Here is a 144,179-nt window from a genome sequence, read left to right as displayed (position 1 = left end):
GGGACTGGGATGGCCATTCCAGAACATTGTAGTTGTTGCTCTGCATGAATGCCTGAGTAGATTTGGAGCGGTGTTTTGGATCATTGTCTTGCTGAAAGATCCATCCACTTTGTAACTTCATATTTATCACTGATTCTTGAACACTATTGTCAAGAATCTGCTGATACTGAGTGGAATCCATGCGTCCCTCAACTTTAACAAGATTCCCAGTGCCAGCATTGACCACACAGCCCCAAAGCATGATGGAACCTCCACCAAATTTTACTGTGGGTAGCAAGTGTTTTTCTTGGAATGTTGTGTTTTTTTGCCACCATGCATAACGCCTTTTTGTATGACCAAATAACTCAATCTTGATTTCATCAGTCCACAGGACCTTCTTCCAAAAAGAAATTGGCTTCTCCAAATGTGCTTTTGCATACCTCAGCCAACTCTGTTTGTGGCGTGCTTGCAGAAACGGCTTCTTTCGCATCACTCTCCCATACAGCTTCTCCTTGTGCAAAGTGCCTTGTATAGTTGACCGATGCACAGTGACACCATCTGCAGCAAGTTGATGCTGCAGCTCTCTGGAGGTGGTCTGAGGATTGTCCTTGACTGATCTCACCATTCTTCTTCTCTGCCTTTCTGATGTTTTTCTTGGCCTGCCACTTCTGGCCTTAACAAGAACTGTCCCTGTGTTCTTCCATTTCCTTACTATGTTCCTCACAGTGGAAAATGACAGGTTAAATCTCTGAGACAGCTTTTTGTATGCTTCCCCTGAACAGCTATGTTGAATAATCTTTGTTTTCAGATCATTTGACAGTTGTTTTGAGGAGCACATGATGCCACTCTTCAGAGGAGATTCAAACAGGAGAACAACTTGCAAGTGGCCACTTTAAGTAGCTTTTCTCATGATTGCATACACCTGGCTATAAAGTTCAAAGCTCCATGAGGTTACAAAACCAAAAAAAGTGCTTTAGTAAGTCAGTAAAAAGTAGGTAGGAGTATTTAAAACAAGAAAATGATAAGGGTGCCCATACTTATGCACCTTTCAAATTTTGTTTGAATGCAGATTGCACATTTTCTGTTAGTACAATAAACCTCATTTCAAGGCAGAAACATTACTGTGTCCAACAGTTATTACATATATCAAACTGAAATAGCTGTTGCAAAAACACCAATTTTTATAAAACATTAAGCTTAAGATTAATAGTTGTGCCCAAACTTTTTCATATGACTGTATATAGAAAGATATGATAGAAAATAATATTATAAGTGATTGCCAGCACGATTTTCCTAAGGACGGAAGTTGTCAAATTAACATGATTCGTTTTTCTGCAGGAGTAGAAGCCTGGACAGAGGGCAGCTGCCGATATAAGGTTTTTGGACTTTGAAGAGGCGTCTGACACTGTCCTATAAACGCATAATGGGTAAATAAAGGTCTTTAGTATTAGAAAGTAAGGTTGTAATTGGATTGGAAACTGTCTCATACAGCTACCGCAACCCGAAAGTTGTGGTGAGTAACATAGTAACATAGTAACATAGTTTTTAAGGTTGAAGGAAGACTAAGTCCATCTAGTCCAACCCATAGCCTAACATGTTGATCCAGAGGAAGGCAAAAAAAAAACATGTGGCAAACACTAAGCTCCACATTGGGGAAAAAAAATCCTTCCCGACTCCATACGACAATCAGACTAGTTCCCTGCATCAACGCCCTATCAAGGAATCTAGTATATATAACCTGTAATATTATACTTTTCAAGAAAGGCATCCATGCCCTTCTTAAATTTTAATAGTGAATCACTCATTACAACATCATGCGGCAGAGAGTTCCATAGTCTCACTGCTCTTACAGTAAAGAATCCCCGTCTGTGATTATGATTAAACCTTCTTTCCTCCAGACGTAGAAGATGCCCCCTTGTCCCGTCTCAGGCCTCAGAGTAAAGAGATCAGTAGAAAGGTCTTTGTACTGTCCCCTCATATACAGTACTTGTACATAGTAATAAGATCACCCCTAAGCCTTCTTTTTTCCACAGTAAATAACCCCAAGTGTAATAACCTGTCTTGGTATTGCAGACCCCCCGGTCCTCTAATAACCTTGGTCGCTCTTCTCTGCACCCGCTCTAGTTCAGCTATGTCTTTCTTATACACCGGAGACCAGAACTGTACACAGTATTCTAAGTGTGGTCGCATTAGTGACTTGTATAGAGGTAAAATTATCTTCTCCTCATGAGCATCTATGCCTCTTCTAATGCATCCCATTATTTTATTTGCCTTTGCAGCAGCTGCCTGACACTGGCCACTAAACGTGAGCTTGTCGTCCACCAATACACCCAGGTCTTTTTCAGTGACAGTTTTGCCCAGTGTTTTACAATTAAGCATATAATTATACATTTTATTTCCTCTGCCCAAGTGCATTACCTTACATTTATCCCCATTAAAGCTCATTTCCCATTTATCAGCCCAAGCTTCTAGTTTACATAGATCCTCCTGTAATATAAAATTGTCCTCCTCTGTATTGATTACCCTGCAGAGTTTAGTGTCATCTGCAAATATTGAGATACTACTCTGAGTGACAGTTACACTCAATGGTTTCCGGTTATAAATGGTGACCCCTAGGTTCAGTGCTGTGTCTGCTATTATTCATTGCAGAAGATGGGAATAATAATGTTGCTTTTATTTTTGCAGATGACACAAACTTTGAAGTATAGTGCAGTCTACGGGGATGTTTAAAAGTTGCAGGTTGACTCGGACAAATTGAGTTTTCTGCATCCACTTGGCAGATTAGGTTCAAAATGGAGAAATATAAAGTTAACCACCCGGACACTAATAACCTGATGGCACCATATGTTGTAGTGGAAGTAAAACTAGGAGAGTCACTTGTAGAGAAGGATCTGGCTTTAATAATCTGATGGCATCATATGTTCTCGGGGGATAAAACTGGGAAAGTCACTTGTAATGATGATATCAGACTCTGCTTAATGATACACGGATAGTTTAAAAATGCAGCATGGACGGTTTGTTTAACAAAAAGTTAAAATTGTTAAAAAAGTTTTTAATTTTTTTAAACGTTTGATGAGAAATGTTATATTAAGTATCATGTGATTTCTCATGTTGATTGGTGACTCCCATATGGAGATAGGTATAAATGAGCTCTGTCAGGCGTAACCTTTTTTTTGGGGGTCGGGGTCCGCCCACCATCACTATGATCACTGAACGGCACACCTAATAAGAGGCGTGGCTTGGCTACTCGGATCCACCAACTATCACTGTAGTCACATGACCACGCACTGCAGAACGTCAGCTCAGGGCCTCCATCAGGGCATTACTGCCCTTACTGTTGTGTAGGGCCCGGTGAGAAAAAGTAAAGAGGGGGGCTGGGACCCAGTCCGACTTCCCCTTGTGTTTCTTATCACCGGGCCCCAGGTTATAAGAAAGCCTGGCGTGCAGGCACTCTGCTGTTGGCAGAGTACATCTTGATACATGGACACTTCCTGGAGCTCCACGGAACAGCCATGCAGCTCAGCTTCAAGGGAGTCCCTCCACCTCTTCTGTGACATGCTGGTTACGGTGCGTAAGCTATGACATCATCGCATACTTGCCGACATGTACATGTGCCACTCGCCAGAAGTGGAGCTGTGCCTGCAGGGGATCGTATGAGAGGTAAGTATGAAAAACTTTTCTTTTTTTTTAATAAAATGAATTAAATGGGATTATGGGGGAGCAAAGGATGATGAATTGAGGGTGGGGGACAGAGGACAGTGAACGATGATGTATTGAGGTGGGGGAGCACAAATGATGATGAATTGAGGGTGGGGGATGGGGTACAGCACATGATGAATTGAGAGTGGGGAACGGGGGGACAGCAAATGATGAATTGAGGGTGCTGGATGTGGGACAGCAAATGATGATTTGGCGGTGGGGGTGGGTGACAGCAAATGATGAATTGAAGGTGAGTTATGGGGACCGGTAAATGATGAATTGAGGGTGGAGGACGGGGGACAGCAAATGATGAATTGATGGCGGGGGACATCAACTGATGAATTGAAGGTGTGGAACGGGGAACAGCAAATTATGAATTGAGGGAGGGGGATACCAAATGATGAATTGAGGGTGGGAGACAGCAAATTAAGAATTGAGGGTGGGTGACACAGACATCATTGGTTAGTCAGTGTGTTACCTGTACACTTACACTATAGACTATATAGCAGTGATGGCGAACCTTTTAGAGACCGAGTGCCCAAACTGCAATCCAAAACCCACTTATTTATTGCCAAGTGCCAACACGGCAATTTAACCTAAATATTGAGGTTTTAGTTTAGAAAAAACAACTGATACAATGAGCAGGCGAGGGCAATATAGAGCAGCCACAAAAAGGAGCAGGGGTATGAGACTGCAGAAATTAAGAATACTGTATGCTCACCCCCATCTTGGTATATGCCCCCATCCTTGTATATATGCTGGCCTCCCCCCATCCTTGTATATATGCTGCCCTCCCCCATCCTAGTATATATGCTGGCCTCCCCCCATCCTTGTATATATGCTGCCCTCCCCCCATGCTTGTATATATGCTGCCCCACATCCTTGTATATATGGTGCCCTCCCCTCATCCTTGTATATATGCTGCCCTCCGCCCATCCTTGTATATATGCTGCCCCCCCATCCTTGTATATTGGCTGCCCTCCCCTCATCCTTGCATATATGCTGCCCCCACCCTTGTATATATGCTGCCCTCCCCTTATCTTTGTATATATGCTGCCCCCATCCTTGTATATATGCTGCCCTCCCCATCCTTGTATATATGCTGCCCCCATCCTTGTATATATGCTGCCCCCATCCTTGTATATATGCTGCCCTCCCCTTATCCTTGTATATATGCTGCCCCCATCCTTGTATATATGCTGCCCTCCCCCCATCCTTGTATATATGCTGCCCCCATCCTTGTATATATGCTGCCCTCCCCCATCCTTGTATATATGCTGCCCTCCTCTTATCTTTGTATATATGCTGCCCCCATCCTTGTATATATGCTGCCCTCCCCCCATCCTTGTATATATGCTGCCCCCATCCTTATATATATGCTGCCCTCCCCCCATCCTTGTATATATGCTGCCCCCATCCTTGTATATATGCTGCCCTCCCCCCATCCTTGTATATATGCTGCCCTCTCCCAATCCTTGTATATATGCTGCCCTCCTCTTATCTTTGTATATATGCTGCCCCCATCCTTGTATATATGCTGCCCTCCCCCCATCCTTGTATATATGCTGCCGTCCCCCATCCTTGTATATATGCTGCCCCCATCCTTGTATATATGCTGCCCTCCCCTTATCCTTGTATATATGTGTAGCACCCTGAGGATTCGGCTGCTACAGGGGTATTACACCTCAAGCCAGAGGTGTGGTATTCCACTCCCGGGTAAGGATGGAGTGTGGAACTGAGCTCAGTAGGCTGCATGCACTACACACATCCCATTTCCGGGGGACAGATCAATGGTACTCCCACTAGAGAAATGTGCAGGTACGACAGTGTCTGTCCCTGGCTGGAGTGGGAGGGGGGTGGAACATCCCAGTAGTGTAGGGGCAGATAGGGGGAGCAGTCTGTGTAATGCTAGGAGCTCATTGGGTGCTGGTCACCTGAGCTCACACATAGAGGGAGTATATAAGGTGGGAACCATCTTAGATCAGGGTCAGACAGGCAGACAGCTACTAGTCAGTCTGTTGTAGAGGGTCAAGCAGTCCTGAAAGAAGAGAGAGAGGAGTCAGAAGGACCCAGAGGGGAAGAAGAGGGAACCCCAAGAGCCCAAATACAAGCAACAGGGTGAAGGGTTGGCACAAGGGTACCGGATCCCAAGCTGGTGGAGGGCACTAATCCTCAGCCAGAGACCGGAGGTTGTGGGCAGGATCTGCCACGACCCCCCACTAAATCCACCCGAAAGGCAGACCAAGTATAGGGTCAGGGAACCCAGAAGAGGTGTACCCACCAAGAGACCCGAGGGAGCCGGACATAGGTGGATCCCTGGTGGGGAAGGCCAGAGAAAAGGAACGTCAGAAAGGGAGCTCAGGATCACGCTCCAGAATTACCTGGGGGTTGGCCGAGTCCAGGACCTGGTGGACGCAGCACGGCTCGGGCGGTCACTCAAGGCCGGAGTGACCAGAACAACAGCAGTAAGTAAAGACCCTGAACTGCACAGCCCGACTCTGAGTCTTATTACCACCCTCACTGCACCACCACAACCACCACCCTCTACAACTGACCCCCTGAGGCTATACCCCTCCCGTTGGGGGTTATACCACCAGAAGCTGCACACACACCACCAGCCTCAGCGGACCCTGCTGCAGCGGCGGCCGTATTGACCGCAAATCAACGGGTGGCGTAGTCGACACGAAAGAACATCCAGCAACATCTGTAGGACTGCCTCACACTGAGCTTGACACCCTGGGCACGGACCGGGTCACCGCCACTCGGAGACTACAACCCCCATCTGATCCGGCTCCGGGTATCCCCCAAACAACACTGGCCCAGGGGGCGCGTCAACTTTGGCGTAGTCGGCAGGATAACGTGCCCGCAACAACCGGGTACTGCGTGCCTGAAGAAAAGTTCACCGTTACCTTAAAAAGAAGTCTCCCGCCGGTTCCGGAGGGTCCCCGCCAACGGACCCCATCACAGGTCGTTTCCCGCCGGTTGTCCGCCATTTGCAGCTTTTTCCCGCCATCCATGGAGTTTCCCGCCACTGGGAGATGATTCCCGCCATTTACAAAGATTTCCCGCCTTGGAAGAGCGGACGCCATTATGGGCGTGCCAGAGGGTGGCAAGAGGCCACCTCCCATCGTGGGCCAGGTCGAAGAGTGGCGCCAAAAGCGGAAACCGCGCCCACCAACAGAGACTGTGATGCTGGAAGTGTCCATGAGCGTGAGAGAACTGCCCCTGGAACTGACAATCACAAAGTTGCCCCGGGACCACCTTCAATGTGGGCGGAGACAGAACAAGAGAGCAAAGATGGGTGTCGCCTGGAGCAGTCTGGAGAGAGTGCACCCGGAGACAAGAAGTCTGGAGAGGAGTCCAGAGAAAGCCTACCCGGAGATGGAGGGAGAGTCAGGCAGCACCGACCCAGTGGTCAGGAGCCTGCTACAAGCCACAACCCCACTAGGCCTAGTGGAGGTCCTGGCACAGCTCCCCCGAGACCGGGAGTGTGCACAGACTGCGCTGGAGGGCCTCGCACGGAGGATGGCCCGGGTGCAGCGAGAGACGTTGGCGGAGTGGAGCCGAGAGATGGCCCAGCGGACCGAAACCCGTCAGCGGAGCACGCCACCCGAGACGAGGAGACAGACCGCCTCTGAGGATGGTGCAGGAGGACTCAAGGCCGGAGACGGCGCCGAGAAGGGAGCTGAACGAATGGAGGCAGGTAAAGGGGACGTCTCTACCCCGAGCCGGGAAACCGCGTGCCTGCCCCAGCTCCCCGTCGCAGAGCCCGAAATTCCCCCTGCCGTGCCCGTCGCTGCATCGTCACCGCCGCAGACTAGGCCTCAACCGGAAACCGCGGCCGCGACCCCTGTGACGTCACGCGCTTCGACCCTGAGCGCGGCAAAGCAGGAAATACCATCGGCCTGGTGGCAAGGCCTAGTACACCCGGGCGCCGCCATTCCAACAGCGCCCCCTACCTCCGCGGAGCCACCAGCCTGGTCGCAGGGCCGAGTAACCACGGGCGCTGCCGTTCTTACGGTGCCCTTTTCCTTTAGCGTGCCCCAAGCCTGGTCGCAAGGCCTGGTCAACCCGGGCGCCGCTACCACCACAGCGCCCATAACACCTAAAGTACCGCACCTGGGTGAAGACCTGTTCGCCCAGCATACGTGCCCGGATGGGCAGCCCTTCATAGGGCCCCAGGAGTACTACCAACTGGAACTCCAAAGGGCCAGGCCCCTGTGTGAGCCCCTAATTCCGGCTCCGAAGCCCGTCAGGAGGACCCAGCCCCCGCTAGAGGAGGCACAGTTTGAGTGGGACCCCACCGGAGGAGACCTCATGGGGTTCACTCAGGAGACTCGGGCGGCCGCAGCGGAGCGTGCAGAGTGCTGCCGCCAGCAGCTCGAGGTCTTCGAGAAGGAGCGGAGAGAGAGGCGGGTCCGGGAACAGCAAGCACAGATAAGGAGCGCGGAGCAGAAGAGCAGGACCAGGAGAGATCCCCGTGCAGCTCATGGTCCCCGTACCACCGGGACTGTGATTAAATTCAACCTGCAGCATGGGTGGGGCTTCATAAGAGACCATCATACCCCCGGCGACGTCTTTGTCACCCGCAGAGACGTAGAAAGCCATCTGCCGGAGGGACACAGAGGTCGTGACCTGTATGTAGGGGACGAGGTCACCTTCACCCGGCACAAGTGTGCCAAAGGACCCTACGCCCTCCATGTACATCGCCTGACGGAGGAGGAGCTGCGGTGTGAGGAGGAGCAAGAGGACCCGGACGGGTCTGAAGATAAAGAAGGAGCAGGAGGACGCCGTCGTTAAAGTACGGTAAAGAGACTGTAAATAGTTACCCGTCGGGGTACAGTGAACTGTTGCTGCTTTAAATATGTCCCCGTTGGGACAAGTGTAAACTGTTACCCGTATTTCCCTTAATCCCACTGACCGAGGACTGAGAGCGGTCATTCCTTCCTTATACCTGGCCGAGGACTGAGAGCGGCCATACCTTCCCTTGTAGATAGTTGCGCTTTCTAAGGCGCCCTCTACTGGTTTTATAGGAAAACCGTGTTTCTAAAGGAGACTGTCGCACTTTTCCCGGTCACAAGTTGCACCGTGGCCGGAGGAGCAAAAGTGTTTACAAGGATGTTATTTATGAAAAGTTTTATATGAAAAGTTTTATTGCTGATAATATATGTGATGTTTTATATGTTTATGTTTATGAAAAAAAATTGTATGTTTTGGATGTTTTTATATCTTGCAGCCCGAGGACGTGCTGTGATTTACCAGGGGGGAATGTAGCATCCTGTGGATTCGGCTGCTACAGGGGTATTACACCTCAAGCCAGAGGTGTGGTATTCCACTCCCGGGTAAGGATGGAGTGTGGAACTGAGCTCAGTAGGCTGCATGCACTACACACATCCCATTTCCGGGGGACAGATCAATGGTACTCCCACTAGAGAAATGTGCAGGTACGACAGTGTCTGTCCCTGGCTGGAGTGGGAGGGGGGTGGAACATCCCAGTAGTGTAGGGGCAGATAGGGGGAGCAGTCTGGGTAATGCTAGGAGCTCATTGGGTGCTGGTCACCTGAGCTCACACATAGAGGGAGTATATAAGGTGGGAACCATCTTAGATCAGGGTCAGACAGGCAGACAGCTACTAGTCAGTCTGTTGTAGAGGGTCAAGCAGTCCTGAAAGAAGAGAGAGAGGAGTCAGAAGGACCCAGAGGGGAAGAAGAGGGAACCCCAAGAGCCCAAATACAAGCAACAGGGTGAAGGGTTGGCACAAGGGTACCGGATCCCAAGCTGGTGGAGGGCACTAATCCTCAGCCAGAGACCGGAGGTTGTGGGCAGGATCTGCCACGACCCCCCACTAAATCTACCCGAAAGGCAGACCAAGTATAGGGTCAGGGAACACAGAAGAGGTGTACCCACCAAGAGACCCGAGGGAGCCGGACATAGGTGGATCCCTGGTGGGGAAGGCCAGAGAAAAGGAACGTCAGAAAGGGAGCTCAGGATCACGCTCCAGAATTACCTGGGGGTTGGCCGAGTCCAGGACCTGGTGGACGCAGCACGGCTCGGGCGGTCACTCAAGGCCGGAGTGACCAGAACAACAGCAGTAAGTAAAGACCCTGAACTGCACAGCCCGACTCTGAGTCTTATTACCACCCTCACTGCACCACCACAACCACCACCCTCTACAACTGACCCCCTGAGGCTATACCCCTCCCGTTGGGGGTTATACCACCAGAAGCTGCACACACACCACCAGCCTCAGCGGACCCTGCTGCAGCGGCGGCCGTATTGACCGCAAATCAACGGGTGGCGTAGTCGACACGAAAGAACATCCAGCAACATCTGTAGGACTGCGTCACACTGAGCTTGACACCCTAGGCACGGACCGGGTCACCGCCACTCGGAGACTACAACCCCCATCTGATCCGGCTCCGGGTATCCCCCAAACAACACTGGCCCAGGGGGCGCGTCATGTGCTGCCCCCATCCTTGTATATATGCTGCCCTCCCCCCATCCTTGTATATATGCTGCCCTCTCCCAATCCTTGTATATATGCTCCCTCTCCCCCAGTCCATGTATAAATGCTCCCTCTCCCCCAGTCCATGTATATATGCTCCCTCTCCCCCAGTCCATGTATATACTGTATGCTGCCCTCTCCCAATCCTTGTATATATGTTGCCCTCTCCCAATTCTTGTATATATGCTCCCTCTCCCCCAGTCCATGTGTATATGCTGCCCTCCCCCAGTCCATGTATATATGCTCCCCTCCCCCAGTCCATGTATATATGCTCCCTTCCGCAATCCATGTATATATTCTCCCTCCCCCAGTCCATGTATGTATTCTCCCTCCCCAAATCCATGTATATATGCTCCCTCCCCCAGTTCATGTATATCTGCTCCCTCTCCCCCAGCCCAAGTATATATGCCCCCCAAGTCCATGTATATATTCTTCCCCCCAGTCCATGTATATATTCTTCCTCCCCCAGTCCATGTATATATGCTCCCTCTCCCCCACTCCATGTGTATATGCTCCCTCTCCCCCAGTCCATGTGTATATGCTCCCTCTCCCCCAGTCGATGTATATAGCTCCCTATCCCCCAGTCCATGTAGATAGCTCCCTATCCCCCAGTCCATGTATATATGCTCCCTCTCCCCCAGTCCATGTATATATGCTCCCTCTCCCCCAGTCCATGTATATATGCTCCCTCTCCCCCAGTCCATGTATATATGCTCCCTCTCCCCCAGTCCATGTATATATGCTCCCTATCCCCCAGTCCATGTATATATGCTCCCTCTCCCCCAGTCCATGTATATATGCTCCCTCTCCCCCAGTCCATGTATGTATGCTCCCTATCCCCCAGTCCATGTATATATGCTCCCTCTCCCCCAGTCCATGTATATATGCTCCCTATCCCCCAGTCCACGTATATATGCTCCCTCTCCCCTAGTCCATGTATGTATGCTCCCTCTCCCCCTGCCCAAGTATATATGCCCCCCCCAGTCCATGTATATATTCTCCCCCAGTCCATGTACATATTCTTCCTCCCCCAGTCCATGTATATATGCTCCCTCTCCCCCAGTCCATGTATATATGCTCCCTCTCCCCCAGTCCATGTATATATGCTCCCTCTCCCCCAGTCCATGTATATATGCCCTCTCTCCCCCAGTCCATGTATATATGCTCCCTCTCCCCTAGTCCATGTATATATGCTCCCTCTCCCCAAGTCCATGTATATATGCTCCCTCTCCCCCAGTCCATGTATATATGCTCCCTCTCCCCAGTCCATGTATATATCCTCCCTCTCCCCCAGTCCATGTATATATGCTCCCTCTCCTCCAGTCCATGTATATATGCTCCCTCTCCCCTAGTCCATGTATATGTTCTCCCTCCCCCATTCCATGTATATATGCTCCCCCCCAGTCCATGTATATATGCTCCCCCCAGTCCATGTATATATTCTCCCCCCAGTCCATGTATATATTCTCCCCCTCCCCCATCCATGTATATATTCTCCCTCCCCCAGTCCATGTATATATTCTCCTTCCCCCAGTCCATGTATATATTCTCCCTCCCCCAGTCCATGTATATATTCTCCCTCCCCTAGTCCATGTACATATGCTCCCTCCCCCAGTCCATGTATATATACTTCCCCCCAGTCCATGTATATATGCCCCACCAGTCCATGTATATATTCTCCCTCCCCCAGTCCATGTATATATTCTCCCTCCCCCAGTCCATGTATATATGCTCCCTCCCCCAGTCCATGTATATATGCCCCCCAGTCCATGTATATATGCTCCCTCCCCCCAGTCCATGTATATATGCTCCCTCTCCCCCAGTCCATGTATATATGCTCCCTCTCCCCAGTCCATGTATATATGCTCCCTCCCCCCAGTCCATGTATATATGCTCCCTCTCCCCCAGTCCATGTATATATGCTCCCTCTCCCCAGTCCATGTATATATGCTCCCTCTCCCCAGTCCATGTATATATGCTCCCTCCCCCCCAGTCCATGTATATATGCTCCCTCTCCCCCAGTTCAAGTATATAATCTCCCTCCCCCAGTCCATGTATATATGCTCCCTCTCCCCAGTCCATGTATATATGCTCCCTCCCCCCAGTCCATGTATATATTCTCCCTCCCCCAGTCCATGTATATATTCTCCCTCCCCTAGTCCATGTATATATGCTCCCTCCCCCAGTCCATGTATATATACTTCCCCCCAGTCCATGTATATATGCCCCACCAGTCCATGTATATATTCTCCCTCCCCCAGTCCATGTATATATTCTCCCTCCCCTAGTCCATGTATATATGCTCCCTCCCCCAGTCCATGTGACGCGCCCCTGGGCCTGTGTCGCGCTGCGTTGCGCACGCGGGAGCTTACCCGGAGCCGGATCTGTTGAGGGTTGTAGTCTCGTGGCGGTGACCCGGTCCGTGCCCAGGGAGTCAAACTGAGCGGCGATGTATCAGCGGTAGATGTTGGACGACTACGCCACCCGTTGAGTACAGCTAAGGAGCTGCTGCTGCAGGGCAGACCGCTGAGGCCGGTGGTAGGATTGTGCAGCGTGATAGTATAACCCCCAACGGGAGGGGTATGGCCTCAGGGCAGCCGACGTGGATGATGGGGGTAGCAGGAACCACTCGGAGACGGTACGGTGTAGTTCAGGGTCTTTACTGGTGACAAAGATAGACCCTCCCGGAGTACTGGCTAGCGATTGGGGCCTGGTCAGTCCTTGAGCAGATGGGATCTCCCCTGTCCAGGCGGAGTTGTAGGCCTCCCAAACTAACTGTACTCTTCTGGCTACCTTGCTAGAGGCGGGTATAAGTAGCCCACGTCCCTGAGTGTACCGTGTGGTGCTCACCCGTATGGCCGGTGACTCGGGGCCTTCTTGTAGCTTCCGCTCCACGACGGCGGTGCTGGTCCCACGCGTGTGACCGTGCCTTCGGGTTTCTTGGCCAGAGGACCTGGAATCCCCTGCCTGACGGATTCTGCTGCTGGGTAGGAGTTAGTCCCCACAGCCTCGGACTCCGAGTCCGGTAAGAAATCTTCTCAGTCAGGGCGAGTTCTGCAGCTGCCAGCCCCTGACTCCTTGTAACACTGCTCCCACAGAGCTCCTGATGTTCTGTTCCTATATTTGCTTCTTTTCTCTGTCTCTACTTCTTCTCTACTCACTAACCCTGCCTCAGCCCTAGGTTTATATAGGGGAAGTTCTCCCCCTCCCAGGACTGGGCAGGAGGTGTGGCATGCATAGGATTCCTGACCAAGAGACCTCCCACCTGCTCTCAGACGTAATATCTCTATCACTGTGGCAACCAGACCCCTGGGGTGTCACATTCCCCCCTAGTGAAATTTAGTACTCCGGGACTAAACATATTTTAGAAAAACATAACAAGATATAACAATAACAATACAATAAAGAAACACATAAATGTGGTCACGGCATGTCCGTAACCGGGTGCAGTCTTTGAAGAAAGCAAGGTGTCCATTTCACCAAAACAGGGAGACGTAACCAGGTAGGGGTCTGTCCTGCCCCGAGTCCTTAACAGTCTTTAGTCCGTCCTGGGTTACGCTCCAACTATGTACACAGGATTCCCGGTAAATCCACCAAAGACTCCTATAAACAACTAGAAACACATAATTATACACAAGCAACAAGAAAAACAGGTAACCACAAATAGAACAATTTATACACTTCAAATCCTCCAACGTGCGGGTAACTGGCCTCTAGTGGCCCTAGTGGACCTACGGAGCTGACTGTCTGGCCCTGAACTACAGGGTGTAGGAGCTGTCAAGGGTAAATTGGGCAGCTGTCTACGGGCCCTTTGGCTCACTAGGTATATGGCAGGCTCACTGCAAGCAGAGGGTTGATCCTCCTGATCTGCTGGTGTGGGGTCTTCTGCCTCCTGGACCGGCTGTTCTTCCAGCTCTACCTGTTGCTCCGTAGGTGCTTGGGATGCTGGTTGGAGGAAGGTGAGTACGGGTACCACAACTGCACCATTGACTTGAGTCCAAGACCGAGGGAAGTCTCCGAGCACAGTACTAACCATATCTTCCCTTTCCTCTACGGGTCGATGGTCTTTTTGTTCCTCTTCAGGGTTCCGTAGCTGTTCAGGACACTTCTTCAGGTGATCCCGGGATACAATGGCTGTGGTCTCCCCTCCGTCTTTACTGATGGTACAGACCTTCGGGTTCTCGTGGCTTGAGGGCAGTACGGTGTACGCGTCCTTCTCCCACTGGTCGTCCAACTTGTGGAGCCGTCTTTTCCTCTTCAAGACCTGCTCTCCGGGCACCAGGGGAACAGCGGGAGCATACTGGTTGTAAGTTTTCTCTTGTCTCTCCCTAGCCTGACAGAGACTTCGCTCCACGCTCTCCTGTACTTTCCGGTACTGCTGCTGCCTCTCTGTGTCCCAGTCTGCTTCTGGTGAAGTGTCCTCGGGTGTCAGGAATCCCATTTCCAGGTCAACAGGTAACTTACCAGGTCTCGCCCTCATTAGGTAAGCCGGGGTACAGTTGGTGGAACCTACCGGGATGTGGTTGTATAGGTCCACCAGATCGGGCAGCTTCTCAGGCCACAGACTGCGTTCTTCCAGGGGCAACGTTTTCAGAAGATCCATTACCACCTGGTTCATTTTCTCACAAAGTCCATTAGTTTGCGGATGATAGGGTGTCGTCTTTATCTTCCGGCAGCCATACAGATTGCAGAATTCCTGGAAGACCTCCGCTTCAAAGGCAGATCCCTGGTCCGTCAGCACTTGGTCCGGGTACCCGTGTGGACGGCAGAAGTGCTGCTGGAAGGCTCTAGCTGCTGTTTGAGCCGTTAAGTCCTTGACGGGGACGACAACCAAGAAACGGGAGTAATGATCCACGATGGTTAACGCGTAGACGTAGCCACTTCTGCTTGGGGTCAGTTTTACATGATCCAAGGCTACCAGTTCCAACGGCTACCGGGTGACGATGGACTGCAGGGGAGTCTTCTGGCTGGCACGGTCCTTCCTCCTCAGGTTGCACGGGCCACAGTCTCTGCACCACCTCTCGATGGTTCCCCTCATGCCTACCCAATGGAACCGCCCGCGCAGCAGGAACTCCAGCTTCTTCCATCCGAAATGCCCAGCTCCATCGTGGTATGCCTCCATCACCATGGCTGCGTCTCGTCGTGGCACCAATACTTGCCAGATTAGTTCATGCGTCCGGGAGTTAACCATCCTGCGGCACAACTTCCCCTTGTAAAGGAACAGTCTACTCTTTTCTGCCCACAGTTGCTTGGCTTCCTCCGGAGCGTCTGGGTCAAGGCGAGCCTCTGGCCGAGTCAGCATCTCCTTCACCAGCCGGACGGCAGGGTCACTGTCTTGCGTTTCCGCCCAGTTGTAGTGAGGTAAGGGGTTAAGCGTAGCGCCTTGCTTACTCCTTACCCGATGGGAATACTGGATAGTCCCATGACGGTGAAACGCGGGGAGTTCGACTTCTTCCAGTCCCTCTGGATCTTCTCCTACGTCCGGTAGGTTTGGCATCCTGGACAGGGCGTCCGCGTTGGTATTGGAGCGTCCTGCCCGGTATTTGATGGTGAACTCGTAGTTGGACAGGCGGGCCATCCATCTCTGCTCTAGGACACCGAGTCTTGCCGTGTCCAGGTGTGTCAACGGGTTGTTATCCGTGTACACAACGAACCGGGAAGAAGCGAGGTAGTGCTTAAAGCGTTCGGTGACTGCCCACACCACTGCCAGGAACTCTAGCTTAAATGAGCTGTAATTCTCAGGGTTTCTTTCGGTGGGTCGCAGTTTTCGGCTGGCGTAAGCGATTACTCGCTCCTTCCCCTGCTGGATCTGGGACAACACGGCTCCTAGCCCGATGTTACTTGCGTCGGTGTAGAGGATAAAGGGCTGGCTGTAATCCGGGTACGCCAGGATTTCATCCCCCGTGAGGGCCATCTTCAGCTGGCGGAAGGACTCTTCTTCCAACTTCTCCCATCTGAAGGGCGGCTTCTGGTTCTTGGCCTTCCGGGACTGGCCTATCAGGAGGTCCTGCATAGGAGCTGCCTTTTTGGTGAAACCGGGGATGAACCTGCGGTAGTAGCCTACCAACCCGAGGAACTGCCGCACTTCCTTTACACTGGAGGGACTTGGCCATTCCTTAATTGCGGTGATCTTATCAGGGTCGGGAGCCACTCCGTCAGCGCTCACCACGTGTCCCAGGTACTGCACCTTTGGTTTCAGGAGGTGACACTTGGAGGGTTTCACCTTCAGGCCGTAGCTTGCCAGAGCTTCGAACACTTCCGCCAGGTGTTTCAGGTGGTCCTCATAAGTCTTAGAAAATACGATGACATCGTCCAGGTACAACAGGACCGTCTCGAAGTTTCTGTGGCCCAGACAGCACTCCATTAATCGTTGGAAGGTTCCTGGTGCGTTGCAGAGTCCGAACGGCATACAGGTAAACTCGAAAGTCCCATCGGGGTGGTGAATGCGGTCTTCTCCCGGTCCGCCTCTGCTACAGGAACCTGCCAGTACTCACTAGTGAGATCCAAGGTAGAGAAGAAGTTAGCAGATCTTAAAGCAGCCAAAGACTCCTCTATCCTTGGTAAGGGGTACGCATCCTTGTGTGTGATACGGTTGATTTTCCGGTAATTTACACACATCCTCATGGTGTTGTCTTTCTTTTTGACTAAGACTAGTGGAGCTGCCCAGGGGCTACAGCTATCCCTGATCACCCCAGCCTCCTTCATGTCTCTAAGCATCCCCTTGGCGTGTTGGTAGTGTGCAGGGGGTATGGGTCGATACCTCTCTTTTATGGGAGGATGGTCTCCCGTGGGGATGTGGTGTTCTACCCCCTTGACTCGCCCGAAGTCTAACGGGTGTTTACTAAACACTCTCTCGTACTCTTGAACCACCCGATAGACTCCCTGTTTCTGGTGTGAGGGAGTGGAGTCAGTACCCAAATGTAGTTGCTGACACCAGTCCTCCATTGTTTTCTTAGAGCCGTTACCTTCCTCCGGGTGAGATGGAGGCAAGGGTTCCACAGATTGTATAGCATTTTGGTTAATGGTATATAATTTGGCTAGCGTGGCATACCGGGGCAGGTACACTTCCCTCTTCCCGATATTGATTATGCGAACGGGCACCCTCCCATGGCGTACATTAACCACCCCCCGTGCTGTCAAGATGGTGGGCCTACTGTCTGAGTAAACTGGTTCTACCATTGCCTGGTAATCTCTACCTCTCAGACCAATAGCTGCCCGGCACCAAATCATCATTTCACTTTTTGGGGGCATGGCAATAGGGAAAGGGTCACACATTCTCACGCTACCAATCTCACCGCCGGAGAGTTCCACCTGTTGCCGTCGCATCAGTGCCCGGATCTCTTTTTGGAGCACTCGCTGCTCGCCGGAGCTGGCGTTCTTGGCAACCTGCTGTAAAAGGAAAATCACCTCTGCAAGACAATTTTCAATTACATTAGTTCCTAGAGTTATCTTTGGGTGACTCTCGTGTTTGTCAATGTCTACAATGATCAGTCCCTGTGCTGCCAGTTCAACTCTACCAATTTTAATGGTCACGTCTTTAAATCCGATCTGTGGCACGGGCTGACGATTGCTGGCGATGATACTCAAGTCGTCGTCAGGGTAGCGGGTAATATCCGAGTCATTCCAGTACTGCTTGAAGAGCACGTACGGGATGGTGGTGACCTGTGACCCGGTGTCCAGTAGGGCACTCATAGGAATGCCATCCAGTACCACAGGCAAGACTGGACGTCCTCCCACATATTTGTCGCGCCAGTTCGATGGGCCTGATGATCTTTTTCCTAGGGGTTGGCCCTCTACCCTAGGTTGTGCCAGTTTAAAGGACAGTACCTTGCCATATGTCCGGGTTGATTACAGCGGCGGCAGATGGGTCGTCCGTCCTCGTTGTATCGGTCGCTGGGTCTTCCTCTGGCCGGTGGGGTCCTCCTTGGTCGACGCCACGGGATGTCCTCCGGTCCGGATGCCAGCTGGATCTTCCCTGGAGTAGAAACCTGTAAAGACTGCACAGTTCGGGTTAGCGCAGCAACGCTTTTAGCTAGCTCTTGGACCTGATGGTGCAGGTCTGGAGCCGGGTCATTGTTCAAAGCCTGCGCATCAGTTCCCACAGGCCCTGCCGACAAGGGCGCCGCCTCCTGGTGGTAAGTGGTAGTGGGGCGTCTGGGGGTCACAACGCCACTTGGTGCCGGTTCTCGAAGCACCCAGATGGCTCTGTCCTTGAACTGTGCAAATCCCAGATGAGGGTCCTGTAAGGCCATTGCCCGCAACTGGGTTCGGTGGGCATTGCAATATAAACCCTCTATAAATTTTTCAGTCAACAGCCTGTCCTCGTCTCCCACGCCGTCAGGGTCGGTCTGCTTAATGGCTCTCAGGGCCTCTTGTAGGTTCAGGGCATAGTCCCTTATACTCTCATGTGCCCGCTGTTTGCACCCGTAGAATCTAAGCTTGATCTCGGCTGAGGTGCGGGTATCAAAGGTGTCCCTCAGCCGGGTTAGTATCCCTGCGACAGTCCTCCCCCCAGGTGGCCAGGACTTTACCTCCCTTCGGGCTGCCCCAGTTAATTGGGCCACCAGGATGCTCACTTTTTGCTCTTCTGTGAGGGGGTACACCTGGAAGAGGCTATCCAGCTTTTCTCTAAAGTCATGCAGGGTATGTGACTCCCCTGAGTACTGGGGTAGCCAGGCCGCTCCCGGGATATACGGCATGGTGAAAGGCATGACTGCAGCAGCGGTGGCGCTGGCGGGGGTTGAGGCAGTGAAGCTCTCCTCCGTATCCGACATCCTCCTCCCCCCTAATGGACCGTGGCCTACCTTGCGATGATCCTCTTCCGTAGGCCGCGGCTCCGCAGTAGATCGTCAGGGTTGAGGACCTTCCGTCGCGCTCCTGTGACGTCGGCGTCTGCTGGGCTCCTTCCAGGACCTTACGCGACGTCCGGACGTGAGGCGGGGCTTCAGTTCTCGCGCGCTTTCGGAGTCCACGCCCCTCTTCTTCCCACGCGACGTCTTCAAGATGGCGTCCAACGGCGGGAAAACTCCACGGAAGGCGGGAAGAAGGCTGGAAATGGCGCCGGATGGCGGGAATCTTCACCGATGGCGGGAAGAAGGCTGAAGATGGCGCCGGATGGCGGGAATCTTCACCACAGGTAAGTTTGAACAGTCTTTTTCAGGCACGCAGTACCCGGTGGTTGCGGGCACGAGATCCTGCCGACTACGCCAAAAGTTGACGCGCCCCTGGGCCTGTGTCGCGCTGCGTTGCGCACGCTGGAGCTTACCCGGAGCCGGATCTGTTGAGGGTTGTAGTCTCGTGGCGGTGACCCGGTCCGTGCCCAGGGAGTCAAACTGAGCGGCGATGTATCAGCGGTAGATGTTGGACGACTACGCCACCCGTTGAGTACAGCTAAGGAGCTGCTGCTGCAGGGCAGACCGCTGAGGCCGGTGGTAGGATTGTGCAGAGTGATAGTATAACCCCCAACGGGAGGGGTATGGCCTCAGGGCAGCCGACGTGGATGATGGGGGTAGCAGGAACCACTCGGAGACGGTACGGTGTAGTTCAGGGTCTTTACTGGTGACAAAGATAGACCCTCCCGGAGTACTGGCTAGCGATTGGGGCCTGGTCAGTCCTTGAGCAGATGGGATCTCCCCTGTCCAGGCGGAGTTGTAGGCCTCCCAAACTAACTGTACTCTTCTGGCTACCTTGCTAGAGGCGGGTATAAGTAGCCCACGTCCCTGAGTGTACCGTGTGGTGCTCACCCGTATGGCCGGTGACTCGGGGCCTTCTTGTAGCTTCCGCTCCACGACGGCGGTGCTGGTCCCACGCGTGTGACCGTGCCTTCGGGTTTCTTGGCCAGAGGACCTGGAATCCCCTGCCTGACGGATTCTGCTGCTGGGTAGGAGTTAGTCCCCACAGCCTCGGACTCCGAGTCCGGTAAGAAATCTTCTCAGTCAGGGCGAGTTCTGCAGCTGCCAGCCCCTGACTCCTTGTAACACTGCTCCCACAGAGCTCCTGATGTTCTGTTCCTATATTTGCTTCTTTTCTCTGTCTCTACTTCTTCTCTACTCACTAACCCTGCCTCAGCCCTAGGTTTATATAGGGGAAGTTCTCCCCCTCCCAGGACTGGGCAGGAGGTGTGGCATGCATAGGATTCCTGACCAAGAGACCTCCCACCTGCTCTCAGACGTAATATCTCTATCACTGTGGCAACCAGACCCCTGGGGTGTCACACATGTATATATGCTCCCTCCCCCCAGTCCATGTATATATGCTCCCTCTCCCCAGTCCATGTATATATGCTCCCTCCCCCCCAGTCTATGTATATATGCTCCCTCTCCCCAGTCCATGTATATATGCTCCCTCTCCCCTAGTCTATGTATATATGCTCCCTCTCCCCAGTCCATGTATATATGCTCCCTCCCCCCCAGTCTATGTATATATGCTCCCTCTCCCCAGTCCATGTATATATGCTCCCTCTCCCCCAGTCTATGTATATATGCTCCCTCTCCCCAGTCCATGTATATATGTTCCCTCCCCCCAGTCAGCTAGCGCCGCTGTGCATCACATATTAAAAAAAAACAAAAAAAACATAATAAACACTCCGACTCACCTTCCTTCTTCTCCTGCGCAGCGTCCTCTCCTGTAGCAGGCAGCTGACTCCAGCGTCCTAGCGACGGGGGCGCATGACTTCACTGCCATGCGCTCAGTTGTTTGTATGCTGACGTCAGCCACTTGGCCTCTGATTGTAGCATGTATTGCGGCGCACGGGGCTGGCAGGTTCGTGCGCTGCAATACACTTCAGCTAGATGTGTGTTCGAGAATGCACATCTAGCTGAAGCAGCGGGGCTGGCGTAGGCACTCGGCGGGCTCAGAGTTCTCACCCGCCGGGCCCGATCCAGTAGCACTAGTGCTGGGGCGATTGCGCGCATGCCCACCGGGAGGGCTCTGCATGCCCCCTTTAGCACGCATGCCATAGTTTCGCCAGCACTGCTATATAGCATATACAGAGCTACAGACCTAACAAACAGGCAATCCCTGCATGTGTCGTGGCTGTCTAACAGCTGCAAGACATGCAGCGGCGGCGACTCAAAAATGTTTTTTGAGCACGCTGAAGATACTTGCCAAGCATCCGAATGTGCTCAGTTAATCCCTTAATTGAGCACATTCGCTCATCACTAGAGGTAATATGTGGTCTGGTCATGGTGTGGCGGTATTTGATCATTGTACATGGTATTATTCGATCACTATGTGGTGGTAATATGTAATCTGGTCATGGTGTGGTGCTATTTGTTCCTTGTATGTGGCATTATTCGGTCACTATGTGGTGGTAATATGTTGTCCGTTCATGGTGTTCTGGTATTTGTCCTTTGTATGTGGTATTATTAAGTCACTATGTGGTGGTAATATATGGTCCGGTCATGGTGTGACGGTATTTGTCCCTTGTATGTGGTACTATTTGTCATTTTAAAAAATATATGTGACACATTCCCTTAAAGAAAAATAAATAAAAATATACCTAAAAGAGTATTGGATATTTTAAAAAATGTTTAATAGGTTAGAGTAGAGTCGGGCCCTGCCAAAAGAGTCTACATTGTCATGGTGGCAGGCTGAAAAAATAGTTTACCCAAACAAAAGCTGATGGCTATGTATGTGATATGGTTCGATAAGAACTGTTAAGGTGTCATTGGTGAGGACGTGGCACAGAAGTGGAGTTTTTTCAAGAGTGGGACTGTGGAAGGTTTGGGGGGTATGGGCGGAGCTGGGGTGGAGCCTGGGTGAAGTCTTCTTTCCCTGAAAAACATTGGTTCTTTCATTTGGTTGTGTTGCTATTTACATACTCTGGGAGGTACTAGTACATATAAATTCAAGTTATGTTAATATATTGATATATTGATATATGAAAATTATTTTCTCTTATATGCTCTTTCTGATCTTTACACCATTTATCTGAGGAAGGTCTAGTAAAGACTGAAACGTCATATATGTTTCACTGTGGATTACTATTAAAAATTTCTTTATATGAAAGTACATCTTTGAGTGCCAAGTTCTTCATGCATTTGATTATGGACTGGGCCCCTACTTGTGCACCTTCTAGGAGGAGTGCGCTATTCTATTATATTTGTTATTCTTGGAGACATAATTCGCTGTGAGTGTGTTCCATTTTCCAAATCAGAGTGCTTCCCTCCATAAAGATAAGAGACATTCCTGCAACATCAGGTTTAGTACTTCTCTTTCGTTATTCCTTTTTATTTTATATAATTGTATATATTGTATTGCTTTGTTCCCATCTTTGTATATTTTATAAACACTGCCTCTCTGTCTAGATTAAATATATGAAATTTAATACCTCTGTTCCTCTTGTTCTGTAAACCGCACCCCTGGAACCATACTCTACCTGTAACGGGTATCCAATTGGTTTGTATTAATGATTGGTGGTGGTGGCAGCTTGTAGTTTTTTTGGGTTATTGTGGAGTTGACCGTGACCTTATTGGGGCATAGACATATATTCCATGCATTAGAATCGGAGGTGTATATACCATACGCTCACTGTGAGTTCCCCGATAACCGGCCTAGTAGTGGAAGCATCCGTGACCTTGTCCTTTACTTATCAGTAAATTGCATAATTGTCCTAATGATTGGAGGCAGCGGAGTTGCATTCCACTGATAAACTGGTGGCAGTGGTGGCATCTCTGTGATCTCTCCGGTGTTATCCTGTCACGGTGTGAATGTGGAATAGCAAAATGGAATCTATACTGACCCTCAGGCTAGGTGTCCCTAGCTATCCCTGCCCCTAGAATTACTCCTGATGGTGAGGACGCCTGGGTCTTGTTCCTCATTATGCTCCTTAGTAGCAATAGTCTGTTAAGTGTAAGGGGAGAACACAAACAAGACAGACCGAACAAAACAGAAGCGCAGTCACACAGCACTCTCACAGGGAAAAACACTATGGAACAAAAGTGTAAAGGGAAAAGGTAAGGCTTCACCAAACACAGCTCGCAGCAACTTTGGAATAACAACCAGTAAACCAGGATGTGTCCACCTCTCCAGACCAGGATAGACTAACTATAGCTGCCATTACCTGCATAGCAAAGCCAACATATGTAGGAGAGCAGACATGACTGGTTCTCCCACAGCATGTGATTAAAGGAAATTAACAACCTTAGCCCAGCAAAGATTTAACTCTTGCTAAACTTCCTAGGAGCTGCAGCTCTTCAAGTTGACGCCAGAGTCACCATGCGCTAATCATAACTATCAATGGAGTTAAAAGGAAGAGAGTAAGATTCTGTGGGTTCCACAGACCCTGACGCCACCATAACAGTTGGAAATACTTGCAAAAACCACATTGTGACACATCCATGACAAAGTGGCAACAATGGTGGGATCTACACGACAGGTAGTGACAGGTGTTATCCTTGACAGGTAGTTTAAAACTAATTGAAGTGAAAGTCTGCAAAGGAAGGGGACAGTAGTTGAGGGTAGAAGTTGCTGATATGGCACCGTGGTGGCAATGGGATTTTTGTAGGTTGTAGGTTTTCTGAAGTGCTGGGATTTGAGGCTGTTTTGAAGGTGGAAGAAAGACTGATCGGCTGGGGTAACAGCTCCAAAATAAGGGGGAAGCATGGGAGAAACCTTGGAAATGGTTGTGCCAGAGAGAAAAAGACAGAGTCTTAGACAAGTTACTCCTGTTATACAGGTTAAAGTGCAAAAGTGAAAGTTCTGACTGTATCTGTCTGGAATTAAGGAAACAAAACACAACAGCTTGCACAGGAGAAAACGCCTTGTAGAAGGGACCCCGACATCGTTAATAAAAGGTAAGGAATGATAATAGGGGGACAAGGCTAATTGGACAGATGTAGTAATTCTTACCTTTGGAAAGTGAGTGCTGCTCTAATAAACGGGTTTTCCGGAAAATAAAATAAATTAATAAATTAAAAAATACATTATTATATCATAGAATCATAGAATCATAGAATGGTAGAGTTGGAAGGGACCTCCTGGGTCATCTGGTCCAACCCCCTGCTCAAAGCAGGATTCACTAGATCATCTCAGACAGATGTCTGTCCAGCCTCTGTTTGAAGACGTCCATTGAAGGGGAACTCACCACCTCTCGTGGCAGCCTGTTCCACTCATTAATCACCCTAACTGTCAAAAAGTTTTTTCTAATATCTAATCTGTGTCTCCTCCCATTTAGTTTCATCCCATTGCTTCTAGTCTTTCCTTGTGCAAATGAGAATAAAGATGATCCTTCTACAATGTGACAGCCCTTGACATATTTGTAGACAGCTATTAAGTCTCCTCTCAGTCTTCTTTTTTGCAAGCTAAACATTCCCAAATCCTGCAACCGTTCCTCATAGGACATGGTTTGCAGACCAGTCACCATTCTGGTCGCTCTTCTCTGAACTTGCTCCAGTTTGTCGATGTCTTTTTTAAAATGTGGTGCCCAAAACTGTACACAGTATTCCAGATGAGGTCTGACCAAAGAGGAGTAAAGACCGATAATGACTTCACGTGATCTAGACTGTATGCTTCTGTTAATACATCCCAGAATTGTATTTGCCTTTTTTGCTGCTGCATCACACTGTTGACTCATGTTCAGTCTATGATCTATTAGTATACCTAAGTCTTTTTCACATGTACTGTTGCTTAGCTCTATTCCTCCCATTCTGTATATGCTTTTTTCATTTTTATTGCCCAGATGTAGTACTTTGCATTTTTCCCTGTTAAAAACCATTCTGTTGGTTGCTGCCCACTGCTCCAGTTTATTTAGGTCTTTTTGAATCCTCTCTCTCTCTTCTCTAGTATTAGCTATCCCTCCTAGCTTTGTGTCATCAGCAAATTTAATCAGTTTACCCTCAATTCCTTCATCTAAATCATTGATAAAGATGTTGAACAATACAGGTCCCAGGACGGAGCCCTGTGGTACCCCACTTGAGACATTCATCCAGCTGGATGTGAAGCCATTTACAACCACCCTTTGAGTCCGATCACTAAGCCAGTTATGAATCCACCTAACAATTGCCTGGTCCATTGCATACTTGGTCATTTTTTCAATAAGGATGATGTGAGATACTTTGTCAAATGCTTTGCTGAAGTCAAGATATACTATATCTACAGCATTTCCCTGATCCACCCAGTCAGTGATTCTGTCATAGAAGGAAATTAAGTTAGTCTGACATGACTTGTTAGTTACAAACCCATGCTGACTCTGGTTAATCACTTCATTCTTATCCATGTACTTACATACATGTTGTTTAATACTTTGTTCAAAGATCTTTCCTGGTATAGAAGTCAGACTCACCGGCCTATAGTTTCCTGGGTCCACCTTCTTCCCCTTTTTGAAGATAGGAACAACATTTGCTCTTCTCCAGTCTTCTGGGACTTCTCCTGTTCTCCAAGAATTTTCAAAGATTATGGAGAGTGGTTCTAAAATTTCTTCTACAATCTCCTTCAGTACTCTGGGGTGTAATTCATCTGGACCTGGAGACTTGAACTCATTTATGTTAGCTAAATATTCCCTCACAATCTTTCTGTTTACTGATAACTTGGATTCCTCTATTCCTTTAAAAGGACAGTGAAGATCAGTTGATGTTACATTTTCTTTCTGAGAGAAAACAGATGCAAAATAGGAATTAAAAAGTTCGGCCTTCTCAACATCCTCTCTTACCATTTCTCCATTTTCATCCTGTAAAAATCCTATAGCATCTTTGACTTTTCTTTTACTTTTGACATACCCCCAAAATCCTTTTTTATTGCTTTTGACATCTCTTGCAAGCCTTAATTCATTGACAGCTTTAGCTAATCTGATACGTGCCCTGCAGGATCTGCAGACTGCATTATAATCTTCTTTAGATATGCCTCCCTCTTTCCATTTAATAAACATTTCTTTCTTTCTTTTTAGCATGTGTTTAAGTTCTGTGTTCATCCATCCTGGTTTCCTTAAATGCTTCCCATTCTTCCTACTTTTCGGGATTGTTAACGATTGTGCTTTGAGAATCTCATTTTTAAAAATTTCCCATCCTTCCTGGACATTTTTGTCCTTAAGGACATCCAGCCATTGGATCCCTCCTATTCTCTTTCTGAGTCTCTTAAAATCTGCCTTTCTAAAATCTAACCTTGAAGTTTGAGTCTTCACATGTCTTCCTCCTCTAGTTATCCAAAATTCTATAATAGCATGATCGCTGCCTCCTAGGGTCCCAGCCACCTTTACCTCCTCAACCATTTCCTCCCTGTTTATAAGGATTAGATCCAAAGTAGCAGATCCCCTTGTTTTCTCCCCTACCTTTTGGAAGATAAAGTTGTCAGCAAGAGAGGATAAGAATTTGCTTGACCTGTTAGTTTTACTTGAGAGAGATTCCCAACAAATGTCTGGATAGTTGAAATCTCCCATGACCACTACGTCATATTTTTTGGAGAACTTGGTCATTTGATACATAAAGAGTTCATCCATATCTTCAGCTTGCCCAGGTGGCCTGTAGTAAATGCCTACAATGGTGTCCTTTCCGTTGTTCTCTCCTTGTATTCTTACCCAAACAGTTTCCACAGAACTCCCAGTCTCTGAAGCTTCAATCTCTGTGCAGATATACGCTTTTCTAACATACAATGCAACACCTCCTCCTCGTTTATCAAGTCTGTTTCTTGCAAATAAGTTGTATCCTTTTAGCCTTTTATTCCAATCATGTGTATCGTCCCACCAAGTTTCAGTGATTCCAATGACATCATATTCCTTTTCCTGCATTAGTAGTTCCAATTCTCCTTGTTTGTTGCCCATGCTTTGTGCATTTGTATAAAAACATTTTAGTTTGTGATTGGTTTCTCTTCCTCCCATATTTTTATTATTTAGATTTTTTTGTCTTTGTTCTTCTTTTCCACTTCCAGTAGCAGAGATCTCAATAGTATTTGTCAGCTGTATGGCTTTTTCTGGCCGTTTGCTTCCCTTCCCATATTGTTCTAGTTTAAAGCTCTTCTGATGAGTGTAGCAAGGCGACTTCCAAATACATGTTTTCCAGTCTTCGTAAGGTGCACCCCATCTCTAGCAAGTAGTCCATCGTATAGGTAATTCATTCCGTGATCCAGAAATCCAAATCCTTGTTGACGGCACCATCGACGTAGCCAGTTGTTCACCTGTAGAATCTTATTCCACCTCATTGTTCCATGGCCATCCACTGGGAGGATGGATGAGAAGACCACCTGCGCTCCCAATTCTTTCACTTTCTTGCCTAAGTCTTCAAAGTCACTGCAGATGGTTTCCAGGTCCTTTCTTGCGGTGTCATTTGTCCCCACATGTATTAGCAGGAATGGGTAGTGATCTGTAGGTCTGAAGAGTCTTGATATCCTGTCAGACACATCTTTAATTTTTGCTCCTGGAAGACAGCACATTTCTCTTGAGGTTATGTCTGGTCTGCAGATAGCGGCCTCTGTTCCTCTTAACAGGGAATCCCCCATGACCACCACTCTCCGTTTTTTCTTCACAGCATTCTTCTTTCTCCATCCAGGAGGATTCTGAGGGCTTACAAGGTTATTCATTGCTGGCAAAGTCTTATCTTGCTGTATTTCTTCATGGTTCTCCTGTGAGAGAGCCTGGTACTGGTTCCTGAGCAGTATGGGTGCTGACTGCCTCTCGATCCTCCTGCTTCTGTGGGTCACATGCTTCCATTCCTCTGTTTCGTCAGGTGCAGTTCGAATTTCTTCTCTTTCTGAATCATGAAGAGATAATTCTGCTCTGTCTAAGAACTCTTCACCTTCCTTAATGATTTTCAAGGTAGTTAACCTCTCTTCTAGATTTCGCAACTTTTCCTCCAACAGGGACACAAGCTTGCATTTCTGGCATGTGAAGTCTGGCTTTTCCACTGGCAAGTCTGTGAACATGTAGCAGGATATGCAGCTCACCAAATGGCTCCTGGACTCTTCCATGTTCTTATTGTTAATGTTCTGAAAACAGTGAAAAAAGCTTAAAAAAAAAGCTTCAAAATGCGGCGCCAGTAGGCGCGCGGTTTACCGATGTCCTCTTTTCAGCTCCAACAGCCAAAATCCAGTGTTCTTTGAGCTCGCGGAGACTCTTCACTTACCCCAAAATGCAGTGGGAATATGCAAATTATCTCCTCAGGACTCCTCCCCTGGTTTACCGATGTCCTCTTTTCAGCTCCAACAGCCAAACTCCAGTGTTCTTTGAGCTCGCGGAGACTCTTCACTTACCCCAAAATGCAGTGGGAATATGCAAATTATCTCCTCAGGACTCCTCCCCTGGTTTACCGATGTCCTCTTTTCAGCTCCAACAGCCAAAATCCAGTGTTCTTTGAGCTCGCGGAGACTCTTCACTTACCCCAAAATGCAGTGGGAATATGCAAATTATCTCCTCAGGACTCCTCCCCTGGTTTGACCTCCCCTGGTCATATATAAATGAAGAAATACTTTAAATTATTTATTAACACTCATCTGGTCAAGGGAGCATTTATTAGGATTTTTTAACTCATTCAAATTGTGGCCATTTTCCGTTTTTTTCGTTTTTGTTTTTTCCTCCCCTGCTTTCGAGAGACCTAACTTTTTTATTTTTACATCCACATAGCTGCATGAGGACTTGTTTTCTGTGGAATGAGTTCTATTTTTGAATGCCACCTTTCATTATACCATATAGTGTACGGAAATGGAAAAATAATTCCAAGTACGTTGAAATCGCAAAAAAAGTGCAATTTCACAACTGCTTATTGTTCTTTTTATTTACCATGTTCATTATATGGTAAAACTGACCAGCCATTATGATTCTCCAGGTCAGTACGAGTACGCAGATACCAAACATGTACAGTATTTATGTTTAATGGTGAAATGGTGAAAAAAATTAGGAATTTTGTAAAAAAAAAAAAAAAAATTAGCTTTTGTCGCCATTTTCCAAGACCTGTCACGTTTTCATGTTTTTCGGGATTTGGGGCCGGGTGAGAGGTTTTTTTTTGTGCGCCGATCTGATGTTTTTATTGATACTATTTTGGAGTAGATACGATGTTTTGACTGCCTCTTATTGCAGCTTATTACAATATTGCAGCGATCAAAAAAACATAATTTTGCCGTTTTGATTTTTTTTCTCATTACGCCGTTTACTGATTGGATTCATTTATTTTATATTTTGATAGATTGGATTTTTCTGAATGCAGCGATACCAGATATGTCTACTTTTTATTTTTTTTAATTATTTTATTTTCAACTGGGCAAAGGGGGGGTGATTTGAATTTTTGTGTTTTTTTTTAAATTTCATATTTTCTTGACTTTTTTTTGCTTTTCACTCTATTTAATAGTCCCCTTAGGGGACTTGAAGCTGTGATCTCCCTTCCCCACCCCCTCCCGAACAAAACAGTCATGCAAGAGTAAGTACAAAGTAATTAGGCTCAATATAACAGTAAAAATCTTTATTTTATGGTCAATGGGTAACCGTGGCATTGTGAACGAAAGTGCACACACACACACGAGTATAAAAACACATAAAAACATCTTACACAGACAATACAAAACTTATATCCTGTAAGTTTATCATTACACCTGGACACATCAAAGGAAATTTGTACAGTATGATAGACAGAATGAACAAAAATGGATTTGCACAGTGTGTTAGCCAAGTACAATCATGTACTGACGCAAAGAAACGCGCGTTGGGGTCGGCATGCAGCACACAGCACTACAGGCCACCAGGTAATTGCACATTCCTGAGTCTCCCCCTCACATTGTTAATGACGCATGAGTAGTATTTTTAGTTTATGACATAAGGTTACTGTGGGTGTTTAGGCAGCAAACACGCCGACCCCGACGCGCATTTCCTTGCATCAGTACATGATTTTATTTGTCTAATATACTGTGCAAATCCATTTTTGTTCATTCTGTCTATAATATTGTACAAATTTCCTTTGATGTGTCCAGGTGCAATGATACATTTACAGGATATAAGTTTTGCATTGTCTGTGTAAGATGTTTTTATGTCTTTTTATACTCGTGTGTGTGCACTTTTGTTCACAATGCCACGGTTACCCATTGACCATAAAATAAAGGGGTTTTATTGTTATATTGAGTGTAATTACTTTGTACTTATTCCTGCATGACCGTTTTGTTAGTTTTTTTTTTCTTTTGGTATTTAGTTTTCTCCGAACGGTCAGCCATTCTACACATGTCCAGGTGAATATGTGTCATATGTCACTAACTGCTCTATAAATCTGAGCTATTACCCTACTACTCTTATGACATATTACATTTGCTTAGTCCAGTGTTTGCTGTATTTTTCGAACAGATTGTAGATGATGATATGCATTCTGCACTCTGTTTCCAAACATTTCCCACAACATTACCGTAGTTTTGGAATTGAGCCGCTCTGCAGGACAAAGCAACAGATGCAACATGTTATATAGAGTCATGCATTGCAAATCCATGCAAAGTGTTTACATCAGCGGCCACCGGAGCAAAAAACAGCTGATCATTGTGGTGCCAATTCAGATCCTCAAAAATGTCAAATGTCAAAAGATTTGAGGCCGCCCCCTGATAACAGCCCATAGCATTATCCTCCGCCACCATCTGTATAGCACAATGCAGTAAGGGGGTAACGTCCTCCTAGAATCACCAAACCCAGACTCCTCCATCAGACGCAGATAGAGAAGTGCGATCCGTCACTGCACAGAACACGTCTCCTCCAGAGTCCAGTGGTGGCAGCTTTACACCACTCCATCCGACGGCATTGTACCTGGTGATGTACGGCTGCATGCAGCTGCTCAACCATGAAGCTCTCCGCGGGGCGCAGTGTTTGTGCTGATACCAGAGGAGATCTGGACTCTGCAGTTATGGGGTCAGCAGAGCAGGGAGACTTTTCTGAAGATTCCAGTGAGCACTAAGGGGGCCAAAATCTGGAAGCAGAAAGAGCATCACGCAGTATGCACTCTCACCACACAACCTCCATGGCCTGTATGCACTCTCACCACACAACCTCCGTGACCTGTATGCACGCTAACCACACAGCCTCCATGGCCTGTATGCACGCTCACTACACAACCTCCATAGCCTGTATGCACGCTAACCACACAACCTCCATGGCCTGTATGCACACTCACCACACAACCTCCATGGCCTGTATGCACGCTCACCCCACAATCTCCAGGGCCTGTATGCAAGCTCACCACAATACCTCCATGGCCTGTATGCACGCTCATCACACAACCTCCATGACCTGTATGCACGCTTACCACACAACCTCCGTGGCCTGCATGCACGGTCACCACACAACCTCCAGGGCTTGTATGCACGCTCACCACACAATCTCCATGGCCTGTATGCACGCTCACACCACAACCTCCATGGCCTGTGTGCACGGTCACCACACAACCTCCATGACCTGTATGAACTCTCACCACACAATCTCCATGGCCTGTATGCACGCTCACACCACAACCTCCATGGCCTGTATGCACGGTCACCACACAACCTCCGTGGCCTGTATGCACAGTCACCACACAGCCTCCATGGCCTGTATGCACGCTCACTACACAACCTCCATAGCCTGTATGCACACTAACCACACAACCTCCAGGGCTTGTATGCACACTCACCACACAACCTCCATGGCCTGTATGCACGCTAACCACACAACCTCCAGGGCTTGTATGCACGCTCACCACACAATCTCCATGGCCTGTATGCACGCTCACAACATAACCTCCAAGACCTGTATGCACGCTTACCACACAACCTCCATGACCTGTATCCACGCTCACCACACAACCTCCATGACCTGTATCCACGCTCACCACACAACCTCCATGGCCTGTATGCACGCTCACCACACAATCTCCAGTCCCTGTATTCACGCTCACCACACAACCTCCATGGCCTGTATGCATGCTCACCACACAACCTCCATGACCTGTATGCACACTCACCACACAACCTCCATGACCTGTATCCACGCTCACCACACAACCTCCATGGCCTGTATGCACGCTCACCACACAATCTCCAGTCCCTGTATTCACGCTCACCACACAACCTCCATGGCCTGTATGCACGCTCACCACACAACCTCCATGTCCTGTATGCACGCTCACCACACAACCTCCATGGCCTGTATGCAAGCTCACCACACAACCTCCATGATCTCTATGCACGCTCACCACAAAACCTCCATGGCCTGTATGCACGCTCACCACACAACCTCCATGATCTCTATGCACGCTCACCACACAACCTCCATGGCCTGTATGCACGCTCACCACACAACCTCCTTGACCTGTATGCACGTTCACCACACAACCTCCATGGACTGTATGCACACTCACCACACAAGCTCCATTACCTGTATGCATGCTCACCACACAACCTCCATGGCCTGTACCCACACTCACCACACAACCTCCAAGGACTGTATGCATGCTCACCCCACAACCTCCATAGCCTGTATGCACGATCACCACGCAACCTCCATGGCCTGAATGCACTTTCACCACACAACCTCCACGAACTTTATCCACACTCACCACGCAACCTCCATCGCCTGTATGCACGTTCAATACACAACCTCCATGGGCTGTATGCACGCTCACCATGCAATCTCCATGGCATGTATGCATGCTCACCACACAACCTCCATGACCTGTATGCATGCTCACCACACAACCTCCATGGCCTGTAAACATGCTCACCACAATACCTCCATAGCCTGTATGCACGTTCACAACACAACCTCCATGCCATGTATGTACGCTCACCACACAACCTCCATGAACTGTATGCACGCTCAGTACACAACCTCTATGACCTGTATGCATGCTCACCACACAACCTCCATGACCTGTATGCACGCTCACCACACAACCTCCATGACCTGTATGCACGCTCACCACACAACCTCAATGACCAGTATGCACGCTCACCACACAACCTCCATGACCTGTATGCACGCTCACCACACAACCTCCATGACCTGTATGCACGCTCACCACACAACCTCCATGACCTGTATGCACGCTCACCACACAACCTCCATGACCTGTATGCACGCTCACCACACAACCTCCATGTCCTGTATGCACGCTCACCACACAACCTCCATGGCCTGTATGCAAGCTCACCACACAACCTCCATGATCTCTATGCACGCTCACCACACAACCTCCATGGCCTGTATGCACGCTCACCACACAACCTCCATGATCTCTATGCACGCTCACCACACAACCTCCATGGCCTGTATGCACGCTCACCACACAACCTCCTTGACCTGGATGCACGTTCACCACACAACCTCCATGGACTGTATGCACACTCACCACACAAGCTCCATTACCTGTATGCATGCTCACCACACAACCTCCATGGCCTGTACCCACACTCACCACACAACCTCCAAGGACTGTATGCATGCTCACCCCACAACCTCCATAGCCTGTATGCACGATCACCACGCAACCTCCATGGCCTGAATGCACTTTCACCACACAACCTCCACGAACTTTATCCACACTCACCACGCAACCTCCATCGCCTGTATGCACGTTCAATACACAACCTCCATGGGCTGTATGCACGCTCACCATGCAATCTCCATGGCATGTATGCATGCTCACCACACAACCTCCATGACCTGTATGCATGCTCACCACACAATCTCCATGGCCTGTAAACATGCTCACCACAATACCTCCATAGCCTGTATGCACGTTCACAACACAACCTCCATGCCATGTATGTACGCTCACCACACAACCTCCATGAACTGTATGCACGCTCAGTACACAACCTCCATGACCTGTATGCACGCTCACCACACAACCTCAATGACCTGTATGCACGCTCACCACACAACCTCAATGACCAGTATGCACGCTCACCACACAACCTCCATGACCTGTATGCACGCTCACCACACAACCTCAATGACCAGTATGCACGCTCACCACACAACCTCCATGACCTGTATGCACGCTCACCACACAACCTCCTTGACCTGTATGCACGTTCACCACACAACCTCCATGGACTGTATGCACACTCACCACACAAGCTCCATTACCTGTATGCATGCTCACCACACAAACTCCATGGCCTGTACCCACACTCACCACACAACCTCCAAGGACTGTATGCATGCTCACCCCACAACCTCCATAGCCTGTATGCACGATCACCACGCAACCTCCATGGCCTGAATGCACTTTCACCACACAACCTCCACGAACTTTATCCACACTCACCACGCAACCTCCATCGCCTGTATGCACGTTCAATACACAACCTCCATGGGCTGTATGCACGCTCACCATGCAATCTCCATGGCATGTATGCATGCTCACCACACAACCTCCATGACCTGTATGCATGCTCACCACACAATCTCCATGGCCTGTAAACATGCTCACCACAATACCTCCATAGCCTGTATGCACGTTCACAACACAACCTCCATGCCATGTATGTACGCTCACCACACAACCTCCATGAACTGTATGCACGCTCAGTACACAACCTCCATGACCTGTATGCACGCTCACCACACAACCTCAATGACCTGTATGCACGCTCAACACACAACCTCAATGACCAGTATGCACGCTCACCACACAACCTCCATGACCTGTATGCACGCTCACCACACAACCTCAATGACCAGTATGCACGCTCACCACACAACCTCCATGACCTGTATGCAGGCTTACCACACAACCTCCATGACCTGTATGCACGCTCACCACACAACCTCCATGACCTGTATGCACGCTCACAACACAACCTCCATGACCTGTATACAAGATCACCACACAACCTCCATGACCTGTATGTACGCTCAGTACACAGCCTCCATGGCATGTATGCATGCTCACCACACAACCTCCATGACCTGTATGCACGCTCAATAAAGAACCTCCATGACCTGTATACAAGATCACCACACAAGCTCGATGACCTGTATGCACGCTCACCACACAACTTCCATGACCTGTATGCACGCTCACCACACACCTTCCATGGCCTGTATGCACGCTCACCCCACAACCTCCAAGACCTGTATGCACGCTCACTCCACAACCTCCATGGACTGTATGCATGCTCACCAAACAACCTCCATGACCTGTATGCACACTCACCACACAACCTTCATGGGCTTTATGCATGCTCACCACACAACCTCCAAGGCCTGTATGCACGCTCACCACACAACCTCCATGGCCTACATGCACGCACACCACACAACCTCCATGGCCTGTTTGCACGCCCACCACACAACCTCCATGGCCTGTATGCACACTCACCACGCAACCTCCATGGCCAGTATGTATGCTCATCACGTAACCTCCATTGCCTGTATGCACACTCACCACACAACCTCCATGGCCTGTATGCATGCTCATCACACAACCTTCGTGCCTGTATGCAAGCTCACCACACAACTTCCATGGCCTGTATGCACGCTCACCACACAACCTCCATGGCCTGTATGGACGCTCACCACACAACCTCCATGGCCGGTATGCACTCTCACCACACAACCTCCATGGCCTGTATGGACGCTCACCACACAACCTCCACGGCCGGATTGCACTCTCACCACACAACCTCCTTCACCTGTATGCACGCTCTCCCCCCAACCTCCATGGCCTGTATGCACACTCACCACACAACCTCCATGACCTGAATGCATGCTCACCACACAACCTCCACGACCTTTATCCACGCTCACCACACAACCTCCATGGCCTGTATGCATGCTCACCACACAACCTCCATGGCCTGTATGCACGCTCACCACACAACCTCAAAGGCCTGTATGCACACTCACCACACATCCTCCATGACCTGTATGCACGCTCACCACACAACCTCCATGATCTGTATGCACGCTCACCACACAACCTCCATGGCCTGTATGCACGCTCACCACACAACTTCCATGGCCTGTATGCACACTCACCACACAACCTCCATGATCTGTATGCACGCTCACCACACAACCTCCATGGCCTGTATGCTCGCTCACCACACAACATCCATGGCCTGCATGCACGCTCACCACACAACCTCCATGGCCGGTATGCACGCTCACCACACAACCTCCATGGCCGGTATGCACGCTCACCACACAACCTCCATGGCCTGTATGCATACTCACCACACAACTTCCATGGCCTGTATGCACACTCACCACACAACCTCCATGATCTGTATGCACGCTCACCACACAACCTCCAGCGCCTGTATGCATGCTCAACACACAACCTCCATGACTTGTATCCACGCTCATCACACAACCTCCATGGCCTGTACGCATGCTCACCACACAACCTCCATGGATTGTACGTACGCTCACCACACAACCTCCAAGGCCTGTATGCACTCTCACCACACTACCTCCATGGCCTGTATGCACGCTCACCACACAACTTCCATGGCCTGTATGCATGCTCACCACACAACATCCATGACCTGTATGCACGCTCACCACACAACTTCCATGGCCTGTATGCACGCTCACCCCACAACCTCCATGACCTGTATGCACGCTCACCCCACAACCTCCATGGCCTGTATGCACGCTCACCCCACAATCTCCAGGGCCTGTATGCACGCTCACCACAATACCTCCATGGCCTGTATGCACGCACAGCACACAACCTCCATGAAATGTATGCATGCTCACCACACAACCTCCATAACCTGTATGCACGCTTACCACACAACCTCCGTGGCCTGTATGGGCGGTCACCACACAACATCCATGACCTGTATGCACGCTCACCACACAACATCCATGACCTGTATGCACGCTCACCACACAACTTCCATGGCCTGTATGCACGCTCACCCCACAACCTCCATGACCTGTATGCACGCTCACCCCACAACCTCCATGGCCTGTATGCACGCTCACCCCACAATTTCCGGGGCCTGTATGCACGCTCACCACAATACCTCCATGGCCTGTATGCACGCACAGCACACAATCTCCTTGAACTGTATGCATGCTCACCACACAACCTCCATGACCTGTATGCACGCTTACCACACAACCTCCGTGGCCTGTATGCACGGTCACCACACAACATCCATGACCTGTATGAACTCTCACCACACAATCTCCATGGCCTGTATGCACAGTCACCACACAACCTCCATGACCTGTATGCACGCTCACCCCACAACCTCTATAGCCTGTATGCACGCTCACCCCACAACCTCCATGGCCTGTATGCACGCTCACCACACAACCTCCATGGCCTGTATTCATGCTCACCACACAACCTCCATGACCTGTATGCATACTCACCACACAACTTCCATGGCCTGTATGCACACTCACCACACAACCTCCATGGCCTGTATGCACGCTTACCACACAACCTCCGTGGCCTCTATACACGCATACCACACAACCTCCATGGCCTGTATACATGCTCACCACACAACCTACATGGCCTGTATGCATGCTCACCACACAACCTCCATGGCCTGTATGCATGCTCACCACACAACCCCCATGACCTGTATACATGCTTACCACACAACCTCCATGGCCTGTATGAATTCTCACCACACAACATCCATGGCCTGTATGTATGCTCACCACACAACCTCCATGGCCTGTATGCCCGCTCACCACACAACCTCCAGGGCCCGTATGCATGCTCACCACACAACCTCCATGACATGTATGCATGCTCACCACACAACCTCCAGGGCCTGATTGAATGCTCACCACACAACATCCATGGTCTGTATGCACGCTCACCACACAACCTCCATGGCCTGTATGCACGCTCACCACACAACCTCCATGGCCTGAATGCACGCTCACCACAAAACCTCCATGGCCTGTATGCACGCTCACCACACAACCTCCATGACCTGTATGCATGCTCACCACACAAACTCCATGGCCTGTATGGACGCTTACCACACAACCTCCATGGCCTGTATGCACGCTCACCACACAACCTCCATGGCCTGTATGCACGCTCACCACACAACCTCCAAGGCCTGTATGCACACTCACCACACATCCTCCATGACCTGTATGCACGCTCACCACACAACCTCCATGATCTGTATGCACGCTCACCACACAACCTCCATGGCCTGTATGCACGCTCACCACACAACTTCCATGGCCTGTATGCACACTCACCACACAACCTCCATGGCCTGTATGCATGCTCACCACACAACCTCCATGACCTGTATCCACGCTCACCACACAACCTCCATGACCTGTATGCATGCTCACCTCACAACCTCCATGGCCTGTATGCATGCTCACCTCACAACCTCTATGACTTGTATGCACGCTCACGACTCAACCTCCATGGCCTGTATGCACGTTCACCACAGAATTCCATGGCCTGTATGCACGATCACCACACAACCTCCATGTCCTGTATGCACACTCACCACACAATCTCCATGGCCTGTATGCACACTCACCACACAACCTCCATGGTCTGTATGCACGCTAACCACACAACCTCCATGGCATGTATGCACACTCACCACACAACTTCCATAGCCTGTATGCACATTCACCACACAACCTAAATGGCCTGTATGCACACTCACCACACAACCTCTATCGCCTGTATGCACGCTCACCACACAACATCCATGGCCTGCATGCACGCTCACCACACAACCTCCATAGCCTGTATGCACGCTCACCACACAACCTCCATGGCCGGTATGCACGCTCACCACACAACCTCCATGGCCTGTATGCACACTCACCACACAACCTCCATGACCTGTATGCACGCTCACCACACAACCTCCATGATCTGTATGCACGCTCACCACACAACCTCCATGGCCTGTGTACACCCTCACCACACAACCTCCATGGCCTGTATGGACGCTTACCACACAACCTCCATGGCCTGTATGCACGCTCACCACACAACCTCCATGGCCTGTAAGCACACTCACCACACAACCTCCATGGCCTATATGCAAGCTCACCACACAACCTCCATGGCCTATATGCAAGCTCACCACACAACCTCCATGGCCTGTATGCACGCTCACCCCACAACCTCCATGGCCTGTATGCACGCTTACCACACAACCTCCATGGCCTGTATGCACGCTCACCACACAACCTCCATGGCCAGTATGTATGCTCATCACGCAACCTCCATGGCCTGTATGCACACTCACCACACAACCTCCATGGCCTGTATGCATGCTCATCACACAACCTTCGTGCCTGTATGCAAGCTCACCACACAACTTCCATGGCCTGTATGCACGCTCACCACACAACCTCCATGGCCTGTATGGACGCTCACCACACAACCTCCATGTCCGGTATGCACTCTCACCACACAACCTCCATGGCCTGTATGGACGCTCACCACACAACCTCCATGGCCGGTATGCACTCTCACCACACAACCTCCTTCACCTTTATGCACACTCTCCCCCCAACCTCCATGGCCTGTATGCACACTCACCACACACCCTCCATGACCTGCATGCATGCTCACCGCACAACCTCCACGACCTTTATCCACGCTCACCACACAACCTCCATGGCCTATATGCATGCTCACCACACAACCTCCATGGCCTGTATGCACGCTCACCACAAAACCTCCAAGGCCTGTATGCATGCTCACCACACAACCTCCATGGCCTGTATGCACGCTCACCCCACAACCTCCATGGCCTGTATGCACGCTTACCACACAACCTCCATGGCCTGTATGCACGCTCACCACACAACCTCCATGACCTGTATGCCCGATCACCACACAACCTCCATGACCTGTATGCACGCTCACCACACAATCTCCATGACCTGTATGCACGCTCACCACACAACCTCCATGGCCTGTATGCACGCTCACCACACAACCTCCATGGCCTGTATGCACGCTCACCACACAACCTCTACGGCCTGTATGCACGCTCACCACACAACCTCCATGACATGTATGCACGCTCGCCACACAACCTCCATGACCTGTATGCACGATCACCACACAACCTCCATGACCTGTATGCACGCTCACCACACAATCTCCATGGCCTGTATGCACGCTCACCACACAACCTCCATGACCTGTATGCATGCTCACCACACAACCTCCATGACCTGTATGCACGCTCACCCCACAACCTCCATGGCCTGTATGCACGCTTACCACACAACCTCCAGGACCTGTATGCACGCTCACCACACAACCTCCATGGCCTGTATGCACGCTCACCACGCAACCTCCTTGGCATGTATGCACACTCAACACACATTCTCCATGGCCTGTATGCACCCTCCCAATGTAAGACTCCATTGCTGCACAAAAAGGATGCTCAAGTATGTTTATAGTTTGCTCAACCAAATTTCTACAATCCTGTGAAATGCTGGGAGAATATAGTGTGGCCAGATTAGACCAAATTGCCATCTACCAGGATGATGAAGATGAAACGAGGGTCGACATTTCAGCAAAACAATTATCCCAAGTAAGGAAACTCTCAATTGGTTTCACAGAAAGAAAATAAAGTTTCTAGAATGGCCAAGCCAATCCCATGACATGAATCAACAGGAAATTTATGGAAGGAACTAAAGCTCAGTGTTCATTGAAGGAGCCCACGGAAGCCTCAGGATGTGAAGAGTGTTTGTGTGGAGAACGGGTCGCAATCACAGCTGAGCAATGCCTGTGACTAGTTTCTCCAAACAGGAGATTTCTTGAAGCTTCATCACCAACAAAGTTGTATAAAGTGTTAAATACATTTCAGTAAGCGTGTTCATTATTTTTTCCCTGTTTCATTTCTCATGATTACACATAACTATTTTGTCAAGATTTTAACTCTAAGGTTTGGGTATGGCTTTAAAGAAGGCAACCACTTGCGATATAACACAATTTTATTTAAAATATAAAATACACAATTAAAGGAATAGTATGATATTATTATATTGCATAGACTTTTTTATATGTTAACATACAAAGGTTAAGTACATATACTCACGTCATCACCTTGGAACTTTTAAACATCATCCATCTGGAATATCAGAGAAGCAACCACCAAGGCAGAAAACACCTGGAAAAATCACAACATTGCATGGGCGTCCCACTTATGCATGTATTTCATACAACACTACACATCAGTGTAAGTACAACTATGGCTTCTGTCTTAGTAATATTTCTCTGGCCTTATATATAGTGAATTTACACTGGTAAGTCTAGTTCACCTTTAACCTCCAATGGCCAACCTTCGGAAAAATATGAATCAGAGATACAAGGTTCTCACACAGACAATGGGACAATAAACGCACACAATGCAAAAGCTCTCAGGAATCACATAAGTCAACTGCAGACAAAGGTTTAACAAATATCCATGTTTTACAATAACAAACAATAAACATAGGACTATTTGAGAGATGAACTTTCAGACAATGTGAGTAAACAGCTCTCAAGATTTTGTTACTATGAACATTGTCTGTGTGTAAACATAAGACAAGACTTGGAGAGAATATCTATCTGTGAATGTATAACCAGACCAATACTGGTTTGTCATGGTATGAATGCATTCTGTATATTTCAATATGGACTCAAAATATCCATTTTTATGTTCACACTACAAAAACTTAATTAATGGACATATATGGTTTGATTTCTTTGCCTCTGTGGATTGAATGGGTTGTTCCTCACATCTTGTGATGTCATTATGTAACATTATATGTTACTTTACGATGTCTTTATTGTTTGTACAAGTCCCCGATTAATTGTAAAGTGCTGCAGAATATTTTGCCACTTTGGAAACACAATTATTATTATTGTTGAATGGGGCTCACAGCTAAAACGTTTTTGGCTCTGTGCTGGATACAACTTGTTTGTTTGTGTGATCTTGGATTGGTAAATTAATACTATATGTATTACATTACTTATTCCATGGTAGTGACATTTTTAAAAGAGACTGGACTTTCAACAAATATAGCATAAATCAATAGTTCAAGCAAATTATAAGAGACTTTGTAATGTGTCTCATCAGAGAAATCTGCTCTCCTTCCAACTTATCAGCCATTTCTTCCCCTCCTCCGCCTCTTGAATGTTTCATCTACTTTGAAAAAGTAGCTCAAGTCCACCTATATATACATGTGTTTATTCCCAAGACCATCTATCTTCTATCTATATATGTTTTAGTAACCCTAGCAGCCATTATGCCTCATCATTCTGCTTTTCCTCTTTAACCCTTTGTTATTATGATATACATTTTTAGATGAAATCATCATTTTAACTCAGGATTGAATCATGATATTTGTTATTACTCTTTAAAATTTTTATATTTTGTAATTTTCTGTATTCTCACAGAGACAGACAAGAAACCTTTGGTGAACAATGAAGATGTTTTTGGCTCAGCATTACGCGCAGTTCACCTTTTTCTTCTTTCTTCTAACAGTAAGTTGATGTCTTAAATATTAATCTTTTCTTTCTTTCTTCAACTATGTCAAGTCATTTCAAAAAACTCAGAAAAGAACACTTGTGAAAAATGTGATATGAGAGGATATCCAGCGGTTGTGAATGACCTTTGTGGTTATTAACACATTGGCCGTCATTTACTAATGCTATCTAATAGTTCAACAAGTTTTTATTTGCAGTACCCCTCCTAACCACATGGTATGATGTGACAGGTAACAGAAGTAAACTGCTCTTTGATACCATCTAGTGGTTAAAATTAGCTTTACATATACATGCTTAAATACATTTTTGGAAACTTCCTGATCTCATGAGTGGAGAAACAAAAGCATTAACAAGTAAACTTCATCCTGGGTGTGGAGACACGAGGGTCAGTGGGTGCTCTCGTCTGCTAGCCCACCTGTCTTTAGAAAGACTGCATGGACAAGGGCACATCCCACTGAACACCTGCACTTCTTTTCCGTGGGCAGAATACTGCTTAGACAACACTGACTCGCCGGCATTAGAGCAGCTGCAACTTCGAGGCTTCCAGAGCTGACTATCCTCCACCAATGGCACCCAGCTTGTGGCACGCACCCACAGAGAGGAGGTAATGACAAGCTTAGGAAGCTGACAGTCCATTGAGGTACATGGCCAGGTGACCTGATTGTCCCAGCCTGGCTTCTCCAAATGTCTTCATGGGCTCATGTGACCCAATTGACCCAACCTGGCTTCTCCGAACGTCTCAATGGGGCCAGGTGACTGGATGGTGCCAACCTGGCTTCTGAACGTCTCCATGGGGCCAGATGACTGGATGGTGTCAATCTGGCTTCTCCTAATATCTCCATGGGGCCAGGAGACCAGATGTTCCCAACCTGGCTTCTCCAAATGTCTCCATGGGTTAAGTGTTGGTCAATGAAGCAGATCTGTATCCCTCCAGCTGGGGCCGTGGTCCCTTAAGCTGGCATCCTGTTGAGTGTCTCAATCTGTATCCCTCTGGTTAGAGTCATGGTTAGAGATGAGCGTTGTTCTACTCGAACTGTTCGCCAATCTCAAATTCGAGCTGTTTTGGGCGGTGTTCGAGCCGGTCGGCGAACACGAACAATTTGAGAAAAATTCGGCTGTTCGAGGTTATGTTCGATAACTGTTCGTGCACCAAAATCATAACTGGATTTTTTCTCAGTAATGATGAAAATTAATGTTAATACGCAGTTTGAGTGTACAGCGGGGCGGGGGGAGGGGCAGGGGATGGATCTCTGCAGGAACAATGAAGATCTCCATTTTTTTTTCTCTTTCCCGCATTTGCAGTGGGGAGGTGCAATCTGTCAGCCTATCAGCAGCGCACACACGGAGCGAAGTGCTTTTTTTCACACAAGCAAGGGCATATGTGATTGGCAGTGTATGTCACATGTCCTTGCCCTATAAGACCAAGCCATTTTCCCCGTCGCCACCATTTTCTCACTGCTGCAGCTGCGTGTTAGACGGCACCGCTGTTGCTGTGTGCGCTATACCTTGTTAATTTCAAGCCAATTTTCGCACAAATATACAGATAGCTTGGGAGTAGGGAATAGTTGTGATTGCAGTCCTTTTAAGGACTAGGTTACAGCATTTCCTACGACTTTTATCAGGCAGGTCTGTGCTCTTAAATAGATAGATTGTGGGAGTAAAGACTAATTGTAATTGGAGTCCTTTTCAGGACTAGGTTACATCAGTTCCTATCAGTTTTTGCCAGGCAGGTCTGTGCCAGTGCTGTGCAAGTTTTTTTCACAGCATTTGGCTGAATCTAGCAAAGCTAATCCTTTTTGGCCTATTGCAGAGTGTGTTAGTCAGTGGAGTAGCCTATCTGTGTTGCAAGATATACCACCTGTGTATAGAATACCAATTTTTTTACTGCACCTAGTGAAGTAAAATCTTTTGGGCATAGCATCATTCTATTAGTCCATCTATACTGACCTCCATCAGGTTGCAAACTGAATATAATTTTTTTCTGCATCTAGCTCTGAAAAAATATTTGGGCTTCTAGCGGTGTGTGGGACTTGTTCTATTAGTCCATCTATACTGACCTCCATCAGGTTGCAAATTAAAAATAATTTTTTTCTGCATCTAGCTCTGAAAAAATATTTGGGCTTCTAGCAGTGTGTGGGACTTGGTCTATTAGTCCATCTATACTGACCTCCATCAGGTTGCAAATTAAAAATAATTTTTTTCTGCATCTAGCTCTGAAAAAATATTTGGGCTTCTAGCAGTGTGTGGGACTTGGTCTATTAGTCCATCTATACTGACCTCCATCAGGTTGCAAATTAAAAATATTTTTTTTCTGCATCTAGCTCTGAAAAAATATTTGGGCTTCTAGCAGTGTGTGGGACTTGGTCTATTAGTCCATCTATACTGACCTCCATCAGGTTGCAAATTAAAAATAATTTTTTTCTGCATCTAGCTCTGAAAAAATATTTGGGCTTCTAGCAGTGTGTGGGACTTGGTCTATTAGTCCATCTATACTGACCTCCATCAGGTTGCAAATTGAATAAAAAAATTTTCTGCATCTAGCTCTGAAAAAATATTTGGGCTTCTAGCGGTGTGTGGGACTTGGTCTATTAGTCCATCTATACTGACCTCCATCAGGTTGCAAATTAAAAATAATTTTTTTCTGCATCTAGCTCTGAAAAAATATTTGGGCTTCTAGCAGTGTGTGGGACTTGGTCTATTAGTCCATCTATACTGACCTCCATCAGGTTGCAAATTGAATAAAAAAAATTTCTGCATCTAGCTCTGAAAAAATATTTGGGCTTCTAGCGGTGTATGGGACTTGGTCTATTAGTCCATCTATACTGACCTCCATCAGGTTGCAAATTAAAAATAATTTTTTTCTGCATCTAACCCAGCCAATAGTTTTGGCCTAATACCACAGTTTGGCCACTCAGCTCTGCTCGGTTACCATCCATTGTTTTTTTGTGCAAACAACTCCAGAGTTGTGAATTAGTTAACCACCAAAATGAGTGGAAAAAGGCCTGCTGCTGGTGGAAAGGGGAATAGGCGTGTTGGGAAGGGGAAAAAAGGTTGTGTCCGTGGGGTAGGTGCAGAAGAAAGACCATCTTCCAGCCAAACTAAAATGTCTACTTCTTTTAGCGGACAATGTGATAAGATCCCTTTCTTACGGCCACGCCAATCGCTACAAATTCCAGATGAGGCACAAAAACAGCAGGTGCTTCAACGGATATCAAGTGCTCCTTTAAGTGGGCTCTCCTCCACATCAACTTCAACATCACAAATACTCCAGTCCTCAAAGGTGTCACCCAAATCGCACTTGCTTCCTCACAGCTCCCAAATCTCCAGCTGCCCGTCTGAGTATGAGGTAGAACAGATGGTTGAGTCTGCAGAGCTGTTTACTCATACTATAGCCTGGGAATCAGAGGTCGACTCCAGCGCTTCTGTGAATCCAGACGAGGAAATGATCTGCACTGATGCCCAGAATCTTTATGAGTCGGATCCAGGACCAGACGCAGAAGGTTCTGACCATAATGTAGACCCTCATTCCCAAACTGTAACTCCTGTTGGTGGAGACAATGAGGAAGACGATGATAAGACTCAAATACCTGATTGGAGCGACAACTTTAGTTTTTTGTCAGGGCAGGAACAGGTTGGCTCTGAGGACGACGGGTGTGATAACGCACAGGGTGATGATGATGAGGTCGGAGATCCCACTTACTGTCAACCCACAGTCAGCCAAGAGATGAGGTCAGCAGAGGAGGTGGAGGAAGATGCTAGTGACGACGAGGTCAGGTTGCGCCTTCCTGGACAGAGACGTAGTACTGGAAGCACGTCAACAACTGCATCCTCAAACACAACTCTGCCTCTCACCACAAGTCGTGGTGGCTCTTCAGGTCGCATGGGTGCTAAGCCTTGCATAGCCTGGGCATTTTTTCAGATCGATAAAGATGACCCAACTCGTGTTATCTGTAACATTTGTCAGCAAAAGCTAAGTAGAGGCCAAAAAATACATAGTTTGAGTACTTCATGCATGAACCGGCACATGGACATGAAGCATAAGTTGCAGTGGGAAGCTCAGTGTGCTACAATGCGGTCTAGCCGGCCGGGCCAACCACCGTCTGCCATATCTTGTGCATCCGCGGCCTCTTCATCCTCTGTGACTGGGGGGACAGCAGTCACACCTGTTTTGGGGCGCAGACCTGCCACCTCTTTACCCGCAACAGCCAGCGTGATTGGCAGGTCATCATTTTCTTTGGAGGTGGTAACACCAGCTGGTCTTGAGCGCTGTCCGACATCGATAGCACCACCTTTGGATCAAGGCAACCTAACATGTCCGCCTGCATCTTCCTCACAGACCGGCAGTTTGCCGGGGACACCCTTATCAACCCCGTCTAAGCACAATAGCCAGCCCTCGGTCCCTCAGATGTGGACAAGTAAAAGACCATTTCCTCCTAGCCATGAGAAAGCTAAGAGGTTGAATTTCACCATCTGCAAGCTCTTGGCTACAGAAATGCTGCCTTTCCGCCTGGTGGACACAGAGGATTTTCGAGACCTTATGTCCGTCGCAGTGCCCCAGTACCAGATGCCCAGTCGGCACTACTTCTCAAAGAAAGGTGTGCCTGCGCTCCACCAGCATGTCGCACACAACATCACCGCTTCTTTGAGAAACTCTGTGTGTGACAGGGTGCATTTCACCACAGACACTTGGACGAGTAGGCATGGACAGGGGCGTTACATGTCGCTGACTGGGCACTGGGTAACTATGGTGACAGCAGGACAAGGGGCTGCTGTCCAAGTCTTGCCGTCCCCACGAGTTGTGCGTCAATCCTCTTTATGTCATTTTTCCTCCACTGCTTCTGCCTCCTCAACCTCCTCTCGGTCTTCCACCTGCACCCAAAGCCTGTCTGGTCATGCCACAAGCTTTCTAACTGCGCAGAAGGGATCCTGCACACCTCCTTACTATGCTGGCAGTAGGGCTCAACGTCATCAGGCGGTTTTTACATTGAAATGTCTGGGAAATGTGAGTCACACAGCTGAGGAGTTGTGGTCAGCTCTGGAGAACCAATTTCATGAATGGTTGTCTCCACTGGACCTGAAACCAGGGAAGGCCGTGTGCGACAATGCTGCAAACCTGGGTGCGGCCCTTCGCCGGGGCAATGTCACACACGTGCCTTGTATGGCTCACGTGTTGAACCTGGTTGTCCAGCAATTTTTAGCCCACTATCCCAGACTAGATGGCCTTCTGCAGAGGGCACGGTCGCTGTGTGCTCACTTCCGCCGTTCGCATCCCGCAGCTCAGCGACTTACATCTCTACAGAAGTCGTTGGGCCTGCCACTTCACCGGCTAAAATGCGATGTGCCTACCCGGTGGAATTCAACTCTGCACATGTTGCAGCGACTGTGGCAGCACCGACAAGCCCTGGTGCAATACGTTCTGACGTATAGCCTGGGCCAACGAGATTCAGAGGTGGGGCAAATCACGCTGGAGGAGTGGTCTCAGATCAGGGACCTATGCACCCTTCTGCACAGTTTTGAAATGGCGACGAAGATGTTTAGTGCTGACGATGCCATTATCAGCATGACTATTCCGGTGATTTACATGCTGGAGCACATGTTAAACAGAATTCGGAGTCAGGTGGTGGCACAAGAGGAGGTGGAGGAAGTAGAGGAGGAGGAGTTGTATGCGGAAGGGCTAACATCTGCAAGGTCCAGACGGTCGGCAGCACCAAGGCGGCAGGCATGTGAGGGTGGGGGAGATGGTTTAACCAGGGCGCATGGTAGCAGCCAAACTAGTGAGGAAGGTGCAGGAGCCCAGGAAGAAGTGGAGGACGAACTGATGGAAGACTCATCAGATGAGGGAGACCTTGATCACATTTCTGTTGTGCGAGGTTGGGGGGAGAGGACAGAGGAAGGAAGCATGATTGTTACCTCGCCACCAACACAACAGGGACTTGGTGCTCCTGGATGCGCAACACACATGAGTGCCTTCTTGCTGCACTACCTGCAACATGACCCTCGAATTGTGAGAATTAGAAATAATCCTGACTACTGGGTTGCCACACTGTTAGATCCCCGGTACAAAAGTAAATTTGCAGAAATTATTCCTGCCATAGAAAGGGATGCACGCATGCAGGAGTATCAGCAGAAACTGTTGCAGAATCTTACATGTGCTTTTCCACAAAATACCAGTGGTGCACGTAGTGAATCTCACAGTTCCAACTTGCCAACCGTGGGACCGTCAAGTGTTCAGCACTCAAACCGTAACAGAAACACAGTATCTGCTGGTAACATCAATTTTTGCGGAATCATTTCACCACTTTTTTAGCCCATCCTTTGCAAGGCCACAGGAGACAAGAAGTCTGACACATAGTCAACGCCTAGAGACGATGGTACAGGAGTATCTCCAAGTAAACATTGAAGCCACGACTGTGTCACTGGACCCTTGCTCTTTTTGGGCTTCCAATCTGGATAAATGGCCGGAGCTAGCCACTTACGCCTTGGAGATCTTGTCATGCCCCGCAGCCAGCGTTCTGTCTGAACGTGTGTTCAGCGCTGCTGGTGGTGTGCTGACAGATAAGCGCACGCGGCTCTCCACTGATAATGTAGACAGACTCACGTTCATAAAGATGAACAAATCATGGATCCGAAACGACTTTTCTACCCCTGTGTCATCCTGGGGAGAGTAAAAGCTTGATGATTGGTTAAAATCACCCTACCAACCGTTTTAAGCTTTCAAATTACTAATCATGTTTATCTGTATCTTGACTGGAAAATAATTTGGGCTTTGTAGCAGTGTGCAGCACTGATCCTATTAGGCCATCTATAATAAGCTTCACCAGATTTAAAATTAAAAATAATTTTTAGCTGCATCTAGCCCGGAAAATTATTTTGGGGCTCCGAGATGCGCAAGACACATAAGTGCCTTCTTGCTGCACTACCTGCAGCATGACCCTCATATTGTCAGAATTCGAAGTAATCATGACTACTGGGTTGCCACACTCTTAGATCCCCCAAACTTTTCGATCAACCTTTTCATTTTAATAAAGACCAAAAAAATGGTCATTTTTGAAATTATAAGCATTAGCAGGTTGTTAGAAACTGAAATCAAACAGTTTTCAACTCAAAACTTTATTCTAGGTGATGTTACATTTTCACATAGGACCCCTTGTTCGAAAGGAGCTTCTGAACTCTCTCGTCCATTGAATTTGTCAGGTTTTGGATGGTTTCTGCTTCAATTGTTTTGCATGAGGACAGAATACCCTCCCAGAGCTGTTGCTTAGATGTGAACTGCCTCCCGCCATCATAGACACTCCTTTTAATGATGCTCCAAAGGTTCTGAATGGGGTAGAGGTCAGGGGAGCATGGGGGTCACACCATAAGTTTGTCCCCTTTTATGCCCATATCAGCCAGAGATGCAGATGTTTTATGTGCAGCATGAGATGGTGCATTATCATGCAGAAAAATGATCTTGCTGTGAAATACACGGTTCTTCTTCTTGAACCATGGCAGGAAGTGCTGTTTGAGAAAATCCACATACATTATGGAGTTCATCTTTAGCGCCTTCAGGGATCCTAAAGGGGCCGACAATCTCTCTTCCCATGATTCCAGCCCAAAACATTACTCCACCTCCTCCTTGTTGGCGCTGTAGCCGTGTTTGCGTGGGGTGTCCATCAACCAGCCATCCTCCACTCCATTCATCTGGATCATCGAGCGCTGCACGGCACTCATCCGTGAACAAAACAGTTTTGAAATCAGTCTTCATGTAATGTTTGGCCCACTGGAGCCCTTTCTGCTTGTGTGAAGTGGATAGAGGAGGTCGACAGGATGGCGTATGCACAGCTGCAAACCTCTGAAGGACCCTGCATCTTGTTGTTTGGGGGACGTTGGAGGCACAAGCAGCTTCAAAAACTTGTCTGCTGCTATGACAAGGCTTTTTTGCCGCTGCTCTTTCAACCTGACGTAATTGCCTGTAGGAAAGAGTCCTCAATTTGCCCTTATCAGCACGCACACGTGTGTACTGTGAATCAGCTACATACTTCTTGATTGCCAAGACACTTCATCCTGATCATCGCACAATGTTGATTGTAGTCATGCCTTGACCTAAACACTCCACAATTTGTTGCTTCTCAGCAGCCGACACATCCTTTTTCTTTCCCATTTTGGCAGAAAATGTAGGCTGCTTAATAATGTGAGACAGCCTTCTTAAGTAGTCTTGCCTTTCATTGGACACACCTGCCAAACTAATTAGCACAGGTGTCTGCAATTGCTTACAGTGATATAAAGAGCCCTGACACACATCACCATCAATGAGTTTAACTGACAAACAAACAAATTCTTCCCTTATCACTCCTAAACACTTTTTGCATAATAATTTGGAACGCGGTGTACATGTGCTTTTCCACAAAACACCAGTGGTTCACGTAGTGAATCTTACAGTTCTAACTTGCCAACCGTGGTCTGTATGGAATTGTTCAATAAAGGGCCCAAAATTAAGATAACATAGATGGGAGAGGTCTCTATGAATAGGAATTCCTAAGTATTTGATACCCTGTGAGGGCCAGGCAAAGGGAAAGTTGGACTGGATGGAATCCTATATGGATTTAGGGAGGGAGACATCGAGGGCCTCAGACTTCGCTGCATTGATTTTAAAATTTTACCATGTAACAAAGTGATCTATTTCAGCCATAACAGCAGGGATGGATATATGTGATTGAGTGATATATACTAGGACATCATCAGCAAATAGAGAGCACTTGTACTCGGTGCCTCCCACCTCAATCCACCTAATATTGGGGTTATGGCGAATTGATGAGAGCAGGTGCTCCGTCACTAGGATGTATAAGAGAGGGGACAGAGGACATCCCTGCCTTGTCCCATTGGTGATTGTGAAAGGTGATGAAAATGTTCTGACGCACCCCCTGGGCCTTGGGACACCCGGAGCCGGACCCTTTTTGGTGGATGCTGGTGGTTGTAGTCTTCGTGGCGGCGATCCGGTTCCGTGGCTCAGGGCGGTCAAACCAGTGGCGGAACTATTTATGTGGTTTTGATGTTTAAATGTCCGACTACGCCACCCGTGGATTGCGGTCAGAGTGAACCGCCGCTACAGGGCAGACCGCTAAGGCTGGTGTTGTGGGTGCAGCAGAGCGTAGCATAACTCCCCACGGGAGGAGTATAGCCTCAGGGCAGTGTATGCGGAGGATGGGGGTGATGGTGCAGGGCAGCAGCAGTAACGACACGGAGTCAGTGATGCAGTTCAGGGCCTTTACTCACAGTTCTTATTATCCAGACCACGTCTGCAGGTAACGGCTGCCCACGTCGTACTGTGCTCACCAGGTGAGGGGCTCAGACAACTCCCAGATAACTTTGGAGCGCTTCACAGGACCCCCTTTGTGTGTCCTTTATCTGGCCTTTCTTACCAACACTTCTGTCCGGCTGCCTCGGGCCTCCTCTTGGTAAACTTGGCGCCAGTTTCCCTGACCCTATGTGGTGCCTTCCTAGCGGGTGGAGCAAGGGGCTGCGCCACATAAAATGTCAGAGCCTCCGGTTTCTAGCTGAGGGTCGTTTCCTGCCTCCACTAGTTCGGGGACCGGTCTCCCCCTTTGGCCTGACCCCTCCACGCAGGTGGATTCGGGCGTGCGGTGGCGACTCGCCCGTCCGCACCCCTGGGATCCCTTCATTCCTCGTTCCTGGAGCCTTCTCCGCTCCTCTTCCTTCCTTCTCCCTCTTGCAGGCCTGGGCCTCTGTTACTAGGCCCGCCTCCGGAGCAGAGCTCATGCAGAGCCCCTGCTCCCTGCCACTTCTGCTCAGACTTCTCTGCACTGAACTAAGATGGTGCCCACCTTTTATACTCCCTTCTCAATGCACCCAGGAACTGCTTCCTCCCTGCTCCTGCACTGCAGGGTTCCCCTTCCTCAGTGTTCCCTCCCCCCACTCCAGCCAGGGACAGGGACTGTCGTGCCCATCTCAGGGGCATATTGGTCGCCCTGCCCCACGGCAATGTGGTGTAATGCATGCAGGTGTCGGGTCCTGATCCACACTCCATCCTTATCTGAGAGTGAGATATCACACCTCTGGGTGAGGTGCAATACGTCTGTAGCAACCGAGCCCTCGGTGCTACAGTTCCATTTATCTTCAGCCTAGGTGACGTATTGTGATACAGGGCCGTGATTTTGGCTATAAAAGGGTCCCCTAGACCCCTACCCCAAGCTTTTTAAGAGAATCATATATGGCGTGCCAGGAGACTCTATGGAATGCTTTCTCAGCATCCAACGAGAGTATCTACTTACAAATTTTTAACTGCATCTAGCCCAGGAAATACTTTGTGCCTAGTAGCAGTGTCTGCTAGTCAGCGGATTATCCCGGCTGTTAAGCAAGCTACACCACCTGTAGTTTGGACACTTAATTTTTTCAAAGGAAATGCTTCGGGACCACGGGATACTTAGTGAAGAGCATCAGGAGGCACCCCAAGGCATAGGGGCTGGGACTGGAACTAGGATGCCTTGCGGTGGACAGCCGAGCTCGATCCTTATAAAAGCTTTTTAACTGCAGCAGCTTTAGTGGACGCTACTGGAGCTGGAATTACGCGGCTGCTGGCATGAGACTTGCCCTCCAATAGATCCTTGTAAATGGATTTAAAGTGTATTCATTCAAATTAGAGGGACAATTTAAATTAAAAAGCTTAGAGCTGCCTCCACCACAGGGGGGCTCTCTCGACCCACCAGCGGACAGGCACCAGTATTGGGAGAGGGGGGCTGGCCGTCAGGGTTCACCGCGGCTCTGGCACAAACCCGGCGACACGGAGGTGGCACGGGCAGGAGCGGACTGGCCGTCTCGGCTTCTCACTTTTTGGATTTTAGAAGGGCATGACATGCCTATATCTGTGTCTCCCCCTCCTTTTACTCCTCCACCTCTTTTCTTTTCGCATGACTATATGTACTTGTCACTTTTCCATGTGTTAGTTGTGTCTTCTGAGCAGTTTGTCAGCTTTTGGACACCTTTGAAGGTGTTTTCTATGTGTTTCTATGTGTTTTTGTTTGCCTGCCATTGGTTTTAACGGTGTTCGAAGGTGTTCGACGAACAGTTCGACGAACAGTTCGGCGAACACACGGGTGTTCGACGAACCGAACCGAACTCGAACACTACGGGGGTGGCTCAACACTAGTCATGGTGTCCTGGCTGCTGTTCTGTAGAGTCTCTCTGCAGAAGGATAGAGGTCCTTTTTTATACCCATATCTGTCCTTCAGGCCATCATCCACAGGTCATGGGGAAGGTGGGATGAGGTCAATTCTTATTGTTCGAGTATTCAATGAATCTGCATAATTTGTCCATCAGTGTCTGCAGGTCAACAAACTGCATGGACTGATACAATGAGTAACCAACATGTTAGCAAACATCAATTGTTCAGTTACCCTGCATCCCTGTCTAATAAGGCTAAACATCAATTCAAGATTCAACGTTCAGGCTCATATGAACAATGGTCTATGTCTCCTGACCTACTGAAAAATATGTCTGGCCTAAGAATAAATGATGTGTCATCACACAGGGTGAAAATGAAAATCTTTATAACTTTTATAAACAGGCTGCTCACATCTTATAGTCTTAATCTGATGTAGTCCTGATATACTATGGAAGAAGACACTGTAAGTAAAAAGTTGAACAACTGACATGCCGAGACTACTTGGTGTCACAGGATGCAACATTTTGGGAGGACATGTCTCCTTCCTCATGTGTAATTCCTGTGATTCAGCTGGACAGTCTTATAGAACAAATAAGCATGAATATATTCGAAAATGTTAAAAAATATACAAGCCTGGATCAAAATTCTTATATATGTACATAAAATATAGAAAAACACCAGACATAAAGTTAGCGATCATAAAAATACATTGAAACTAAAGTTTTCATTTGACCCTTTAGGTTGCAATGTAACTAAATGGACTTGCCAATAAACTTCACGTTGTAGCAGGGTTTTTTTTAGCTGTTGTAACAATCATATTGGCAATAGACTTTACTTTTGCGATATGCAAATATTGCTTTAGTCCTAAACAGAGCCCCTGTGACCCCCAATGTGGCGAACATCGCTATGGATACAGTTGAATATAAATAAGTAATTCATCTTAATTAGTGATGAGCGAGCATGTTCGCCACAGCTCGGTGCTCGCCGAGTACTTTCGAGATGCTCGGGCAGGAGCTCGGGTCCCCGTCCTGCATGTTTGGCGCTATTTAGAGCACCAATCATGCAGGGATTGTCTGCCACTCACTATAATGTCACAGCCATGGTGGTTGTGGCATTACAGTGATTGCCCAAATCGATGGGAACAGTGCTCACAGTGAAACATGAAAAGCCGGCAATTCAGCAGCGGCATACACCGGTACCGACAATTTAGAACAGAAAGAATAGAGAATCACACATAGATTAGATAGATAGAAACATGTCAGTCACATATATATGAAGTACAGTGACAGTGTTGATTACTGTACTTGTCATTTAGTGTTTAAATAAAGGATTTATTAAAAAAAAAATTGGCGTAGGGTTCCCCGTGATTTTAGTCTCTAGCGGAGGTTAAGAAGACAGCTGGGGCAGATGTTTGAAGCCTGGGAAGGGGGTCATACCCACGGAGCTTCCCAGGCTAGTAATATCAGCCCCCAGCTGAATACCTAGCCTTTACTAGCTATTACAATGGGGGACCCCCAAAACAATGACGTGGGGTCCCCCCTATTTTAATTGCTAGCAAAAGCTAGGCAGACAGCTGGGGGCTGATATTAATAGCCCAGGAAGGGTGCCATGAATATTGGCCCCCTCCCAGGCTAGAAACACCAGCCCTCAGCTGCCCCAGAAATGGCGCATCCATAGGATTTTAACAGTAAATGACAAGTACAGTAACCAACACTGTCACTGTACTTATTATATATGTGACTGACATGTTTCTATGTATCTAATCTATGTGTGATGCTCTATTCTTTCTGCTCTAACTTGTCGGGTACCGATGTATGCCACTGCTAAATTGCTGGCTGGCTTTTTTAAAGAGACGGGTGCATGAAAATCGGAGGGCACTAGTGTGTTCCAAGTGCCCAGCTATGTTTTTCATGCACTCTCCTATATAACCTGCTGGCCTGTCTGCCTATTTATACTGCCTGCTTGACATTTAATTGAGCACTGTTCCCATCAATTTGGGCAATTTTTGACCTTCTGCAGACTGCCGGGGGGGACCGCCAGAAAAATGCTCGAGTTTCCCATAGACTTACATTGGGTTCGTTGCGAGCTTCGAGCACCCGAGCATTTTAGTGCTTGCTCATCACTAATCCTAATGTATTTTCACCTTACATTTTGGGGTCTAAGGGGTAACGTTTCATTTTGTGGAGAGTGACAAGCCAAGCTTAGCATGCCAGGGTTAGGATACCTATAACCCATGCATGTTCCTCTCAGAAATTAAATATGCAAATTGCCTCATCAGAGAGGAAGAGTACTAGAACTCTAGCGCCACCTATTGGTCGCAGCAATCCTAAAAGTCATCCCCGACTCTTTAACAAGCCTTGCAATAAGACTTAGGATAAAAGCCAAACCAGAATCTCAATTTGCAGACATGATGTTTCAGGGTGTTGCCCCTCATTAGCGCAAAGTATGAGATCTGATTTTGCTAGGTGAGAGGCTCTGGACTGGGGTGTAATGGCTAACGTTTCTCCTTGTGGTGAGTGACAAGCCAAGCCTGGCATGTCAGAGTGACGAGACTTATAAGCCATGCCTGCTCCTCTGGGATATTAAATATGCAAAGTGTCTCTTTAGAGAGGAAGAGTACGAGAACTCTAGCGCCACATATTGGAAGTAGCACTCTAGTCCTCTTCCTCTCTGAATGGACAATTTGCATATTTAACTTTCGTCAGGCTGCATAATTTTTACAAAAATTTCTCATCCCCTTATCTCGGAAGGGGGTGGAGATATTTTATTGAAATTTGGCCAATATATTTTGGACCAAAACTGCAGAGATGTCACGAAATTTCAGCCCTCTATGGCTTTTCGAAATAAAAAAGTTATTGCAATTTTAAAACGTAATAGTTACAATTATACCTACTCAGCCGGACGAAGGTTAATTTCCCAGGGGAGCATGCATGGCTTACTGGTCTCCTTACTCTGACATGCCAGGCTTTGGCTTGTCTCTCTTCACAAGGTGAAATGTAGCCTTATGCACACCTAATAAAAGAAGATTTGCTTTCTCGTAAAGTGGGAATACCTCCTTTCTTCCAAATATTAAGGGCGCAGATATGATGACTTTTTTTGGTGACACACTTTTTTACTTTGCGGTTATACTGGAACATAGTATCCCTGACTTGAAATTGAGTTGTTTTTGAGTGTAATTAAAAGTAGTGTTGAACCACCCTCGTAGTGTTCGAGTTCGGTTCGGTTCGTCGAACACCCTTGTGTTCGTCGAACTGTTTGTCGAACTGTTCGTCGAACACCGTCGAACACCGTTAAAACCAATGGCAGGCAAACAAAAACACATAGAAACACATAGAAAACACCTTCAAAGGTGTCCAAAAGCTGACAAACTGCTCAGAAGACACAACTAACACATGGAAAAGTGACAAGTACATATAGTCATGCGAAAAGAAAAGAGGTGGAGGAGTAAAAGGAGGGGGAGACACAGATATAGGCATGTCATGCCCTTCTAAAATCCAAAAAGTGAGAAGCCAACACAGCCAGTCAGTTCCTGCCCGTGCCACCTCCGTGTCGCCGGATTTGTGCCAGAGCCGCGGTGGACCCTGACGGCCAGCTCCCCTCTCCCAATACTGGTGCCTGTCCGCTGGTGGGTCGAGTGAGCCCCCCTGTGGTGGAGGCAGGTCTAAGCTTTTTAATTTAAATTGTCTCTCTAATTTGAATGAATACACTTTAAATCCATTTACAAGGATCTATTGGAGGGCAAGTCTCATGCCAGCAGCCGCGTAATTCCAGCTCCAGTAGCGTCCACTAAAGCTGCTGCAGTTAAAAAGCTTTTATAAGGATCGAGCTCGGCTGTCCACCGCAAGGCATCCTACCGCCAGTCCCAGCCCCTATGCCTTGGGGTGCCTCCCGATGCTCTTCACTGAGTATCCCGGGGTCCCGAAGAATTTCCTTTGAAAAAATTAAGTGTCCAAACTACAGGTGGTGTAGCTTGCTTAACAGCCGGGATAATCCGCTGACTAGCAGACACTGCTACTAGGCACAAAGTATTTCCTGGGCTAGATGCAGTTAAAAATTTGTAATTAGATACTCTCGTTGGATGCTGAGAAAGCATTCCATAGAGTCTCCTGGCACGCCATATATTATTCTCTTAAAAAGCTTGGAGTAGGGGTCTAGGGGACCCTTTTATAGCCAAAATCACGGCCCTGTATCGCAAAACATCACCTAGGCTGAAGATAAATGGAACTGTAGCACCCCGAGGGCTCAGTTGCTACAGAGGTATTGCACCTCACCCAGAGGTGTGATATCTCACTCTCAGGTAAGGATGGAGTGTGGATCAGGACCCCGACACCTGCATGCATTACACCACATTGCCGTGGGGCAGGGCGACCAATATGCCCCTGAGATGGGCACGACAGTCCCTGTCCCTGGCTGGAGTGGGGGGAGGGAACACCGAGGAAGGGGAACCCTGTAGTGCAGGAGCAGGGAGGAAGCAGTTCCTGGGTGCATTGAGAAGGGAGTATAAAAGGTGGGCACCATCTTAGTTCAGTGCAGAGAATTCTGAGCAGAAGTGACAGGGAGCAGGGGCTCTGCATGAGCTCTCCTCCGGAGGCGGGCCTAGTAACAGAGGCCCAGGCCTGGAAGAGGGAGAAGGAAGGAAGAGGAGCGGAGAAGGCTCCAGGAACAAGGAATGAAGGGATCCCAGGGGTGCGGACGGGCGAGTCGCCACCGCACGCCCGAATCCACCTGCGTGGAGGGGTCAGGCCAAAGGGGGAGACCGGTCCCCGAAACTAGTGGAGGCGGGAAACAACACTCAGCTAGAAACCTGAGGCTGTGACATTTTATGTGGCGCAGCCCCTCGCTACACCCGCTAGGAGGGCACCACATAGGGTCAGGGAAACTGGCGCCAAGTTTACCAAGAGGAGGCCCGAGGCAGCCGGACAGAAGCGTTGGTAAGAAAGGCCAGACAAAGGACACACAAAGGGGGTCATGTGAAGCGCTCCAAAGTTATCTGGGAGTTGTCTGAGCCCCTCAACTGGTGAGCACAGTACGACGTGGGCAGCCGTTACCTGCAGAAGTGGTCTGGATAAGAAGAACTGTGAGTAAAGGCCCTGGACTGCATCACTGACTCCATGTCGTTACTGCTGCTGCCCTGCACCATCAACCCCATCCTCCGCATACACTGCCCTGAGGCTATACTCCTCCCGTGGGGAGTTATGCTACGCTCTGCTGCACCCACAACACCAGCCTCAGCGGTCTGCCCTGCAGCGGCGGTTCACTCTGACCGCAATCCACGGGTGGCGTAGTCGGACATTTAAACATCAAAACCACATAAATAGTTCCGCCACTGGTTTGACCGCCCTGAGCCATGGAACCGGGTCGCCGCCACGGAGACTACAACCACCAGCATCCACCAAAAAGGGTCCAGCTCCGGGTGTCCCAAGGCCCAGGGGGCGCATCACAACATTTTCATCACCTTTCATAATCACCAATGGGACAAGGCAGGGATGTCCTCTGTCCCCTCTCTTATACATCCTAGTGACGGAGCACCTGCTCTCATCAATTCGCCATAACCCCAATATTAGGTGGATTGAGGTGGGAGGCACCGAGTACAAGTGCTCTCTATTTGCTGATGATGTCCTAGTATATATCACTCAATCACATATATCCATCCCTGCTGTTATGGCTGAAATAGATCACTTTGTTACATGGTCAAATTTTAAAATCAATGCAGCGAAGTCTGAGGCCCTCGATGTCTCCCTCCCCAAATCCATACAGGATTCCATCCAGTCCAACTTTCCCTTTGCCTGGCCCTCACAGGGTATCAAATACTTAGGAATTCCTATTCATAGAGACCTCTTCCATCTATATTATCTTAATTTTGGGCCCTTTATTGAACAACTCCATACAGACCATGGTTGGCAAGTTAGAACTGTAAGATTCACTACGTGAACCACTGGTGTTTTGTGGAAAAGCACATGTACACTGTGTTCAAAATTATTATGCAAAAAGTGTTTATGAGTGATAAGGTAAGGATTTTTTTGTTTGTCAGTTAAACTCATTGATGGTGATGTGTGTCAGGGCTCTTTATATCACTGTAAGCAATTGCAGACACCTGTGCTAATTAGTTTGGCAGGTGTGTCCAATGAATGACAAGACTACTTAAGAAGGCTGTCCCACATTATTAAGCAGCCTACATTTTCTGGGAAAGAAAAAGGATGTGTCGGCTGCTGAGAAGCAACAAATTGTGGAGTGTTTAGGTCAAGGCATGACTACAATCAACATTGTGCGATGATCAGGATGAAGTGTCTTGGCAATCAAGAAGTATGTAGCTGACTCACAGTACACATGTGTGCGTGCTGATAAGGGCAAATTGAGGACTCTTTTCTACAAGCAATTACGTCAGGTTAAAAGAGCAGCGGCAAAAAAGCCTTGTCATAGCAGCAGACAAGTTTTTGAAGCTGCTGGTGCCTCCAACATCCCCCGAACAAAAAGATGCAGAGTCCTTCAGAGGTTTGCAGCTGTGCCTAAGCCATCCTGTCGACCTGCTCTATCCACTGCACACAAGCAGAAACCGCTCCAGTGGGCCAAACAATACATGAAGACTGACTTCAAAACTGTTTTGTTCACGGATGAGTGCCGTGCAACGCTCGATGGTCCAGATGGATGGAGTGGAGGATGGCTGGTTGATGGACACCCCACGCAAACACGGCTACAGCGCCAACAAGGAGGAGGTGGAGCAATGTTTTGGGCTGGAATCATGGGGAGAGAGATTGTCGGCCCCTTTAGGATCCCTGAAGGGGTAAAGATGAACTCCATAATGTATGTGGAGTTTCTCAAACAGCACTTCCTGCCATGGTTCAAGAAGAAGAACCGTGTATTCCACAGCAAGATCATTTTCATGCATGACAATGCACCGTCTCATGCTGCACATAACATCTCTGGCTGATATGGGCATAAAAGGGGACAAACTTATGGTGTGCTCCCCTGACCTCAACCCCATTCAGAACCTCTGGAGCATCATCAAAAGGAGTGTCTATGATGGCGGGAGGCAGTTCACATCTAAGCAACAGCTCTGGGAGGGTATTCTGTCCTCATGCAAAACAATTGAAGCAGAAACCATCCAAAACCTGACAAATTCAATGGACGAGAGAGTTCAGAAGCTCCTTTCGAGCAAGGGGTCCTATGTGCAAATGTAACATCACCTAGAATAAAGTTTTGAGTTGAAAACTGTTTGATTTCAGTTTCTAATAACCTGCTAATGCTTATAATTTCAAAAATGACCATTATTTTGTTCTTTAATAAAATGAAAAGGTTGATCGAAGAGTGTGGGGGATCTAAGAGTGTGGCAACCCAGTAGTCAGGATTACTTCGAATTCTGACAATCTGAGGGTCATGTTGCAGGTAGTGCAGCAAGAAGGCAGTCATGTGTCTTGCGCATCTAGAAACCCCAAAATTATTTTCCTGGCTAGATGCAGCTAAAACTTATTATTAATTTTAAATCTGGTGGAGCTTAGTATAGATGGCATAATAGAATCAGTACTGCACACTGCTACAAAGCCCAAATTATTTTCCAGCCAAGATACAGATAAACATGATTAGTAATTTTAAATCTGGTGGAGCTTAGTATAGATGGCCTAATGGAATCAGTACTGCACACTGCTACAAAGCCCAAATTATTTTCCAGCCAAGATACAGATAAACATGATTAGTAATTTTAAATCTGGTGGAGCTTAATATAGATGGCCTAATAGAATCAGTACTGCACACTGCTACAAAGCCCAAATAATTTTCCAGCCAAGATAAAGATAAACATGATTAGTAATTTGAAAGCTTAAAACGGTTGGTGAGGTGATTTTAACCAATCATCAAGCTTTTACTCTCCCCAGGATGACACCGGGGTAGAAAAGTCATTTCGGATCCATGATTTGTTCATCTTTATGAACGTGAGTCTGTCTACATTATCAGTGGAGAGCCGCGTGCGCTTTTCTGTCAGCACACCACCAGCAGCGCTGAACACACGTTCAGACAGAACGCTGGCTGCGGGGCATGACAAGATCTCCAAGGCGTAAGTGGCGAGCTCTGGCCATTTATCCAGATTGAAAGCCCAAAAAGAGCAAGGGTCCAGTGACACAGTCATGGCTTCAATGTTTACTTGGAGATACTCCTGTACCATCGTCTCTAGGCGTTGACTATGTGTCAGACTTATTGTCTCCTGTGGCCTTGCAAAGGATGGGCTAAAAAGTGGTGAAATTATTCCGCAAAATTGATGTTACCAGCAGATACTGTGTTTCTGTTACGGTTTGAGTGCTGAACACTCGACGGTCCCACGGTTGGCAAGTTGGAACTGTGAGATTCACTACGTGCACCACTGGTGTTTTGTGGAAAAGCACATGTAAGATTCTGCAACAGTCTCTGCTGATACTCCTGCATGCGTGCATCCCTTTCTATGGCAGGAATAATTTCTGCAAATTTACTTTTGTACCGGGGATCTAACAGTGTGGCAACCCAGTAGTCAGGATTATTTCTAATTCTCACAATTCGAGGGTCATGTTGCAGGTAGTGCAGCAAGAAGGCACTCATGTGTGTTGCGCATCCAGGAGCACCAAGTCCCTGTTGTGTTGGAGGTGAGGTAACAATCATGCTTCCTTCCTCTGTCCTCTCCCCTCAACCTCGCACAACAGAAATGTGATCAAGGTCTCCCTCATCTGATGAGTCTTCCATCAGTTCGTCCTCCACTTCTTCCTGGGCTCCTGCACCTTCCTCACTAGTTTGGCTGCTACCATGCGCCCTGGTAAAACCATCTCCCCCACCCTCACATGCCTGCCGCCTTGGTGCTGCCGACTGTCTGGACCTTGCAGATGTTAGCCCTTCCGCATACAACTCCTCCTCCTCTACTTCCTCCACCTCCTCTTGTGCCACCTCCTGACTTCGAATTCTGTTTAACATGTACTCCAGCATGTAAATCACCGGAATAGTCATGCTGATAATGGCATCGTCAGAACTAAACATCTTCGGCACCATTTCAAAACTGTGCAGAAGGGTGCATAGGCCCTTGATCTGAGACCACTCCTCCAGCGCGATTTGCCCCACCTCTGGATCTCGTTGGCCCAAGCTATAAGTCAGAACGTATTGCACCAGGGCTTGTCGGTGCTGCCACAGTCACTGCAACATGTGCAGAGTTGAATTCCACCAGGTAGGCACATCGCATTTTAGCAGGTGAAGTGGCATACCCAACGACTTCTGTAGAGATGTAAGTCGCTGAGCTGCGGGATGCGAACGGCGGAAGTGAGCACACAGCGACCGTGCCCTCTGCAGAAGGCCATCTAGTCCGGGATAGTGGGCTAAAAATTGCTGGACAACCAGGTTCAACACGTGAGCCATACAAGGCACGTGTGTGACATTGCCCCGGCGAAGGGCCGCACCCAGGTTTGCAGCATTGTCGCACACGGCCTTCCCTGGTTTCAGGTCCAGTGGAGACAACCATTCATGAAATTGGTTCTCCAGAGCTGACCACAACTCCTCAGCTGTGTGACTCACATTTCCCAGACATTTCAAAGCAAAAACCGCCTGATGACGTTAAGCCCTACTGCCAGCATAGTAAGGAGGTGTGCAGGATCCCTTCTGCGCAGTTAGAAAGCTTGCAGCATGACCAGACAGGCTTTTGGTGCAGGTGGAGGACCGAGAGGAGGTTGAGGAGGCAGAAGCAGTGGAGGAACTTTGAGATAAAAAGGATTGACGTACAACTCGTGGGGATGGCAAGACTTGGACAGCAGCCCCTTGTCCTGCTGTCACCATAGTTACCCAGTGCCCAGTCAGCGACATGTAACGCCCCTGTCCATGCCTACTCGTCCAAGTGTCTGTGGTGAAATGCACCCTGTAACACACAGAGTTTCTCAAAGAAGCGGTGATGTTGTGTGTGACATGCTGGTGGAGCGCAGGCACACCTTTCTTTGAGAAGTAGTGCCGACTGGGCATCTGGTACTGGGGCACTGCGACGGACATAAGGTCTCGAAAATCCTCTGTGTCCACCAGGCGGAAAGGAAGCATTTCTGCAGCCAAGAGCTTGCAGATGGTGAAATTCAACCTCTTAACTTTCTCATGGCTAGGAGGAAATGGTCTTTTACTTGTCCGCATCTGAGGGACCGAGGGCTGGCTGTTGTGCTTAGACGGGGTTGATAAGGGTGTCCCCGGGAAACTGCCGGTCTGTGAGGAAGATGCAGGCGGACATGTTAGGTTGCCTTGATCCAAAGGTGGTGCTATCGATGTCGGACAGCGCTCAACACCAGCTGGTGTTACCACCTCCAAAGAAAATGATTACCTGCCAATCACGCTGGCTGTTGTGGGTAAAGAGGTGGCAGTTCTGCGTCCCAAAACAGGTGTGACTGCTTTCCCCCCAGTCACAGAGGATGAAGAGGCCGCAGATGCACAAGATGTGGCAGACGGTGGTTGGCCCGGCCGGCTAGGCCGCATTGTAGCACAGTGAGCTTCCCACTGCAACTTATGCTTCATGTCCATGTGCCGGTTCATGCATGATGTACTCAAACTATGTATTTTTTGGCCTCTACTTAGCTTTTGCTGACAAATGTTACAGATAACACGAGTTGGGTCATCTTTATCGATCTGAAAAAATGCCCAGGCTATGCAAGGCTTAGCACCCATGCGATCTGAAGAGCCACCACGACTTGTGGTCAGAGGCAGAGTTGTGTTTGAGGATGCAGTTGTTGACGTGCTTCCAGTACTACGTCTCTGTCCAGGAAGGCGCAACCTGACCTCATTGTCACTAGCATCCTCCTCCACCTCCTCTGCTGACCTCATCTCTTGGCTTACTGTGGGTTGACAGTAAGTGGGATCTCCAACCTCATCATCATCACCCTGTGTGTTATAACACCCGTTGTCCTCAGAGCCAACCTGTTCCTGCCCTGACAAAAAACTAAAGTTGTCACTCCAATCAGGTATTTGAGTCTCATCATCGTCTTCCTCATTGTCTCCACCAACAGGAGTTACAGTTTGGGAACGAGGGTCTACATTACGGTCAGAACCTTCTGTGTCTGGTCCTGGATCCGACTCATAAAGATTCTGGGCATCAGTGCAGATCATTTCCTCATCTGGATTCACAGAAGCTCTGGAGCCGACCTCTGATTCCCAGGCTATAGTATGAGTAAACAGCTCTGCAGACTCAACCATCTGTTCTACCTCATACTCAGACGGGCAGCTGGAGACTTGGGAGCTGTGAGGAAGCAAGTGCGATTGGGGTGACACCTCTGAGGACTGGAGTATTTGTGATGTTGAAGTTGAGGTGGAGGAGAGCCCACTTAAAGGAACACTTGATATCCGTTGAAGCACCTGCTGTTTTTGTGCCTCATCTGGAATTTGTAGCGATTGGCATGGCCGTAAGAAAGGGATCTTATCGCTTTGTCCACTAAAAGAAGTAGACATTTTAGTTTGGCTGGAAGATGGTCTTTCTTCTGCAGATGTTACTGTTGCTTTAACACCTACCCCACGGACACAACCTTTTTTCCCCTTCCCAACACGCCTATTCCCCTTTCCACCAGCAGCAGGCCTTTTTCCACTCATTTTGGTGGTTAACTAATTCACAACTCTGGAGTTGTTTGCACAAAAAAACAATGGATGGGAACCGAGCAGAGCTGAGTGGCCAAACTGTGGTATTAGGCCAAAACTATTGGCTGGGTTAGATGCAGAAAAAAATTATATTCAATTTGCAACCTGATGGAGGTCAGTATAGATGGACTAATAGAACAAGTCCCACACACTGCTTGAAGCCCAAATATTTTTTCAGAGCTAGATGCAGATAAAAATTATTTTTAATTTGCAACCTGATGGAGGTTAGTATAGATGGACTAATAGAATGATGCTATGCCCAAAAGGTTTTATTTCACTAGGTGCAGTAAAAAAATTGGTATTCTATACACAGGTGGTGTAGCTTGCAACACAGATAGGCTACTCCACTGACTAACCCACTCTGCAATAGGCCAAAAAGGATTAGCTTTGCTATATTTAGCCAAATGCTGTGAAAAAACTTGCACAGCACTGGCACAGACCTGCCTGGCAAAAAGTTATAGGAACTGATGTAACCTAGCCCTGAAAAGGACTTCAATTACAATTAGTTAGTGTTGAGCGAGTATGTTCTATTAACCCTTTCGCCGAGTATGCTCGGGCCGAGCTCCGAGTATTTATATCTGCTCGTTGATAAGGTTGAATCGCTCTCGTGTGCATGATTTGCAACTGTTTGGCAGTTTTATTACATGTGAGGAATGTCTATTTCTTACACATTCCTCACATGTAATAAAGCTGTCAAACAGTTGTAAATCATGCACACGGGAGCGATTCAACCTTATCACCGAGCAGCTATAAATACTCGGAGCTCGGCCCGAGCATACTAGGACAGAACATACTCGCTCAACACTACAATTAGTCTTTACTCCCAACTAGTGTTGAGCGAGCATGCTCGACACTGCTCGGTACTCGCCCGAGCATCACGCTACTCATGATGTTTTGCGAGCACCGAGCATTTCCGGGTTACTCGGGCGGGAGCTGGGGTCTCCGCCCTGCATGTTTGGCGCTCTTTACAGAGCCAATGAACATGCAGGGATTGCCAGCCAGTCACTCTAATGCTGCAGCCATATTGCTTGTGGGCATTAGAGTGATTGGCTGGCCGCACAACATCACCTCGAGTATTTAAAACCGGGCGCCGCCATCTTGGACACAGTCGCTCCGGATTAGACAGTGTAGGGACAGCGCTGCTGATTTAGGGAGAGATATAAACTGCGAAATAGTTAGTGTAGGGTCTGTAAAGGCTGCCAGAACAAACAAACAGTCCTTTTCAGGACTAATATCCATCCCAGATATCAGGCAGGCAGGCAGGCAGGCTGTATAGGAGACACAGTGGTTATACCAGCAAACGCTGCATTACAGTCCTGTGTGCTCCTGTTGCTGAAATTGCTGGACTTAACTCCAGGTCTCAGGGGACAGGAAAAATCCTTTTTTTTTCATCTAAATCCTCTTTTTTTTTCCTTCTTCACACTGTACAAATACCCGTCTTATTAACCTTTTAGTGTGTCCCCCCCCCCCAAAAAAAAGCGTGTCTCTAATTATTCAGACACAAATATAACTGTTGAAAATAGTCTGGTGTAGGCTAGAGAATTAGAAGTGTGGTTTTGCACTTCCACAGTTCAAACCTCTGTATTATCCATTTTGGGCCATTTGTATCTAAAAAAAAAGCAGTTTGAGTGTGTCGCTCACTGTTCAGCCGCAAATATCTCTATTCAAAAAAGTGTGGTATACCCCAGTAAACAATAACTGTGGTTTTGCCATCCCACGGTAAAAAATCTCTGTTATTCAGCTTTTGGTAGTTTTTTCCGTAAATAAAAACAGTAGTGTCTCCTGACTGTTGTGACACAAAAATATATCTGTTGAAAATAGTCTTGTGTAGACCCGACATCTCAGTGTGGTTTCGCAGTTCAACGGGTCAAATCGCTGTACTATCCAGTTTTGGGCCTTTGGTATCTAAAAAAAAGGAGTTTGAGTGTGTCGCTCACTGTTCAGCCGCAAATATCTCTATTTAAAAAAGTGTGGTATACCCCAGTAAACAATAACTGTGGTTTTGCCATCCCACGGTAAAAAATCTCTATTATTCAGCTTTTGGTAGTTTTTTCCGTAAAGAAAAACAGTAGTGTCTCCTGACTGTTGTGACACAAAAATATATCTGTTGAAAATAGTCTTGTGTAGACCCGACATCCCAGTGTGGTTTCGCAGTTCCACGGGTCAAATCGCTGTACTATCCAGTTTTGGGCCTTTGGTATCTAATAAAAAAGCAGTTTGAGTGTGTCGCTCACTGTTCAGCCACAAATATCTCTATTTAAAAAAGTGTGGTGTACCCCAGTAAACAATAACTGTGGTTTTGCCATCGCACGGTAAAAAATCTCTATTATTCAGCTTTTGGTAGTTTTTTCCGTAAAGAAAAACAGTAGTGTCTCCTGACTGTTGTGACACAAAAATATATCTGTTGAAAATAGTCTTGTGTAGGCCCGACATCCCAGTGTGGTTTCGCAGTTCCACGGGTCAAATCGCTGTACTATCCAGTTTTGGGCCTTTGGTATTTAAAAAAAAAGCAGTTTGAGTGTGTCGCTCACTGTTCAGCCGCAAATATCTCTATTTAAAAATGTGTGGTATACCCCAGTAAACAATAACTGTGGTTTTCCTCTTCCACGGTTCTAATCTACTCTTTATTACCCTTTTTCCATTGATAGTGCAAGTGTAAGCTATTTTACTTCATTTACAATGGGCAAGGCGCGTGGCAAGGGACGTGGAAGTGGACGTTCTGGTGATGGTTCGTGCAGAGGACGGGGCCGTGGCCAAGGTGAAAATGTGCCACAACCAACAGCCACATCTTCTCGCTCCCACTTCTTGACCAAATTACTAGGGAAGCACAGAACAACACCAGTATTGAGAACTGATCAGTGTGAACAGGTTATTAATTGGATAGCAGATAATACTTCCAGTTACCTGGGCACCACCACCTCCGGTCTGTATTCCACACGGTCAACTCTTAGTAGCCGTGAGTCTCGACCGCATACTCCTCCTCACCCTGATGCTCCTTCCTCCCACCATGCCGAGTGTCGTCAGACAGCAAGTGATCCCACACTTGGACACTCTGAAGAGCTGTTCACTGGTTCATTTCCATATTTGGGCCCCTCGCCTGATACGCTTGAAGTGGTGGAAGAGGAGATCCCATGTTGCGATGCCCAAATATTTGAACAGCCACGGCCACAGGAAGTCGACGTTGGCAATCTGTCACAAGAGGTGGACGATGACGAGACACAATTGCCAGGAAGTGAGGAGGAGGTGTTATGATCTGCTACCGGGACTAAGGAAAGACAAGAGATCTGTCCCTACAATATAACTAAACTCGATCCCTACGATGTAACGGGGAACCTGATCCTGCGATCAGACCCGCTAAAGTCCTCGGCTAGTCTGAACGAAGATCTATGGATGTGAGGAAGGAATCCCTACAAGAACTAGGGACTGGGAAAAGTTGGACACCTCCTAGCAGAAATAGTAGCAATCACAGACAAACACACAACAAAAGCATGGAGGTCAGAAGACCCAGCAAAACTAACTGAGAACGGTAACAGAGCACCAAGCTAGCTCAAGAGTAGAAAATACAATGAAGTCCAGCAAAGCCAGAAGGGCGGAGCCAGATTAAATAGGCAAAAATGGTCATGTGACCAGCAAACTAGAAAAAACCTAACAGGAGAGTTCTAACAGTACCCCCTCTTCTAAGAGGATCCTCCGGATCCCCTAGGACCAGGCTTATCAGGAAACCTCCTGTGAAACGCTCTGACAAGTCTGGAAGCAGAAACATCATCCGCCCTCACCCATGAGTTATCCTCAGGTCCGAAACCCTTCCAAGCGATGAGATACTGCAAACTCCCTCTATACCGTCTAGAATTTAGGATGCGGGAAATTTCATATTCCCCGTCCTCCACCACCGGAGGAACAGTGGCAGAGGCGTCACCATCCGAGACGTCAGCTCTTTTCAACAGAGAAACATGAAACACCGGGTTAATCTTCCAGGAGGTAGGAACCTCCAACCTAACAGCAGATTGGTTAACTATCTGAAGCACCTTAAAGGGCCCTACGAACTTGGGACCCAATTTTTTAGAAGGAATCCTCAATCGCAGATTCTTAGAGGACAACCAAACCATGTCACCAATAGCAAACAAAACCTCTTGCCGTTTCCTATCAAAGTACCTCTTAGATTTTTTGTTAGCCTCCTGAAGATTACCACGTACATCCGCCCATACTCTCTCCAAATCACTGGAAAAACTCTCCTCCTCAGGCACAGCCGATACCAATTTGGAGAATGACCCAAAAGACGGATGTCTCCCAGAACAACAAAAAAAAGGCGAACACCCAGCAGAAGAGGATGTATGGTTGTTAAGAGCAAATTCAGCAAGTGGCAGAAACTCAGACCACCCCTCTTGATTGTCTGCCACAAAACAACGCAAGAACTGCTCAACATCCTGGTTCTTCCTTTCTGTCTGGCCATTAGACTCAGGATGATATCCGGATGAAAACAACAAATGAACTCCCAACCTGTCACAAAAGACACGCCAAAAACGAGCCACGAACTGAGGTCCCCTATCAGAAACAATGTCAGTAGGAACACCATGTAGTCTGACAATTTCCTTGACAAAGGCCTTAGCGAGTGTCTTAGCGCAAGGCAGTTTGATGAAGGGAACCAAGTGACAAATCTTGCTAAAATGGTCCACGACCACCCAGATGACCGTGAAACCTTCAGAGGGGGGAAGGTCAGTAATAAAGTCCATAGCCAGATGTGTCCAAGGTGCACTAGGAACCTCCAGAGGGCAAAGCAACCCCACAGCAGGAGCATGCGAAGACTTGGATCTAGCACACACAGTACATTGACTCACCCACTTAATGACTTCCTTCTGCCATCCAGGCCACCAAAAACTGCGACCAACAGGTCTCTTGGTCTCAGAAATTCTTGGATGACCTGCCAACCGAGACTCATGACACTCAACAAACAAATCTCTCCTAAAGGTCCTAGGCACAAACAACTTCCCATGGGGAGTGTTAGATGGGGCATTCTCCTGAGCTTTAAGAATCTCATCCTCCAAAACGGAGTCCAAAGCAACAATCACAACACCTTCTTGTAAAATGCTCTCCTCTTCCTCCTCAGCACCGACCATGGGAGAAAAGCTGCGAGACAAAGCATCCGCTTTAACATTCTTGGTACCCGGGATGTAAGTAACGGAAAAATTAAACCGCGAGAAAAAAAGTGCCCACCTAGCCTGACGGGCATTCAAGCGCTTGGCAGCATCAAGATAGATCAGATTTTTATGATCAGTGAAAACCTGAATGGGAAATTCAGCACCTTCCAAGAGGTGACGCCAGTGTTCAAATGCGAGTTTAATAGCCAGCAATTCTCGATTACCAATATCGTAATTAAGTTCAGTCTCAGAAAATTTTTTTGAAAAAAAGGCACAGGGATGTATTCCATCCTTATTTTCCTGAGACAACACTGCACCGACCCCCACAGAGGAAGCATCAACCTCAACCAAAAACGGCTTAGTCACATCAGGCTGCATAAGGATGGGAGCAGAGGTGAACCTCTCCTTAAGAAGCACAAAAGCCTCAATGGCCTCAGAAGTCCACTGAACCGCATTAGCACCTTTCCTGATGAGATCGGTCAGCGGTTTGACAATAATAGAAATTTTTTTTATGAATTTTCTGTAATAATTGGCGAAACCCAAAAACCTCTGTATCGATTTCAAACCAATAGGCCTAGGCCATTCCTGCACAGCTTGAACTTTCACCGGGTCCACCTCAAAGCCCTCGCTGGAGATAATGTAACCCAAAAAACTAATTCTCTGTACAGCGAACTCACATTTCTCTAGCTTAGCAAAAAGCGAATTGTCCATTAATAACTGTAAAACCTCACGTACGCTCTGCCAATGAGACTCCAGATCAGGCGAATAAATCAAAATGTCATCTAAATACACAATCACATTTTTGCCGATTAAAGGTCTAAGGATGTCATTAATAAGATTCTGAAAAAATGCTGGAGCATTGGTAAGACCAAAAGGCATAACCAGACTCTCAAAATGACCCACAGGAGTGTTAAAAGCAGTCTTCCATTCATCACCCTCCTTCATGCGCAACAAATTGTATGCCCCCCGGAAATCAATTTTAGAGAACCACTTGGCCCCCACTAACTGGTTAAATAAATCAGGAATCAATGGCAGTGGGTAAGGATTGCGTACAGTAATTTTATTAATCTCACGAAAGTCCAGACAAGGACGTAACCTGCCATCTTTTTTTTTTACAAAAAAAAATCCAACAGCCACAGGAGACTTGGAAGGCCTAATGTGACCAGCGGCCAAGCTTGTCTGTATGTATTCCTCCAAAGCCTTTCTCTCAGGAATAGTAAGATTAAATAAACGACTTTTAGGAAGAGTCGCTCCAGGGACAAATTCAATGGTACAATCATAGTCTGTATGGGGAGGCAAAATTTGTGACTCCTCCTCTGAAAAAACTCTCCAAAAATCCTGAATAGGTACAGGTAATTCCCCTTTATCCACAGCAGCAATGCACCCGTTACAACACTTGTCATAACACTTAGGGCTCCAGGACTTAATTTCATTGGTAGACCAATCCAGTACAGGATTGTGCAATTTTAACCAGGGCAACCCCAATATTACTGGAGAAGGCAAATTATTTAATACTACCAAATCCAAATTCTCTTGATGAATACCATTAATAGTGAGGGGAAATTCACAGACCTTATGAGTAACACTCTTCAAGGGAGAGCCATCAACAGAAACCACAGTAAAAGGGGATGACAAAGTTTTAGGTTTTAATTTAAGTTTTTCCAAGAATCCCCCATCAATCACATTCAGAGTAGAACCGCAATCCACAAAAACCCGAAATTCAATTAATTCATCCTGAGCAGCAGTAGTCGCAGATAGGAATACACCCTTAGAATTTAAACAGGCTATACGTCCCTGACTGACCATTTTTTTTTCTTTCTTCATACGAAGCACACAGTTCTTAATAAAATGACCAGAATTTCCGCAATAGAAACACAAACCTTCAGAAAGCCTGCGGTCTTTTTCCTGAGAGCGGGGTGCCATCGCCCCAATTTCCATCGGCTCTCCTTTGTCAGCACAGACCCTCTCAGAAGTCGCTGCTGACATATCAGAGGATTTGCTCTCATTAACCCTTGCACGCAGTCTCCTGTCCACCCGTATAGCTAATTGCATTGCCTCCTGCAAGTTTCCAGGTGTGGCATAAGCAATCAGTAAATCCTTAACCCTTTCACCTAGCCCTGCAAGAAACAAACTTTTCAAAGCTGAATCGTTCCACCCCACCTGGGCAGACCACCGACGGAAGTGAGAACAATATTTTTCCACATTACCTGATCCCTGCCTCAGATGTCTCAATTCAGACTCAGCAGATGAGACACGATCAGGATCATCATACAACAAACCCAAAGCAGAAAAAAAACTATCCACTGATCTAAAGCACGGATCACTAGGTTGGAGAGAGAAGGCCCATCCCTGAGGATCTTTGCGCAAAAGTGACATTATGAACCCTATGCGCTGTGATTCATCACCAGAGGATCCGGGTCTCAAACGAAAATACAATAAACAAGCATTTTTAAAAGAAAAAAAATCTTGTTGTTCGCCAAAAAATAGATCAGGCAGACGTACCTTTGGTTCCACAAAATGTGCTCCAGAACAGCTACTCACGTGTTGTTGGAGCTTGGACACCTCCAGAGAGAGTCCCTGCAAGTGTTGAGCCAAATCTTGAACCGAGACCATGATGGAAAACTGGAGGTTTTTTCTTTAGAGAAAAAATTTTTTTTTTTTTTTTTCTTTTTCTTTTGGCTGGACTTACTGTTATGATCTGCTACCGGGACTAAGGAAAGACAGGAGATCTGTCCCTACAATATAACTAAACTCGATCCCTACGATGTAACGGGGAACCTGATCCTGCGATCAGACCCGCTAAAGTCCTCGGCTAGTCTGAACGAAGACCTATAGATGTGAGGAAGGAATCCCTACAAGAACTAGGGACTGGGAAAAGTTGGACACCTCGTAGCAGAAATAGTAGCAGTCACAGACAAACACACAACAAAAGCATGGAGGTCAGAAGACCCAGCAAAACTAACTGAGAACGGTAACAGAGCACCAAGCTAGCTCAAGAGTAGAAAATACAATGAAGTCCAGCAAAGGCAGAAGGGCGGAGCCGGATTAAATATTCAAAAATGGTCATATGACCAGCAAACTAGAAAAAACCTAACAGGAGAGTTCTAACAGGAGGATCGTGGTGCGCAAGTGGAAGAGGAGGAGGTGGTGGATGATCTAGTAACTGACCCAACGTGGGAGGAGGACATGCAGAGTGATGCCAGCAGCACACAGGGGGAGGGAGGCAGAGTACCCCAACAGGCAGGAAGAAGCAGTGTGGTGGCCGCAGACAGAAGGCAGGCAACCGTTCCCCGTAACACCAACACGAGGGACGTTGCCAGTACAAGCGGTAGGTCTTCCAGAGTCTGGAATTTTTTTAAAGACTCTGCTGATAACCCCAAAAAGGCCATATGTTCCACCTGCCATGCCAGCATCAGCAGGGGTGACAAAACTACCAGCCTGACCACCACCAGCATGATCAGGCACATGGCAGCAAAGCACCTGACTTTGTGGGGCGAAACCCAGGGTCCACGACCAGTGTCAGCGGGTGTCACCACTGCTTCTTCCACTGTTGTGCGTGCAATAAAACCCCCTGTTGTGTGTGCAAAGCAATCCCCTGTCCATACTGCATGTAAAGATGCCCCCTTCTCTCAGTCTTTACTTGTTATGGCAGTTTCTCAAGAAACAGTATCAACAACCACGTCCACGTCCCACCGCAGCATTCAATTGTCCATATCCCAGACCTTTGAACGAAAGCGGAAATTTGCAGCTAACGCCCCACAGGCCACAGTCCTAAATTCGCACATTTCACGACTGCTTGCGTTGGAAATGCTGCCTTTTAGGCTGGTGGAGACGGAATCCTTCCGCAATCTTATGGCGGTGGCCGTCCCTCGGTACTCGGTCCCCAGCCGACACTATTTTGCCCGGTGTGCCATCCCCGCACTACACAAGCACGTGTCCCAAAGCATCTGCTGTGCCCTCAACAACGCAGTTACTGGGAGAGTCCACCTGACAACGGACACGTGGACAAGTGCTTGTGGCCAGGGACGGTACATCTCTCTGACGGCACACTGGGTAAACATAGTGGAAGCCGGGACCCAGTCGGACCTTGGGACGGAACACATCCTCCCCACACCGAGGATTGCGGCCCTATGTCAGTCAGAGTTGCCCCCACAGTGTACAGCTCCTGCTCATCCTCCTTCTCCTCCTCCTCCTCATCTTCAGCCTCCATCTCAGATATCACCACATCAGTTACAAGCTGGAAGCATTGCAGTACTGCCTCCGCCAAGCGGCAACAGGCTGTGCTGAAACTCATAAGGTTAGGTGATAAACCTCACACTGCTTGTGAGTTGTGGACAGCTGTGAAAGAGCAGGCAGATCGGTGGCTGATACCGCTGAACCAACATCCCGGCATGGTCGTGTGTGACAATGGCCGTAACCTGGTGGCGGCTCTGAGGCGAGGTGAGATCACACACGTACCATGCCTGGCTCATGTGCTTAACCTCGTGGTTCAGCGGTTTCTTAAATCGTTCCCCGAGTTGCCAGATCTGCTTGTGAAAGTACTCCGCCTGTCAGCTCATTTTCGCAAGTCGGCTACAGCTTCCGCCGCCCTTGCTGTGTTGCAGCAGCGTTTTCAGCTTCCGGCACACTGACTGGTGTGTGATGTCCCCACACGTTGGAACTCTACCCTCCACATGTTGCAAAGGATTTGTGAGCAGAAGAGAGCAGTTGTGGAGTACCAGCTGCAACAAGGCCGTCGATATTCAGGTCAGACTCCACACATAAGACCTCAGGAGTGGACCTGGATGTCTGACATATGTACCATCCTGACAAACTTTGAGGAGGCCACCAAGATGGTGAGTGGCGATGACGCCATCATTATTGTCAGCATCCCACTTGTTTGTCTTTTGCAACTCTCTCTGCAGAGAATTAAAGAGGAGGCATTGCAGCCAGAGTATGATGAGATGGATCAAGAAGCCGTAGCGGGCGATTACACACAGCCCAGCCTCATCTCATCCCAACGTGCATTGGAGGACAATGAGGGAGAGGAGTAGTGTTGAGCCACCCCCGTAGTGTTCGAGTTCGGTTCGGTTCGTCGAACACCCGTGTGTTCGCCGAACTGTTCGTCGAACTGTTCGTCGAACACCTTCGAACACCGTTAAAACCAATGGCAGGCAAACAAAAACACATAGAAACACATAGAAAACACCTTCAAAGGTGTCCAAAAGCTGACAAACTGCTCAGAAGACACAACTAACACATGGAAAAGTGACAAGTACATATAGTCATGCGAAAAGAAAAGAGGTGGAGGAGTAAAAGGAGGGGGAGACACAGATATAGGCATGTCATGCCCTTCTAAAATCCAAAAAGTGAGAAGCCGAGACGGCCAGTCCGCTCCTGCCCGTGCCACCTCCGTGTCGCCGGGTTTGTGCCAGAGCCGCGGTGAACCCTGACGGCCAGCCCCCCTCTCCCAATACTGGTGCCTGTCCGCTGGTGGGTCGAGAGAGCCCCCCTGTGGTGGAGGCAGCTCTAAGCTTTTTAATTTAAATTGTCCCTCTAATTTGAATGAATACACTTTAAATCCATCTACAAGGATCTATTGGAGGGCAAGTCTCATGCCAGCAGCCGCGTAATTCCAGCTCCAGTAGCGTCCACTAAAGCTGCTGCAGTTAAAAAGCTTTTATAAGGATCGAGCTCGGCTGTCTACCGCAAGGCATCCTAGTGCCAGTCCCAGCCCCTATGCCTTGGGGTGCCTCCTGATGCTCTTCACTGAGTATCCCGTGGTCCCGAAGCATTTCCTTTGAAAAAATTAAGTGTCCAAACTACAGGTGGTGTAGCTTGCTTAACAGCCGGGATAATCCGCTGACTAGCAGACACTGCTACTAGGCACAAAGTATTTCCTGGGCTAGATGCAGTTAAAAATTTGTAAGTAGATACTCTCGTTGGATGCTGAGAAAGCATTCCATAGAGTCTCCTGGCACGCCATATATGATTCTCTTAAAAAGCTTGGGGTAGGGGTCTAGGGGACCCTTTTATAGCCAAAATCACGGCCCTGTATCACAATACGTCACCTAGGCTGAAGATAAATGGAACTGTAGCACCGAGGGCTCGGTTGCTACAGACGTATTGCACCTCACCCAGAGGTGTGATATCTCACTCTCAGATAAGGATGGAGTGTGGATCAGGACCCAACACCTGCATGCATTACACCACATTGCCGTGGGGCAGGGCGACCAATATGCCCCTGAGATGGGCACGACAGTCCCTGTCCCTGGCTGGAGTGGGGGGAGGGAACACTGAGGAAGGGGAACCCTGCAGTGCAGGAGCAGGGAGGAAGCAGTTCCTGGGTGCATTGAGAAGGGAGTATAAAAGGTGGGCACCATCTTAGTTCAGTGCAGAGAAGTCTGAGCAGAAGTGGCAGGGAGCAGGGGCTCTGCATGAGCTCTGCTCCGGAGGCGGGCCTAGTAACAGAGGCCCAGGCCTGCAAGAGGGAGAAGGAAGGAAGAGGAGCGGAGAAGGCTCCAGGAACGAGGAATGAAGGGATCCCAGGGGTGCGGACGGGCGAGTCGCCACCGCACGCCCGAATCCACCTGCGTGGAGGGGTCAGGCCAAAGGGGGAGACCGGTCCCCGAACTAGTGGAGGCAGGAAACGACCCTCAGCTAGAAACCGGAGGCTCTGACATTTTATGTGGCGCAGCCCCTTGCTCCACCCGCTAGGAAGGCACCATATAGGGTCAGGGAAACTGGCACCAAGTTTACCAAGAGGAGGCCCGAGGCAGCCGGACAGAAGTGTTGGTAAGAAAGGCCAGACAAAGGACACACAAAGGGGGTCCTGTGAAGCGCTCCAAAGTTATCTGGGAGTTGTCTGAGCCCCTCACCTGGTGAGCACAGTACGACGTGGGCAGCCGTTACCTGCAGACGTGGTCTGGATAATAAGAACTGTGAGTAAAGGCCCTGAACTGCATCACTGACTCCGTGTCGTTACTGCTGCTGCCCTGCACCATCACCCCCATCCTCCGCATACACTGCCCTGAGGCTATACTCCTCCCGTGGGGAGTTATGCTACGCTCTGCTGCACCCACAACACCAGCCTTAGCGGTCTGCCCTGTAGCGGCGGTTCACTCTGACCGCAATCCACGGGTGGCGTAGTCGGACATTTAAACATCAAAACCACATAAATAGTTCCGCCACTGGTTTGACCGCCCTGAGCCACGGAACCGGATCGCCGCCACGAAGACTACAACCACCAGCATTCACCAAAAAGGGTCCGGCTCCGGGTGTCCCAAGGCCCAGGGGGTGCGTCAGAACATTTTCATCACCTTTCACAATCACCAATGGGACAAGGCAGGGATGTCCTCTGTCCCCTCTCTTATACATCCTAGTGACGGAGCACCTGCTCTCATCAATTCGCCATAACCCCAATATTAGGTGGATTGAGGTGGGAGGCACCGAGTACAAGTGCTCTCTATTTGCTGATGATGTCCTAGTATATATCACTCAATCACATATATCCATCCCTGCTGTTATGGCTGAAATAGATCACTTTGTTACATGGTAAAATTTTAAAATCAATGCAGCGAAGTCTGAGGCCCTCGATGTCTCCCTCCCTAAATCCATATAGGATTCCATCCAGTCCAACTTTCCCTTTGCCTGGCCCTCACAGGGTATCAAATACTTAGGAATTCCTATTCATAGAGACCTCTCCCATCTATGTTATCTTAATTTTGGGCCCTTTATTGAACAATTCCATACAGACCACGGTTGGCAAGTTAGAACTGTAAGATTCACTACGTGAACCACTGGTGTTTTGTGGAAAAGCACATGTACACCGCGTTCCAAATTATTATGCAAAAAGTGTTTAGGAGTGATAAGGGAAGAATTTGTTTGTTTGTCAGTTAAACTCATTGATGGTGATGTGTGTCAGGGCTCTTTATATCACTGTAAGCAATTGCAGACACCTGTGCTAATTAGTTTGGCAGGTGTGTCCAATGAAAGGCAAGACTACTTAAGAAGGCTCTCTCACATTATTAAGCAGCCTACATTTTCTGCCAAAATGGGAAAGAAAAAGGATGTGTCGGCTGCTGAGAAGCAACAAATTGTGGAGTGTTTAGGTCAAGGCATGACTACAATCAACATTGTGCGATGATCAGGATGAAGTGTCTTGGCAATCAAGAAGTATGTAGCTGATTCACAGTACACACGTGTGCGTGCTGATAAGGGCAAATTGAGGACTCTTTCCTACAGGCAATTACGTCAGGTTGAAAGAGCAGCGGCAAAAAAGCCTTGTCATAGCAGCAGACAAGTTTTTGAAGCTGCTTGTGCCTCCAACGTCCCCCGAACAACAAGATGCAGGGTCCTTCAGAGGTTTGCAGCTGTGCATACGCCATCCTGTCGACCTCCTCTATCCACTTCACACAAGCAGAAACGGCTCCAGTGGGCCAAACATTACATGAAGACTGATTTCAAAACTGTTTTGTTCACGGATGAGTGCCGTGCAGCGCTCGATGGTCCAGATGAATGGAGTGGAGGATGGCTGGTTGATGGACACCCCACGCAAACACGGCTACAGCGCCAACAAGGAGGAGGTGGAGTAATGTTTTGGGCTGGAATCATGGGGAGAGAGATTGTCGGCCCCTTTAGGATCCCTGAAGGCGCTAAAGATGAACTCCATAATGTATGTGGATTTTCTCAAACAGCACTTCCTGCCATGGTTCAAGAAGAAGAACCGTGTATTTCACAGCAAGATCATTTTTCTGCATGATAATGCACCATCTCATGCTGCACATAAAACATCTGCATCTCTGGCTGATATGGGCATAAAAGGGGACAAACTTATGGTGTGACCCCCATGCTCCCCTGACCTCTACCCCATTCAGAACCTTTGGAGCATCATTAAAAGGAGTGTCTATGATGGCGGGAGGCAGTTCACATCTAAGCCACAGCTCTGGGAGGGTATTCTGTCCTCATGCAAAACAATTAAAGCAGAAACCATCCAAAACCTGACAAATTCAATGGACGAGAGAGTTCAGAAGCTCCTTTCGAGCAAGGGGTCCTATGTGAAAATGTAACATCACCTAGAATAAAGTTTTGAGTTGAAAACTGTTTGATTTCAGTTTCTAACAACCTGCTAATGCTTATAATTTCAAAAATGACCATTTTTTTGGTCTTTATTAAAATGAAAAGGTTGATCGAAAAGTTTGGGGGATCTAAGAGTGTGGCAACCCAGTAGTCATGATTACTTCGAATTCTGACAATATGAGGGTCATGCTGCAGGTAGTGCAGCAAGAAGGCACTTATGTGTCTTGCGCATCTCGGAGCCCCAAAATTATTTTCCGGGCTAGATGCAGCTAAAAATTATTTTTAATTTTAAATCTGGTGAAGCTTATTATAGATGGCCTAATAGGATCAGTGCTGCACACTGCTACAAAGCCCAAATTATTTTCCAGTCAAGATACAGATAAACATGATTAGTAATTTGAAAGCTTAAAACGGTTGGTAGGGTGATTTTAACCAATCATCAAGCTTTTACTCTCCCCAGGATGACACAGGGGTAGAAAAGTCGTTTCGGATCCATGATTTGTTCATCTTTATGAACGTGAGTCTGTCTACATTATCAGTGGAGAGCCGCGTGCGCTTATCTGCCAGCACACCACCAGCAGCGCTGAACACACGTTCAGACAGAACGCTGGCTGCGGGGCATGACAAGATCTCCAAGGCGTAAGTGGCTAGCTCCGGCCATTTATCCAGATTGGAAGCCCAAAAAGAGCAAGGGTCCAGTGACACAGTCGTGGCTTCAATGTTTACTTGGAGATACTCCTGTACCATCGTCTCTAGGCGTTGACTATGTGTCAGACTTCTTGTCTCCTGTGGCCTTGCAAAGGATGGGCTAAAAAGTGGTGAAATGATTCCGCAAAATTGATGTTACCAGCAGATACTGTGGTTCTGTTACGGTTTGAGTGCTGAACACTTGACGGTCCCACGGTTGGCAAGTTGGAACTGTGAGATTCACTACGTGCACCACTGGTATTTTGTGGAAAAGCACATGTAAGATTCTGCAACAGTCTCTGCTGATACTCCTGCATGCGTGCATCCCTTTCTATGGCAGGAATAATTTCTGCAAATTTACTTTTGTACCGGGGATCTATCAGTGTGGCAACCCAGTAGTCAGGATTATTTCTAATTCTCACAATTCGAGGGTCATGTTGCAGGTAGTGCAGCAAGAAGGCACTCATGTGTGTTGCGCATCCAGGAGCACCAAGTCCCTGTTGTGTTGGTGGCGAGGTAACAATCATGCTTCCTTCCTCTGTCCTCTCCCCCCAACCTCGCACAACAGAAATGTGATCAAGGTCTCCCTCATCTGATGAGTCTTCCATCAGTTCGTCCTCCACTTCTTCCTGGGCTCCTGCACCTTCCTCACTAGTTTGGCTGCTACCATGCGCCCTGGTAAAATCATCTCCCCCACCCTCACATGCCTGCCGCCTTGGTGCTGCCGACCGTCTGGACCTTGCAGATGTTAGCCCTTCCGCATACAACTCCTCCTCCTCTACTTCCTCCACCTCCTCTTGTGCCACCACCTGACTCCGAATTCTGTTTAACATGTGCTCCAGCATGTAAATCACCGGAATAGTCATGCTGACAATGGCATCGTCAGCACTAAACATCTTCGTCGCCATTTCAAAACTGTGCAGAAGGGTGCATAGGTCCCTGATCTGAGACCACTCCTCCAGCGTGATTTGCCCCACCTCTGAATCTCGTTGGCCCAGGCTATACGTCAGAACGTATTGCACCAGGGCTTGTCGGTGCTGCCACAGTCGCTGCAACATGTGCAGAGTTGAATTCCACCGGGTAGGCACATCGCATTTTAGCCGGTGAAGTGGCAGGCCCAACGACTTCTGTAGAGATGTAAGTCGCTGAGCTGCGGGATGCGAACGGCGGAAGTGAGCACACAGTGACCGTGCCCTCTGCAGAAGGCCATCTAGTCTGGGATAGTGGGCTAAAAATTGCTGGACAACCAGGTTCAACACGTGAGCCATACAAGGCACATGTGTGACATTGCCCCGGCGAAGGGCCGCACCCAGGTTTGCAGAATTGTCGCACACGGCCTTCCCTGGTTTCAGGTCCAGTGGAGACAACCATTCATGAAATTGGTTCTCCAGAGCTGACCACAACTCCTCAGCTGTGTGACTCACATTTCCCAGACATTTCAATGTAAAAACCGCCTGATGACGTTGAGCCCTACTGCCAGCATAGTAAGGAGGTGTGCAGGATCCCTTCTGCGCAGTTAGAAAGCTTGTGGCATGACCAGACAGGCTTTGGGTGCAGGTGGAAGACCGAGAGGAGGTTGAGGAGGCAGAAGCAGTGGAGGAACTTTGACATAAAGAGGATTGACGCACAACTCGTGGGGACGGCAAGACTTGGACAGCAGCCCCTTGTCCTGCTGTCACCATAGTTACCCAGTGCCCAGTCAGCGACATGTAACGCCCCTGTCCATGCCTACTCGTCCAAGTGTCTGTGGTGAAATGCACCCTGTCACACACAGAGTTTCTCAAAGAAGCGGTGATGTTGTGTGCGACATGCTGGTGGAGCGCAGGCACACCTTTCTTTGAGAAGTAGTGCCGACTGGGCATCTGGTACTGGGGCACTGCGACGGACATAAGGTCTCGAAAATCCTCTGTGTCCACCAGGCGGAAAGGCAGCATTTCTGTAGCCAAGAGCTTGCAGATGGTGAAATTCAACCTCTTAGCTTTCTCATGGCTAGGAGGAAATGGTCTTTTACTTGTCCACATCTGAGGGACCGAGGGCTGGCTATTGTGCTTAGACGGGGTTGATAAGGGTGTCCCCGGCAAACTGCCGGTCTGTGAGGAAGATGCAGGCGGACATGTTAGGTTGCCTTGATCCAAAGGTGGTGCTATCGATGTCGGACAGCGCTCAAGACCAGCTGGTGTTACCACCTCCAAAGAAAATGATGACCTGCCAATCACGCTGGCTGTTGCGGGTAAAGAGGTGGCAGGTCTGCGCCCCAAAACAGGTGTGACTGCTGTCCCCCCAGTCACAGAGGATGAAGAGGCCGCGGATGCACAAGATATGGCAGACGGTGGTTGGCCCGGCCGGCTAGGCCGCATTGTAGCACACTGAGCTTCCCACTGCAACTTATGCTTCATGTCCATGTGCCGGTTCATGCATGAAGTACTCAAACTATGTATTTTTTGGCCTCTACTTAGCTTTTGCTGACAAATGTTACAGATAACACGAGTTGGGTCATCTTTATCGATCTGAAAAAATGCCCAGGCTATGCAAGGCTTAGCACCCATGCGACCTGAAGAGCCACCACGACTTGTGGTGAGAGGCAGAGTTGTGTTTGAGGATGCAGTTGTTGACGTGCTTCCAGTACTACGTCTCTGTCCAGGAAGGCGCAACCTGACCTCGTCGTCACTAGCATCTTCCTCCACCTCCTCTGCTGACCTCATCTCTTGGCTGACTGTGGGTTGACAGTAAGTGGGATCTCCGACCTCATCATCATCACCCTGTGCGTTATCACACCCGTCGTCCTCAGAGCCAACCTGTTCCTGCCCTGACAAAAAACTAAAGTTGTCGCTCCAATCAGGTATTTGAGTCTTATCATCGTCTTCCTCATTGTCTCCACCAACAGGAGTTACAGTTTGGGAATGAGGGTCTACATTATGGTCAGAACCTTCTGCGTCTGGTCCTGGATCCGACTCATAAAGATTCTGGGCATCAGTGCAGATCATTTCCTCGTCTGGATTCACAGAAGCGCTGGAGTCGACCTCTGATTCCCAGGCTATAGTATGAGTAAACAGCTCTGCAGACTCAACCATCTGTTCTACCTCATACTCAGACGGGCAGCTGGAGATTTGGGAGCTGTGAGGAAGCAAGTGCGATTTGGGTGACACCTTTGAGGACTGGAGTATTTGTGATGTTGAAGTTGATGTGGAGGAGAGCCCACTTAAAGGAGCACTTGATATCCGTTGAAGCACCTGCTGTTTTTGTGCCTCATCTGGAATTTGTAGCGATTGGCGTGGCCGTAAGAAAGGGATCTTATCACATTGTCCGCTAAAAGAAGTAGACATTTTAGTTTGGCTGGAAGATGGTCTTTCTTCTGCACCTACCCCACGGACACAACCTTTTTTCCCCTTCCCAACACGCCTATTCCCCTTTCCACCAGCAGCAGGCCTTTTTCCACTCATTTTGGTGGTTAACTAATTCACAACTCTGGAGTTGTTTGCACAAAAAAACAATGGATGGTAACCGAGCAGAGCTGAGTGGCCAAACTGTGGTATTAGGCCAAAACTATTGGCTGGGTTAGATGCAGAAAAAAATTATTTTTAATTTGCAACCTGATGGAGGTCAGTATAGATGGACTAATAGACCAAGTCCCACACACCGCTAGAAGCCCAAATATTTTTTCAGAGCTAGATGCAGAAAATTTTTTTATTCAATTTGCAACCTGATGGAGGTCAGTATAGATGGACTAATAGACCAAGTCCCACACACTGCTAGAAGCCCAAATATTTTTTCAGAGCTAGATGCAGAAAAAAATTATTTTTAATTTGCAACCTGATGGAGGTCAGTATAGATGGACTAATAGACCAAGTCCCACACACTGCTAGAAGCCCAAATATTTTTTCAGAGCTAGATGCAGAAAAAAATTATTTTTAATTTGCAACCTGATGGAGGTCAGTATAGATGGACTAATAGAACAAGTCCCACACGCTGCTAGAAGCCCAAATATTTTTTCAGAGATAAATGAAGAAAAAAATTATTTTTAATTTGCAACCTGATGGAGGTCAGTATAGATGGACTAATAGACCAAGTCCCACACACTGCTAGAAGCCCAAATATTTTTTCAGAGCTAGATGCAGAAAAAAATTATTTTTAATTTGCAACCTGATGGAGGTCAGTATAGATGGACTAATAGACCAAGTCCCACACACCGCTAGAAGCCCAAATATTTTTTCAGAGCTAGATGCAGAAAAAAATTATATTCAATTTGCAACCTGCTGGAGGTCAATATAGAAGGACTAATAGAACAAGTCCCACACACTGCTAGAAGCCCAAATATTTTTTCAGAGCTAGATGCAGAAAAAAATTATTTTTAATTTGCAACCTGATGGAGGTCAGTATAGATGGACTAATAGACCAAGTCCCACACACCGCTAGAAGCCCAAATATTTTTTCAGAGCTAGATGCAGAAAATTTTTTTATTCAATTTGCAACCTGATGGAGGTCAGTATAGATGGACTAATAGACCAAGTCCCACACACTGCTAGAAGCCCAAATATTTTTTCAGAGCTAGATGCAGAAAAAAATTATTTTTAATTTGCAACCTGTTGGAGGTCAGTATAGATGGACTAATAGACCAAGTCCCACACACTGCTAGAAGCCCAAATATTTTTTCAGAGCTAGATGCAGAAAAAAATTATTTTTAATTTGCAACCTGATGGAGGTCAGTATAGATGGACTAATAGAACAAGTCCCACACGCTGCTAGAAGCCCAAATATTTTTTCAGAGATAAATGAAGAAAAAAATTATTTTTAATTTGCAACCTGATGGAGGTCAGTATAGATGGACTAATAGACCAAGTCCCACACACTGCTAGAAGCCCAAATATTTTTTCAGAGCTAGATGCATAAAAAAATTATTTTTAATTTGCAACCTGATGGAGGTCAGTATAGATGGACTAATAGACCAAGTCCCACACACCGCTAGAAGCCCAAATATTTTTTCAGAGCTAGATGCAGAAAAAAATTATATTCAATTTGCAACCTGCTGGAGGTCAGTATAGAAGGACTAATAGAACAAGTCCCACACACTGCTAGAAGCCCAAATATTTTTTCAGAGCTAAATGAAGAAAAAAATTATTTTTAATTTGTAACCTGATGGAGGTCAGTATAGATGGACTAATAGACCAAGTCCCACACACTGCTAGAAGCCCAAATATTTTTTCAGAGCTAGATGCAGAAAAAAATTATATTCAGTTTGCAACCTGATGGAGGTCAGTATAGATGGACTAATAGAATGATGCTATGCCCAAAAGATTTTACTTCACTAGGTGCAGTAAAAAAATTGGTATTCTATACACAGGTGGTATATCTTGCAACACAGATAGGCTACTCCACTGACTAACACACTCTGCAATAGGCCAAAAAGGATTAGCTTTGCTAGATTCAGCCAAATGCTGTGAAAAAAACTTGCACAGCACTGGCACAGACCTGCCTGGCAAAAACTGATAGGAACTGATGTAACCTAGTCCAGAAAAGGACTCCAATTACAATTAGTCTTTACTCCCACAATCTATCTATTTAAGAGCACAGACCTGCTTGATAAAAGTCGTAGGAAATGCTGTAACCTAGTCCTTAAAAGGACTGCAATCACAACTATTCCCTACTCCCAAGCTATCTGTATATTTGTGCGAAAATTGGCTTGAAATTAACAAGGTATAGCGCACACAGCAACAGCGGTGCCGTCTAACACGCAGCTGCAGCAGTGAGAAAATGGTGGCGACGGGGAAAATGGCTTGGTCTTATAGGGCAAGGACATGTGACATACACTGCCAATCACACATGCCCTTGCTTGTGTGAAAAAAAGCACTTCGCTCCGTGTGTGCGCTGCTGATAGGCTGACAGATTGCACCTCCCCACTGCAAATGCGGGAAAGAGAAAAAAAAATGGAGATCTTCATTGTTCCTGCAGAGATCCATCCCATGCCCCTCCCCCCGCCCCGCTGTACACTCAAACTGCGTATTAACATTAATTTTCATCATTACTGAGAAAAAATCCAGTTATGATTTTGGTGCACGAACAGTTATCGAATATAACCTCGAACAGCCGAATTTTTCTCAAATTGTTCGTGTTCGCCGACCGGCTCGAACACCGCCCAAAACAGCTCGAATTTGAGATTGGCGAACAGTTCGAGTAGAACAACGCTCATCTCTAGAGAGGAGGAGGAGGAGGAGGAGGAAGAACAGGAGCTGCTATCATGCGTTGTAGACGGTAGTACCTGTACAAGTGTCATACCGTCGGTTCAGCGTGGGTGGCCTGAGGACAGGGGGAAGGAGGAAGAGGAGGAGGAGGAGGAGGAAGAGAGCATGGTCAGTCGTCATCTTGGTGAGGACACGGAAATCTTGCCCGTTACCAGTCTGGCACGCATGGCTAACTTTATGTTACGCTGCCTTAACCGTGACTCTCGCGTTGTCAAAATGTTGGGTGACAGTCATTACTGGTTGGTGACACTTGTAGTCCCCCGCTATAAGGAGAACTTTCACTCTCTTATTCCTAAGGTGGAGAGGTCTACAAAAATGGGGCAGTACCAGAAGGCCCTTTCTGCAGAACTCTTAAAAAATTCCCATCTGAACACGCTAGCGGCAGAGGTCACAGTTCCTTGCCCAACCAAGGTGTACAGGCGAGAGAGATGCAACTCCAATCCAGCAGAGGCAGGGGAACACTGTCAACGTTCTGGGACAGTTTTCTGACACCCGCCCAGCTTACAGGCCCTGAGGCGCGGGGTACTCTCACAAGGAGTGGAAAGTTTCAAAAGATGGTGAGGGAGTACCTTGCCGACCGTACCAGCGTCCTCCGTGATTCCTCTGTGCCTTTAAATTATTGGGTATCCAAGCTGGACACTTGGAATGAACTCGCTCTGTACGCCTTGGAGGTCCTGGCCTGCCCTGCCGCTAGCTTGTTATCGGAGCGTGTTTTTAGTGCCGCTGGGGGAATTATAACTGATAAGCGCACTCGCCTGTCAACTGACAATGCTGACAAGCTGACCCTTATCAAAATGAACAAGGGCTGGATTGGGCCAGACTTCTCATCACCACCAAATGACAGCAGAGTAACATAAAGTCAAATCCACTGTGTTATTTCGGGAGGTGTATTTGACGCGCCCCTGGGCCTTCTGTGTCGCGCGGCATCGCGCGCACGGGGGCTTACCCGGAGCCGGATCAGATGGGGGTAGTAGTCTCGTGGCGGTGACCCGGTCCGTGCCCAGGGAGTCAAACTAAGCGGCGAGTCTATTAGCAGTAGATGTTAGAATGTGTGTCGACTACGCCACCCGTTGATTTGCGGTCACAAGGCCGCCGCTGCAAAACAGTCCGCTGAGGCCGGTGGTATGGGTGCAGCAGGGATGGTATGACCCCCAACGGGAGGGGTATGGCCTCAGGGCAGCAGGAGTAGATGATGGAGGTTGTGATGGTGCGGTAAGGAGGCACAGAGACGTGGGATGCAGTTTCAGGGTTTTTACTCACTGATGTTGCTTTAGTCACTCTGGCCTTGAGTGACCACCCGATCCATGCTGCGTCCACCAGGTGCGGGGCTCGGCTAACCCCCAGGCAGTTCCGGAGCATGGTCCTGAGCTCCCCTCTCTCTCTCTCTTTCTGCTGGCCGTCCCCACCAGGGATCCACCTTTGTCCGGTTCCCTTGGGCCTTCTGATGGCAAAACCTTCTCTGGCTTTCCTGACCCTACTCTTGGTGTACCTTCCTGGTGGATGTGGTGAGGGTCGTGACAAAGCTTGCCCACGACCTCCGGTTCCTGGCTAAGGGTTACTTTTGCCTCCGCCAGCTTGGGATCCGGTGCCCTTTTCTGCCAACCCTTCACCCTTTTTGGTCTGATTCTGGGATCTTAGGGTTCCCTCTGGCTCTGCCTCTCTGGGTCCTTCTTCCTCCTCTTTCTTCATGCTTGGCCCTGGAGCTGGGCCCAGCCGGAGCCACAGCTCCCAGTCAGCCCTCCTGGCTGAGCTCCTCTGCTCTGCTTCTCCTCAGGCTGAACTTGACTAAAAAGACCCTGTCTCTAGATGGTGCCCACCTTATATACTCCCTCTATGTGTGAGCCCAGGTGACCAGCACCCAATGGGCTCCTAGCTTTACCCAGAGTACTCCCCCTATCTGCCCCTACACCACTGGGATGTTCCACCCCCCCTCCCACTCCAGCCAGGGACAGACGCTGTCGTACCTGCACATTTAACTGGTGGGAGTACCGTAGTTCTGTCCCCCGGAAATGGGATGTATGTAGTGCATGCAGCCTACTGAGCTCAGTCCCACACTCCATCCTTATCCGGGAGTGGAATACCACACCTCTGGAGTGAGGTGCAATACCCCTGTAGCAGCCGAGTCCTCAGGGTGCTACATTCCCCCCTGGTAAATCACAGCACGTCCTCGGGCTGTAAAAGAGCAAAACATGCAAACATACTAAATTTTTTCAAAACATACACGAATATATAAAACATTATAAACATTATCAGCAACATAACATTACGGGTAACTTCTTATATTATAAGACTTTTTGATATAAAACTCTTCTTATAAAATGTTCTTGTTCTTCTGGCCACTGTGCACTTGTGACCAGGTAAAAGTGCAACAGTCACTTGAAGAAAAACAGTTCTTCTATAAAACCAGTAGGGGGCGCTTTAGGAAGCGCAACTATTTACAAGGGGTATGGCCGCTCTCAGTCCTCGGCCAGTGGGGATAAGGGATGGCTGCTCACAGTCCTCAGCCTGTTAAGGGATAGGGACACACGGGTAACAGTTTGCTGGTCCCAACGGGGACTATACTTTACTTAGCAGCAGTACTTGTAACAGTTCTTGTACCCTTACGGGTAACTATGTACAGTTCCACTTTACCGTACTTCAGTAACGGCATCCCACTGCTCCTTCTCGCGGGTGACCTTCAAACCCGTCCGGGTTCTCTTGTTCCTCCTCACACTGTAGCTCTCTCTCGGTCAGTCGGTGTACATGGAGAGCATATGGACCTTTGGCACATTGATGCCGGGTGAAAGTGACCTCATCACCCAGGTACAGATCTCGTCCTCTGTGTCCCTCCGGCAGGTGGGACTCGACATCTCTGCGGGTCACGAAGACGTCGCCGGGGGTGCGGTGATCCCGGATGAAGCCCCATCCGTGCTGCAGTTGGAATTTGATTACAGTCCCGGTGGCACGGGGACCGTGGGCTGCACGGGGGTTCCGTCGGGTCCGGCTCTTCTGTTCTGCACTCTGCACTTGCAGCCGCTCCTCGCGGACCCGCCTCTCTCGCCGCTCCCGGTCGAAGACCTCCAGCTGTTGCCGGCAGCACTCTGCTCGCTGGGCTGCGGCCGCCCGGGTCTCTTGGGTGAAGCCGATGAGGTTTTCCCCGGTGGGGTCCCATTCAAATTGGGCCTCCTCCAGCGGGAGCGGGACGATCTTGACAGGCGCCGGAGCCGGAATCAGGGGCTCATCCAGGGGCCTTTCCTTCCGGAGTCGGGGATGGTAGTACTCCGGTGGCCACTCAAAGGGCTGCCCATCCGGGCAAGTATGTTGGGCGAACAAGTCTTCACCCAGGGGTAGGACTTTGTGGGTTGAGGGCGCGGTGGTGGCAGCGGCGCCCGGGTTCACGAGGCCTTGCGACCAGGCTGGGGGCACCCTGAAGGTAAAGGGCACAGCGGGGACGGCGGCGCCCGGGGGTACTCGGCCCTGCGACCAGGCCGGTGGCGTCTCCTGCTTGGTCGCGCTCGGAGTTGAGGCGCGTGACGTCACAGGGGGCGTGGTCGCGGCTCCTGCTTGAGGCCTAGTCTGGAGCGGTGGCGGTGCAGCGACGGGCACGGTAGGGGAAATTTCGGGCTCTGCGACGGGGAGCTGGGGCAGGCTCGCGGTTTCTAGGCTTGGGGTAGTGACGTCCCCTTTACCTGCCTCCGTCTCTTCAGCTCCTTCCACGGCGTCGTCTCCGGCCTTCATTCCTCCCGCACCATCCTCACAGGCGGTCAGACTCCTCGTCTCGGGTGGCGTGCTCCGCGGGCGGGTTCCAGCCTGCTGGGCCATCTCCCTGCTCCACGCAGTCAGCGTTTCTTGCTGCACCTGGGCCATCCTCCGTGCGAGGCCCTCCAGCGCGGTCTGTGCACGCTCCCGGTCTCGGGGGAGCTGTGCCAGGATCTCCACCAGGTCTTGTGGGGTGGTAGCTTGCAACAGGCTCCTGACCACAGGGTCGGTGCTGCCTGACTCTCCCTCCATCTCCGGGTACGGCTTCTCCAGACTCCTCCAGGCTGCACCCATCCTCTCTCTTTTGTTCTTGATCCGCCTACTTTGAGGGCGGTCCTGGGGCAACTTGGTGATTGTCACTTCCAGGGGCAGACCCCCCACGCTGACGGACATCTCAATCATTGCAGTCTCTGCTGGTGGGGGCGGTCTTCGTTTTTGGCGCCATTCTTGGTCCTGGCCCACGATGGGAGGTGGCCTCTTGCCACCCTCTGGCACGCCCATAATGGCGTCCGCTCTGCCAGGGCGGGAAATCGTCTCAGATGGCGGGAACCGCTTCCCAATGGCGGGAAACTCTGTGGATGGCGGGAAAAGACTGCAGATGGCGGGCAACCGGCGGGAAACGACTCCGGACGACGTCCGATGGCGGGGACACTCCGGAATTGGCGGGAGACTTCTTTTTACGGTACAGATAAACTTTTCTTCAGGCACGGAGTACCCGGTGGTTGCGGGCACGTAATCCTGCCGACTACGCCAAAGTTGACGCGCCCCTGGGCCTTCTGTGTCGCGTGGCATCGCGCGCACGGGGGCTTACCCGGAGCCGGATCAGATGGGGGTAGTAGTCTCGTGGCGGTGACCCGGTCCATGCCCAGGGAGTCAAACTAAGCGGCGAGTCTATTAGCAGTAGATGTTAGAATGTGTGTCGACTACGCCACCCGTTGATTTGCGGTCACAAGGCCGCCGCTGCAAAACAGTCCGCTGAGGCCGGTGGTATGGGTGCAGCAGGGATGGTATAACCCCCAACGGGAGGGGTATGGCCTCAGGGCAGCAGGAGTAGATGATGGAGGTTGTGATGGTGCGGTAAGGAGGCACAGAGACGTGGGATGCAGTTTCAGGGTTTTTACTCACTGATGTTGCTTTAGTCACTCTGGCCTTGAGTGACCACCCGAGCCGTGCTGCGTCCACCAGGTGCGGGGCTCGGCTAACCCCCAGGCAGTTCCGGAGCATGGTCCTGAGCTCCCCTCTCTCTCTCTCTTTCTGCTGGCCGTCCCCACCAGGGATCCACCTTTGTCCGGTTCCCTTGGGCCTTCTGATGGCAAAACCTTCTCTGGCTTTCCTGACCCTACTCTTGGTGTACCTTCCTGGTGGATGTGGTGAGGGTCGTGGCAAAGCTTGCCCACGACCTCCGGTTCCTGGCTAAGGGTTACTTTTGCCTCCGCCAGCTTGGGATCCGGTGCCCTTTTCTGCCAACCCTTCATCCTTTTTGGTCTGATTCTGGGATCTTAGGGTTCCCTCTGGCTCTGCCTCTCTGGGTCCTTCTTCCTCCTCTTTCTTCATGCTTGGCCCTGGAGCTGGGCCCAGCCGGAGCCACAGCTCCCAGTCAGCCCTCCTGGCTGAGCTCCTCTGCTCTGCTTCTCCTCAGGCTGAACTTGACTAAAAAGACCCTGTCTCTAGATGGTGCCCACCTTATATACTCCCTCTATGTGTGAGCCCAGGTGACCAGCACCCAATGGGCTCCTAGCTTTACCCAGAGTACTCCCCCTATCTGCCCCTACACTACTGGGATGTTCCACCCCCCCTCCCACTCCAGCCAGGGACAGACGCTGTCGTACCTGCACATTTAACTGGTGGGAGTACCATAGTTCTGTCCCCCGGAAATGGGATGTATGTAGTGCATGCAGCCTACTGAGCTCAGTCCCACACTCCATCCTTATCCGGGAGTGGAATACCACACCTCTGGAGTGAGGTGCAATACCCCTGTAGCAGCCGAGTCCTCAGGGTGCTACATATTCACATGCACCGCTTCACACCCACACATGGGTATACGCTTCCTCGTTTCGGCTGTTTTATCTTCTTCTCCTTATCCTCAGCCTCCACCACCACTATACCACCAGGGTGCCAGCATTGCAAGTTCCTCCGTCCTTATTTTTGGCAGCTTTTGCTTGCAAGGCATAAGCAAATACTATGGGACACCCACTCCCCAATAATGGGACTTATGTTTGTAATATGCTGTACTGCATGGCTCTTGTAAGGGGCATTACAAGTTGCTCCGTCCTAATTTTTGGCAGCTTTTGCTTGGAAAGCATAAGCAAATACTATGGGACACCCATTCCCCAATAATGCGACTTATGTTTGTAATATGCTGTACTGCATGGCTCTTGTAAGGGGCATTGCAAGTTGCTCCGTCCTAATTTTTGACAGCTTTTGCTTGCAAGGCATAAGCAAATACTATGGGAGACCCACTCCCCAATAATGGGACTTATGTTTGTAATATGCTGTACTGCATGGCTCTTGTAAGGGGCATTGCAAGTTGCTCCGTCCTAATTTTTGGCAGCTTTTGCTTGCAAGGCATAAGCAAATACTATGGGACACCCACTCCCCAATAATGGGACTTATGTTTGTAATATGCTGTACTGCATGGCTCTTGTAAGGGGCATTGCAAGTTGCTCCGTCCTATTTTTTGGCAGCTTTTGCTTGCAAGGCATAAGCAAATACTATGGGAGACCCACTCCCCAATAATGGGACTTATGTTTGTAATATGCTGTACTGCATGTGACGCGCCCCCTGGGCCGTGTGTACACGTGTGTGGGATACCCGGTGCTGGGTCTCTGGGGTCTGTAGTCTCCGTGGCGGTGACCCGGTCCCGTGGCTCAGGCTGGTCAAACCAGTGGCAGTCTTTCTTAGGTTTTGAGGTTAATTGTCCGACTGCGCCACCCGTGGATTGCGGTCAGGGAGTACCACCGCTGCGAGGCAGTCTGCTGAGGCTGGTGTTGTGTGCGCAGCAGAGAATGGGATAACTCCCCACGGGAGGAGTATAGCCTCAGGGCAGTGAGTGTGGATGATGGGGGTGATGGTGCATGAGCGCAGCAGGAATGACTCAGAGTCTTTGCAGTGCAGTTCAGGGTCTTTACTGATGATTATAAGGTAGACCCTCCCGGGAGTACTGGCTAGCATAAGAGGCCTGGTCAGTCTGTGAGCAAGCAGGAGTTCCCCTGGCCAGGTGGAGTTGTAGGCCTCCCTGTCTGACTGCACTCTTCCTGTCTACCTTGCTGTAAGCGGGTAGAAGTAGCCCACGTCCCTGAGTGTACCGTGTAGTGCTCACCCGTATGGCTGGTGACTTGGGGCCTTCTGTTAGCCTCCGCTCCACGACGGCGGTGCTGGTCCCTTGCTTGTGACTGAGCCTCCGGGCTTCTATGGCCAGAGGACCTGAAATCCCCTGCCGGCTGGTTTCTGCTGCTGGATATATAAGTTCTCACAGCCTCGGACTCCTGTGTCCGGTTCCTATTGTCTTCTGCCAGGGCAAGCTCTGCTCAGCTTCCAGGCACTGGTCTTTAGCTCATAGCTCCTACAGAGCTCCTTGCTGTTATTTTCCCTTGCTCTCACTCTGACTGACTGTTCTCTGTTCTCTGACTCACTCAACCCCGCCCCAGATCCAGTTTATAAGGGCAGAATTCTCCCCTCCCAGGACTGGGGCAGGAGGATGTTGCATGTTTAAGGGATCCTGACCAGGAAACCTCCCACTTGCTCTCCGACGTAATATCTCTATTACTGTGGTGACCAGACCCATGGGGTGCCACACATGGCTCTTGTAAGGGGCATTGCAGTTCCTCATAATTTTTGGAAAGCCTTCCATTCACTGCTTAGGCCAACAGTGCACAGGAGACCCAGTTGCTATAAATGGAAAAAAAGGTTTAGTTAACACCCTCTGACCTCCTTGTCATTTCCAAGGGGCATTGGAGTGCCTCGAAATTTTTGGTATGCATTGCACTCACTGTATGCCCGATTACTGTGTAGCCGAACCACTCCTTTTGGTACAGAAACATATTCTACAAGACATATCTGGTTGACTGGCCTGATATTGATGTGAATGGTCCCTGTTCCTCCTGCTCTTTCTCCTTTGCCACTACCTCATCCATCATTCATCACCTGAAGCTTTGTTTTAACGGGAGTCATAAAACTTGGATAGTAGCAGGAAAACATCCAGCAATCCTCGGAGGAGGTAGGATATGCCCCAAAACGCTGACCAACTCAGGCCTAGCCGCTACTACATACATGCGCTTGCATTACAACAAAACAAAGCAGATGCTAACTTCTATCATCCTCATCATCCTCACCTTGGCACTCTCAACTCACCTGATGGAGAAGACAGGGCCCACCGGAGGAGTCTGATAGTCCAGTGGGCTCGGCCAATGCTGCCCTAAAGCAGGCCAGGCTAAGAAAAGTGTGGGAAAGGTTACCGGGACAAATAGGGGTGGCTGGGGACCAAATATGGACACCCGGCCACCCCCTGGAGGCTGGGGAGCAAATAGGGACACCCAGTCACCAGGCGGCTGGGGACTCAGTATGGCTACCAGGCTGCCGACACAGCCATGGCATGGTGGCCAGATTCCGCATCCACATGCCTAAAAGGCCCAATTTAAAGTGCAAGCAAGCAAGCAGTATGGTATTGCAGCCTGGGGGTGGGTGGGTGGCAGGCTGCATACTTGCGCTTGCATTGCAAGGAAAGGGAGAGGTACAATTGAACACTGCCCTGGGACAAGGACTTGAATGGGGATAGTTGCATCTTCGCATGTACAATGAACAGGGGTTTGGCATGCACACTCTACAGCGGAATAGGCTCTCCTTCCCACTAAATGCACTGGGGAGGGCACAGGTAATGTTTTGGTATACGCGCTTAATCTTATGTATAAGGCACACCAGGACAAATAGGAGCGGCTGGGGATTGAGTATGGATACCTCGCTGCCGAAGCAGCCATGAGGTAGTGGCCAGCTTCGGCCTCCTCCAAACTAAAAGGCCCCATTTCAAGTGCAAGCTAGCAGTATGGAATTGCAGTCTGGGGGTGGGTGGGTGGCAGGCTGCACACTTACACTTGCATTAAAAGAAAACATAGCAGATGCTAAGTTCTGTCATCATCATCATGCTCCTCACCTTGGCACTCTCAACTCCACCGATGGAGAAGTCAGGGCCCACCGGAGGAGTCTGGTTCTCTGGTGGGCTCGTCCAATGCTGCCTAAAGCAGGCCGGGATAAGAAAAATGTGTGGGGGGATGTTCCAAGGAGAAATAGGGGCGGCTGGGGACCGTTTATGGACACACGGCTGCCCCCAGGTGGCTGGGGACCGTGTGTGGACACCCGGCCGCGGGGCGGCTGGGGACCGAGTATGGACACCTGGCTGCCAGTCGGCTGGGGACTGAGTATGGATTCCAGGCCGCCAACACAGCCATGACGTGGTGGCCAGATTCCGCCTCCACATGCCTCAAAGGTCCAATTTCAAGTTCAAGCAAGCAAGCAGTATGGTATTGCAGCCTGGGGGTGGGTGGGTGGCAGGCTGCATACTTGCGCTTGTATTGCAAGGAATGGGGGCGGTACAATTGAACACTGCCCTGGGACTAGAACTTGCACGGGGATAGTTGCAAGTCTGCATCTTCTGATTCGGCAAGGATCACTTATGATGGGCACACTTTTAGACAGTGACCTGGGAGTCAGAGATGCTTCCAGGGCTCTTCCCCATGCTGTTCCCATGTCTTTTCAGCACTTTATGCATGTGTCACACAGCACATGGCCAGATAAGGTTGTAAAATGTTAAAATGACATTTCCCGGTGAATGCATTTGTCATAGTTGAAAGCAATACAAAAGTGCAAAAACGCATAAAAAATGCTACTTGTGAACATAGCCGAAGGTGTGGAGGAGTATTTTTGTTTTTGGTCATTTATTTTAACTTATAAACAAGTCTTTTCCCTGGAAAGGATGTTCCTTAACATATTTCACAGGAAAAAAGTTTCACTTTAGTTTTTGAACGTTTTATTGTGAGCCCGTAAAAGTGTCTTAATACCTCTGACCACGTTGTTGACAGCAGTGACCTGGGGGTCAGAAATGCTTCCTGGGGCGATCCCCATGCTGTCCCCATGTCATTTGAGCACTGTCACTATCGTTTTGGGCACTTGTTAGGCTTTTAAAAGACTGCCGGGGGTGCCACCGCAAAAATGCTCGAGTCTCCCATAGTGTAACATTGGGCTCGTTGCTCGGGTCGAGCACCCGAGTAACACGGCAAGCTCGGCCCGAGCTTCGAGCACCTGAGCATTTTAGTGCTCACTCAACACTACTCCCAACCTATCTATTTAAGAGCACAGACCTGCCTGATAAAAGTCGTAGGAAATGCTGTAACCTAGTCCTTAAAAGGACTGCAATCACAACTATTCCCTACTCCCAAGCTATCTGTAGATTTGTGCGAAAATTGGCTTGAAATTAACAAGGTATAGCGCACACAGCAACAGCGGTGCCGTCTAACACGCAGCTGCAGCAGTGAGAAAATGGTGGCGACGGGGAAAATGGCTTGGTCTTATAGGGCAAGGACATGTGACATACACTGCCAATCACACATGCCCTTGCTTGTGTGAAAAAAAGCACTTCGCTCCGTGTGTGCGCTGCTGATAGGCTGACAGATTGCACCTCCCCACTGTAAATGCGGGAAAGAGAAAAAAAAAATGGAGATCTTCATTGTTCCTGCAGAGATCCATCCCCTGCCCCTCCCCCCACCCCGCTGTACACTCAAACTGTGTATTAACATTAATTTTCATCATTACTGAGAAAAAATCCAGTTATGATTTTGGTGCACGAACAGTTATCGAACATAACCTCGAACAGCCGAATTTTTCTCAAATTGTTCGTGTTCGCCGAACGGCTCGAACACCGCCCAAAACAGCTCGAATTTGAGATTGGCGAACAGTTCGAGTAGAACAACGCTCATCTCTAATTAAAAGTTAATTTTTACCCTAATTTTTCGGAGACGTGTGTGTAAGAGGCTTTATCGATTTATTTACAGTGAAGTACAAAGGATCATGAAAAAACAGTCTCAGAATCCCTGGGATTGGAAGAAGCATCCCAAAAAGTTATTAGTGACATGTGTCAGATATGAAACATGGAACCTGGTCAGGAAGATCAAAGAGGGTTTTGACTGAAAGAGATTAAATGGCCGATGATCGGTAAACATGTGGACACTTAAAGTGGTTTTCCCACGAACAAAAGTACATTTTAATTAACAGATCTTGGAATAATAATAATTTCCACAATTGGATGTGTTTAAATATAATGTTCCTGTGCTGAGATAATCTTATACATGTGCCCCTGTTGTGTACTGTGTAATGGCTGTGTCTGACCATACAGGAACATGGTCTGATCATACCACATCTCCTGGGCAGGGGAGTAAGAAACAGAGAATACAGACAGGACAGCACAGGTTCACAGATAGTTCTTTTTGTGAGGTAAAACATTTCCCTGCCTGTTTTTAAACAATGTTTTACTTCAAAGAAAGAATCCTCTGTGATCCCCGGCTGTAATATCTGTATACTTTTTTGCGTCCTCCCCTGCCCAGGAGCTGTGGTATGATCAGACCATGTTTCTGTACGGTCAGACACAGCCATTACACAGTACACAGCAGGGGCACATTTATAAGATTAACAACATCTGACGTACTAATACGCGTCTGTGCCCTGGGACTTAAGAGCCAGACCCGTATTAGTACGTCATGGCGATCGCGCGCGCACGCAGGCTGTGCGGGCGCGATCGCCGCCGGGTGTCAGCTGATTGTCACAGCTGACACCCGGTACTATGTGCAGGGAGCGGTCCTGCACCGCTCCCAGCACATTAACCCCCGCTATGCTGCGATCGAAGTCGATCGAAATCGATCGCGGCATTGCGGGGGCAAGGGGAGGTGACTGGCGATACTCACCTCCTCTTCCGGCTTCCAGCGCAGTCTGCAAAGGCTTCCCGGGTGCTGCCATGACGACCCGATGTCGTCATGACAACATCCGGGTCACCAGAGAGCAGGAAGATTGCTTGGACATGCGCAGTGCATCTCCAAGCAATCTTCACATTGTGCACCGCTGACAGCCTACATGGCATAGGGATGGTGCTGCATTCCTGTGCCATGCAGGCGATCAGAAAAAAAAAAGTGAAAGTCCCAGAGTGGGACAAAGTAATAAAGTGTATAAACTGTGTGAAAGTGGAAAAAAAAAAAAAACATTTGCAAAAATATTAAAAAAAAATAAAAAAAATAATCCACCAAAAATAAAAATATAATGTACCCATCAATAAATATTATTATAAAAAAACAAAAAACAAAACAATAAAAGTACACATATTTGGTGTAAAATAGCTTTTATTGTGTATAAGTGCTAAAACATAGAAAAATTATACAAATGTGGTACCGCTGTAAACGTACTGACCCGAAGAATAAAGCTGCCTTATCAATTTTACCACACGCGGAACAGAATAAAAAAAAAAAAAAAACAATTCCTGAATTGTTGGTTTTTGTTTATTCTGCCTCCCAAAAATCGGAATAGAAATAGAAAGCGATCAAAAAATGTCACGTGCCTGAAAATGGTACCAATAACAACGTCAAGTCATCCTGCGAAAAACGAGCCGTCACATGACTGTCTGCCAAAATCTGGAAAAATTATAGCTCTCAAAATATGGCGATGCAAAAACTAGATTTTACAAAAAATGCGTCTTTTAGTGTGTGACAGCTGTCAGTCATAAAAACCCCATATGATTCTGGCATTGCTGTAATCACACCGACCCGAAGAATAAAATCGTCTAATCACTTATACCGCACAAGGAACGGCGCCAAAAATAAACTCTTGGGTTAGGATTGGGCTAGGGCTGGGTTTGGGGCTAGGGTTGTGCTGGGGCTAGGGTTGTGCTAGGGCTAGGGTTGTGCTAGGGCTAGGGTTGCGCTATGGTTAGGGTTGTGCTAGGGTTAGGGCTGGGGTTGGGATTTTTTTCAAAAGTAAGAAAAAAAGATGACGATATGGCGACTAGTGTTGAGAGCAAGTGCTCGCTACTTGAGTTTGCATTGGGTGCTCTGGTATGCATTGAGTATCGTGGGTATTTGACTGAGATGCTCGAGTCTCTGCCCCATATGCTTCGCGGCCAAAAAACTTTACGGGGATTGCCTGCCATGCACGAGCGATCCCCGCATGTTTTTTTTTGGGTGTCTAATAACCGTGAAACATGCGGAGCAGGGACTCAAGCATGTCACTCGAGCACACGCTGTACATGGTGCATACCTGAGTACCCGATGCAAACTCAAGTAGCGAGCACTTGCGCTCAAGAATAATGACAACTTATTCAATATGATGACCTAATGTAAACAAATTCTGTGCCGTACCTCTGGGTTCAAAATGTTCACTATACACCTTAATAAAATCCTTGAGGGGTATAGTTTCCAAAATGGGGACACTTGTGGGGGAGCTCCACTGTTTAGGCACATCACGGGCTCTCCAAACGCGACATGGTGTCCGCTAACAAATTGAATGGAAAATCGGCTCAAATTGTTAGCGGATGCCATGTTGCGTTTGGAGAGCCCCTGTGTGCCCAAACATTGGAGCTCCCCCACAAGTGACCCCATTTTGGAAACTAGACCCCCCAAGGCACCTATCTAGATGCATAGTGAGCACTTGGAACCCCCAGGTGCTTCACAAATTGATTCGTAAAAATGAAAAAGTGAAAAAAAAAACACTTTTTCATTTTTGTGAATCAATTTGTGAAGCACCTGGGGTTCCAAGTGCTCACTATGAATCTAGATAGGTGCTTTGGTGGGTCTAGTTTCCAAAATGGGGTCACTTGTGGGGGAGCTCCAATGTTTGGGCACACAGTGACTCTCCAAATGCAACATGATATCCGCTAACAAATTGTCGGCTCAAATTGTTAGCGGACACCATGTTGCGTTTGGCGAGCCCCTGTGTGCAAAACTTTGGAGCTCCCCCACAAGTGACCCCATTTTGGAAACTAGACCCCCCAAGGCACCTATCTAGATGCATAGTGAGCACTTGGAACCCCCAGGTGCTTCACAAATTGATTCGTAAAAATGAAAAAGTGAAAAAAAAAACACTTTCTCATTTTTATGAATCAATTTCTGAAGCACCTGGGGTTCCAAGTGCTCACTATGAATCTAGATAGGTGCCTTGGGGGTTCTAGTTTCCAAAATGGGGTCACATGTGGGGGAGCTCCAATGTTTGGGCACACAGGGACTCTCCAAATGCAACATGATATCCGCTAACAAATTGTCGGCTCAAATTGTTAGCGGACACCATGTTGCGTTTGGCGAGCCCCTGTGTGCCCAAACTTTGGAGCTCCCCCACAACTGACCCCATTTTGGAAACTAGACCCCCCAAGGCACCTATATAGATGCATAGTGAGCACTTGGAACCCCCAGGTGCTTCACAAATTGATTCGTAAAAATGAAAAAGTGAAAAAAAAAACCACTTTTTCATTTTTATGAATCAATTTGTGAAGCACCTGGGGTTCCAAGTGCTCACTATGAATCTAGATAGGTGCCTTGGGGGGTCTAGTTTCCAAAATGGTGTCACTTGTGGGGGAGCTCCAATGTTTGGGCACACAGGGACTCTCCAAATGCAACATGATATCCGCTAACAAATTGTCGGCTCAAATTGTTAGCGGACACCATGTTGCGTTTGGCGAGCCCCTGTGTGCCCAAACTTTGGAGCTCCCCCACAAGTGACCCCATTTTGGAAACTAGACCCCCCAAGGCACCTATCTAGATTCATAGTGAGCACTTGGAACCCCAGGTGCTTCACAAATTGATTCATAAAAATGAAAAAGTGTTTTTTTTTTCACTTTTTCATTTTTACGAATCAATTTATGAAGCACCTGGGGGTTCCAAGTGCTCACTATGCATCTAGAAAGGTGCCTTGGGGGGTCTAGTTTCCAAAATGGGATCAGTTGTGGGGGAACTCCAAAGTTTGGGCACAGAGGGGCTCTCCAAACGCAACGTGGTGTCCGCTAACAATTTGAGCCGATTTTCCATTCAATTTGTTAGCGGATATCATGTTGCATTTGGAGAGTCCCTGTGTGCCCAAACATTGGAGCTCCCCCACAAGTGACCCCATTTTGGAAACTAGACCCCCCAAGGCACCTATCTAGATGCATAGTGAGCACTTGGAACCCCAGGTGCTTCACAAATTGATTCATAAAAATGAAAAATTGCTTTTTTTTCACTTTTTCATTTTTACGAATCAATTTGTGAAGCACCTGGGGGTTACAAGTGCTCACTATGCATCTAGAAAGGTGCCATGGGGGGGCTAGTTTCCAAAATGGGGTCACTTGTGGGGGAGCTCCAAAGTTTGGGCACAGAGGGGCTCTCCAAACGCAATGTGGTGTCCGCTAACAATTTGAGCCGATTTTCCATTCAATTTGCTAGCGGATATCATGTTGCATTTGGAGAGTCCCTGTGTGCCCAAACATTGGAGCTCCCCCACAAGTGACCCAATTTTGGAAACTAGACCCCCCAAGGCACCTATCTAGATGCATAGTGAGCACTTGGAACCCCAGGTGCTTCACAAATTGATTCATAAAAATGAAAAATTGCTTTTTTTTTCACTTTTTCATTTTTACGAATCAATTTGTGAAGCACCTGGGGGTTACAAGTGCTCACTATGCATCTAGAAAGGTGCCATGGGGGGGCTAGTTTCCAAAATGGGGTCACTTGTGGGGGAGCTCCAAAGTTTGGGCACAGAGGGGCTCTCCAAACGCAATGTGGTGTCCGCTAACAATTTGAGCCGATTTTCCATTCAATTTGCTAGCGGATATCATGTTGCATTTGGAGAGTCCCTGTGTGCCCAAACATTGGAGCTCCCCCACAAGTGACCCAATTTTGGAAACTAGACCCCCCAAGGCACCTATCTAGATGCATAGTGAGCACTTGGAACCCCAGGTGCTTCACAAATTGATTCATAAAAATGAAAAATTGCTTTTTTTTTCACTTTTTCATTTTTACGAATCAATTTGTGAAGCACCTGGGGGTTACAAGTGCTCACTATGCATCTAGAAAGGTGCCATGGGGGGGCTAGTTTCCAAAATGGGGTCACTTGTGGGGGAGCTCCAAAGTTTGGGCACAGAGGGGCTCTCCAAACGCAATGTGGTGTCCGCTAACAATTTGAGCCGATTTTCCATTCAATTTGCTAGCGGATATCATGTTGCATTTGGAGAGTCCCTGTGTGCCCAAACATTGGAGCTCCCCCACAAGTGACCCAATTTTGGAAACTAGACCCCCCAAGGCACCTATCTAGATGCATAGTGAGCACTTGGAACCCCAGGTGCTTCACAAATTGATTCATAAAAATGAAAAAGTGTTTTTTTTTTCACTTTTTCATTTTTACGAATCAATTTGTGAAGCACCTGGGGGTTCCAAGTGCTCACTATTCATCTAGAAAGGTGCCTTGGGGGGTCTAGTTTCCAAAATGGGGTCACTTGTGGGGAGCTCCAAAGTTGGGGCACACATGGGCTCTCCAAACACAACATGGCGTCCGCTAATTATTCAAGCAAATTTTACAATCAAAAAGTCAAATGGCGCTCCTTCCCTTCCGAGCCCTGCCGTGCGCCCAAACAGTGTTTTTTCCCCAAATATTGGGTATCTGCGTGCCCAGGGGAAATTGCACAACAAATTTTGGGGTCCATTTTTTCTTGTTACCCCTGTGAAAATAAAAAAAATTGGGTCTAAAGTAACATTTTTGTGAAAAAAGTTAAATGTTCATTTTTTTCTTCCACATTCAAAAAATTCCTGTGAAGCACCTGAATGGTTAATAAAGTTCTTGAATGTGGTTTTGAGCACCTTGAGGAGTGCAGTTTTTAGAATGTTGTCACTTTTGGGTATTTTCTGTCATAAAGACCTCTCAAAGTGACTTCAAATGTGATGTGGTCCCTAAAAAAATGGTTTTGTAAATTTTGTTGGAAAAATGAGAAATCGCTGGTCAACTTTTAACCCTTATAGCTCCCTAACAAAAAAAAATTTTGGTTCCAAAATTGTGCTGATGTAAAGTAGACATGTGGGAAATGTTATTTATTAACTCTTTTGTGTGACATATCGCTCTGATTTCAGGGCTTAAAAATTCAAATTTTGAAAATTGCAAAATTTTCAAAATTTTCGCCAAATTTCCATTTTTTTCACAAATAAACGCAAGTGATATCGAAGAAATTTTTCCACAATCATGAAGTACAATATGTCACAAAAAAACAATCTCAGAATCAGGGGGATCCGTTGAAGCGTTCCAGAGTAATTACCTCATAAAATGACAGTGGTCAGATTTGTAAAAATTGGCCTGGTCATTAACGTGCAAACCACCCGCGGGGCTTAAGGGGTTAAGGGAAGCAGGTTGTGAAGCATAATCGCACCCGTAAACTAAATGCTCATTACCAATATGTATTATCAGAAGAGCTAAATGATAATTTATGCTTATATGTGATGAGTGTAATTCTCAGTTATCCAGAAGCAATTCTTTAATCCTCAGGTTTTCATGAGTTACGAACTGTACAATGATAGAATTCAGCTAAAACGTGAAAGAGAACAATTACATGCAGAACAGAGGCAACTGATGGGTGAACGAGAGCAGCTCCACGCTGACAGGTGCCAACTGCAGACCGGGCGGAAATTCATGCATGCGGAGTACCAGGAGACAATGGGCATGTGGAAGAAAATGGTGGCATTGCAAACTAAATTCATGAATGAGATGAAAGACAAGATAGGAGAAACGGTCGATACTGAAAGTGGCTTTAACTCCTATTTAAAATGCATAGAAATAGCTATAAAAATTCTTGATACGACTGCTCCACTAGTAAAAGCCTTTTACTGAATTAAAGAATTAAATATCATCTGAAGTTACTATTTAAAAACAGTACATAACTTCATGATTATAATAAACCTATATTGACTTTTAGTGAATTTATGATGTTGGTTTTTTTTTAGAGCTTTTTCTTTCATATACAAATTTCCAATTTCTCAACACAGGCAAACAGCCACCATTAGGGGGAGCTCCCTGTATACAGAGATACATGATAACATTCTGTCTGCAGCCATCACTATGGGGAGCTCACTGTATACAGAGATACATGATAAGATTCTGTCTGCAGCCACCACTAGGAGGAGCTCCCTGTATACAGAGATACATGATAACATTCTGTCTGCAGCCATCACTAGGCGGAGCTCCCTGTATACAGAGATACATGATAAGATCCTGTCTGCAGCCACCACTAGGGGGAGCTCCCTGTATACAACGATACATGATAAGATTCTGTCTGCAGCCACCACTAGGGGAAGCTCTCTGTATACAGAAATACATGATAGCATTCTGTCTGCAGCTACCACTAGGAGGAGCTCCCTGTATACAGAGATACATGATAAGATTCTGTCTGAAGCCACCAAAAGGGGGAGCTTCCTGTATACAGAGATACACGATAAGATCCTGTCTGCAGCCACCAATAGGGGGAGCTACCTGTATACAGAGATAAATGATAACATTCTGTCTGCAACCACCACTAGGGGGAGCTCCCTGTATACAGAGATATATGATAAGATTCTGTCTGCAGCCACCATTAGGGGATCACACTTTATACAGAGAGATATGACAAGATTCAGTCTGCAGCCACCACTATGGGGAACTCACTGTGTACAGAGATATGTGATAAAATTCTGTCTGCAGCCACCACTAGGAGGAGCTCCCTGTGTACAGAGATACAAGATAAGATGCTGTCTGCAGTCACCACTAGGGGGAGCTCCCTGTATACAGTGATACATGATAAGATTCTGTCTGCAGTCAACACTAGGGGAAGGTCTCTGTATACAGAAATACATGATAGCATTCAGTCTGCAGCCACCACTAGGAGGAGCTCCCTGTATACAGAAATACATGATAAGATTCTGTCTGCAGCCAACAATAGGAGGAGATCCCTGTATACAGAGATATATGATAACATTCTGTCTGCAGCCACCATTAGGGGGAGCTCCCTGTATACAGAGATAAATGATGAGATCCTGTCTGCAGTCACCACTAGGGGGAGCTCCCTGTATACAGAGATACATGATAAGATTCTGTCTGCAGCCACCACTAGGGGGAGCTCCCTGTATACAGAGATACATGAAAAGATTCTGTCTGCAGCCACCACTAGGTGGAGATCCCTGTATACAGAGATACAGGATAAGATTCTGTCTGCAGCCACCACTAGGGGGAGCTCCCTGTATGCAGAGATGCATGATAAGATTCTGTCTGCAGCCACCATTAGAGGGAGCTCCCTGTACACAGAGATACTTGATGACATTCTGTCTGCAGCCACCACTAGAGGGAGCTCACTGCATATACAGATACTGATAACATTCTGTCTGCAGCCACCACTAGAGGGAGCTCACAGTACACAGAGAAACAGGAAAAGATTCAGTCTGCAGTCACAACTAGGGGGAGCTCCCTGTATACAGATATATCAGATAAGATTCTGACTGCAGTCACCACTAGGGGGAGCTCCCTGTATACAGAGATGCATGAAAAGTTTGTCAGCAGCCACTACTAGGGGGAGCTCCCTGTATCCAGATATATAAGATAAGATTGGGTCTGCAGCCACAACTAGGGGGAGCTCCCTGTATACAGAGATACATGCTAAGATTCTGTCTGCAGCCACCGCTAGGGGGATCTCCCTGTATACAGAGAAACATGATAACATTCTGTCTGCATCCACCACTAGGGGGGGGGGCTCCCTGTATACCAAGATACAGGATATGATTCTGTCTAGAGCCACCACTAGGTGGAGCTCCCTGTATACAGAGATACATGACAAGATTCTGTCTGCAGCCACCACTAGGGGGGCGGGGGCTCCCTGTATACCGAGATACAGGATATGATTCTGTCTAGAGCCACCACTAGGTGGAGCTCCCTGTGTACAGAGATACATGACAAGATTCTGTCTGCAGCCACCACTAGGGTGAGCTACGTGTATACAGATATAAAGGATAATATTTTGTCTGCAGCCACCACTAGGGGGAGCTCCATGTATGCAAAGATACATGATAAGATTCTTTCTGTAGGCACCACTAGGGTGAGCTCCCTGTATACAGAGATACATGATAAGATCTGTCTTCAGCCACCACTAGGGGGAGCTCCCTGCATACAGATATAAAGGATAAGATTCTGTCTGCAGTCACCACTAGAGGGAGCTTCCTGTATACAGAGATGCATGATAAGATTCTGTCTGCAGCCACCACGAGGGGGAGCTCTCTGTAGACAGAGATAAATTATAAGATTTTGCCTGCAGCCACCACTAGAAGAAGCTCTCTGTATACAGAGATACATGATAAGTTTCTGGCTGCTGCCACCACTAGGGGGAGCTCCCTGTATACAGAAATACATGATAAGATTCTGTCTGAAGCCAAAACTAGGAGGAGCTCTTGTATGCAGAGATACATGATAAAATTCTATCTGCAGCCACCAGTAGGGGGAGCTCCCTTTATACAGAGATAGATGATAAGATCCTGTCTGCAGTCACCACTAGGGGCAGTTCCCTGTGTAAAGAGATACATGATAAGATTCTGTCTGCAGCTGCCACTAGGGGTGTTCCCTGTATACAGAGATACATGATAAGAGATCCTATGTGTAGCCACCACTAGAAGGAGCTCCCTGTAGACAGAGATACATGATAAGATCCTGTCTGCAGCCATCACTAGGGGGAGCTCCCTGTATACAGAGATACATGATAAGATTCTGTCTGCAGCCACCACTACGGCGTACTCCCTGTATACAGAGATATATGATAAGATCCTGTCTGCAGCCACCACTACAGGAAGCTTACTGTATATAGAGACACATGTTAAGATACTGTCTGCAGTTAACACTAAGGGGAGATCCCTGTATACAGAGATACATGATAAGATTCTGTCTGCAGCCACCACTAGGGGAATCTCCCTGTTTACAGAGATACAGGATATGATTCTGTCTGCTGCCTCCACTAGGGGGAGCTCCCTGTATACAGAGATACAGGATAAGATTGTCTGCTGCCTCCACTAGGGGGAGCTCCCTGTATACAGAGATACAGGATAAGATCCTGTCTGCAGATACCACTGGGGGGAAGCTCACTGTATGCAGAGATACATGATAGCATTCTGGCTGCAACCACCATTAGAGGGAGCTCCCTGTATACAGAGATGATAAGATTCTGTCTGCAGCCACCATTAGGGGGAGCTTTCTGTATACAGAGATGCATGATAAGATCCTGTCTGCTGCCACCACTGTGAGGAGTTCCCTGCATATAGAGATACTGATAACATTCTATCTGCAGTCACCACTAGAGGGAGCTCTCTGTATACAGATATACATGATAAGATGCTGTCTGCAGCCACAACTAGGGGGAGCTCCCTGCATATAGAGATACTGATATTATTCAGTGTGCAGCCACCACTAGAGGGAGCTCTCTGTATACAGATATACATAGTAAGATCCTGTCAGCAGCTATCACTAGGGGGAAGCTCCCTGTATACAGAGGTACATGATAAGATTCCGCTTGCAGCCACCACTAGGGGGAGATCCCTGTATACAGATATATATGATAAGTTGCTGTCTGCAGCCACCACTAGGGGGAGCTCCCTGTATACAGAGATACATGATAAGATTGTGTCTGCAGTCATCACTAGGGGGAGCTCCCTGTATACAGAGATGCATACAATTTGGTCTGCAGTCACCACTAGGTGGAGCTTCCTGTATACAGAGATGCATGATAGGATTCTGTCTGCAGCCACCACTAGGAGGAGCTCCCGGCATATAGAGATACTGATAACATTCTGTCTGCAGTCACCACTAGAGGAAGCTCTCTGTATACAGATATACATGATAAGATCCTGTCTGCAGTCACCACTAGGGGGAGCTCCCTGTATACAGAGATACATGATAAGATTGTGTCTGCAGTCATCACTAAGGGGAGCTCCCTGTATACAGAGATGCATACAATTTGGTCTGCAGTCACCACTAGGTGGAGCTTCCTGTATACAGAGATGCATGATAGGATTCTGTCTGCAGCCACCACTAGGGGGAGCTCCCGGCATATAGAGATACTGATAACATTCTGTCTGTAGTCACCACTAGAGGAAGCTCTCTGTATACAGATATAAAGGATAAGATTCTGTCTGCAGTCACCACTAGAGGGAGCTTCCTGTATACAGAGATGCATGATAAGATTCTGTCTGCAGTCACCACGAGGGGGAGCTCTCTGTAGACAGAGATAAATTATAAGATTTTGCCTGCAGCCACCACTAGAAGAAGCTCTCTGTATACAGAGATACATGATAAGTTTCTGGCTGCTGCCACCACTAGGGGGAGCTCCCTGTATACAGAAATACATGATAAGATTCTGTCTGAAGCCAAAACTAGGAGGAGCTCTTGTATGCAGAGATACATGATAAAATTCTATCTGCAGCCACCAGTAGGGGGAGCTCCCTTTATACAGAGATAGATGATAAGATCCTGTCTGCAGTCATCACTAGGGGCAGTTCCCTGTGTAAAGAGATACATGATAAGATTCTGTCTGCAGCTGCCACTAGGGGTGTTCCCTGTATACAGAGATACATGATAAGAGATCCTATGTGTAGCCACCACTAGAAGGAGCTCCCTGTAGACAGAGATACATGATAAGATCCTGTCTGCAGCCATCACTAGGGGGAGCTCCCTGTATACAGAGATACAGGATAAGATTCTGTCTGCAGCCACCATAAGGGGGAGCTCTCTGTATTCAGAGACACATGATAAGATCCTGTGTGTATTCATCACTAGGGAGAGCTCCCTGTATACAGAGATACATGATAAGATTCTGTCTGCAGCCAAATCTAGGGGAAGGTCCCTGTATACAGAGATACATGATAAGATTGTGTCTGCAGTCATCACTAGGGGGAGCCCCCTGTATACAGAGATGCATCCAATTTGGTCTGCAGTCACCACTAGGTGGAGTTTCCTGTATACAGAGATGCATGATAGGATTCTGTCTGCAGCCACCACTAGGGGGAGCTCCCGGCATATAGAGATACTGATAACATTCTGTCTGCAGTCACCACTAGAGGAAGCTCTCTGTATACAGATATACATTATAAGATCCTGTCTGCAGTCACCACTAGGGGAAGCTCCCTGTATACAAAGATACATGATAAGATCCTGTCTGCAGCCACCTCTAGGGGAACTCTCTGTATACATAGTTACATGATAAGATTCTGTCTGCAGCCACCACGAGGGGGAGCTCTCTGTAGACAGAGATAAATGATAAGATATTGTCTGCAGCCACCACTAGGAGGAGCTCTCTGTATACAGAGATACATGATAAGTTTCTGGCTGCTGCCACCACTAGGGGGTGCTCCCTGTATACAGAGATACAGGATAAGATTCTGTCTGCAGCCACCACTAGGGGGAGCTCCCTGTATGCAGAGATGTATGATAAGATTCTGTCTGCAACCACCATTAGAGGGAGCTCCCTGTATAAAGACATACATGATAAGACCCTGTCTGCAGCCACAACAAGAAGGAGATCCCTGTATACAGAGATATATCATAACATTCTGTCTGCAGCCACCACTAGGGGGAGCTCCCTGTATACAGAGATACTTGGTGACATTCTGTCTGCAGCCACCACTAGAGGGAGCTCACTGCATATACAGATACTGATAACATTCTGTCTGCAGCCACCACTAGAGGGAGCTCACTGTACACAGAGAAACAGGAAAAGATTCAGTCTGCAGCCACAACTAGGGGGAGCTCCCTGTATACAGATATATGAGATAAGATTCTGACTGCAGTCACCACTAGGGGGAGCTCCCTGTATACAGAGATGCATGAAAAGTTTGACAGCAGCCACCACTAGGGGGAGCTCACTGTATCCAGATATATAAGATAAGATTGGGTCTGCAGCCACAACTAGGGGGAGCTCCCTGTATACAGAGATACATGCTAAGATTATGTCTGCAGCCACCGCTAGGGGGATCTCCCTGTATACAGAGACACATGATAACATTCTGTCTGCATCCACCACTAGGGGCTCCCTGTATACCGAGATACAGGATATGATTCTGTCTAGAGCCACCACTAGGTGGAGCTCCCTGTATACAGAGATACATGACAAGATTCTGTCTGCAGCCACCACTAGGGGGAGCTCCGTATATACAGATATAAAGGATAAGATTTTGTCTGCAGCCACCACTAGGGGGAGCTCCATGTATACAAAGATACATGACAAGATTCTTTCTGTAGGCACCACTAGGGTGAGCTCCCTGTATACAGAGATACATGATAAGATCTGTCTTCAGCCACCACTAGGGGGAGCTCCCTGCATACAGATATAAAGGATAAGATTCTGTCTGCAGTCACCACTAAAGGGAGCTTCCTGTATACAGAGATGCATGATAAGATTCTGTCTGCAGCCACCACGAGGGGGAGCTCTCTGTAGACAGAGATAAATTATAAGATTTTGCCTGCAGCCACCACTAGAAGAAGCTCTCTGTATACAGAGATACATGATAAGTTTCTGGCTGCTGCCACCACTAGGGGGAGCTCCCTGTATACAGAAATACATGATAAGATTCTGTCTGAAGCCAAAACTAGGAGGAGCTCTTGTATGCAGACATACATGATAAAATTCTATCTGCAGCCACCAGTAGGGGGAGCTCCCTTTATACAGAGATAGATGATAAGATCCTGTCTGCAGTCACCACTAGGGGCAGTTCCCTGTGTAAAGAGATACATGATAAGATTCTGTCTGCAGCTGCCACTAGGGGTGTTCCCTGTATACAGAGATACATGATAAGAGATCCTATGTGTAGCCACCACTAGAAGGAGCTCCCTGTAGACAGAGATACATGATAAGATCCTGTCTGCAGCCATCACTAGGGGGAGCTCCCTGTATACAGAGATACAGGATAAGATTCTGTCTGCAGCCACCACTAGGGGGAGCTCTCTGTATTCAGAGACACATGATAAGATCCTGTGTGTATTCATCACGAGGGGGAGCTCCCTGTATACAGAGATACATGATAAGATTCTGTCTGCAGCCAAATCTAGGGGAAGGTCCCTGTATACAGAGAAACACGATAAAATCCTGTGTGTATTCATCACTAGGGGGAGCTCACTGTATAAAGAGATACATGATAAGATTCTGTCTGCAGCCGCCACTACGGGAAGCTCCCTGTACACAGAGATACATGATAAGATCGTGTCTGCAGCCACCTCTACGGGGAGCCCCCTGTATACAGAGATAATACATGATAAGACTCTGTCTGTAGTCACAACTAGGGGCAGTTCCCTATATAAAGAGATACATGATAAGATTCTGTCTGCAGCTACCACTAGGGGTGTTCCCTGCATACAGAGATATATGATAAGAGATCCTATGTGCAGCCACCACTAAAAGGAGCTCCCTGTATACAGAGATACAGGATAAGATTCTGTCTGCAGCCACCACGAGGCGGATCTCTCTGTAGACAGAGATAAATGATAAGATTTGGCCTGCAGCCACCACTAGGAGGAGCTCTCTGTATACAGAGATACGTGATAAGTTTCTGGCTGCTGCCACCACTATAGGGAGCTCCCTGTATACAGAGACTCATGATAAGATTCTGTCTGCAGCCACCACTAGGAGGAGCTCCCTGTATACAGAGATACATGATGAGATTGTGTCTGCAGCCATCACTATTAGGGACATCCTGTATACAGAGAAACATGATGAGATTCTGTCTGCAACCACCACTAGGGGGAGCTCCCTGTATGCAGAGATACATGATAAGATTATGTCTGCAGCCACTACTACGGGGAGCTCCCTGTATACAGAGATACATAATAAAATTCTGTCTGCAGCCACCACTAGGGGGAGCTCCCTGTACATAGAGATAAAGGATAACATTCTGTCTGCAGCCACTATTACTAGGGGCACCCTCTTTACAGAGATACATGATAAGATTCTGTCTGCAGCCACCAATAGTGGGAGGTCTCTTTATAGAGATACATGATAAGATTCTGTCTGCAGCCACCAATAGTGGGAGGTCTCTTTATAGAGATACATGATAAGATCCTGTCTGCAGCCACCACTAGGGGGAGGTCCCTGTATACAGAGATACTTGATAAGATCCGGTCTGCAGCCACCACTAGAGGGAGCTCCCTGTATACAGAGATACATGATAAGATTCTGTCTGCAGCCACCACTACGGCGTACTCCCTGTATACAGAGATATATGATAAGATCCTGTCTGCAGCCACCACTACAGGAAGCCTACTGTATATAGAGACACATGTTAAGATACTGTCTGCAGTCAACACTAAGGGGAGATCCCTGTATACAGAGATACATGATAAGATTCTGTCTGCAGCCACCACTAGGGGAATCTCCCTGTTTACAGAGATACAGGATATGATTCTGTCTGCTGCCTCCACTAGGGGGAGCTCCCTGTATACAGAGATACAGGATAAGATTGTCTGCTGCCTCCACTAGGGGGATCTCCCTGTATACAGAGATACAGGATAAGATCCTGTCTGCAGATACCACTGGGGGGAAGCTCACTGTATGCAGAGATACATGATAGCATTCTGGCTGCAACCACCATTAGAGGGAGCTCCCTGTATACAGAGATGATAAGATTCTGTCTGCAGCCACCATTAGGGGGAGCTTTCTGTATACAGAGATGCATGATAAGATCCTGTTTGCTGCCACCACTGTGAGGAGTTCCCTGCATATAGAGATACTGATAACATTCTATCTGCAGTCACCACTAGAGGGAGCTCTCTGTATACAGATATACATGATAAGATGCTGTCTGCAGCCACAACTAGGGGGAGCTCCCTGCATATAGAGATACTGATATTATTCAGTGTGCAGCCACCACTAGAGGGAGCTCTCTGTATACAGATATACATAGTAAGATCCTGTCAGCAGCTATCACTAGGGGGAAGCTCCCTGTATACAGAGGTACATGATAAGATTCCGTTTGCAGCCACCACTAGGGGGAGATCCCTGTATACAGATATATATGATAAGTTGCTGTCTGCAGCCACCACTAGGGGGAGCTCCCTGTATACAGAGATACATGATAAGATTGTGTCTGCAGTCATCACTAGGGGGAGCTCCCTGTATACAGAGATGCATACAATTTGGTCTGCAGTCACCACTAGGTGGAGCTTCCTGTATACAGAGATGCATGATAGGATTCTGTCTGCAGCCACCACTAGGAGGAGCTCCCGGCATATAGAGATACTGATAACATTCTGTCTGCAGTCACCACTAGAGGAAGCTCTCTGTATACAGATATACATGATAAGATCCTGTCTGCAGTCACCACTAGGGGGAGCTCCCTGTATACAGAGATACATGATAAGATTGTGTCTGCAGTCATCACTAAGGGGAGCTCCCTGTATACAGAGATGCATACAATTTGGTCTGCAGTCACCACTAGGTGGAGCTTCCTGTATACAGAGATGCATGATAGGATTCTGTCTGCAGCCACCACTAGGGGGAGCTCCCGGCATATAGAGATACTGATAACATTCTGTCTGTAGTCACCACTAGAGGAAGCTCTCTGTATACAGATATAAAGGATAAGATTCTGTCTGCAGTCACCACTAGAGGGAGCTTCCTGTATACAGAGATGCATGATAAGATTCTGTCTGCAGTCACCACGAGGGGGAGCTCTCTGTAGACAGAGATAAATTATAAGATTTTGCCTGCAGCCACCACTAGAAGAAGCTCTCTGTATACAGAGATACATGATAAGTTTCTGGCTGCTGCCACCACTAGGGGGAGCTCCCTGTATACAGAAATACATGATAAGATTCTGTCTGAAGCCAAAACTAGGAGGAGCTCTTGTATGCAGAGATACATGATAAAATTCTATCTGCAGCCACCAGTAGGGGGAGCTCCCTTTATACAGAGATAGATGATAAGATCCTGTCTGCAGTCATCACTAGGGGCAGTTCCCTGTGTAAAGAGATACATGATAAGATTCTGTCTGCAGCTGCCACTAGGGGTGTTCCCTGTATACAGAGATACATGATAAGAGATCCTATGTGTAGCCACCACTAGAAGGAGCTCCCTGTAGACAGAGATACATGATAAGATCCTGTCTGCAGCCATCACTAGGGGGAGCTCCCTGTATACAGAGATACAGGATAAGATTCTGCCTGCAGCCACCATAAGGGGGAGCTCTCTGTATTCAGAGACACATGATAAGATCCTGTGTGTATTCATCACTAGGGAGAGCTCCCTGTATACAGAGATACATGATAAGATTCTGTCTGCAGCCAAATCTAGGGGAAGGTCCCTGTATACAGAGATACATGATAAGATTGTGTCTGCAGTCATCACTAGGGGGAGCCCCCTGTATACAGAGATGCATCCAATTTGGTCTGCAGTCACCACTAGGTGGAGTTTCCTGTATACAGAGATGCATGATAGGATTCTGTCTGCAGCCACCACTAGGGGGAGCTCCCGGCATATAGAGATACTGATAACATTCTGTCTGCAGTCACCACTAGAGGAAGCTCTCTGTATACAGATATACATTATAAGATCCTGTCTGCAGTCACCACTAGGGGAAGCTCCCTGTATACAAAGATACATGATAAGATCCTGTCTGCAGTCACCTCTAGGGGAACTCTCTGTATACATAGTTACATGATAAGATTCTGTCTGCAGCCACCACGAGGGGGAGCTCTCTGTAGACAGAGATAAATGATAAGATATTGTCTGCAGCCACCACTAGGAGGAGCTCTCTGTATACAGAGATACATGATAAGTTTCTGGCTGCTGCCACCACTAGGGGGTGCTCCCTGTATACAGAGATACAGGATAAGATTCTGTCTGCAGCCACCACTAGGGGGAGCTCCCTGTATGCAGAGATGTATGATAAGATTCTGTCTGCAACCACCATTAGAGGGAGCTCCCTGTATAAAGACATACATGATAAGACCCTGTCTGCAGCCACAACAAGAAGGAGATCCCTGTATACAGAGATATATCATAACATTCTGTCTGCAGCCACCACTAGGGGGAGCTCCCTGTATACAGAGATACTTGGTGACATTCTGTCTGCAGCCACCACTAGAGGGAGCTCACTGCATATACAGATACTGATAACATTCTGTCTGCAGCCACCACTAGAGGGAGCTCACTGTACACAGAGAAACATCAAAAGATTCAGTCTGCAGCCACAACTAGGGGGAGCTCCCTGTATACAGATATATGAGATAAGATTCTGACTGCAGTCACCACTAGGGGGAGCTCCCTGTATACAGAGATGCATGAAAAGTTTGTCAGCAGCCACCACTAGGGGGAGCTCACTGTATCCAGATATATAAGATAAGATTGGGTCTGCAGCCACAACTAGGGGGAGCTCCCTGTATACAGAGATACATGCTAAGATTATGTCTGCAGCCACCGCTAGGGGGATCTCCCTGTATACAGAGACACATGATAACATTCTGTCTGCATCCACCACTAGGGGCTCCCTGTATACCGAGATACAGGATATGATTCTGTCTAGAGCCACCACTAGGTGGAGCTCCCTGTATACAGAGATACATGACAAGATTCTGTCTGCAGCCACCACTAGGGGGAGCTCCGTATATACAGATATAAAGGATAAGATTTTGTCTGCAGCCACCACTAGGGGGAGCTCCATGTATACAAAGATACATGACAAGATTCTTTCTGTAGGCACCACTAGGGTGAGCTCCCTGTATACAGAGATACATGATAAGATCTGTCTTCAGCCACCACTAGGGGGAGCTCCCTGCATACAGATATAAAGGATAAGATTCTGTCTGCAGTCACCACTAAAGGGAGCTTCCTGTATACAGAGATGCATGATAAGATTCTGTCTGCAGCCACCACGAGGGGGAGCTCTCTGTAGACAGAGATAAATTATAAGATTTTGCCTGCAGCCACCACTAGAAGAAGCTCTCTGCATACAGAGATACATGATAAGTTTCTGGCTGCTGCCACCACTAGGGGGAGCTCCCTGTATACAGAAATACATGATAAGATTCTGTCTGAAGCCAAAACTAGGAGGAGCTCTTGTATGCAGAGATACATGATAAAATTCTATCTGCAGCCACCAGTAGGGGGAGCTCCCTTTATACAGAGATAGATGATAAGATCCTGTCTGCAGTCACCACTAGGAGCAGTTCCCTGTATAAAGAGATACATGATAAGATTCTGTCTGCAGCTGCCACTAGGGGTGTTCTCTGTATACAGAGATACATGATAAGAGATCCTATGTGTAGCCACCACTAGAAGGAGCTCCCTGTAGACAGAGATACATGATAAGATCCTGTCTGCAGCCATCACTAGGGGGAGCTCTCTGTATTCAGAGACACATGATAAGATCCTGTGTGTATTCATCACTGGGGGGATCTCCCTGTATACAGAGATACATGATAAGATTCTGTCTGCAGCCAAATCTAGGGGAAGGTCCCTGTATACAGAGAAACATGATAAGATCCTGTGTGTATTCATCACTAGGGGGAGCTCACTGTATAAAGAGATACATGATAAGATTCTGTCTGCAGCCGCCACTACGGGAAGCTCCCTGTATACAGAGATACATGATAAGATCGTGTCTGCAGCCACCTCTAGGGGGAGCCCCCTGTATACAGAGATAATACATGATAAGACTCTGTCTGTAGTCACAACTAGGGGCAGTTCCCTATATAAAGAGATACATGATAAGATTCTGTCTGCAGCTACCACTAGGGGTGTTCCCTGTATACAGAGATATATGATAAGAGATCCTATGTGCAGCCACCACTAAAAGGAGCTCCCTGTATACAGAGATACAGGATAAGATTCTGTCTGCAGCCACCACGAGGCGGATCTCTCTGTAGACAGAGATAAATGATAAGATTTGGCCTGCAGCCACCACTAGGAGGAGCTCTCTGTATACAGAGATACGTGATAAGTTTCTGGCTGCTGCCACCACTATGGGGAGCTCCCTGTATACAGAGATACATGATAAGATTCTGTCTGCAGCCAAATCTAGGGGAAGGTCCCTGTATACAGAGAAACATGATAAGATCCTGTGTGTATTCATCACTAGGGGGAGCTCACTGTATAAAGAGATACATGATAAGATTCTGTCTGCAGCCGCCACTACGGGAAGCTCCCTGTATACAGAGATACATGCTAAGATTATGTCTGCAGCCACCGCTAGGGGGATCTCCCTGTATACAGAGACACATGATAACATTCTGTCTGCATCCACCACTAGGGGCTCCCTGTATACCGAGATACAGGATATGATTCTGTCTAGAGCCACCACTAGGTGGAGCTCCCTGTATACAGAGATACATGACAAGATTCTGTCTGCAGCCACCACTAGGGGGAGCTCCGTATATACAGATATAAAGGATAAGATTTTGTCTGCAGCCACCACTAGGGGGAGCTCCATGTATACAAAGATACATGACAAGATTCTTTCTGTAGGCACCACTAGGGTGAGCTCCCTGTATACAGAGATACATGATAAGATCTGTCTTCAGCCACCACTAGGGGGAGCTCCCTGCATACAGATATAAAGGATAAGATTCTGTCTGCAGTCACCACTAAAGGGAGCTTCCTGTATACAGAGATGCATGATAAGATTCTGTCTGCAGCCACCACGAGGGGGAGCTCTCTGTAGACAGAGATAAATTATAAGATTTTGCCTGCAGCCACCACTAGAAGAAGCTCTCTGCATACAGAGATACATGATAAGTTTCTGGCTGCTGCCACCACTAGGGGGAGCTCCCTGTATACAGAAATACATGATAAGATTCTGTCTGAAGCCAAAACTAGGAGGAGCTCTTGTATGCAGAGATACATGATAAAATTCTATCTGCAGCCACCAGTAGGGGGAGCTCCCTTTATACAGAGATAGATGATAAGATCCTGTCTGCAGTCACCACTAGGGGCAGTTCCCTGTATAAAGAGATACATGATAAGATTCTGTCTGCAGCTGCCACTAGGGGTGTTCTCTGTATACAGAGATACATGATAAGAGATCCTATGTGTAGCCACCACTAGAAGGAGCTCCCTGTAGACAGAGATACATGATAAGATCCTGTCTGCAGCCATCACTAGGGGGAGCTCTCTGTATTCAGAGACACATGATAAGATCCTGTGTGTATTCATCACTGGGGGGATCTCCCTGTATACAGAGATACATGATAAGATTCTGTCTGCAGCCAAATCTAGGGGAAGGTCCCTGTATACAGAGAAACATGATAAGATCCTGTGTGTATTCATCACTAGGGGGAGCTCACTGTATAAAGAGATACATGATAAGATTCTGTCTGCAGCCGCCACTACGGGAAGCTCCCTGTATACAGAGATACATGATAAGATCGTGTCTGCAGCCACCTCTAGGGGGAGCCCCCTGTATACAGAGATAATACATGATAAGACTCTGTCTGTAGTCACAACTAGGGGCAGTTCCCTATATAAAGAGATACATGATAAGATTCTGTCTGCAGCTACCACTAGGGGTGTTCCCTGTATACAGAGATATATGATAAGAGATCCTATGTGCAGCCACCACTAAAAGGAGCTCCCTGTATACAGAGATACAGGATAAGATTCTGTCTGCAGCCACCACGAGGCGGATCTCTCTGTAGACAGAGATAAATGATAAGATTTGGCCTGCAGCCACCACTAGGAGGAGCTCTCTGTATACAGAGATACGTGATAAGTTTCTGGCTGCTGCCACCACTATGGGGAGCTCCCTGTATACAGAGATACATGATAAGATTCTGTCTGCAGCCAAATCTAGGGGAAGGTCCCTGTATACAGAGAAACATGATAAGATCCTGTGTGTATTCATCACTAGGGGGAGCTCACTGTATAAAGAGATACATGATAAGATTCTGTCTGCAGCCGCCACTACGGGAAGCTCCCTGTATACAGAGATACATGATAAGATTCTGTCTGCAGCCACCACTAGGAGGAGATCCCTGTATACAGAGATACATGATCAGATTGTGTCTGCAGCCATCACTATTAGGGACATCCTGTATACAGAGAAACATGATGAGATTCTGTCTGCAACCACCAATAGGGGGAGCTCCCTGTATGCAGAGATACATGATAAGATTATGTCTGCAGCCACTACTACGGGGAGCTCCCTGTATACAGAGATACATGATAAAATTCTGTCTGCAGCCACCACTGGGGGAGCTCCCTGTACATAGAGATAAAGGATAAGATTCTGTCTGCAGCCACCACTAGGGGGAGCTCTCTGTACATAGAGATATAGGATAACATTCTGTCTGCAGCCACTATTACTAGGGGCACCCTCTGTACAGAGATACATGATAAGATTCTGTCTGCAGCCACCAATAGTGGGAGCTCTCTTTATAGAGATACATGATAAGATTCTGTCTGCAGCCACCAATAGTGGGAGGTCTCTTTATAGAGATACATGATGAGATCCTGTCTGCAGCCACCACTAGGGGGAGGTCCCTGTATATAGAGATACTTGATAAGATCCGGTCTGCAGCCACCACTAGAGAGAGCTCCCTTTATACAGAGATACATGATATGATTATGTCTGCAGCCACCACTACGGCGTACTCCCTGTATACAGAGATATATGATAAGATCCTGTCTGCAGCCACCACTACAGGAAGCTTACTGTATATAGAGACACATGTTAAGATACTGTCTGCAGTCAACACTAAGGGGAGATCCCTGTATACAGAGATACATGATAAGATTCTGTCTGCAGCCACCACTAGGTGAATCTCCCTGTTTATAGAGATACAGGATAAGATTCTGTCTGCTGCCTCCACTAGGGGGAGCTCCCTGTATACAGAGATACAGGATAAGATTGTCTGCTGCCTCCACTAGGGGGAGCTCCCTGTATACAGAGATACAGGATAAGATCCTGTCTGCAGATACCACTGGGGGGAAGCTCACTGTATGCAGAGATACATGATAGCATTCTGGCTGCAACCACCATTAGAGGGAGCTCCCTGTATACAGAGATGATAAGATTCTGTCTGCAGCCACCACTAGGGGGAGCTTTCTGTATACAGAGATACATGATAAGAACCTGTCTGCAGCCACCACTGTGAGGAGTTCCCTGCATATAGAGATACTGATAACATTCTATCTGCAGTCACCACTAGAGGGAGCTCTCTGTATACAGATATACATGATAAGATGCTGTCTGCAGCCACAACTAGGGGGAGCTCCCTGCATATAGAGATACTGATATCATTCAGTGTGCAGCCACCACTAGAGGGAGCTCTCTGTATACAGATATACATAGTAAGATCCTGTCAGCAGCTATCACTTGGGGGAAGCTCCCTGTATACAGAGGTACATGATAAGATTCCGTTTGCAGCCACCACTAGGGGGAGATCCCTGTATACAGATATATATGATAAGTTGCTGTCTGCAGCCATCACTAGGGTATGCTCCCTGTATACAGAGATACAAAATAAGATCCTGTCTGCCGCCACCACTAGGGGGAGCTCCCTGCATATAGAGATACTGATAACATTCTGTCTGCAGTCACCACTAGAGGGAACTCTCTGTATACAGACATACATGATAAGATCCTGTCTGCAGCTACCACTTGGGGGAAGCTCCCTGTATGCAGAGATACATGATAGCATTCTGTCTGCAACCACCACTGGAGGGAGCTCCCTGTATACAGAGAAACATGATAAGATTCTGTCTGCAGCCACTACTAGGGGGAGCTTCCTGTATACAGAGATACATGAACAGATCCTGTCTGCAGCCACCACTGTGAGGAGCTCCCTGCATATAGAGATACTGATAACATCCTGTCTGCAGTCACCACTAGAGGGAGCTCTCTATATACAGATATACATAATAAGATCCTGTCTGCAGCCACCACTAGGGGGAGCTCCCTGCATTTAGAGATACTGATAACATTCAGTCTGCAGCCACCACTAGAGGGAGCTCTCTGTATACAGATATACATGATAAGATCCTGTCTGCAGCTACCACTGGGGGGAGCTCCCTATATACAGAGATACATGATGAGATTCTGTCTGCAGTCATCACTAGGGGGAGCTTCCTGTATACCGAGACACATGATAAGATTATCTCTGCAGCCAACAATAGGGGGAGCTCCCTTTATACTTAGACACATGATAAGACTATCTCTGCAGCCAACACTAGGGGGAGCTCCATGTATACAGAGATACAGGATAAGATTCTGTTTGCAGCCACCACTAGGGTGAGCTCCCTGTATACAGGGATACATGATAACATTCTTTCTGCAGTCACCACTAGAGGGAACTCTCTGTATACAGATATACATGATAAGATCCTGTCTGCAGCTACGACTGGGGGGAAGCTCCCTGTATGCAGAGATATATGATAGAATTCTGTCTGCAACCACCACTAGAGGGAGCTCCCTGTATACAGAGATACATGATAAGATTCTGTCTGCAGCAACCACTAGGTGGAGCTTCCTGTATACATAGAAACATGATAAGATCCTGTCTGCAGCCACCACTGTGAGGAGCTACCTGCATATAGAGATACATGATATCATTCAGTGTGCAGCCACCACTAGAGGGAGCTCTCTGTATACAGATAAACATGGTAAGATCCTGTCTGCAGCTACCACTGGGGGAAGCTCCCTGTATACAGAGGTACATGATGAGATTCTGTTTGCAGCCACCACTAGGAGGATCTCCCTGTATACAGAAATATATGATAACATTCTGTCTGCAGCCGCCACTAGGGGGAGCTCTCTGTATACAAAGATACATGATAAGATCCTGTTTGCAGCCACCACTAGAGTGAGATTCCTGTATACAGAGATAGAGGATAAGATTCGCTCTGCAGCCACCACTACGGGGAGCTCCCTATATTCAGAGATATATGATAACATTCTGTCTGCAGACACCACTAGGGGGAGCTCCCTACATATAGAGATACATGATAAGATTCTGTCTGTAGGCACCACTAGGGGGAGCTCCCTGTATACAGAGATACAGGATAAGATTCTGTCTGCAGCCACCACTACGGGGAGCTCCCTCTGTTCAGAGATGCATGATAAGACTCTGTCTGGAGCCACCACTAGGGGGAGCTCCCTGTTTACAGAGATAAATGATAAGATCCTGTCTGCAGCCACCACTATGGGGAGCTCCCTGCATATAGAGATACTGATAACATTCTGTCTGCAGTCACCACTAGAGGGAACTCTCTGTATACAGATATACATGATAAGATCCTGTCTGCAGCTACCACTGGGGGGAAGCTCCCTGTATGCAGAGATACATGATAGCATTCTGTCTGCAACCACCACTAGACGGAGCTCCCTGTATACAGAGATACATGATAAGATTCTGTATGCAGCCACCACTAGGGGGAGCTTCCTGTATACAGAGATACATGATAAGATCCTGTCTGCAGCCACCACTGTGAGGAGCTCCGTGCATATAGAGATACTGATAACATTCTGTCTGCAGTCACCACTAGAGGGAGCTCTCTGTACAGATATACATTATAAGATTCTGTCTGCAGCCACCACTAGGGGGAGCTCCCTGCATTTAGAGATACTGATAACATTCAATCTGCAGCCACCACTAGAGGGAGCTCTCTGTATACAGATATACATGATAAGATCCTGTCTGCAGCTACCACTGGGGGTAAGCTCCCTGTATAGAGATTTACGTGATAAGATTCTGTTTGCAGCCACCACTAGGGGGAGCTCCCTGTATACAGAGATATATGATAAGTTACTGTCTGCAGTCACCACTAGGGGGAGCTCCCTGTATACAGAGATATATGATAACATTCTGTCTGCAGCCACCACTAGGGGGAGCTCTCTGTATACAAAGATCCATGATAAGATCCTGTTTGCAGCCACCACTAGGGTGAGCTCCCTGTATACAGAGATACATGATAAGATTCTGTCTGCAGCCACCACTAGGGGGAGCTCCCTGTATACAGAGATACATGATAAGACTATCTCTGCAGCCACCACTAGAAGGAGCTCCCTGTCTACAGAGATACATGATAATATACTGTCTCCAGCAACCACTACGGGGAGCTCCCTGTATACAGAGATACATGATAACATCCTTTCTGCAGCCACCACTAGGGGGAGCACCCTATATACAGAGAAACATGATGAGATTCTGTCTGCAGCGATCACTAGGGGGAGCTCCCTGTATACAGAGACACATGATAAGATTATCTCTGCTGCCAACACTAGGGGGAGCTCCCTGTATACAGAGACACATGATAAGACTATCTCTACAGCCAACTCTAGGGGGAGCTCCCTGCATACAGAGATACAGGATAAGATTCTGTTTTCAGCCACCACTAGGGTGAGCTCCCTGTAAACAGGGATACATGATAACATTCTTTCTGTAGTCACCACTAGAGGGAACTCTCTGTATACAGATATACATGATAAGATCCTGTCTGCAGCTACCACTTTGGGGAAGCTCCATATATAGATATTTACATGATAAGATTCTGTTTGCAGCCACCACCAGGGCGAGCTCCCTGTATACAGAGATATATGATAAGTTACCGTCTGCAGCCACCACTAGGGGGAGCTCCATGTATACAGAGATATACGATAACATTCTGTCTGCAGCCACCACTAGGGAGAGCTCTCTGTATACAAAGATACATGATAAGACTATCTCTGTAGCCACCACTAGAAGGAGCTCCCTGTACACAGAGATACATGATAATATACTGTCTCCAGCCACCACTAGGGGGAGCTCCCTGTATACAGAGATACTTGATAAGTTCCTTTCTGCAACCATCACTAGGGGGAGCTCCCTGTATACAGAGATACATGATGAGATTCTGTCTGCAGCCACCACTAGGGGGAGCTCCCTGCATATAGGGATACTGATAACATTCTGTCTGCAGTCACCACTAGAGGGAGCTCTCTGTATACAGATATACATGATAAGATTCTGTCTGCAGCCACCACTAGGGGGAGCTCCCTGTTTGCAGAGATATATGATAACATTCTGGCTGCAGCCACCACTAAGGGGAGCTCTCTGTATACAAAGATACATGATAAGATTCTGTTTGCAGCTACCACTAGGGGGAGCTTCCTGTATACAGAGATACATGATAAGATTCTGTCTGCAGCCACCACTAGGGGGAGCTCCCTCTATACAGAGATACATGATAAGACTATCTCTGCAGCCACCACTAGGGGGAGCTCCCTGTATACAGAGATTAGTGTTGAGCGAGCATGCTCGACACTGCTCGGTACTCACCCGAGCATCACGCTACTCGGGATGTTCGGCGAGCACCAAGCATTTCCGGGTTACTCAGGCGGGAGCTCGGGTCTCCGCCCTGAATGTTTGGCGCTCTTTACACAGCCAATGAACATGCAGGGATTGCCAGCCAGTCACTGTAATGCCGCAGCCATGTTGTTTGTGGGCATTACAGTGATTGGCTGGCCGCACAGCGTCACCTCGAGTATTTAAAACCGGGCGTCGCCATCTTGGACACAGACGGCTGGGATCAGACAGTGTAGGGACAGCGCTGCTGAGTTAGGGAGAGATTTATACTGCAAACTAGTTCGTGTAGGGTCTGTAAAGGCTGCCAGATCAAACAAACAGTCCTTCTCAGGACTAATATCCATCCCAGATATCAGGCAGGCAGGCTGTATGGGAGACGCAGTGGTTGTACCAGCAAACGCTGCATTACAGTCCTGTGTGCTCCTGTTGCTGAAATTGTTGGACTTAGCTCCAGGTCTCGGGGGCCAGGAAAAATCCGTTTTTTTCACCTAAATCCTATTTTTTTTCCCTCCTTCACACTGTACAAATACCTGTCTTATTAACCTATTGGTGTCCCTCGTCCTCCCCCCCAAAAAAAAGTCTGTCTCTGATTTTTCAGACACAAATATATCTGTTGAAAATAGTCTGGTGTACGCCTGACAAATCCCAGTGTGGTTTTGCAGTTCCACGGGTCAAATTTATGTATTATCCAGTTTTGGGCCTTTTGTATCTAAAAAAAAACAGTTTGAGTGTGTCGCTCACTGTGTTGAGGGAGGGCAATAACCCTTCACGGTTGACCAAGTGAGTGTCAAATTAATATGTTGCTCTGTCTTGGGAGGATTCAAAGAATCTCTGAACCCGTTTATTTTGCTTAGCATTTTATATTGTTTTCAGTATTTTAATAGCCAATCACCTACAGCCATACTACAGTACTACAGGCTAACCAATGTTAGTACAATTATTACAGAAACACATATATGGTCATATTATCATAGTTAGTTCGAAGCACTATGGAAATTTTACAAGGTCAATCCTGGCCTAGACTAGTTAGATAACAGGAGCGGAGTGTCTGACAAAATACAAAATGTTCTTGTGAGAACAGGTCAGTGTGATAAAGTTGCATGGGAAGAGAAAGAAAGAAGTATGTTTTGCAAGGAGTGATAATAACATGATTTTAAAGCAAGCAGACAAAATGGAGTTGCTCTAGCATGAGTATCAATATGTCCTTTACACTTGGATAGCATGAATATTAACCCCTTTATGACATAGGGCGTATTAATACGTATCTGTGCCCTGGGCCTTATGGACCAGATACCTATTAATACGCCCTGGCGATCGCCGCTGGGTGTCAGCTGATTGTCACAGCTGACACCCGGGGCTATGTGGAGGGAGCGGTCCCGCACCGCTCCCGGCACATTAACCCCCGCAATGCTGCAATCGAAGTCGATCGCAGCGTTGCGGTGGCTAAGTCCCAGTGTACTCACCTCCTCTTCCGGCCTCCAGCGCTGTCTGCTGCGGCTTCCTGGATGTTGCCATGACGACCCGATGTCGTCATGACAACATCCAGGTCACCAGACAGCAGGAAGATTTTTTGGACATGCGCAGTGCATTTCCAAACTATCTTCTCCCTGTCCAGCGCTGACAGACTGCATGGCACAGGGATGGTACTCCATTCCTGTGCCATGCAGGCGATCAGAGAAAAAAAAGTGAAAGTTCCATAGTGGGACAAATTAAAAAAGTAAAAAAAACTGTCATAAAGTGAAAAAATATAAAAAATAAAAATTGTAAAAATATAAAAAAATAAAATAAAAAAAATAATCCACCAAAAATAAAAATATAATGTACCCATCAATAAATATTATTATGAAAAAAAAACAAAAAACAATAAAAGTACACATATTTGGTATCGCCGCGTCCGGAACGACCTGACCTATAAAACTGTCCCACTAGTTAACCCCTTCAGTGAACACGGTAAAAAAATAAATAAAAAACCAAGCAAAAAACAATGCTTTATCACCATACTGCCAAGCAAAAAATGGAATAACACGCGATCAAAAAGACGAATATAAATAAAAATGGTACCGCTGAAAACGTCATCTCATACCACAAAAAACAAGCTGCCATACAGCTCCATCAGCCGAAAAATAAAAAAGTTATAGCTCTCAGAATAAAGCGATGCTAAAAAATAATTTTTTCTATAAAATTGCTTTTATTATGTAAAAGTGTGAAACATAGAAAAACGATATAAAAGTGGTACCGCTGTAAACGTACTGACCCGAAGAATAAAGCTGCCTTATCAATTTTACCACACGTGGAACAGAATAAAAAAAAAAAAAAAAACAATTCCTGAATTGTTGTTTTTTGTTTATTCTGCCTCCCAAAAATCTGAATAGAAAGCGATCAAAAAATGTCACGTGCCTGAAAATGGCACCAATAAAAATGTCAACTCATCCCGCAAAAAACAAGGCGCCATATGACTCTGTCTGCCAAAATCTGGCGATGCAAAAACTAGATTTTACAAAAAATGCGTCTTTTAGTGTGTGACAGCTGTCAATCATAAAAACCCCATATGATTCTGGTATCGCTGTAGTCGCACCGACCCGAAGAATAAAGTTGTCTAATCACTTATATCGCATGAGGAATGGCGTAAAAAATAAACTCTCGGGTTAGGGTTGTGCTAGGGTTAGGGTTGGGCTAGGGTTAGGGCTGGGGTTGGGGTTAGGGTTGGGGTTTGGGTTGTGGTGGGGTTGGGATTTTTTTTAAAAATTAAGAAAAAAAGATGACGATATGGCGACTAGTGTTGAGCGCAAGTGCTCACTACTTGAGTTTGCATCGGGTGCTCTGGTATGCATTGAGTATCGTGGGTATGTGAGTGACATTCTCGAGTCTCCGCCCCATATGCTTCGCGGCCAAAAAAACTTTGCGGGGATTGCCTGCCATGCACGAGCGATCCCCGCATGTTTTTTTTGGGGTGTCTAATAACCGTGAAACATGCGGGGCAGGGACTCAAGCATGTCACTCGAGCACCAGCAATACATGGTGCATACCTGAGTACCCGATGCAAACTCAAGTAGCAAGCACTTGCGCTCAAGACTAATGACAACTTATTCAATATGATTACCTAATGTTATCAAATTCTGTGTCGTACCTCTGGGTTCAAAATGTTCACTATACCCCTTTATAAAATCTTTGAGGGGTCTAGTTTCCAAAATGGGGTCACTTGTGGGGGGTTTCCACTGTTTAGGCACATCAGGGGCTCTCCAAATGCGACATGGTGTTCGCTAACAAACTGAATGGAAAATCTGCTCAAATTGTTAGCGGACACCATGTTGCGTTTGGAGAGCCCCTGTGTGCCTAAACATTGGAGCTCCCCCACAAGTGACCCCATTTTGGAAACTAGACCACCCAAGGCACCTATCTAGATGCATAGTGAGCACTTGGAACCCCCAGGTGCTTCACAAATTGATTCGTAAAAATGAACAGGTGGAAAAAAAATACTTTTTCATTTTTACGGATTAATTTGTGAAGCACCTGGGGGTTCCAAGTGCTCACTATGCATCTAGATAGATGTCTTGGGGGTCTAGTTTTCAAAATGGGATCACTTGTGGGGGAGCTCCAATGTTTAGGCACACAGGGGCTCTCCAAACGCGACATGGTGTCCGCTAACAAATTGAATGGAAAATCGGCTCAAATTGTTAGCGGACACCATGTCGCGTTTGGAGAGCCCCTGTGTGCCTAAACATTGGAGTTCCCCACAAGTGACCCCATTTTGGAAACTAGACCCCCCAAGGCACCTATCTAGATGCATAGTGAGCACTTGGAACCCCCAGGTGCTTCACAAATTGATTCATAAAAATGAAAAAGTGGAAAAAAAAACACGTTTTTATTTTTACGGATTAATTTTACCACTAAGCAGTATTCATATCGTCCTGCTTTAGGGAGAGTGATGTGATCAACTTGCAATCGTTGGAACGTATACTCTGGTTTGGCAAGGTGTTTTGTCGGTACATTCTATAATCAGCCTGGGTTGCAGGTTTGGCATATTGTGCAACCTTTGTTCTGTGCACTCAACACGGTGGAAATTCCTGGAGCCCAATAGAGTTTCTGTACCAGTAGCAAAGCTTGATTCTTCCCTTGATGTACCAGTCCATGGGCCCAGGCCACAACGGCTGGATATACAGTTATATGAAAAAGTTTGGGCACCCCTATTAATCTTAAGCTTAGTGTTTTATAAAAATTGGTGTTTTTTCAACAGCTATTTCAGTTTGATATATGTAATAACTGTTGGACACAGTAATGTTTCAGCCTTGAAATTAGGTTTATTGTACTAACAGAAAATGTGCAATCTGCATTCAAACAAAATTTGACAGGTGCATAAGTATGGGCACCTCACCAGAAAGTGACATTAATATTTAGTAGATCCTCCTTTTGCAAAAATAACAGCCTCTAGTCGCTTCCTGTAGCTTTTAATGAGTTCCTGGATCCTGGATGAAGGTATTTTTGACCATTCCTCTTTACAAAACAATTCCAGTTCAGTTAATTTTGATGGTCGCCGAGCACGGACAGCCCTCTTCAAATGATCCCACAGATGTTCAATGACATTCAGGTTTGGGGACTGGGATGGCCATTCCAGAACATTGTAATTGTTCCTCTGCATGAATGCCTGAGTAGATTTGGAGCCCAAACTTTTTCATATAACTGTAGAAGTCGATGCAAACAATACAGTTGTTACTTCTTCCATAGCCCATCTATCAACTTAGCACCTGCCTCCTTCCTCGACTGGCGTTCTTCTTTAGAGACTTTTTGCTGTGTGGAGCATAGTTTTGTGATTGGAGGAACCGGTTGATGCTCTTCTGCAGGTTGATCCTGGGTTGGCACGGAATTTAGCTGTTTGGCCTGTTGCCGCGTAACAGTCATAGACATGGATGTCGGAAGAAGAGCTGCTCGCTTAGCATAGAGATCAGCAAGTGCATTGCCTCTTGCTTCAGGGGCATCTGGCCGGGTATGAGCTTTTACCTTTACGACAGCCAACTGTCTTGGTAGTTGTACCGCTTCCATCAATTGTCTGATGCTTTCAGCATTTTCCACAGGAGAACCTGCAGTCAGAGCTTTGAGCTCTGCTTCCTGTGCTGACATACTGGGAGGTAAGGCTGCAGCCTCTACCAATGTATCTTCAGTTGTGACAGCATATTCAGTATGAAACCTGCCAGAGTGTCTTCTTTTAATGCATCATATAGGGGCTGCATCAGACATGAGGCGTCTGGAATCCATTGTCTGCAATATGTACATAGTCCGAGGAACCTTTGCAGCTCTATGGGATCTTTTGGGAATGGTAGCAGGTAGATGACTGTCTTCCTTTCTTCTGTGAGATGTCTGGCACCCTGAGTAAGTCAATGGCCTAAGAAGACCACTTGACCGAGGCAGAACTGAAGTTTCGAGGCTGAGACTCGACAATTCAGTTTTGCTAGATGCTTGAGGAGGCTAACACTGGCCCTGATGGACATTTGTTCCGTGGGGGCACACAAAAGAGGATCATCCACGTATTGTAAAAGTACTACCTCAGAGTTGTCCAGCTGCCACGGCAGCAGACAGCTAGACATGTTCTTTGCAAACTGATTAGGGCTATTCTGCGCACCCTGCGGCATCACCATCCAAGTCATTTGCCTGCCCTGATATGTAAATGCAAACAGAAACTGACAGTCTTTGTGTAGTGGAATGCTAAAAAAAAACAAAAAAAAAAAGTTTGCTAAATCAATTGCTGTAAACCAGACAACGTGTATGTGCATCTGTTAGAATCTTAAGGATATATGACCATCTAGAGAATTAGTTTACATCACCATATTTAAGCCTTAATGTCAAAGTGGACATAAATATGTGCTGTTGAGGGTAGTGGATTGATCAGCCAACTTATCCTGAGCCCATATTTTAAGGGCTTGACAGAAGTCAACCTCACTCTCATACGTATTGGCGTCTAATGCTCTGTCACACACTGATCATGATGATCTTCCTCATACACATTCTGGGTGTAGTGTGTATTGCTGCCTGTATTCAGGGTGTGACAAGATGGCCGCCACCAGAAGGAAGCACACTACAGGAGGGGTGCACCAAGATGGCCACCACCAAAGGGACATCTGGTCAGAGGCCGGAGGTGATGCAATGGGTGTAGCAACATGGCCGCTGCAGGAAGGGTTGGAACTTTGGGCGGACATAGGTATAACAGATGAGGACGGGGCACTAGGAGTGGCTTGGGTAGTAGCGAGGGGTGTGCTCCTGGACGGGGTGCGTGACATGCAACACAATCTTTTCACAGGAATTTGTACAGGTTTATCTCCTCCCGTCCGCCATTATCGGGCAGTGGCTGGAGAGCAGTATCTTTGTAATACACATAACATAGCGTCTTTCCCTTATTGTCTGTATTTTCTTTCTCCATTCACTCTTTTTTTTTTTTACAAATTCTCTGCTGTTCCGTATCAAGCCAAGGCCGTTTTGCTATGCTAGCAGCTGTAACTGGGCGCTTATCTGGCAGCGCGCATATTTCAGTTAACCATTTAAGTTCCTCCACATACTTTTTCCTTCTATCGACAAACTCAGCGCAACCTTTTTTCACATGCATTCACTTTACTTTTCAACATTCCATTATCTTCCTTGCTGTATTTAACATCCTCTACTGTAATTTACAGTACAACCCACACACGTTACTCTTTTGGTTTTCTCTACATGTTTCCTTACTTCTATTTCAACATATCCATCATCACAAATCTCATGTGCAACTTTCTTAAACTTTTCTAAACTTAAACACTTTCAGTGCATTCTTAAATGATCTGTTCCCCTCTCGACTGATCATGACTGTCATCACACGTCCTCACTCTCCTTCGGGGAGACAAATTCTTTCTGCTCCACGGAAACATTGATTAATCACTACTGCCGCTTCTCAACCAACAAAGATTCTTAATTCTTGTGCACAGCGGAGTCTGGCCAGAGCTCCCAGCTGTTCCACTATTAACTTCTAACTCACCCCTCCCATCGGGGGAATTGTACAGACGGCTAATGAATGGAGGAGCACTTTGCAGCGCTCCGGACACTCGATATACGTATATCTACTTGCGTGTCCTACCCAATCTTCGATCACCTGCCCCAACTGAAACTAACAATGTTCAGTCTTTTAAGAATCTTTGTCAGAAGTTGAAGAAGGAAAGATTCACACAATATTCACTTGTCAATCCGAGGTGATACTGCTTTGAAAATTATCAATATCAGACGGCTAATGGGACTACACCCCTTATAGTCTCACCTTTGACTATATCTTACCAGGACGTCCGGAGACACTGCAAACAACCACACACCACGTGGAAACCATGCCAAACAGTCAGTAACACTAGTAAAAAACTTGTGCACTTACCGTGGCTTTTTGTGGGGGATGATCAGTTCCAATTCCAGTGGGGGAGGCTGAAGGCAAGTCTCTCTTTGTGGATGTCCAGAGGTGGAGGGGCGTTCCTGGTTAGGGATCCGAGTCACGGCACCAGCTGTTGAGGGAGGGCAATAATCCTTCACAGTTGACCAAGTGAGTGTCAAATTATTATGTTGATTGCGCAATCCACAGAAAACCAAACAGAGGCAATGTGTGCTCTGTATTTGGAGGATTCAAAGAATCTCTGATCCCATTTATTTTGCTTAGCATTTTATATTGCTTTGAGTATTTTAATAGCCAATCAACTCTGCAGCCATACTACAGTACTACAGGCTAACCAATGCTAGTACAATTATTACGGAAACACATATATGGACATATTATCATTGTTAGTTCGAAGCACTATGGAAATTTTACAAGGTCAATCCTGGCCTAAACTAGTTACAAAACAGGAGCGGAGTGTCTGACAAAATACAAAATGTTCTTGTGAGAACAGGTCAGTGTGATAAAGTTGCATGGGAAGAGAAATAAAGAAGTACAATATGTTATGCAAGGAGTGATAATAACATGCTTTTAAAGAAAGCAGACAAAATGGAGTTGCTCTAGCATGAGTATCAATATGTCCTTTACACTTGAATAGCATGAATATTAATATGTCCTTTACATCTGTTCAGCCGCAAATCTATATTTTTAAAAAAGTCTGGTATACACCAGTAAATTAAAACTGTGGTTTTGCTGTTCCACGGTAAAAAATCTCTATCATCCTGTTTTTCGAATTTTTTGCCTTAAAAAAAACAGTAGTGTCTCCTGACTCAAAAATATATCTGTTGAAAATAGTCTGTTGCAGGCCCGACAAATCCAAGTGTGGTTTTGCAGTTCCACGGGTCAAATCTCTGAATAATCCAGTTTTGGGCCTTTTGTATCTAAAAAAAACAGTTTGAGTGTGTCTCTCACTGTTCAGCTGCAAATCTGTATTTTTAAAAAAGTCTAATATACACCAGTAAATTAAAACTGTAGTTTTGCTGTTCCACGGTAAAAAATCTGTATTATCCTGTTTTTCGCTTTTTTTGCCTTAAAAAAAACAGTAGTGTCTCCTGACTGTTCTGACACAAAAATATATCTGTTGAAAATAGTCTGGTGTAGGCCCGACAAATCCCAGTGTGGTTTTGCAGTTCCACGGGTCAAATCTCTGTATTATCCAGTTTTTGGACGCTTGTATCTAAAAAAAAAACAGTTTGAGTGTGTCGCTCACTGTTCAGCCGCAAATATATATATTTAAAATTTTATGGTATACCCCAGCAAACAATAGCTGTGGTTTTGCCATTCCGCGGTAAAAAAATCTCTATTATTCAGGTTTTGGTATTTTTTCCGTAAAGAAAAACAGTAATAGTTTCTCCCTGATTGTTCTGATTCTTTAAAAGAGTTGGGTGTAGGCCAGAGAAATAGAACTGTGGTTTTCCTCTTCCACGGTTCTAACCTACATTTTATTACCATTTTTCCATTGATAGTGCGAGTGTAAGCTATTTTACTTCCTTTACAATGGGCAAGGCGCGTGGCAAGGGACGTGGAAGTGGACGTTCTGGTGATGGTGCGTGCAGAGGACGGGGCCATGGCCAAGGTGAAAATGTGCCACAACCAATAGCCACATCTTCTAGCTTCTGACCACCACCAGCATGATCAGGCACATGGCAGCAAAGCACCCGACTTTGTGGGGTGAAACCCAGGGTCCACGACCAGTGTCAGCGGGTGTCACCACTGCTTCTTCCACTGTTGTGCGTGCAATAGAACCCCCTGTTTTGTATGCAAGGCAATCCCCTGTCCATACTGCATGTAAAGATGCCCCCTCCTCTCATTCTTCACTTGTTATGGCAGTTTCTCAAGAAACAGCATCAACATCCACGTCCACGTCCCACCGCAGCGTTCAATTGTCAATATCCCAGACCTTTGAACGAAAGCAGAAATTCGCAGCTAACGCCCCACAGGCCACAGTCCTAAATTCGCACATTTCACGACTGCTTGCATTGGAAATGCTGCCTTTTAGGCTGGTGGAGACGGAATCCTTCCGCAATCTTATGGCGGTGGCCGTCCCTCGGTACTCGGTCCCCAGCCGACATTATTTTGCCCGGTGTGCCATCCCCGCACTACACAAGCACGTGTCCCAAAGCATCTGCCGTGCCCTCAACAACGCAGTTACTGGGAGAGTCCACCTGACAACGGACACGTGACAAGTGCTTGTGGCCAGGGACGGTACATCTCTCTGACGGCACACAGGGTAAACATAGTGGAAGCCGGAACCCAGTCGGACCTTGGGACGGAACACATCCTCCCCACACCGAGGATTGCGGGCCCTATGTCAGTCAGAGTTGCCCCCACAGTGTACAGCTCCTGCGCATCCTCCTCCTCCTCCTCCTCATGTTCAGCCTCCATCTCAGATATCACCACATCAGTTACAAGCTGGAAGCATTGCAGTACTGCCTCCGCCAAGCGGCAACAGGCTGTGCTGAAACTCATAAGCTTAGGTGATAAACCTCACACTGCTTGTGAGTAGAGATGAGCGTTGTTCTACTCGAACTGTTCGCCAATCTCAAATTCGAGCTGTTTTGGGCGGTGTTCGAGCCGTTCGGCGAACACGAACAATTTGAGAAAAATTCGGCTGTTCGAGGTTATGTTCGATAACTGTTCGTGCACCAAAATCATAACTGGATTTTTTCTCAGTAATGATGAAAATTAATGTTAATACGCAGTTTGAGTGTACAGCGGGGTGGGGGGAGGGGCAGGGGATGGATCTCTGCAGGAACAATGAAGATCTCCATTTTTTTTTTCTCTTTCCCGCATTTACAGTGGGGAGGTGCAATCTGTCAGCCTATCAGCAGCGCACACACGGAGCGAAGTGCTTTTTTTCACACAAGCAAGGGCATGTGTCATTGGCAGTGTATGTCACATGTCCTTGCCCTATAAGACCAAGCCATTTTCCCCGTCGCCACCATTTTCTCACTGCTGCAGCTGCGTGTTAGACGGCACCGCTGTTGCTGTTTGCACTATACCTTGTTAATTTCAAGCCAATTTTCGCACAAATCTACAGATAGCTTGGGAGTAGGGAATAGTTGTGATTGCAGTCGTTTTAAGGACTAGGTTACAGCATTTCCTACGACTTTTATCAGGCAGGTCTGTGCTCTTAAATAGATAGATTGTGGGAGTAAAGACTAATTGTAATTGGAGTCCTTTTCAGGACTAGGTTACATCAGTTTCTATCAGTTTTTGCCAGGCAGGTCTGTGCCAGTGCTGTGCAAGTTTTTTTCACAGCATTTGGCTGAATCTAGCAAAGCTAATCCTTTTTGGCCTATTGCAGAGTGTGTTAGTCAGTGGAGTAGCCTATCTGTGTTGCAAGATATACCACCTGTGTATAGAATACCAATTTTTTTACTGCACCTAGTGAAGTAAAATCTTTTGGGCATAGCATCATTCTATTAATCCATCTATACTGACCTCCATCAGGTTGCAAATTGAATATAATTTTTTTCTACATCTAGCTCTGAAAAAATATTGGGCTTCTAGCTGTGTGTGGGACTTGTTGTATTAGTCCATCTATACTGACCTCCATCAGGTTGCAAACTGAATATATTTTTTTCTCCATCTACCTCTGAAAAAATATTGGGCTTCTAGCTGTGTGTGGGACTTGTTCTATTAATCCATCTATACAGACCTCCATCAGGTTGCAAACTGAATATATTTTTTTCTGCATCTACCTCTGAAAAAATATTGGGCTTCTATCTGTGTGTGGGACTTGTTGTATTAGTCCATCTATACAGACATCCATCAGGTTGCAAACTGAATATATTTTTTTCTGCATCTACCTCTGAAAAAATATTGGGCTTCTAGCTGTATGTGGGACTTGTTGTATTAGTCCATCTATACTGACCTCCATCAGGTTGCAAACTGAATATATTTTTTTCTGCATCTACCTCTGAAAAAATATTGGCCTTCTAGCAGTGTGTGGGACTTTCTCTATTAGTCCATCTATACTGACCTCCATCAGGTTGCAAATTAAAAATAATTTTTATCTGCATCTACAGTACCTCTGAAAAAATATTTGGGCTTCTAGCTGTGCGTGGGACTTGTTCTATTAGTCCATCTATACTGACCTCCATCAGGTTGCAAATTGAATATAATTTTTATCTGCATCTAGCTCTGAAAAAATATTTGGCCTTCTAGCAGTGTGTGGGACTTTCTCTATTAGTCCATATATACTGACCTCCATCAGGTTGCAAATTAAAAATAATTTTTATCTGCATCTACCTCTGAAAAAATATTTGGGCTTCTAGCTGTGTGTGGGACTTGTTCTATTACTCCATCTATACTGACCTCCATCAGGTTGCAAACTGAATATATTTTTTTCTGCATCTACCTCTGAAAAAATATTGGCCTTCTAGCTGTGTGTGGGACTTGTTGTATTAGTCCATCTATACTGACCTCCATCAGGTTGCAAATTAAAAATAATTTTTATCTGCATCTACAGTACCTCTGAAAAAATATTTGGGCTTCTAGCTGTGTGTGGGACTTGTTCTATTAGTCCATCTATACTGACCTCCATCAGGTTGCAAATTGAATATAATTTTTATCTGCATCTAGCTCTGAAAAAATGTTTGGGCTTCTAGCAGTGTGTGGGACTTTCTCTATTAGTCCATCTATACTGACCTCCATCAGGTTGCAAATTAAAAATAATTTTTATCTGCATCTAGCTCTGAAAAAATATTTGGCCTTCTAGCAGTGTGTGGGACTTTCTCTATTAGTCCATTTATACTGACCTCCATCAGGTTGCAAACTGAATATATTTTTTTTCTGCATCTACCTCTGAAAAAATATTGGGCTTGTAGCTGTGTGTGGGACTTGTTCTATTAATCCATCTATACAGACCTCCATCAGGTTGCAAACTGAATAAAATTTTTTTCTGCATCTACCTCTGAAAAAATATTTGGGCTTCTAGCTGTGTGTGGGACTTGTTCTATTAGTCCATCTATACTGACCTCCATCAGGTTGCAAATTGAATATAATTTTTTCTGCATCTAACCCAGCCAATAGTTTTGGCCTAATACCACAGTTTGGCCACTCAGCTCTGCTCGGTTCCCATCCATTGTTTTTTTGTGCAAATGACGCGCCCCTGGGCCTGTGTCGCGCTGCGTTGCGCACGCGGGAGCTTACCCGGAGCCGGATCTGTTGAGGGTTGTAGTCTCGTGGCGGTGACCCGGTCCGTGCCCAGGGAGTCAGACTAAGTGGCGCTGTATTAGTGGTAGATGTTGTACGACTACGCCACCCGTTGAATGCAGCGAAGGAGCTGCCGCTGCAGGGCAGACCGCTGAGGCCGGTGGTAGGATTGTGCAGCGTGATAGTATCACCCCCAATGGGAGGGGTATGGCCTCAGGGCAGCCGACGTGGACGATGGGGGTAGCAGGAACCACTTGGAGACGGTACGGTGTAGTTCAGGGTCTTTACTGGTGACAAAGATAGACCCTCCCGGAGTACTGGCTAGCGATTGGGGCCTGGTCAGTCCTTGAGCAGATGGGATCTCCCCTGGCCAGGCGGAGTTGTAGGCCTCCCAAACTAACTGTACTCTTCTGGCTACCTTGCTAGAGGCGGGTATAAGTAGCCCACGTCCCTGAGTGTACCGTGTGGTGCTCACCCGTATGGCCGGTGACTCGGGGCCTTCTAGCAGCTTCCGCTCCACGACGGCGGTGCTAGTCCCATGCGTGTGACCGTGCCTTCGGGTTTCTTGGCCAGAGGACCTGCAATCCCCTGCCGGTCGGTTTCTGCTGCTGGATAGGAGTTAGTCCCCACAGCCTCGGACTCCGGGTCCGGTGATAACTTCTCAGTCAGGGCGAGCTCTGCAGCTGCCAGCCCCTGACTCCTTGTAGCACTGCTCCCACAGAGCTCCTGTTGTTTCTTCCTATGCTGCTTCTCTTCTCTACTTCTTCTCTACTCACTAACCCTGCCTCAGCCCTAGGTTTATATAGGGGAAGTTCTTCCCCTCCCAGGACTGGGCAGGAGGTGTGGCATGCATAGGATCCCTGACCAAGAGACCTCCCACCTGCTCTCAGACGTAATATCTCTATCACTGTGGCAACCAGACCCCTGGGGTGTCACATTCCCCCCTAGTGAAATTTAGTACTCCGGGACTAAGCATATTTTTAGAAAAACATAACAGTCCTGCCCCGAGTCCTTAACAGTCTTTAGTCCATTCCTGGGTTACGCTCCAACCATGTACAAAGGATTCCTGGTAAATCCACCAAGGACTCCTAAAAATAACTAGAAACACATAATTATTTACAAGCAACAAGAAAAACAGGTAACCACAAATAAAACAATTTATACATTTCAAATCCTCCAACGTGCGGATAACTGGCCTCTAGTGGCCCTAGTGGACCTACGGAGCTGACTGTCTAGCCCTGAACTACAGGGTGTAGGAGCTGTCAAGGGTAAACTGGGCAGCTGTCTACCGGCTCTTTGGCTCACTAGGGGTACGGCAGGCTCACTATAAGCAGAGGGTTGATCCTCCTGTTCTGCTTGTGTGGAGTCTTCTGCCTCCTGGACCGGCTGTTCTTCCAGCTCTACCTGTTGCTCCGTAGGTGCTTGGGATGCTGGTTGGAGGAAGGTGAGTACGGGTACCACACATGCGCCATTGACTTAAGTTCAAGACCGAGGGAAGTCTCCGAGCACAGTACTAACCATGTCTTCCCTTTCCTCTACGGGTCGAGGGTCTTCTTGTTCCTCTTCAGGGTTCCGTAGCTGTTCGGGACACTTCTTCAGGTGATCCCGGGATACAATGGTTGTGGTTTCCCCTCCGTCTTTACTGATGGTACAGACCTTTGGGTTGTCGTGGCTTGAGGGCAGTACGATGTACGGGTCCTTCTCCCACTGGTCGTCCAACTTGTGGAGCCGCCTTTTCCTCTTCAAGACCTGCTCTCCGGGTACCAGGGGAACAGCGGGAGCATACTGGTTGTAAGTTTTCTCTTGTCTTTCCCTAGCTTGACAGAGACTTCGCTCCACGCTCTCCTGTACTTTCCGGTACTGCTGCTGCCTCTCTGTGTCCCAGTCTGCTTCTGGTGAAGTGTCCTCGGGTGTCAGGACTCCCATCTCCAGGTCAACAGGTAGCTTACCAGGCCTTGCCCTCATCAGGTAAGCCGGGGTACAGTTGGTGGAACCTACCGGGATGTGGTTGTATAGGTCCACCAGATCGGGCAGCTTCTCAGGCCACAGACTGTGTTCTTCCAGGGGCAACGTTTTCAGAAGATCCATTACCACCTGGTTCATTTTCTCACAAAGTCCATTAGTTTGCGGATGATAGGGTGTCGTCCTTATCTTCCGGCAGCCATACAGATTGCAGAATTCCTGGAAGACCTCCGCTTCAAAGGCAGGTCCCTGGTCCGTCAGCACTTGGTCCGGGTACCCGTGTGGACGGCAGAAGTGCTGCTGGAAGGCTCTAGCTGCTGTTCGAGCTGTTAAGTCCTTGACGGGGACGACAACCAAGAACCGGGAGTAGTGATCCACGATGGTTAGTGCGTAAACGTAGCCACTACTGCTTGGGGTCAGTTTTACATGATCCAAGGCTACCAGTTCCAACGGCTGCCGGGTGACGATGGACTGCAGGGGAGTCTTCTGGCTGGCACGGTCCTTCCTTCTTAGGTTGCACGGGCCACAGTCTCTGCACCACCTCTCGATGGTTCCCCTCATGCCTACCCAGTGGAACCGCCCGCGCAGCAGGAACTCCAGCTTCTTCCATCCGAAGTGTCCAGCCCCGTCGTGGTATGCCTCCATCACCATGGCTGCGTCTCTCCGTGGCACCACTACTTGCCAGATTAGTTCATGCGTCCGGGAGTTAACCATTCTGCGGCACAACTTCCCCTTGTAAAGGAACAGTCGACTCTTCTCAGCCCACAGTTGCTTGGCTTCCTCCGGAGCGTCTGGGTCAAGGCTAGTGTTGAGCCACCCCCGTAGTGTTCGGGTTCGGTTCGGTTCGTCGAACACCGGGATGTTCGAGGAACTGTTCGTCGAACTGTTCGTCGAACACCTTAGAACACCGTCGAACACCGTTAAAACCAATGGCAGGCAAACAAAAACACATAGAAACACATAGAAAACACCTTCAAAGGTGTCCAAAAGCTGACAAACTGCTCAGAAGACGCTTTCTTTAAAAAAGCCGGCCGGCAATTCAGCAGCGGCATACACCGGTACCCGACAATTTAGACAAGAAGGAATAGAGCATCACACATAGATTAGATAGATAGAAACATGTCAGTCACATATATATGAAGTACAGTGACAGTGTTGCTTACTGTACTTGTCATTTAGTGTAAAGGATTTATTAAAAAAAATAATAGTGTTTTCATGCACCGTCTCTTTAAAAAAGCCGGCCGGCAATTCAGCATCTGTACCCGACAATTTATAACAGACAGAATAGAGCTTCACACATAGATTAGATAGATAGAAACATGTCAGTCACATATATATGAAGTACAGTGACAATGTTGCTTACTGTACTTGTCATTTAGTGTAAAGGATTTATTAAAAAAAATAATAGTGTTTTCATGCACCGTCTCTTTAAAAAGGCCGGCCGGCAATTCAGCATCTGTACCCGACAATTTATAACAGACAGAATAGAGCTTCACACATAGATTAGATAGATAGAAACATGTCAGTCACATATATATGAAGTACAGTGATAGTGTTGGTTACTGTACTTGTCATTTAGTATTAAAATAAAGGATTTATTATTAAAAAAAAATTGGCGTGGGGTTCCCCTTAATTTTAGGCTCTAGCGGAGGTTAAGTAGACAGCTGGGGCAGATGTTTGAAGCCTGGGAAGGGGGTAATACCCACGGAGCTTCCCAGGCTACTAATATGAGCCCCCAGCTGAATACATAGCCTTTACTAGCTATTAAAATGGGGGACCCCCCCCAAAAAATGACGTGGGGTCCCCCCTAATTTAATAGCTAGCAAAGGCTAGGCAGACAGCTGGGGGCTGATATTAATAGCCCAGGAAGGGTGCCATGAATATTGGCCCCCTCCCAGGCTAGAAACACCAGCCGTCAGCCGCCCCAGAAATGGCGCATTCATAGGATGCGCCAATTCTGGCACTTAGCCTCGCTCTTCCACGCTGCCCTGTAGCGGTGGCAGGGGGTAATAGGGCTGGGGTTGATGTCAGCTTATAATGCCAGCTGACATCAAGCCCAGGTTAGTAATGGAGAGGCGTCTATAAGACACCCCCATTACTAACCCCATAGTCAAAGCTAAAAGAAAACACAAACACCCAGAATAAAGTCCTTTAATTGAAATAAAGACACAATCATTTATTGTTCTAAATTAAACCATACTTACCATCACGCCCATTCCAGCTGAAGCCAACGATCTCCTGCAATAAAAGAAAAATAATAAAGCAACATCATCCTTACCTTTCCATGGTTCCCACGACAGCTTCAGCTCTGCTACATCGAGATGACAGGCTGGACCGCAGCAGAACGCTGCCATCCAGCCTGTCATCCCGCAGACACTGAGAAGCGCAGGCATGCTTGCGCTCTGCAGTGTCTGGCTGTGACGGCATAAAGATGAGACGAGTTCATGTCCAATGAACTCGGCGCACCTCATGCACGTCACTGACAGCGTGGGAAAATTCTCACGCTGAAGCGCTGAGTGCAGGAGAATTCTCCCACGCTTTCAGTGACGTGCATGAGGTGAGCTCATGTCCAATGAACTCAGCTCACCTCCTGCACGTCACTGACAGCGTGGGAGAATTCTCCTGCACTCAGCGCTTCAGCGTGAGAATTCTCCCACGCTGAAGCGCTGAGTGCAGGAGAATTTTCCCACGCTGTCAGTGACATGCATAAGGTGAGCTCATGTCCAATGAACTCAGCTCACCTCCTGCACGTCACTGACAGCGTGGGAGAATTCTCCTGCACTCAGCGCTTCAGTGTGAGAATTCTCCCACGCTGAAGCGCTGAGTGCAGGAGAATTTTCCCACGCTGTCAGTGACGTGCATGAGGTGAGCCGAGTTCATTGGACATTAACTCGGCTCATCTGGATGCCCTCACAGAGAGACACTGTGGAGCGCAAGCAAGCCTGCGCTTCTCAGTGTCTGCGGGATGACAGGCTGGATGGCAGAGTTCTGCTGCGGTCCAGCCTGTCATCTCGATGTAGCAGAGCTGAAGCTGTCATGGGAACCATGGAAAGGTAAGGATGATGTTGCTTTATTATTTTTCTTTTATTTCAGGAGATCGTTGGCTTCAGCTGGAATGGGCGTGACCGTAAGTATGGTTTAATTTAGAACAATAAAGAATTGTGTGTTTATTTCAATTAAAGGACTTTTTTCTGGGTGTTGTGTTTTTTTTAAATACTTTACTAGAAATTCATGGTGGTCATGTCTAATATTGGCGTGACCCCATGAATTTTGGGCTTAGGGCCAGCTGATAATGCCAAGCTGGCCCTAACCCCTTTATTACCCAGTGAGCCACCGCATCAGGGCCCTGGATGAGTTGGGTACAGCGCCAGAAGATGGCGCTTCTATGAACGCGCCATTTTCCGGGGTGGCTGCGGACTGCAATTTGCAGCGGGGGTGGCCCAGAAAGCTTGGGCCTCCCTGCGCTGCGGATTCCAGCCCCCAGCTGCCTAGTTGTACCTGGCTGGACACAAAAACAGGGCGAAGCCCCACGTCAATTTTCTTTAAATTATTTCATGAAATAATTAAGAAAAAAAGGGCTCCCCTATATTGTTGTGTCCGGCCAGGTACAAATAGGCAGCTGGTGGTTGGGGGCAGCCCGTTCCTGCCTGCTGCACCTGACTGGACACAAATATAGTGCGAAGCCCCACGTCAATTTTTTTTTAATTATTTCATGAATTTCCTGAAATAATTTAAAAAAATTGAAGTGGGGCTTCGCACTATATTTGTGTCCAGCCAGGTACAGCAGGCAGGAACGGGCTGCCCCCAACCACCAGCTGCCTATTTGTACCTGGCCGGACACAACAATATAGAGAAGGCCTTTTTTTCTTAATTATTCCATGAATTTCATGAAATAATTAAAAAAAATTGAAGTGGGGCTTCGCACTATATTTGTGTCCAGCCAGGTACAGCAGGCAGGAACGGGCTGCCCCCAACCACCAGCTGCCTATTTGTACCTGGCCGGACACAACAATATAGGGAAGGCCTTTTTTTCTTAATTATTTCATGAATTTCATGAAATAATTAAAAAAAAAATACGTGGGGCTTCGCCCTATTTTTGTGTCCAGCCAGGTACAACTAGGCAGCTGGGGGCTGGAATCTGCAGCGCAGGGAGGCCCAAGCTTTCTGGGCCCCCCCCGCTGCAAATTGCAGTCCGCAGCCACCCCGGAAAATGGCGCGTTCATAGAAGCGCCATCTTCTGGCGCTGTACCCAACTCATCCAGGGCCCTGGTGCGGTGGCTCACTGGGTAATAAAGGGGTTAGGGCCAGCTTGGTATTATCAGCTGGCCCCACGCACAAAATTCATGGGGTCACGCCAATATTAGACATGACCGCCATGAATTTCTAGTAAAGTATTTAAAAAAAACATAACACCCAGAATAAAGTCCTTTAATTGAAATAAACACACAATTCTTTATTGTTCTAAATTAAACCATACTTACGGTCATGCCCATTCCAGCTGAAGCCAACGATCTCCTGCAATAAAAGAAAAATAATAAACCAACCTCATCCTTACCTTTCCATGGTTCCCACGACAGCTTCAGCTCTGCTACATCGAGATGACAGGCTGGACCGCAGCAGAACGCTGCCATCCAGCCTGTCATCCCGCGGACACTGAGAAGAGCAGGCATGCTTGCGCTCCTCAGTGTCTCGCTGTGACGGCATCCAGATGAGCCGAGGTCATGTCCAATGAACTCGGCTCACCTCATGCACGTCACTGACAGCGTGGGAAAATTCTCACGCTGAAGTGCTGAGTGCAGGAGAATTCTCCTACGCTGTCAGTGACGTGCATGAGGTGAGCTCATGTCCAATGAACTCAGTTCACCTCATGCACGTCACTGACAGCGTGGGAAAATTCTCCTGCACTCAGCGCTTCAGCGTGAGAATTCTCCCACGCTGTAAGTGACGTGCATGAGGTGAGCCGAGTTCATTGGACATGACCTCGGCTCATCTTTATGCCGTCACAGAGAGACAATGTGGAGCGCAAGCATGCCTGCGCTTCTCAGTGTCTGCGGGATGACAGGCTGGATGGCAGCGTTCTGCTACGGTCCAGCCTGTCATCTCGATGTAGCAGAGCTGAAGCTGTCGTGGGAACCATGGAA

The 144,179-nt window shown here is 47.6% G+C and overlaps 1 long non-coding RNA gene across 1 annotated transcript; it reads left to right on the top strand.

Moving 5' to 3' along the window:
* The first annotated feature begins 23,895 nt into the window (after positions 1 to 23,895).
* LOC141172962 (uncharacterized) lies at positions 23,896 to 103,917 on the top strand. Its single transcript, XR_012252561.1, has 3 exons — positions 23,896 to 23,979; positions 42,481 to 42,567; positions 103,707 to 103,917. It is a non-coding gene; the product is annotated as an uncharacterized lncRNA (long non-coding RNA).
* The last annotated feature ends 40,262 nt before the right edge of the window (positions 103,918 to 144,179 follow it).

This window comes from Phyllobates terribilis, unplaced genomic scaffold (genome assembly GCF_046119375.1).
Source record: "Phyllobates terribilis strain yellow unplaced genomic scaffold, ASM4611937v1 Scaffold_12__6_contigs__length_324123572, whole genome shotgun sequence".
Lineage (NCBI taxonomy): Eukaryota > Metazoa > Chordata > Amphibia > Anura > Dendrobatidae > Phyllobates > Phyllobates terribilis.
The sequence above is the reverse complement of the archived record's forward strand: the minus strand, read 5'-3'. Positions and strand labels throughout refer to the sequence as shown.